Source organism: Peromyscus leucopus, chromosome 23 (genome assembly GCF_004664715.2).
Source record: "Peromyscus leucopus breed LL Stock chromosome 23, UCI_PerLeu_2.1, whole genome shotgun sequence".
In the NCBI taxonomy this organism is placed as follows: Eukaryota; Metazoa; Chordata; class Mammalia; order Rodentia; family Cricetidae; genus Peromyscus; species Peromyscus leucopus.
Window position 1 is genome coordinate 42,574,969 of NC_051082.1, and position 144,179 is coordinate 42,719,147.

General features: G+C 38.4%; 1 protein-coding gene and 2 long non-coding RNA genes across 6 annotated transcripts; all 3 read right to left on the minus strand.

Moving 5' to 3' along the window:
* Nucleotides 1-14,658: 14,658 nt before the first annotated feature.
* Nucleotides 14,659-67,239, minus strand: LOC114687273 (cytochrome P450 3A13-like). 4 transcript variants are annotated; one of them, XM_028861962.2, is made up of 13 exons: nt 67,081-67,237; nt 62,909-63,002; nt 52,832-52,884; nt 51,178-51,277; nt 43,576-43,689; nt 43,199-43,287; nt 42,437-42,585; nt 31,088-31,215; nt 29,749-29,815; nt 24,554-24,714; nt 22,293-22,519; nt 19,182-19,344; nt 14,659-15,237 (listed from the first exon to the last, which is right to left on the minus strand). In XM_028861962.2, exons 1-13 carry the CDS (start codon nt 67,149-67,151, stop codon nt 15,142-15,144), a joined length of 1,512 nt encoding a protein of 503 aa, XP_028717795.1. In that variant the 5' UTR covers nt 67,152-67,237; the 3' UTR covers nt 14,659-15,141. The 4 variants fall into 4 exon arrangements, with proteins under 4 accessions (XP_028717795.1, XP_037054364.1, XP_037054363.1 ...); XM_037198468.1 differs by lacking the exon at nt 19,182-19,344 and having other exon boundaries at nt 15,145-15,237; nt 67,081-67,238; XM_037198467.1 differs by lacking the exons at nt 14,659-15,237; nt 19,182-19,344 and adding an exon at nt 21,847-21,955 and having other exon boundaries at nt 67,081-67,239.
* A 41,447-nt stretch (nt 67,240-108,686) lies between these two features.
* Nucleotides 108,687-109,237, minus strand: LOC119086147. Its single transcript, XR_005089874.1, has 2 exons — nt 109,130-109,237; nt 108,687-108,816 (listed from the first exon to the last, which is right to left on the minus strand). It is a non-coding gene; the product is annotated as an uncharacterized LOC119086147 (long non-coding RNA).
* Nucleotides 109,238-120,890: 11,653 nt separating this feature from the next.
* On the minus strand, nt 120,891-124,024 carry LOC114687272. Its single transcript, XR_005089815.1, has 3 exons — nt 123,779-124,024; nt 122,612-122,664; nt 120,891-121,057 (listed from the first exon to the last, which is right to left on the minus strand). It is a non-coding gene; the product is annotated as an uncharacterized LOC114687272 (long non-coding RNA).
* Nucleotides 124,025-144,179: the final 20,155 nt, after the last annotated feature.

The following is a 144,179-nucleotide window of genomic DNA, read 5'->3' on the forward strand; positions in this document are numbered from 1 at the left end:
TAAAATAGGAATAAATCATGCATGAGAAGATTTACCTTTCTAAACCTCCCTTTTTTGGCTAAGAATCAGATCTGCATCCAAACAGCTGGATCCCAGATATTATCAGGAGATATCCAGGGTGCTATGGCAGAGTCTTCAACACAAATGCTAGCCACGTTTGGCCACTTAATGTGAATATCCCTGGTCTGTAAGAGAGTTTTAAGTGCTAATATCTGAGCTTCTTTTGCAGTAGCAGGAATGTTACCCATTGTTAGTCCAAAGGAGGGTAAAATTACACTATCCTGGGTGCTGTGGGATGGTCTGTATGTCAAATTGCTCTGATTGGTCAATAAATAAAACACTGATTGGCTAGTGGCTAGGCAGGAAGTATAGGCAGGACTAACAGAGAGGAGAAAATAAAGAACAGGAAGGCAGAAGGAGTCACTGCCAGCAGCCACCAGGACAAGCAGCATGTGAAGATGCCAGTAAGCCACAAGCCACGTGGCGAGGTATAGATTTATGGAAATGGATTAATTTAAGCTATAAGAACATTTAGCAAGAAACCTGCCACAGCCATACAGTTTGTAAGCAATATAAGTCTCTGTGTTTACTTGGTTGGGTCTGAGCGGCTGTGGGACTGGTGGGTGACAAAGATTTGTCCTGACTGTGGCCAAGGCAGGAAAACTCTAGCTACAGAGTCACCTTTCTCTGGGGCGTAGGGATCATGTCTTTGGCACCCTGTTCAAGGTGGCTGCAGCTCCCCACAGCTTGAGTCTTGGTCGTGACACCATTCAAATACTCAGACAGCTGCAGTGGCACCCAGTGGCTCTGAGTGGGTCATTGAGGTCCATCATAAGCACTGCCAGGAACAATGTAACACCAACATATCAGATCTGTCTTTGGTCTGTAAGGCTGTTAATGAATCAGGTCCTGAATTGCCATATTCTGAGCAAGTCCTACAGCAATGTACAATGCATTCAGAGACTTATTATGACTGATAATCATTTGATGAAGGCTATGTTGGAGCCTGTGGTCTTCCTTAATTGGCAAACTGCCTATGATGATCATGTTGAGGCTCAGGCTCATTTTAATATACAGTATAACATCACTGTTTCTCTTGAGATGCTCATGGGCTAAGAACCACATGTTAATCCTGTCACATAATCCCAAATTGATCAACACACCCATTTACTTGCCTCATGAGACACCATTGTGCTTGGTGGGTTGGAAAGATCCCATCACCCTTCAGTGCCAAACCCCTGCTCTCCTATCAACCTGAAGGCAAAGGTATGCTTAGATTTTTCCCCAGGATACCACCCTGCAGATATGAATACCCTCCAGAGATGTGTGTCCAGCAACAGACCAAGAGACTTTGGCCAAAGAAGAATCTTCAGAGGGGTAATGTATGATTTGCCCCACTACTATGGCATTAGTAAAAGTTATGTCATTATTGGCATGTGAACCTAGATATAAAGCATTTGCCTCACTGCCTACATGGTTGCTAATGTATCACCAGAAAGACTTCAATTGGCACAATAAATATGACTAGGGTCCCATCCATGTCATTTAGACTGAATTTTTTTTTACTAATCCTTTTCTTGTTCAAATATCTTCTGCAACAGGTTCAAGAACAGAAGGTGGCCACAAAGGTGACACTACAGATTTTATTGGCTCTCAGACTCCTAGCACAAAGTCCTACTAGAGAGATAATGCATGCATGGCTCACTGAGATACAGAAGGCTACTGCCTAAACCCCACCACCTGGATGACTATCCAGGATTGATGATCTTCAAGGGCTGGTAGTCAATGATGGGTGTGAGCTTATTTGGCAAGCCACTCAAAGGTCAGCACAGTCCATTATGCTGAACTCTCCTAAAGTGGGATAAATAAGGTAAGGGCAATGCACCCTAGCTCCCACTGAGCATGTCCTATAAAATAATAAATGGAGTGGATATGTGGTATGATTCATCCTAACAGGCTTAAGGGACAGTCTAAAGTTACAGCACAAACCAGTAAAAAAGATACTTTCTGAGAGCCAAACCTGGGTCTACTGAAGGGCCTTAGCAACAGCAGCTGAGACATGATCTGGAGTTGACCTGGGCCAATAAGAGGCAGCCAGGTCACTCCAACAGATGTATATTCATCAGACCTTCCCCCAGGGTGGGGTGGAGGGTATATAAGGCTTATCTCTCCCTAAATAAACTGAGCTTGTTGTTTTGACATTCTCCCAGAGTCCGTGTCATTGACTCTGTGCCTACTTGCCCCCTCCCCCAAAGGGAACAACAGCACAGGACCCTGCTGAACAAGTGGGTCAAAGACCTCAACATAGGACCAGTTACATTGAACCTGGTAAAAAATAGAGTGGAAAGCAGCCTTGAATGCATTGACACAGAGGACAATTTCCTAAAAAGCACATCGATAACACCAGTCCTAAGATCTACAATCAAAAATTTGGGCCTCATGAAACTGAAAAGATTCTTTAAGGCAAAGAACACAATAAAAAATACAAAACAACAAGCCGGGCGTTGGTGGCGCACGCCTTTAATCCCAGCACTCGGGAGGCAGAGGCAGGCGGATCTCTGTGAGTTCGAGGCCAGCCTGGGCTACCAAGTGAGCTCCAGGAGAGGCGCAAAGCTACACAGAGAAACCCTGTCTCGAAAAACAAAAAAAAAAAAAAAAAAAAAAAAAAAAAAAAAAAAAAAATACAAAACAACAGCCTACAGAATGAGAAAAGATTTTCACCAACTCCACATCAGCTAGAAGGATAATATCCAAAACATAAATAATTCAAGAAAGCAGACATCAACATATCAAATAATCCAATTAAAATTGGGGTACTGGTTGGGTAGTGGTGGCCCATGCCTTTAATCCTAGCACTTGGGAGGCAGAGGAAAGCAGATTTCTGTGAGTTGGAGGCCAACCTGGGCTACAGAGTGAGTTCCCAGAAAAGCACAACGCTACACAGAGAAACCCCGTCTCAAAAAAAAAAAGAAAAGAAAGAAAGAAAAGAAAAGGAAAACAAAACAAAACAAAAAATGAGATACTGATCTAAACAAAATTTTCAACAGAGAAATCTCAAATAGCCAGAAAACACTTAAAGAAATATTCAAAATCCTTAGCCCTCAGGGAAATGCAAATCAACATGACTCTGAGATTCTATCTTATACCTGTCAAAATGGCTGATACAAAGGCACAATTGAGAGCTTTCTCTAGGGATGACGTGTAACAAGGGAACACTCCTCCATTGCTGATGGGAGTGCAAACTTGTACAGCCACTTTGGAAATCAATATTGTGGTGTCTCAAGAAAATAGGAAACTGATATACTGCTATACCACTCTGGGAATATACTAAAGGATATGCCATCCTACCACATGGATACTTGCTCAACCATATTCATAGCAGTTTTATTAATAAGAGCCAGAAACTGGAACCCACCTAGATTTTACTCAACTGAAGAATGGATAAAGAAAATGTGATACATTTACACAAAGGAGTATCAATCAGCTGTTAAAAATGACATCATGAAATTTGTAGGCAAATGGATGGAACATCCTGAGTGAGGTAACTCAGACTCAGAAAGACAAACATTGTATGCTCTCACTTATACATGGATTTTATCTATATAGGATAACCATGTCACATCCACAGATGCAGAGAGCCTAAGTTACAAGCAGAGCTCAGAAGGATGCATGGATGTCTCCAGTAAGGGGATATAGAATAAATTTCATAGGTGGTCTGGGAGCTGGAAGGTTTGGGAACAGCAGGGGTCAGGTGGGGAAAGGGATGGAGTAGGTATGGTGATATTTTATTTGTGCTAAATTGTGATTTTATTTGTATGTTAATAAATAAAGTTGTCTGGGGGTCAGAGATAATAGTAAGACATAGCAGAACCAGGCGGTGGTGACACACACCTTTAATCTGATCACAAGGCAGGCAGAGTCTGTGTGTTCAAGGACATAGCCAGCTTGGAGACACATGTCTTTAATCTCAATAACAACAATAGAGACCTGGAGGTCTGTATAGACAGGCAGTGATGAGGAGGTCATGTGGTTGGGTTTACAACCAATGAGAAGGCAGAACAGAAAGTCAATAAAAAGACAGACACACAGGAAGTAGGTATCCTTCTCAGGGGAAGGATGGCAGCAGCAGCAGATGATAAGAAGTTGGTATTAGTCTCAGCTCTTAGCTACTGCTGTGACCTCTGGGGCTTTTAACTCTGTTTGACTCTGTGTTTCTTATTTAAGAAGACTGTTACATCTACATTTGGTGCCCAACGTAGCAAGAATTCATTAAAAACCACTTGACACAGCTCTGCAGCCCAGATCCCACCTCAGCCCAGCTTGGCCTAGGCCCTAGGCCTGACCAACTGTAGCTGTAAGCAGTTACCCACAGCTGGAGCTACTTGCAGCCAGATTGACAACTCAAGTGGCTCAGGTTAAAAACTAAAAAAGCTGGTGGCACAAACAACTCAGGCCTGCCAAAGCTCCTGGTCCAGCTACACTCAACTGTACTTGCAGCAGCTACATTCAACTGCAGCTAGAGCTGCTTGCAGCCAAAATGCTAACTCACGTGGTCGAAGTTTAAGGAAGCCAGAGCCCAGGCTCAACTCAGCTCAAGCAGGAGCTCGTGGCTGGATTTCAGCTTTTAGCCAAAACATGTGGCTACACCTTTTCCTTCCTTCCTTCCTTCCTTCCTTCCTTCCTTCCTTCCTTCCTCCCTCCCTCCCTCCCTCCCTCCCTCCCTCCCTCCCTCTCTTCCTCTCTCTTTCTCTCTCTCTTTCTTTCTTTCTTTCTTTCTTTCTTTCTTTCTTTCTTTCTTTCTTTCTTTCTTTCTTTCTTTCTCTTTGGATTCCCATCTCAGATGCTAGGTAGCTGTTTGGAAATTCGCTTGGATTTCTACTGTTCTACACAGACTTGGTAAGTCAATTAAGATATCAGATATTTAAAAGGGAAAAACTACTTAAAAGAGAAAATTTTTTCCACATTAAAAATGGGTATTATGGCCAGCCTGCTCCCGACTTCCCTTCTGGTCCAGAGGTGAGTACCCGGGTCCAACCCGGACCCCACCCCTGGGCACCAGCCACTACAGGAAGACCTGCCCAACTTGGCACCAGGTTCTGGCCATCGGGCAGCTCCCCTTCTAGCCCCACCGGGAGGGATCCCCTTTTCCAAGCCCCCCAGCAGCCCCTGCAATCTCCGTGCCCTGCCCCCACGCCCATCTGCCCAAGACCACAGCCACTTCCTGAGACTTAGAGACCGGCCCCCAGCTCCCAACCTGCCCCCGCCTTCCCTTCTGGACCAGAGGTGAGTACCCGGGTCCAACCCGGACCCCACCCCTGGGCACCAGCCACTCCAGGAAGACCTGCCCAACTTGGCACCAGGTTCTGGCTATCAGGCAGCTCCCCTTCTAGCCCCACCAGGAGGGATCCCCTTTTCCAAGCCCCCCGGCAGCCCCTGCAATCTCAGCACCCTGCCCCCACGCCCATCTGCCCGAGACCCCATCCACTTCCTGAGACTTAGAGACTGGCCCCCAGGTCCCATCCTGCCCCCGACTTCCCTTCTGGACCAGAGCTCCCAGCCTGTCCCCGACTGCCATTCTGGACCACAGCCTGCCCCCGACTTCCCTTCTGGACCAGAGAGTTGGACAAGAGAACTCCCTTTTGGACAAGAGAGAGAGTCTTCCTGAATCTGTCAGCTCTTTCTGAAACAAGTACACTGATAAGACCAAGAAGGAACCACAAGGAGATGGGCAGACGTCAAGGCAGAATTACATACAACAAAATGAAGAGCAATACAGCATCACCAGAACCTAGCCCGCCTCCAACATTTAGACCTGAACACCAAAAATTGGAAGAAGCAGAAGAAAGTAGCCTTATGAGTAACTTCATGAAGAAGATAGAGGCTTGTGTAGAGGAAAAGACAAGAAAATTGGAAGAACGCTTTAAACAACTAGAGGAAAGGGTAAACAAATTAGAAGAAAACAATAAAGCCCTCCAAGAAAACAATAAAGTCCTGGAAGAAAACAATAAAGTCCTGGAAGAAAACAATAAAGCACTGAAAGAAAATCATGAAAAAGCAACGAAACAAACAAAGGAAACAGTCCAAGAACTGAAAAGGGAAATTGAAAAAAATAAAGAAGACACAAACAGAGCGAATGGTGGAAATAGAAAACCTGAGTAAAAGATCAGGAACTTCGGATGCAAGTATAACCAACAGAATGCAAGAGATGGAAGAGAGGATTTCTGGCATTGAAGATACAGTAGAAGAAATAGTTTCATCAGTCGAAGGAAACACTAAAGCCAACAAAGTCATGAACCAAAATGTCCAAGAAATCTGGGACACCATAAAAAGACCAAACCTACGAATTATAGGGATAGAAGAAGGTGAAGAATACCAACTCAAGGGCACAGAAAATATATTCAACAAAATTATAGAAGAAAACTTTCCCAACTTAAAGAAGGAAATGCCTATGAAGATACAAGAAGCCTATAGAACACCAAACAGACTAGACCCCCCAAAAGGTCCCCTCAACACATAATTAAACAACTAAATGTACAGAATAAGGAAAGAATATTAAGAGCAGCCAAGGAAAAAGGCCAAGTGACCTATAAAGGTAAACCCATCAGAATAACACCCGATTTCTCAATGGAGACTTTGAAAGCCAGAAGGACCTGGACAGATGTAATGCAGACACTAAGAGACCATGGATGTCAGTCCAGACTAATATACCCAGCAAAACTTTCAATCATCATAGACGGAAGGAACAAGACATTCGAAGACAAAGCCAGATTTAAACAATACCTATCCACAAACCCAGCCCTACAGAAAGCACTAGAAGGAAAATTTCCAACCGAGGGAAGTCAGATACACACTCGAAAACACAGGCAGTAGATAAAGCGAAAACAGTAAACCCCAAAGAAGAGAAGTACACACACACTACCACCCAAAATAACAGGGATGAAGAATCACTGGTCATTAATATCCCTTAATATCAACGGACTTAATTCACCTATAAAAAGACATAGACTTACAGAATGGATACGAAAGCAGGACCCATCTTTCTGCTGCATACAAGAAACACATCTCAAATTCAAAGACAGACACTACCTAAGAATAAAAGGCTGGGAAAAGACTTTCCAATCAAATGGTCTTAAGAAACAAGCAGGGGTAGCCATCCTGATATCCAACAAAATAGACTTCAAACTAAAATCAATCAAAAGAGATAAAGAAGGACATTACATACTCATCAAAGGAAAGATCCACCAAGATGAAGTTTTAATTCTGAACATTTATGCCCCAAACACAAGGGCACCCACATATGTAAAAGAAACATTACTAAAGCTTAAACCACATATAAAACCCCACACATTAATAGTGGGAGATCTCAACACCCCACTTTCACCACTGGACAGATCTCCCAAATAGAAACTTAACAGAGAAATAAAGGACTTAACTGATGTCATGACCCAATTGGACCTAATAGATATCTACAGAACATTCCATCCTAACAAGAAAGAATATACATTCTTCTCAGCACCCCTTGAAACTTTCTCTAAAATCGACCACATACTTGGCCACAAAGCAAATCTCAACAGATACAAAACAATTAGAATAACCTCCTGTGTTCTATCAGACCACCATGGTTTAAAGTTAGATTTCAACAACAACAAAAACTACAGAAAACCTACAATCTCATGGAAACTGAATAATGCTGAACTGAATCAACAATGGGTTAAGGAAGAAATAAAGAAAGAAATTAAAGACTTCCTAGAGATCAATGAAAATGAAGACACCACATACCCAAACTTATGGGACACTATGAAAGCAGTGCTAAGAGGGAAATTCATAGCACTAAATGCCCACATAAAGAAGTTGGAGAAATCTCACACTAGTGACTTAACAGCACACCTGAAAGCTCTAGAACAAGAAGAAGCAAAGTCTCCCAGGAAGAATAGATGCCAGGAAATTATCAGAGTGAGAGGTGAAATTAATAAATTAGAAACTAAGAGAATAATACAAAAAATTAATGAAACAAAGAGTTGGTTCTTTGAGAAAATCTACAAGATAGATAACCCTTATCCAAACTAACCAAAAGACAGAGAGAGAGAATCCAAATCAACAAAATCAGAAATGAAAAGGGGGACATAACAACAGACATTGAGGAAATCCAGAGAATTATAAGGTCATATTTCGAAAACCTCTACTCCACAAAACTGGAAAACCTAAAAGAAATGGACATTTTTCTGGATAAGTACCACATACCTAAGTTAAATCAAGACCAGATAAACTATTTAAATAGTCCAATATCCCCTAAGGAAATAGAAACAGTCATTAAAAGTCTCCCAACCAAAAAAAGCCCAGGACCAGATGGTTTCAGTGCCGAATTCTACCAGATCTTCAAAGAAGAGTTAATTCCAATACTCTCTAAATTGTTCCACATAATAGAAACAGAAGGAACATTACCAAACTCCTTCTATGAGGCTACAATTACCCTGATCCCTAAACCAAACAAGGAAGTTCTAGCCAGAGCAATAAGACAACATAAGGAGATTAAGGGGATACAAATTGGAAAGGAAGAAGTCAAGCTTTCCCTATTTTCAGATGACATGATAGTATACTTGAGTGACCCCAAAGATTCCACCCAGGAATTGATAAAGCTTATAAACACCTTCAGCAACATAGCAGGATACAAGATCAACTCAAAAAAAAATCAGTAGCCCTCCTATATACAATGGACAAAGAAGCTGAGAAGACAATTATAGATATATCACCCTTTACAATAGCCAAAAATGACATAAAATACCTTGGGGTAACACGAACCAAGCAAGTGAAGGACCTATATGACAAGAACTTTAAGTCCCTGAAAAAAGAAATTGAAGAAGATGTCAGAAAATGGAAAGATCTCCCATGCTCATGGATAGGCAGGGTTAACATAGTAAAAATGGCAATCTTACCAAAAGCAATCTACAGATTCAATGCAATCCCCATCAAAATACCAACACAATTCTTCACAGACCTGGAAAGAATAATACTCAACTTCATATGGAAAAACAAAAAACCCAGGATAGCTAAAAGAAACCTGTACAATAAAACAACTTCTGGAGGCATCACAATCCCTGACTTCAAGCTCTACTATAGAGCTACAGTAATAAAAACAGCTTGGTATTGGCATAAAAACTGACATGTGGACCAATGGAATCGAATTGAAGACCCTGACACTAACCCACACACCTATGGACATATAATTTTTGACAAAGAAGCCAAAAGTGTACAATGGAAAAAAAAAGCATCTTCAACAAATGGTGCTGGCATAACTGGATATCAATGTGTAGAAGGCTGCAAATAGATCCATATCTGTCACCGTTCACAAAACTTAAGTCCAAGTGGATCAAAGACCTCAACATAAATCCAGCTACTCTGAACGTGCTAGAAGAGAAAGTAGGAAATAGTCTTGAACGCATTGGCATAGGAGATCACTTCCTAAATATAACACCAGTAGCGCAGACACTGAGACAAACAATCAATCAATGGGACCTCTTGAAACTGAGAAGCTTTTGTAGAGCAAAGGATACGGTCAACAAGGCAAAGTGACAGCCTACAGAATGGGAAAAGATCTTCACCAACCCCACATCTGACAGAGGACTGATGTCCAGAATATATAAGGAACTCAAGAAATTAGACATCAAAACAACCAACAGTCCAATTGAGAAATGGGCTTTAGAACTATACAGAGAATTCTCAACAGAGGAAACCCAAATGGCTGAAAGACATTTAAGGAATTGCTCAACATCCCTAATCATCAGGGAAATGCAAATCAAAACAACTCTGAGATACCACCTTACGCCTGTCAGAGTGGCTAAGATCAAAAACACTGAAGACACTTTATGCTGGAGAGGTTGTGGAACTAGGGGAACTCTCCTCCACTGCTGGTGGGAATGCAAGCTTGTACAACCACTTCGGAAATCAATATGGCGCTTTCTTAGAAAATTTGGAATCAATCTCCCCCAAGATCCAGCTATACCACTCCTGGGCATATACCCAAGAAATGCTCAATCATACCACAAGAGCACTTGCTCAGCTATGTTCATATCAGCATTGTTTGTAATAGCCAAAACCTGGAAACAACCTAGATGCCCTTCAACTTAAGAATGGATAAATAAATTGTGGCACATATACACAGTGGAATACTACTCAGCAGAGAAAAACAATGACATCATGAGGTTTGCAGGCAAATGGATGGATCTAGAAAAAATCATCCTGACTGAGGTGACCCAGACTCAGAAAGACAAATATGGTATGTACTCACTCATAGGAAGATGCTAGATGTGGAACAAGGATGATTGGACTGCTACTCACATCACCAGTGAGGCTACCTTGAAAACGAGACCCCCCAAAAAACACGGAGAAATGGATGAGATCTGCATCAACAGCCTGGTCATGAGTGGGAACAATGAAGGGCGACGGCCGAGGGAAAGAGAGTGGGAGATCCTAGCTGGATCAAGAAAAGAGAGGGAGAACAAGGAATAGGAGACCATGTTAAATGAAGACCACATGAGAAGGGGAGGAAGCAGAGAGCTAGGGAGGCCCCGGAGATCCACAAAGATACCCCCACAAAAGACTGCTGGCAATGGTCGAGAGACGGCAGGAACTGACCTACTCTGGTGATGGGATGGCCAGACACCCTGTTAGTTGTGCCATAAACCCCATCCAAGGAAGGTCTGAGGAATCTGGATGCAGACATCCACGGCTGGGCCCCTGGTGGAGCACTGGATTCTAATTAGTGAAAAAGAAGAGGGTTTATATGAGCGAGAATTGTTGAAGCCAAGGTTGGATAAAACACAGGGACAAATAACCAAATGAATGGAAGCACAGGATCTATGAACCAAAGGCTGAGGGGCCCCAACTGGATCAGGCCCCCTGAACGGGTGAGACAGTCATTTGGCTTGATCTGTTTGGGAGGCAGCTGTGTGTTGGTGCCGGGTCCTGGGCTCGTTGCATGAGTTGGCTGTTTGAATCCTGGGACCTATGCAGGGACGCTTGGCTCGGTCTGGAGGGGGGGACTGGGCCTGGCTGGACTGAGTCTACCAGGTCGATCCCGGTCCTTGTGGGAGACCTTGATCTGGAGGAGGTGGGAATGAGGGGTGGGGTGGGGGAAGGGGGAGGGGGCGAGTGTGGGAGAACAGGGGAATCTGTGGCTATTATGTTGGACTAAATGATGTTGTAAAATAAACTTACTAAAAAAATAATAATTATTAAATTTAAAAATTAAAAAAAAGAAAATATCAAAAAATTATTGAAAAACACAAAGCCCTATCCTCTTTCATCATTTTATATTTCAATATCTGTGCACTTCATCTTTTCAGAAGTAATTTTAGAAAGGAAATCCCATCAGTTCTCCTAATTTGACTTCTATAAATGAGACCATTCTTACTTATTTTACTCAGAAAAAAGCTATAGGGGTGCAAAGATATCTCAGTATATAAAGGAACCTGACACCCAGTCTGACCAGCTGAGTTTGACCTGTGTGACTCATGTGATGGCAGGAGAGAAATGGCTCATGAAAGTTGCTTTCTTACTTCTATGCCTATGCAGTGATATGAGATGGAGCCCACATAGGCATGTAAATAAAATTTTCACATATAATAAATGTTTAAAGAAAGAGATGAATTGTATATACCATAATAAACAAGAAAAAACCCAAGAATCACTGGAAATAAGAAATATTTTTCAAGTTCATGATGTTTTATGAACTTTGTCATCTTCAAGGAGCAGAAGACAGGAAAGGACCACTAGTTCAATCTATTAAATCGCCTCAGTTCACAAGATGTCATTTTTAGCCATAACCTAAATTAAGGTCTTCTTTGATGAGTGCATGGACATAATGAATTCACTATCCATGCAGTAAACAAATATCTATAATTTTTAGGCATTGGTTTCATGATGTATTGTGTATCAAATAAAGTTTGCCTGAGGATCAGAGGACAGAGCCAGCCACTAGATTAAACTTTGAGGTCAGGCTGTGGTGGCACAACCTTTAATCCTAGCACTTCAGAAACACAGATCCATCTGGATCATCTGGATCATGATGAGTTCAAGATCACACTAGATTACATGAGATTGACTCAGTCTAGTAGAGAAACAGAACCAGGCAGTGGTGGTACATACCTTTAATTCCAGCACTTGAGATCCCATGTTGCTACCAGGATTTGAGAAACACATAGGCCATTAATCCCAGCAGTAGGAAGGAAGTGAAATGGCTGGGTGGAGAAAGGCATATAATGTGTGAGAAGACATGAACTAGAGCCACTTTTCAACTGAGAACTTAGAGGTATTCAGTCTGAGGATTCATGGAGATAGGATCTAACCTGTCTTTGGACCAGAGGATTAAAAAGTGGTGAGAAGTTTCTATAGTGGCTTGTTCCTTTGTCTCTCTGATCTTTCAGCATTTACCTCAATATCTGGCTTCATGTTTGTATTATAAGACCATTTAGATTTAGGATTTTGCAACACATTGGTAAGTGCTATCTGTAGAGAAATATCAGTATGGTACCACCAAACCCAGGGATTTTCCTTGAGTTCTTATTAATTAAATTTATATAATTTCTTAATCATGAACACAGTGCTCTATTTTGATTAATCACAAGGCATATTCCCTGGCTGCTGGACCATGTCCAGCTGTCTGAATTAGGACTTCACTGTGCTTTTTACTATGATGCATTGGGGGGGGCAGAGTAGCAGGTTAAGTGTGCACAAGGCTATTCTAAAGGAAACCAGACCAGGCTCCCAAAGAGGTATTTTGAAGGAAAATGTCTGTAGAGGCAGCACAAACTCAGTGAAGGCAGAACTACAGAGATCTAGAGTTGCATGGTTTAATAATTTGAAGGAAAATGGTTCCCATAGGCTCAAATGTTCTAATATTTGTTCTACATTTGAACAAACACTTTAAGAAGGATTATGAGGTGCAGCTCGGTTGAAAGAGTTGTGTCAGTAGGTGTAGGCACTGATGTTTCACAGGTTTAATCATTCCCAGTGTCCTGTCTGTCTCCTGCTTATGGACCCAGATATGAGCTCTCTGGTGTTAGGTCTCCATGCTTTTGTTCACCACCACAGACTTTAACCTTTGGAAACTTTAAGCCCAATTAAATGCTTTCTTTTAGATATTTTCTTTGTCATGGGGTTTTGAATCAGCAATAAAAAAGCAACTAAGAAGGAATGTACTACCATGGAGTGGGTTATTGCTGTGACAGGCATGACATGTTGATTTTAGAGGAATGTGAAGGACTTTGGGGTTTTAAACTAGAAGATAGGTTGAACTCTATAACCAGGATTTAATGGCCTATCCTCATAGCAGCTAGAAAAACATTCCAGAGAGCCATATGGAGGTTGGAGGTCCAGCCACAAAGACATTTTTCTACCATTATGACACCAGCTCTCTGAAATCATAATTCTAATTTAATGTGCATTTTATAAATTTTCTTGAGCATTGTGTTTTGTGACAGCAGTAGGAAAGCAACTAATATGCATGGGCTTGATGCAAACTTCTTGTACTACCATGGATACAATGTACTTCTACACAGAAGATAAATGGAAATGTATGGCTATGAAAATTGTACCACTTAGATGTCATTATTGCTTTTTTATGTTGCTATAGTATACCCGAGACAAGATAACTCCTACAAACTAAATTATTTGTTTTTTCTCCTTTTCTTTCCTTCCTTCTTCCCATTTCTTTCCTTTTTTTCTTCTTTCCTTCTTTCCTTTCTTTCGTCTCAAACTCTTCCTTCTTTGCCAGGATGCTGACCCAGTCAAATGCAAACGAAGCACACTATGAACTCCTACTAGATGATGCCCCAGCTGCTGTCCCATCATATATATCCCCCTCACTATCTGGTAGGAAATTGAGGTGACTCTCAGAGGTTATTTCCACCATACTCTAGCAATTCTAGGGATTCTGTTTCCTTTGCTCCTGTAACCTGTTGGCCAATGGGCTATGAAAGAAAGGGAGACCCCACAGCTGGCACATACTGAACAGGAAATTCTGGAATGTATATAGTTCGTGAGTACACACCTGCCACAACTGGCAGAGGGTAGAGGCATCTTTACATATACATGTGAAAACATGCCCTACATTGAGGATCATGCTTCTTTCAGAAGCCAAAGTTTTCTAATAAATAACCCATTAACAGACATAGGATATCTACATTCAGATTGTTCATCAGAGTTTTCCTGAAGAACACCTAGTAATACAGGGTACTGTTATTGGTCTTGGTTACTGAGAAGAACACTAGGGTAAGATCCCATTTGAAAAGACAGTAAACACATTGGTTATAGGCCATCCCAAAATTGCACTGACCAGGAAATTTTCTCCTTGATGTCAATCTTCTATAGTACTGGAATGTGGTTGGAAGTATTCTTTAGGGGGAAAGAATTCAACAGTCTTTCTTACTCAGCAGTGAATCTCATGAACTTATAAAGTGACAATCATGGCAAGATCAAGGTTTATATATGAAATAGTGACATGAATATTATGAGGATAGCCAATCACTTTTTGCTTGGATTTAACTCCATTCCATGGGAAGAAATACACATTTAGTACTGTATCTCTTGCAAAGGATACATGGCTGTGGGACACAAGAATGAACACAACCCAAGAATGAATCTATTATTCTGATAAATGTCTTAATATCCAACTGCCTTTTAATTTGCATCTTTTATCAATAGATTAATGTAGCCCTCAGATCTAATCAAAGAAATTTCTCCGTGAAGTGGATAGTGGTTAACACAGAAACTTACAACCCATCAAAATGCAAAGAATAATTGTCAGTGGAATGATCAGCCACAAATGCCAAATTAAAGATTCAATAATGGAAACAATATTGACAAAATCAGTGAAAAATCTTTTATCAGCATTGAAATGAAACATACTGTTCTATCTCTGGAAATATGGACAAATTTTGATATTAGAAAACATAAAGATTGCTAATAATTTTATTCCATTCACAATAATTGAAAATTTATCAAGACAATAAAAAATCATTGAAGACTCTGACATGAAGTGTGATAGATTAAAGTCACATTCATTTAGGTTTTCTTCAGGAATAAATTAAAATCCAGGTATTTAGAATGCACTTTTTGAAGAACACATCAGAACTTGAGGTAAAATCAGTCTTCATTTATGGCCCCGTTTCTTGATATAATCTTCAGAACAATAGGATTTTCTGGAGTATGAATTATTTTATTACTTAATTTCAAGGGAACCTGAAATAGTTAAATAAATATACTGGTAAGTTAAATGAATCATCAATTTCACAGAAATCTGGTAGAACCTGAGGTATTATTTTCCCTATACTGTGTACCCTAGTAAACTTATCTGGGTTCAGAGAACAGAACAGCCACTAGATACAGAGGCTAGAAAATGGTGGCACTCACATCTTTAATCCTAGCCTTCTGGAGGCATGAATCTCTGTCAGTTCAAGGCCACACTGGAAATAGCCAGGCATGGTGACTCATGCCATTGATCACAAGAAATGTGCCTTTAATCCCAGAGAGTGATGGCAGAAAGCAAAAAGATATATAAGACATGAAGACCAGAAACTAGAAACATTTGGCTGGTTAAGCAGTCAGGCTTTTGAGAAGCAGTTCAGCTGAGATCCATTCTGAATGAGGACTCAGAGGCTTCCAGTCTGAGGAAATGGGATCAGCTGAGGAACTGGCAAGGTGAGGTAGATATGGCTTGTTCTGCTTCTCTGATCTTCCAGCGTTCGCCTCAATATCTGGCCTCAGGTTTGATTTAATTTAATTTAATGGCTTCTTCATGTGCTGTGGACATGCACATGGCTGCAACCCTAGCATTCCCAAGTAAGAGGGAGGAGAAACACAAGATTACGGCATGCTTAGCTACATAGCATGTTCTGTACCATCTTGAACAATATGGACTGCTTCCTGGAAAAAAATAAATTTATCTTTATGAGTTAATAAATGACTTTTAACACTATGGTGGTCTGAAAAAATGGCTCCCAAAGGGAGTGGCACTATGAGAAGTTGTGGCCTTGTTGGAGCAGGGGTGGTCTTATAGGAAGTGTGTCCTTAGGGAGTTAGGCCTTGTGGTATCGTATGCTCGCCCCATGCCCAGTGTCTCAGGCCAATTTCTTTTGACTCTGAATTAAGATAAAGAATTCCCCAGCACCATGTATGCCTGCAGGCCACTGTGCTCCCTGTCATGATGATAATGGACTAAACCTCTGAAAATGTAATATGTCACCTCAATAAAAATGTTTTCCTTTATAGGAGTTGCCGTGATTACAATGTCTTTACATAACAATAGAAACCCCAAATAAGACAAACATCAAATGTCTTGAGTTGCTTATATGGAATATGAAAACATGCTTCAATCAATCTATTCCTCCTTAACAGAATATATATAAATGTATTCTGTATAAGGCCTGAGATAAAATTGTGATGGTATGTCTTCCTTATCATTCTAAATTTTGACTGAAAAGCAGAAGTTTACACATTGTAAAGCACATTTGTGGACACATAACAATCACATCTTAAAAGGAAATAGAAGGTTAATTTTCACTTAGTAAAACTGGAAAAAATCCAAAAGTAGGTTTGGTACATGGTAATTACTATTGTCATACTATGACTTTGGAACAATGCATTTTCTTTCCAATTTGATACATGTGAGTTCATGATAGATGGAGGGATTTTAGGTACCACTATAGTATGCATTAATCCTCTGTATTTCTTCTGAAATTCCAAGATGGTGCTAAAAAGTGAATTTTCACTCATATTCAGTAACTTTCCTAAATTATATTGTTGTGAGTTTGTGGAACAGAGGGTCCTCCAACAGAGTAGTAATCTGATATCAGCAGAAGAATGTGCAAACAGGTTGTCTCATAGTAGAGAAAGGTCATCTTGCAGGTAGCTAGAGTTTGTCAAAAATTTCCAGATGCCTGAAGATTGCCTATTATCAAAACAAATTCACTGAAATGTATTCATGTACGGAGTAGGAAGACAGGTGGCCTAAATTCACCAAAGAGAAAATGACCTCAGTATATTCTTCTTCCATGATGAAAATGTACTGAGTCATATTTTATACAAAAGTCATCAAATGAAACTTGTTGGAAATTTCTTCATTTATGTTAATAACAACATATTCTTAAGTTCTTCAAAGCAGACCTTTCAAACATGCTTATAAATGTTACACCTTATATTAAAACTTTACACAGAAGAGGGCTGTGTATTTGTAAGATTAGACATGGTCATGGATTTCAAAGAAGCAGTATTTTCCAGAGAGAACATGGCAGATGCACATATAAACTTATGAAGATGTGATAGCATGCAAAAGTCATGTGACATGTGCAAACACAAGCCAAAACAGTATGCGTGTGTCAATAAGAACATCGTCCCTCAACCCCTTAGCCGAGGAGCTTGGATGCTTGAAAGCAATGGAAAGCAGTCTGTTTTCTTTATTAGGGCTGTGACCTCAATTAAATCAACCAGATTCCAGACCAGGTCCTTCACATAAGAGCAGTCATCTACACAAACTTGACTTGGCTGACTTAAAAATTAGAGAGAAAAATGGAAAGAGAACACATTGAGTGTGAGGTGAGGTGGGGATGGATGTGGGATAAATTGTGGTGATGATATGAATTAAACAAAATGTATTGTATGAATTCTCCAAGAATTAATAACACCGTTTAAAAGTACACGTAAAGAAATGGTTCTATTAAATAATTTTGTCGGATTTTATTATTTAGAATAGTTTAAAATGTTTAATGTTTTAATGAAGGATTTAATATACAAAGATCCTTCAAGGAACCTTTTTAATTTTGGGGAAGAAAAAATTTAGGGGATACTTTAATGAATAAGGAGAAAATAATAGTGGAAAGCATATGTGGTAGTTCACAGATTATGGGGGTTGGAGGGCAGCCTGAAGATGTCATCTAGAAAACAGGAGCAAATTTTACTGAGAAAATCTAGTGAAGGTTCTTGGTTTGGAGGGGACTTAATTGATAGGAACTTGAAGGATAAGGAATAAAAAAGGGAAGAAACAGATGGATTTATAAGAATCTAAGTGAATGCCTGCTAGTCTAGACCTGAGTTTCTAAAATGTGAGGACAAGTGGATAAAATGGCCAAAGGATTCCTTCATACCCATGAATAATGATTTAATGCAGCAATTATTGTCTGTGGCTAAAAATGGGAACCACTCTGGAATGTTTAAAGCCACTCCAGTGGGCGAAGAACTTTGGACATTCTGATATCACACAGGGAACATAAGGTGATAATTACACCTCTTGGAGACAAAACATGTATATATATAAAATAAATATAAAATAAAACACAATTTAAAAATATGTTCCATAATTGTAGGAGCCAGAAGGGTTGAGAACACCAGGAGAACATGGCCCACAGAGTCATCTAAAGCAGGACTCATGGGGGCACAGAGACTGAAACAACAATCATGGAGCCTACGTGGTTTTGTGTGAGGTCCGTTGCACACATGCTGTGTTTGTTTAGCTTGGGGGTTTGCAGAACTCCTAACAGTGGGAGTAGGGGTGTCTCTTACTCTTTTGCCTGCTTGTGGCCATTTCCTCCTTCTGGGTTGTCTTATCCTGTCTTGATATGCATGTTTATGCCTAGTCTAATTGCAACTTGTTATGCCATGTTTGGTTGATATTCCTGGTAGACCTGCTCTTTTCCTATGGGAAAGGGAAGAGCAGTGGATGTGGGAGACAGATGAGGCAGCAGGGGTGGGGGGGCAATGGGAAGATGGGAGGAAGCAGAGAGGAGGCTGTGGTCAGGATGTAATTTATGAGATAAGAATAAATAAAAGGAAAATAATATTTCCATGTATGGGATATACAAGTATGAAAATACTATAAAATGTCTATTATTTTATAAATGAATATATACTTGTAAAAAGAAAAAAGAATTAAATGATACTATATGTAATCATAAAAGAAATATCTACATCCTTAACATATATGCTTAGACACAGACTAACTGTTCCAGAACTCAAGGGCCCTAGGACTCAAGCATGGCTTTATATAGATCTTTTGACAGAGAAATAATTAATTAAAGATAAATCATTACATTCCATATATATTTCATATATATGTTATATATATACACAAATTTATGAAAATACCTATGAATATAAACCAAAAATGACAAAAAGAATATGTTCTGCCTCACCTCTGTTTCTTCACAAGGATACAGGGAAAAGTTCTGCAGGATTTTGACAATTGCAAGCTTCAGGTTAATGAGAGCAAACCTCATGCCAATGCACTGTCTAGGACCATATCCAAAAGGCAGGTATGTATAAGGATTGATTCTATCTTTATTCTCCTTGCTGAACCTGATGTCACAATTGAATAAGAACATAAATAATGAAACATGAAGTGCACAAGAGCCACATGTTTACAGTTTTCAACTACAGTCCTCAGCCAGAATCATACAGGGCACTTCAGTGGGTTCACTATTGCAATCAAGGTGAGTTAAATCATTAAGAGATTTGGAAGTGAAAGTTCTTTCTACAACTTTATGGTAAAGGAGCTCCCAAAGTTAATAAGATGTTGAGTGGTTAATGATCATTGAAACCAAATGTGTCTTCAAAGTTTAAAATATTAAGGATATCATGTGTTCCTAGTATGGACACAAAACAAGATAAAAGTGAAAGAGAAGAAAGGAATTGCTCTGACTCTTGAGTTGGGGGATTTGTTCATTGAGAAAGAAGGAGATTCATGTTACAGATGAATTGTTTCTATTCTATTCTCTCTTCACCACCCTCTCCTTCCTTCCTTTCTTTGTTTCAGTCTACTCACCCTAATCTATTTCCTCTTCTTCCTCCTCTTCCTCTCCAGCCTCCTTTCCCTCATTAATCCCTTTTCACAAAATCTTTGACTGTCTCTCCTCCTCCAAGAGTTATCAACTGAAGTGCTTTGCAAGAACACATGCTGCTTCTCTACTCTGTTTTCTCTGAGTTTTGTCTCCATTTCCTCTACTGGGAGAAAAACCTACTAAAAGTACAGTCCCATGTCCAATTAAAATTTGATTTCTTGCCGGGCGGTGGTGGCACATGCCTTTAATCCCAGCACTCGGGAGGCAGAGCCAGGCAGATCTCTGTGAGTTCGAGGCCAGCCTGGGCTACCAAGTGAGTCCCAGGAAAGGCGCAAAGCTACACAGAGAAACCCTGTCTCAAAAAATCAAAAAAAAATTTGATTTCTCACAAGATTATTTAAATAAAAATGGCGATTCTGGAAATATTCTAATAATATCTGTTCTCTGAGTTACTAAGTATCAAGGAATATTAAGAAATAATTTCCAAGCTATTTTATAGAACAGCATTGGAGTCCAGTGAGAGTTTTACTGATATGTGTGTGCAAGCTGAAGTTGGTAGACTTCTGTTGGGGAAAATTTCCACACACACACCCATATACACATAGATGAGAAACATTAGCATTCTTCTATAGACATCTTATATAATGCATTTGATTATAACCTCAGTATTTTTTAACTTTTGCATTCCTCCTTCCTGGTCTAGTTGCTGATGCCCAATGAGTCTATAGTATCTGACTGAAAGTTGTACCAACAATAACAATGAACAATGGATAATGTCTGCACTTGTAGCCACTGAACTAAAGGAGGTGGAAGTGGTGGCTATGTAGAGGGACATAGAAATCACCTAACCAGAAAACAGGAGTTAGGTGACTCCATTCTACTCCTCTAATAAGCACTATCCTTCTGCCAACACTAGAGACACATGGCTAAGAATACAAGGTTTTAGACATCATGAAAGTCATGTAGAGGCTACTATTTGTCTAAATTCTTGGGCTCCTAGTTCAAGTGCATCTGTCTTAAAATACCATTTTTACATGAGTAGCATGATATGGATTGGACATTATTTATAGGAATATATAAGCACACATTTGTATGTGAGCACCTAAATGACACCTAAACAACAATTTGTAAAAAAATGCCATGCACTTGAAGAAGCGTGAGGAGGGATCTATAGGAGAATTTTGAGGGAGAAAAGTGACTGAAGAAATGCTTATCCAAATAATAATCTTGAAACTTAAAAAAATAAAATAAAATATTTTCCTGCATTTTTATTAGTGGGGCAACAATGGAAGCATAGCAATTATTTCCATGCTGCATACAATTCCCACAGACTGCTTATCACTTTCCACTCACAGAATACCCTGGTTCAGATTCAAGAAGGATGAAAATATCAACTTTCTAATCAGACTTAACTTAGGAGAAGTCACCCACTGGATGAGTGTGACAGAGTTTCCTTCACAAAACAAACAGAAACAAGACGAAGAGGACTTGTATTAGCATTCATCCTAAGTGGCACAACTTGACCCACCATACACAAGCTTTCTGCACCTCTCCCTGCACCAATGCCTAATACATTGGTATCCTATAACTCAGAAATTTGAGGATGTGTCCAGAGATTTCTTGTGACAATAAGGACAGCATCAAAGAATTATAAACTTAAAAAATTAAGTAAGATAAATGATTTTCGAATCATGGTAATTGTACTTGCTCTCTTTTATACACCTCACACACACACACACACACACACATAAGCCTGTGTCATAAAATATCATTTATGAGCTACAGAAAGTAATCAGCAACTATAAGAACAGGAGGAAACTGATGTTTTTCTAATATCTGAAAACCTGCACATACTTCAAAGTATGTCCATTGATGTCATTATATTACTAGAACTTTTATTAAGGTTTTGTGGTAGTTTGAATGAAAAAGGCCCCATAGGCTCATAGGAACTGGTATTATTTGAAGTGTGGCCTTTTGTGGTAAGTTGTCACTAGTGGTGGGCTTCGAGGTCTCAGTAGCTCAAGCCAAGCCTGGTGGTACAATCTTCACTTACTTCTGCCTGCCGATCTGGGCGTAGAACTCTCAGCTACTTCTCCAGCCCCATGTCTGTCTGCTTGCTGCCATGATTCCTGCCATGATGATAATGGACCATAACTCTGACATGTAAGCCATCCCCAAATAAATTTTTCCTTTGTAAGAGTTGCCAGGGTCATAGTTTCTCTTCACAGCATTAAAAGCCCTAACTAAGACAGATTTAAGACTCTAAAACAATATTACAAAATTCAGAACTGTCATTATTTGATCAACTAAAATGTATGTAGTTTTTATAATAATTATCATTGTTTACTACTGATATTCTAAAGACAAATATACATGTCAGGTAATATAAATTCATATTTATGTGATTATATTAATAGACATCTTAAGATACTTATATAAGTCTGCTTCCCTTTATGGTTCTTGTACCTTTCAGGATGGAACTCCTCAGGATCTGGCCAGTATTTTGGATTTTGGTGAAGAACAAAGATAGGTATGACCACCACTGTCCCTTTGGGAATGAACACACCATTGATTTCAGCATCTTCCTTACTGATTCTGTTAATCCTGCCAATAACTGGATATAATCTCATAGTTTCATTCACCACCATGTCTAGATATTCCATCTCAACCAGAGCTTCATAAGTGGCAGGTACCTGGTAAGATTAAGAAAAAGATTCTGCTGATTTGAGATTCAAAACTAACTTTCATGTCAATCTATTCAGAACTATTAAGGTTTTAGGAACTCAACTTCAACCCAAGTTAATGATTGGATTTACCGTTGATAAGTCCCATTCACCACAGTCATGTGTATTGACATACTAAAGGTCCACTGAAAAGCATGGTGAATTGAATATGGAAGAACATTCACATAAGCTTACACTTAGGTCCCAAAGCTTCAGTTTTCCTTTGTACTGTTTTCCTTTTAAGTAGTAATGAATGGCATATCATGTCAATCTCATTCAACATAAATCAGCTGTTGAGGGTGTCAAAACTTAATATAGGGAGGCCACATGTCCAGACCGAGGAGATATAATGTGGTGAACATTAAATTCCTTTTTAAAATTCCATATCAATCCTTTCAGAGGACAACTCACAGTGTTTAAATCCTATGACTAAATTTAATATTACTATAGATGTTCAATTTGAAGATCAATGCTAAATTAAACAGGAATAGTATATGAAATTACAGTGACTAACTTCTGTAGGATCTTTTCCCTTTGACACTTATTATGGTAAAATAGTGTGAATATGGAGATGAATTGAGCAAAAATCCTTATGTTCTAGTGAGAGGTCCATTCAGCTCGATGCTCAGTTTCTGAAAGAAACATTCTTTTGTACCGCATATGCTGTTCAAATAAATCTTTAAATTTCAACATCACAGGCTAGAGTCACCTGAGAAAGAAGTCTAAATGGAAAGATTAGGGATTGCTACTAATTATATTGGTTTGTGCATATATCTGGGAGTATCCCTGACTATTCATTAATGTAGCAGGGTCCAGCCATTTGTAGATAGTACTATTTCCTGAGTGAATGACCTTGGGATGCATGAAAACATCTAGATAAGGATAGGTCAGTGAATGGGCCAGTTATCAGCCAGCATCCTCCATAGTCCCTGCTGTGCTTCTTTGGCTGTGAGTGTGTACCTTGGTCAAAAGCAGTGCTGTGTAGAGTTGCATGCAATCCTGCCTACAAGTTCCTGTCTTGAGTTCCTGCATTGACTTTCCTCAGTGATAAGACTGTTATGTGAACATGTACGCTGAAGTAAATTCTTTCCTCCCCATAGTTATTTTGGGTGATAGCATTTGTCACATTGACAGAATGAAACAGAAAGATAGAGTATGAGGACTGAAGATGCTTTGCTTGTATCTCATTGACAACCCAGCAAGTCCCAGATTTCAGGTATCTCACACCCCATTGTATCCAGTTTTGGGTGTAGATGAGAAGATAGCTTATATAATGTGTTGTCTCACATTGTGGGACACTGATATCACCATAATATACAAGTAAATATTTAAGTTAGAAGCTGCCATGATGTGATTTCTTTGAGTCTAATAATGTGATTAGAGAGAGCAGTAAAGAGAAGAACAGCTGAATCAGCCTGCCTAGCCAAAACCAGGTGATTCTCCATTGATAACAGTCATGCCAAAGCATTGCCAGTAATAATAATACAGCTATCAGGTCAATTGTTTAAATTCTAGGGGGAAGCCTCAGTGGTTAAGAACACTGTTTGCTCTTGCAGAGGACCCAAGGACAGTTCCCAGTACCGATATGGTGAGCACATTTCATGGAAGTCTAACTACAGGGAATCTGAGGCCCTCTTCTGGCTTCCTCATGTTTCAGATATGCACATGGCACACAGATATACATGCAGGCAAAAAAAACCATTTAAGTTTAAAGAAGACACTTGACTGACACTTGCTTATCCTTAAATATCTAAAGAGATTTTATGCATGTTTATGGACTGTGTCGTTGTAGTTAGAGAGAATGTTTATTACAGGGTTAGTACAGAATTGCTGAGGTTAGTTTTTCTCTACACATAATTTTTTCTTTGTTTTAGATTTGAATAAGTTATTGCTGAAAGAATCATTTCTTACTATATTTACTATAATCCTAAATGCAAGTGTGGAAGTAGTGTTTCTTGTTGAGGTTTGACATTTTTTCTATGGCTCTCAGCATCATCTACTCACCTTATTGGGCAGGACTGCATCAATCTCTTGCTGCAGTTTCTTCTGAACATTGGGGTGAATTGCCAGTAAATATGCAATAAAGGAAAGAGCAGTGCTTGTTGTCTCATAGCCAGCAAAGATAAATGTGATTGATTGGGCCAGGATCTCCAGATCAGAAAGAGCTGAAATGAGATATGACATTTTATGTTAATGATCAAAGCTGGTGCCTACACAGAGCCTTCACCTGCTTTGATCTACAATATTTGACACAGGAAGGTACACTGCACTTTATCTACAATGGTGTACTGCCTGCAAGATATGAAAGGGCAATGGTGGCACAATACGTGTGGGAGTAACCAACCAATAACTGATTTGACTTATGACCTACTCCATGAGATGGAACCAAGACTTGGCACTGCTTAGGTGACCTGGAACCTGAGACTAGATATCCCAGAGGCCAAAGGCAAAGCCAAATAATGCTTGTGTAAAAAGGTAGAGATAAAATGACTCCTAATGATATTCTGCTGTAATTATAGATGAGTGCCTTGCTCAGCTATCATCAGAGAAGCTTCCTCCAGGATCATATAAGAAAAAATATCCAGAACCACAATGATGTATTTAGCAGAGAGTGAGAGTCTTTGAAATATTCAGTCCTAAATGGGATTTCTCCAACAAATTCCTCTCCTCAGATCCCAGAGACACCCACAGAGGAGTCAGGAAGAAAGTAGTAGACAGTTGGGTTGAGAATACCAAAAATACCAAGAATGCAGGGCACTCCAAATCAACATGATGAAATGTCATATGAACTCACAGAGACTGAGAAAGCATGCATAAGGCCTGCACAGGTCTCTATAAGGTCCTCTGTGTATATATTGTGGCTCCCAGTTCAGTATTTTTATGGGATTTCTGAGTGTGCAAAAGAATGGGTCTCTGATTCTTGTATTTTCCCTGGACTCTTTTTCTTCTGTTAGTTTTTCTTCACCTAACATTGATATGTCAGTTTGTGTTTTATCATTTTAAATTTTATTTTGTCACATTAAAAAATGAATGATCCAATGAAAACCTGTCCAATGGGAAAAATGTTAATAATTATATCCTTTATTTGTGTTGGGAGATGGAAAATGAGTTTTTTCAAAGTGGAGTAGCACACAGAATATCAACCACTCCAGGACAGGCCTCATGTTCAAGCATGGTTTCCCATCATACTAATGAACTCCACAGTGTGTGTGTTTGTGTGTGTGTGTGTGTACTTTAATTTGGTTACGGTTTGGTGTTTGTTTGTGGTATTGCTTTGTTTTGTTTCCTTGATTGTGGGTAATTTTTCTGTAGTATTGGACTTTTGTTTACTTTTGAGAAAGAACTTAAAGTTCAGTGTGTGGTATTTTCAGAAGGCCTTTGGGCAAGGGGAAGAACGTGATCAAAATATATTTAAATGTAAAAATTTTTAATAATAGAAAATAACAAAAAATTGGACATTGACTTGAAATGTAGGATTAACGATGAAATTAATTAATTAAAATTTTCAAAACACATGTTGTAGTATGAATGTATGAAAAGAAGGATTACTCTGAAATACTAAACCCAGTCACCATGAGTAAAACAATGGAGAGGAAACATATCATAAACACTGTAATTTTTCTTTGTAGCTGTAAAGTTTCTCTAGTCCTGCCAGGCACCCACAGTCCTATGGCCCACTTATAAAATAATAACTCAGAAGCTTATATAAATTACAAACCATATGGCCATTAGCTTATTAGTGACTAGCTCTTACACTTAATTTAACCCATAATTCTTATTTATATTTAGCCACATGGCTTGGTACCTTTTCTCAGTTCTGACTTGTCATCTTGTTTCTTCTGTATCTGGTTGGTGACTCCTGACTCAGCCTTCTTCCCAGAATTCTCCTTGTCTGCTAATCCTGTCTATACTTCCAGGCTGACTACTGGCCACTCTGTGTCTTTTTTTTTTTTTTTTTTTTTTTTGGTTTTTCGAGACAGGATTTCTCTGTGTAGCTTTGCGCCTTTCCTGGAACTCACTTGGTAGCCCAGGCTGGCCTCGAACTCACAGAGATCCACCTGCCTCTGCCTCCCGAGTGCTGGGATTAAAGGCGTGCGCCACCACCACCCGGCCTGTGTCTTTTTTATCAACCAATCATAGCAGCACATATTCACAGCATACAGAATGACATTCCATAGTACTTCCCCTTTTCTGTCTACTCAAAAGGATGGTTTTAACTTTAACAAAGTAAAATTACATATAATAGAACAGTTATCAAGCAAGAATTACAGTTACAATATCTAGTCTATTCATATTTGGCAAAATTAAAGAAAATATTCTATCTATCCTATATTTGTGAGTCTAAAGTTTTATATCTAATTTATCTTTTATCATGACTAAGGAAAACTGTAATTATAACTATCTAGTCTTAAACTACATCAGAGACTTCAGAGGGACATAATATTATCTAAGTAAACAAGAAATGCAATTTTCAAAAATCTCAAATGACAGAGACAGCTGCCTGTCTGAACAGTCATCTAAAGTTCCTCTATGGAGTCTTTGAAGATTACCCTACCTAATTTAAATATATCTATTTATACCTAGAAAACTTAACTAACATGACTGTAAGTTTGACTATCATACAAGAGTAATTATTAATCTGTATTTCTTAATTATCTATTACAATTTAAATGAGTTACATAAACATAATACCTTAAACAAGAGTAGAAATATATATATATATATAAATATATATATATATTATTAACTTTAAACTTGCAATAAACTAAAATTTATAGTAATGTAAAACCTTTTTAAACAAGTTGTTGCTTTTTAAGAGTAGGTTTTATAATCTACTCTTTTATCCTATCACATCTATATTATCTCTTTTTTTCCTTTAGAAAGATATTGAATTTATAATCAACCCTTTTTAAATAAAAAAATTATAAACAATACTTTAGGAATTTGGGTGTAGCTTCTCATACTAGTTTCTGATGGTTGAGGGCAGTGACAATCTTATGGGGATCCTGAAAAAATTAAGAATTATGGACAAGTCCTGACTGGAGTAGTCTGTGAGGCTGCATTGTCTGAGCCAAATTGTCTTGAAGCTGATCTGGATGTTGGAACATCTGGAGACCTCTCAGAGGGTCTTCCTTAATCAAACCATATAAGCCCGTTTTTCATCTTCTGTAGAAACAAAAGCAGAACTTCCTTTCCAAAGCAATACATCCTTAGACATAAAATTTAAAGTCAAGATGTATTTAAAACATGCATATTGGTTTAATTTAGCAGCCTTTACAATCAAATGTCTCTCTGGAGTTAAAAATCTCAAAGACAATATAATCCAGACTCTGTGTGATTTCCATCTTTATGTGTCTTATTTTTGTATTACTTTTTTCTCTTTAAAGACTATATTTTTTAAAACTTTCTATTTTTTTTATATAACAGTCTATATTCCTTTTCCTCTCTGTTCCAAGACTATGTATTTTTTACACACATTGTAAACCATTTAGAGGTTTATTTAATCTAAATCTGCCTTATTGTGAATCTATTGCTTTACACTGCAGTGGCTAGTAATGAAGCAGAAGCCTTGACTGCTGACTTCACCCACATCAGCTTCCCAATATGATGGTGGTAATTCACTGCCAGCTCTGGGAGCCATGCTCTCTGCTGACTGTGGGAGACAGTGGGTCCGTGTCTCTATTCAGCAGTAGCATGTAGCCCAGAAACCTCTTTTTCTAATACTAGTAAAAGCTAAATCTACCATGCATTGAACTGCTCAGCTTGGAGACACCACTGTGTACTGCAGCTGGAACCCACCATACTGCAGGTCCAGCCCACATGCAGCTGCAAGCACACCACACTGTGGCTTGTAGCTTGCCTGGGACACAACTAGGAAGCTGTTTTTAGTTCCATTTTAGAACCTCTTATTAAGTTCTCTCAGGCTTTTTTTAAGTGGAAACACTTGCCACCATGTCTGAGCATACCATTTGTAGCTGAAAGATTTTCTTTGTACCCACCTGGCCTGTGTCAGGACAAATCTCTCTCACCTGCCAGATATGCAGCTACTTGGACCCAAATAAACACACACAGGCTAATATTATTTTAAAACTATGGCCATGGCAGGCTTCTTATTATCTAGTTTTTATATCTTACATTAACCCATTTCTATAAATCCATATTTTGCCATGTGCCTAGTGGCTTACAAGTAGCTTTACATCTTGCTTCTTCTGGCAGTGGCTAGCAGCCTCTCCTCCACTCTCTTTTCTTCTCTCTTATCTCTACAGTTAGAATTATTGGCCTAAACTTATTCTGACCAAACCTTTGGCCAAACAGCTTTATTTATCAACCAATCAGAGCAACACATATTCACAGCATACAGAATGACATTCCACAGCGTTTCTTCTTTAATGTACTATGTTATTGTGAAAGGAAAAATCAATTTCCAGTCCCTTAAGCTGGTGAACACATTTCCAATTATGAAGCACAGTAAAAGTTAGTATTTTGACACTGTACTTCATGATTGAATGCTCTGGCTACCCACATATCACTGAAGACTCTTGGAGTGAAAAATCAATGCTCATAACAGACCTTCAGATTTTTAACAGTTTAATCAAAATATAATTGTTTAATTTTCCTCTCTTTCTCCTTCCTCTTAAATTTTTAAGCTACATCTCCACTCACTCTCAAATTTAGGACCTCTTCTTTAACCAATTTATTACATACACAAATAAATAATCATAAATACAACCTGCTGAGTCTGCTCATTTTTCCAACTTATACTGGTTTCTGGGTTGGAATTTAGTATTGGATAAACAATTAGGCATTCATTCCTTGGGAAGACTAATAATCTCTCTTGGATGACCTGAACTACTTGGACCTCTTCATCTAAGGATGGATTTTCATGAGATTTTCCCCATCTGTGTTGGAATGTCAACTGTTGTTGGGCCAATTCAGGTCTTGGTTAGGCAGCCATGTTTATAATATTTCAGGGTTGTAGTTTCCCAGTCAAACAGGGAAGGTTACAATAACCTTGATATTTTCTGTATGAACATACTCCGTGAATTTAGAGAGTTCCTAGACTGCTTCATATAACATAGCCTGTCTGTGACTTTTTTGATTTAGCAGGAAGCTTTTTCTGCTGGAATGAACCTTTACATTTCAAGAACTAGCCCTGTACTCTGTGCAACCCCTTTAGACCCTAAATTATACTTAGTTACGTTTATAGGACTCCGTGTCTTTGGAATTCTGGGAGTTCATCATCAGCTGAAGAAAATCCACTCGGTGCTGAAAGGAGACAGAAATTTCAAAAGCAGAAAGTGAATTGGCATGCAAAAAAATAAGTATGAAACAAAGAAGTTAAACTTTCTTGGGCAGAAGAGGCTTATTTACGAATCCAGATAATGTTGCCTGAATCACTAATGACACAATACACTGACCCACAGATTTGGTGGGACAAAAATTTTACCATGAGCTCAGTGGTGATGGCACACACCTTTAATTCCAGCAGGTGGATCTTTGAGTTTTGAGTACAGCCTGATCTATAAAATGATTTCCAGGACAGCCAGAGCTAGTCAGAGAAACCCTGTCATGAAAAAATAGCTTTTAAAAAATAAGTCTATCATGATCTAGTATCATGATGCCATGTTCAGCACCATTTCCCATGACTTTCCCTCATTCTAAGTATCTGTAGTTGTTGACAACAGACTCCTGTCTGGATGGTTGGCAGTTACTTCTCCTTTCATAGGTGCTTGTTTATAAATAAGTCCTACACATCAATATCTCATTTCCTTGACATATAGTTAGCCAATATCTCATACACAGCACCTGCTGTTCTGGAAGGCATTGTTTGGTTTTATGTGATCGCCTCCTGTCTTAGTTAGGGTTGCCATTGCTGTGAGGAGATGCCATGACCATGACAACTCTTATAAAAGAAAACATTTAACTCTGGATGCTTGCTTACAGTTCAGAGACTTAGTTCATTATCATCATGGCAGGAAGCAAGGCAGCATACAGGCAGACTTAGTGTTAGAGAGATAGCTGAGAGTTCTTATACCTTGACAGGCACCTGGAAGTGAGTTGAGACACTGGGCATGGCTTGAGCATATATGAAACCTCAAAGCCTGCCTCCACAGTGACACACTTCCTCCAACAAGACCATACCTACTCCAACAAAGCCACAACTCTTAATAGTGACACTCCCTTAGGGAGCTATTTTCTGTCAAACAACCACAACTACAAATGCTCCAAACATCAGAATACTAGCAAATAAGCAGTGGCACCTCCTCAGACATGATGCTGACTCCCTGACAGTCTTCTGTCAGCATTTCTTCTGTCAGCATCCTTAAGCCTTAGCCCAGCATGTAAGCTGTATTAGGAAAAACTGGGTGGTATAAGTGACAATTTCAATGCTCAAAGAAATTGCTGAAGTCCTAGGCAGGATACAACTCAAATTGAAAAGGCCAAATTCATTAAATATCTTAATAGGGCTTTTAATAAGAAATGTTTATCTTTTGATATCATTGCTTTAAAATTACAATAAATTGTGTCATATTTTACCTCTTGGGTATCTTCAAGTCTATCTTTTTTGGTCTTTTCTATAAAATTCTTAAAAAATGATGTAGCATCACTTGGAAACACACAAATGTTTAGTTTGTCATATACCCTGGAAAGGAATGGAAAGAGTGCTGTAGAGAAACAAAAAAAAACCATGATGAAATTGCAAATTTAAGCTTTTCACAGTTATTTTATTCACCAGTAACAAACTTTAAATAATTTAAGTGAAATATTAAAAAACAACAGAATAACTGTGGTAGAAATTAGTATAATTATAAAATATAGTAAGTATATCTCACCTAAATTAACTGAATTTTAAATAGAAATGCACAGATGAGAATTCAGCTCCAGGAATATTCAGTGTGAAATTTTATGAAATATTTAACAGATAATTATTACCAGTTCTTCACAGGCATTTCTAACACTTACAAAACTAGGAGAATGTGGAGAATTGAATCTGAAAGCTTCTATTGCCCTGTTATTTAAAATCAGAATAAATTTTGCAATGAAATCCTATGTAGAAATGTGACTTAATGCCCGGGCTCAGTCTAGACCCCCTCCCTGGGCACCAGCCACTCGAGGGAAGACCTGCACAATTTGGCCCCAGGTTCTGGCCACCGGGCAGGTTCCCTTCTACTCCCACCCTTACTGGGAAGGCTCCCCTTCTTCAAGACCCCCAGTAGACCCTGCAATCTCCACACCCTGCCCCCACACCAATCATCGCCCGAGACCCCAGCCACTTCCTGAGACTTAGAGACCTGCCCCTAGCTCCCATCCTGCCCCGAACTTCACATCTGGACAAGAGCTGAATGCCTGGGCTCAGCCTAGATTCCATCCCTGGTCACCAGCCACTCTGAAGAAGACTTGCCCAACTTGGCCCCCCTGGGCAGGTTCCCTTCTAACCCTACCAGGAAGGCTCAGAAGACCCTGCAATCTCCACACTCTGCTCCCACGCCCATCATCTCCCAAGACCCCAGCCACTTCCTGAGACTTAGAGACCAGCCCCCAGTTCCCATCCTGCTCTGACTTCCCTTCTGGACAAGAGTGACCATCCTGCCCTGGACTTCCTGTTTGGACAAGAGCTCCCGTCCTGCCCTGGACTTCCCATCTGGACAAGAGAGAGTGACTTCCTGAATCTGTCAGCTCTGTCTGGACCAACTGCACTGATAAGATCAAGAATGAACCACAAGGAGATGGGCAGACATCAAGGCAAAAGTACATACAGCAAAATGAAGAGCAATACAACATCACCAGAACCTAGCCCTCCTCCAACATCTTGACTTGAACATCAAAAATTGGAAGAAGCAGAAGCAAACAGCTTTATGAATAACATCATGAAGAAGGTAGAGGCTTATATAGAGGAAAAGACAAACAAAAAATGCGAAGAACACTATAAAAAACTAGAAGAAAGGACAAATAAAGCAGAAGAAAACAATAAAGCCCTGGAAGAAAACAATAAATCCCTGAAAGAAAATCATGAAACAGATGAAGGAAACAGTCTAAGACCTGAAAAGGGAAATAGAAAAAATGAAGAAGAAACAAACAGAGGGAATGCTGGAAATAAAAAATCTGAGTAAATGATTGGGAACTTCAGATGCAAGTATAACCAACAGAATGCAAGAGATGGAAGAGGGGATCTCTAGTGTTGAAGATATGGTAGAAGAAATAGACTCATCAGTCAAAGAAAATACTAAAGCTAACAAAGTCATGACCCAAATGTCCAAGAAATTTGGGACACCATGAAAAGACCAAACCTACGAATTATAGGGATAGAAGAAGGAGAAGAATACCAACTCAAAGGCACAGAAAATACAATCAACAAGATCATAGAAGAAAACTTTCCCAACTTAAAGAAGGAAATGCCTATGAAGATACAAGAAGCCTATAGAATACCAAACAGACTAGACCCCAAAAAAGAGTCCCATCGGCACATAATAATTAAATAACTAAACGTACAGAATAAAGAAAGAATATTAAGAGCAGCTAAGGAAAAAGGCCAAGTGACTAATGAAGGCAAACCCATCAGAATAATACTTGATTTCCCAATGGAGACTTTGAAATACTGAAGTACCTGACAGATGTAATGCAGACACTAAGAGACCACAGATGCCAGCCTAGACTAATATAACCAGCAAAACTTACAATCATGATAGATGGATTAAACAGACATTCCAAGACAAGACCAGACTTAAAAAAATACTTATACATAAACCCAGCCCTACAGAAAGCATGAGAAGGAAAATTCCATCCTAAGGAAGTCAGATACACCCTCGAAAACACAGGCAATAGATAAAGCCACAGCAGTAAACCCCAAAGAAGAGAAGTACATACACACTACCACCACAAGAAAACAGGAATGAACAATCACTGGTAATTAATATCCCTTAATATCACCTATAAAAAACATAGGCTTACGGAATGGATATGAAAGCAGGACCCATCTTTCTGCTGCATACAAGAAACACATCTCAAATTCAAAGACAGACACTACCTAAGAATAAAAGGCTGGGAAAAGACTTTCCAATCAAATGGTCTTAAGAAACAAGCAGGGGTAGCCATCCTGATATCCAACAAAATAGACTTCAAAATAAAATCAATCAAAAGAGATCAAGAAGGGCATTACATCCTCATCACAGGAAAGATCCACCAAGATGAAGTTTCAATTCTGAACATTTATGCCCCAAACACAAGGGCACCCACATATGTAAAAGAAACATTACTAAAGCTTAAACCACATATAAAACCCCACACATTAATAGTGGGAGATCTCAACACCCCACTTTCACCACTGGACAGATTTCCCAAATTGAAACTTAACAGAGAAATAAAGGACTTAACTGATGTTATGACTCCAGTGGACTTAATCAATATCTACAGAACATTCCATCCTAACAAAAAAGAATATACCTTCTTCTCAGCACCCCATGGAAGCTTCTCTAAAATCAACTACATACTTGGCCACAAAGCAAATCTCAACACATACAAAACAATTGGAATAACCTCCTGGGTTCTATCAGACCACCATGGTTCAAAGTTAGATTTCAACAACAACAAAAACTACAGAAAACCTACAATCTCATGGAAACTGAATAATGCTCAACTGTATCACCAATGGGTTAAGGAAGAAATAAAGAAAGAAATTAAAGACTTCCTAGTGATCAATAAAAATGAAGACACCACATACCTAAACTTATGGGACACTATGAAAAAAGTGCTAAGAGGGAAATTCATAGCACTTAATGCCCACAAAAAGAAGTTGGAGAATTCTCACACTAGTGATTTAACAGCACACCTGAGAGCTCTAGAACAAGAAGAAGCAAAGTCTCCCAGGAAGAATAGATGCCAGGAAATTATCAAAGTGAGAGCTGAAATCAATAAAACAGAAACAAAAAGAACAATACAAAAAATTAATGAAACAAAGAGCTGGTTCTTTTAGAATATCAACAAGATAGACAAGCCGTTATCCAAACTAACCAAAAGGCAGAGAGAGAGAGCATCCAAATTAATAAAATCAGAAATGAAAAGGGGGACATAACAACAGACAGTGAGGAAATCCAGAGAATTATCAGGTCATACTTCAAAAACCTCTACTCCACAAAAATGGAAAATCTAAAAGTATTAGATAATTTTCTGGATAGGTACCACATACCTAAGTTAAATCAAGACCAGATAAACTATTTAAATAGTCCAATAACCCCTAAGTAAATAGAAACAGTCATTAAAAGTCTCCAAACCCAAAAAAGCCCAGGACACATGGTTTCAGTGCAGAATTCTAACAGATCCTCAAAGAAGAGTTAATACCAATACTCTCTAAATTGTTCCACACAATAGAAGCAGAAGGAACATTACCAAACCCCTTCTATGAGGCTACAATTACCCTGATTCCTAAACCAAACAAGGATACAACAAAGAAAGAGAACTACAGACCGATCTCCCTCATGAACATTGATGCAAAAATACTCAATAAAATTCTGCCAAAGACTCCAAGAACACATCAAAACAATTTTCACCATGATCAAGTAGGCTTCATCCCAGGGATGCAAGGGTGGTTCAAAATATGGAAGTCTGTCAATGTAATACACCATATAAACAAACTCAAAGAAAAAAACCACATGATCATGTCACTAGATGCAGAAAAGGCATTTGACAAAATCCAACATCCCTTCATGATAAAGGTCTTGGAGCGATCAGGAATACAGGGAACATACCTAAACATAATAAATGCAATTTATAGCAAGCCAACAGCCAACATCAAATTAAATGGAGAGGAACTCAAAGCAATTCAACTAAAATCAGGAATGAGGCAAGGATGTCCAAACTCCCCATACTTATTCAATATAGTACTTGAAGTTCTAGCCAGAGCAATAACACAACATAAGGAGATTAAGGGAATACAAATTAGAAAGGAAGAAGTCAAGCTTTCCCTATTTGCAGATGACATGATAGTATACTTGAGTGACCCCAAAGATTCAACCAGGGAAATGATACAGCTTATAAACACCTTCAGCAACATATCGGGATACAAGATTAACTAAAAAAAAAATCAGTAGCCCTCCTATATACAATTAACAAAGAAGCTGAGAAAGAATTGAGAGATACATCACCCTTTAAAATAGTCACAAATGACATAAAATACCATGGGGTAACACTAACCAAGCAAGTGAAGCACCTATATGACAAGACCTTTAAGTCCCTAAAAAAAGAAATTGAAGAAGATGTCAGAAAATGGAAAGATCCCCAATGCTCATGGATAGGCAGGAACAACATAGTAAAAATGGCAATTTTACCAAAAGCAATCTACAGATTCAATGCAATACCCATCAAAATACCAACACAATTCTTCACAGACCTGGAAAGAATAATCTCAACTTCATATGGAAAAACAAAAAACACAGGATAGCCAAAAGAATCCTGTACAATAAAACAACCTCTGGAGGCATCACGATTCCAAACTTCAAGCTCTACTATACAGCTATAGTCATAAAAGCAGCTTGGTACTGGCATAAAAACTGACATGTGGACCAATGGAATTGAATTGAAGACCCTGACATTAATCCACACACCTATGAACATATAATTTTTGACAAAGAAGCCAAAAGTGTACAATGGAAAAAAGAAAGCATCTTCAACAAATGGTGCTGGCATAACTGTATATCAATGTGTAGAAGGATGCAAATAGATCCATATCTACCACCATACACAAAACTTAAGTCCAAGTAGATCAAAGACCTCAACATAAATCCAGCTACTCTGAGCATGCTAGAAGAGAAAGTAGGAAGTAGTCTTGAGCACATTGCCATAGGAGATCACTTCCTAAATATAACACCAGTAGCTCAGACACTGAGAGAAACAATGAATCAATGGGTCCTCTTGGAACTGAGAAGCTTTTGTAGAGCTAAGGATAAGGTCAACAAGATAAAGTGACAGCCTACAGAATGGGAAAAGATCTTCACCAACCCCACATCTGACAGAGGACTGATATCCAGAATATATGAGGAACTCAAGAAATTAGAAATCAAATTGCCCAACAGTCCAATTAAGAAATGGACTATAGAACTAAAGAGAGAATTCTCAACAGAGGAAATTCAAATGGCTGAATGAAATTTAATGAATTGCTCAATAACCCTAATTATCAGGGAAATGCAAATCAAAACTACTCTGAGATTTCACCTTACACCTGTCAGAATGGCTAAGATCAAAAACACTGAAGACACCTTATGCTGGAGAGGATGTGGAACTAGGGGAAATCTTCTTCACTGCTGGTAGAACTGCAAGCTTGTACAACCACTTTGAAAATCAATATGGTGCTTTCTTAGAAAATTGGGAATCAATCTCCCCCAAGATCCAGCTATAGCACTCTTGGGCATATACCCAAGGAATGCTCAATCATACCACAAGGGCACTTGCTCAGCTATGTGCATATCAGCATTGTTTGTAGTAGCCAGAATTTGGAAACAACCTAGATGCCCTTCAACTGAAGAATGGATAAATAAAATGTGGTACATATACACAATGGAATACTACTCGGCAGAGAAAAACAAAGGCATCATGAGGTTTGCAGTCAAATGGATGGATCTAGAAAAAAATCATCCTGAGTGTGGTAACCCAGACTCCGAAAGACAAACATGGTATGTACTCACTCATAGGAGCATACTAGATGTGGAACAAGGATGACTAGACTGCTACTCACATCACCAGGGAGGCTACCTGGAAAACAGGACCCCAAGAAAGACACGGGGATCACCCAAAAACGGAGAAGTGGATGAGATCTACATGAACAGCCTGGACATGAGTGGGGGTAATGAATAGTGAGGGCCAAGGGAGAGATAGCTTGGGGGAGCAGGAGATCCCAGCTGGATGAAGAACAGAGAGGGAAAACAAGGAATAGGAGATCATGGTAAATGAAGACCACATGAGAATATGAAGAAATAAAGTGCTAGAGTGGCCCACAGAAATCCACAAAGATACCTCCACAATAGACTGCTGGCAATGGTCAAGAGACAGCCCGAACTGACCTACTCTGATGAAAGAATGGCCAAACACCTTAACTGTTGTGCTAGAAACCCCATTCAACGACTGAGGAAACTGGATGCAGAGATCCACGGCTAGGCCCCGGAAGACCACCAGGAGTCCAATTAGAGAGAAACAGGAGGGTTTATATTAGCGAGAATTGTTGAGACCAAGGTTGGATAAAGCACAGGGACAAATAGCCAAATGAATGGAAACACATTAACTATGAACCAATGACTGAGGGGCCCCCATCTGGATCAGGCCCTCTGAATAATTGAGACAGTTGATTGGCTTGATCTGTTTGGGAGGCATCCAGGCAGTGGGATTGGGTCCTGTGCTCATTGCATGAGTTGGCTGTTTGAAACCTGGGGCTTATGCAGGGATGCTTGGCTCAGCCTGGGTAGAGGGGACTGGATCTGCCTGGACTGAGTCTATGAGGTTGATCTCAATCCTAGGGGAGTCTTTGCCTTGGAGTAGATGGGAATGAGGGGTGGCCTTGGGGGGAAGGGAAGGGGGAGAACAAGGGAATCCATGGCTGATATGTAGAAGTAAATTATATTGTAAAATAAAATTTAAAAAAAAAGAAATGTGACTTAAAAATACCAAAGAGATTTTATCAGCAAAACTCTTACCAACTGAATGCAGAAACATGAAAGAAATTCTGTTATTTGCTACTCAATGAGGCATAACACAAAATAAATTCAAATCACACAAGCAATCAGAGATGGTGTGTTTTGAAAAAATTCAGGGATAATCACGATATCCTTTCCTATTTTTTTTCTTCAAAACAGGGTTTCTCTGTGTAGCTTTGTGCTTTTCCTGGAACTCACCTTGTAGACCAGGCTGACCTTGAACTCACAGAGATCTGCCTACCTCTGCCTCCCGAGTGCTGGTATTAAAAGCGTGTACCACCACCAATCAGCATCCTTTCCCAATTAATGTCTAATAAAATTGGGATCAGCAGTGATTTCCCTTAACTTTATGAGAACTGTCAATAGAACCTAAGAGTTAACATAGAAATTGAGGCAGTATATTTTTTCCATCGCTCTTGGAAAAAAGGCAATGATAATTTGCTCATGCTATCATTATTTCTGTGCAGTAACTAGAACAAAAATGCAGGTGCATTACATCTTTCATGTCACCGCATCAATACACAAAAATACATGATTATAATCATGTGGTCTGGTGGCTGAGTCAGAGAAACACAAATCTGAAAGGAGACTTGATTATTAGATAGAGTCTCTTTAAAAATTAAGAAAATTTGATGTGTTGGTGACTAAAGGTATAGGCTTATACATGCTAGCCAGTCACCATGCCATGAATCTCCATCTTTAGCTTCTGGACTTGAGGTAGAATCTTGACTGAATGCCATGTAGGGCAAGAATTGATATCTTCCAGCCTCTACTGCTCTACTGAAGGGATTTTAAATATTTCTCAACACTCTAGACAGTCATATTGCTTTACTTTAGTGTTCTTATATCTAATGCAACAAACAAGGCCAATGATTAGCAAGAAAACATTTTTTTTTACAAAATCATCAAAACATAAATAATCATGGTGAAATCACTGCACATTTGTCCATTTTCCCCTATCACAATCATGGGGGATGGTCCAGGAAGAAACTGATGGTGAAACTCAACATGAAGAATATTCTGGAGTAGGGCTTTTGGGGAGAACAGTACAGAAGGTCTCCCAGTAGTGAGATAACCCAATATTCTGGACATTGAGGTTTTAATTATCCTATAGCTCCACTCCATTGTCCTTTCCCTCTAAAGCTATTCCTTATTTATATAATACCCAAGGTCAGTGAAGGTAGGCAGCCCAGTTTCTCAATATTCAATCTTATGTCATTTCATATTTTTAGAAACCTTTTCATATATCTCTAATTCCATCTTGGTAACATAGACTTTCCTGGTTTAAAGGACATCTGCGGCTCAATTTCCTGACAGATGGGACTGTTTTACATATGACTGCACAATCTTACCTCTTTTTTTCCAGTTTATCTTTAACCCAAAATCCAAAATCTTCCTGCATCCCCTTTTTACTCCACCATGATGTTTTTTCTGCCCCTCTATGTCCTACTTTGCAACACTCTATTAATCTCTAGTCCAATCATGACTTATTTTCCCCCTTTATTCATACTTATACCTACAATAGCTAATGTGTCAGTATAGAGAGAATGGAGTCTGCCTTTTCTTCCTAAAATAGTTAGCCCTTAAAGAGTGACTAATGAACGTTTTGAAGTCAACTGCTATTCTTTTTCATAGAGGGTTTGCTGATTGTTGATAACTATTTTTGAAAACCTACCATAGAATCATGGGGAGTGGGGTGTGGTGGGGAAGAGCTCGGAGCCCTGAACATAAGCCTTACAGAAGAAAACATCACCTCAACCCTACTACAGCCCAGTCTTTCCTGAAAACTAAAAAATCTCTCTATATAGAAGGTGACCTGAATTAAAAAAAATAACAAAATGTAGCCATTGATGTAACCACAGATGGACATTTCTTAGTTGTAAGGCATAAGTAACATGAAAAACTACATCAACTTTCCTTCAATCACAGAGTAACCACAAATAAAAGGAATGTACAAAACACAGGATAAGAAATCAAAGTGACTATAAATTATGTTTAAAGAATTCAATAAACACATGCCTATCTCCTGAATTAATCCCAAGAAAACATGAAAAGCTGAAAGAAATATGAAAATTGAATCAGGATATTCAGATGAAATTTGATAAAGAGATAGATATACAACAGCAATGAATGTTTCATTAAGTGTGAGGAGCCTAGTCCCATCTTTTCCTGGGTACTATTGAGGAGAAAAGGATAAGAAATATTAGGTAGGAAGAGAGACCATGCTAATGAGAAGAAAAACAGAAACACAGAATAGTTTTGGGAGACCTGGATCAATACTCAATGACCTCTTCTATCTCTTCAAAAGGTCTCTTTAAAACAATGTCAACAAGCAGTGCAAAAGACCCCCCTCCTTTTTAGATCAAAGCATACCTCACAGTCAAGTGCAGACCCTTACAAACACACGGTAACATGCCTGTGGTTAAGCCATCACCTTATGCAGCCCTGTCTGGTAAAGCAAGCTCGGACCTCACTAGGAAACCTCTGTGGGCCTCCACAATTAAGTCAAATACAAATTTTGGTGGAAAGCATCAGAGATAGAGCGGATCATATAGAAGATAGAAGGTGAAGGTATGAAGACAAGACAGAGTATTAAGATCATTCAGTCATGATTAGTGATCTATTTCTTAAACAGTTGGATGGAACATGTAAGTTTTGGGGAGATAAGAAAAAGGTCTATGTTTTTTAGGATAGAACAATGATGAGAATTCTATGTCAAATGCATAGAAAATATTCTCAATAAAATCATAGGACAGAAGTTCCCAGACTTCTGTTGAAAGAAGGAAAAAAAATGTCCATCAAGATCCAAAATGGATAGAGTATAACACAGGTAAGAAGGCCAGAGAAGAAACTTCCCATTTCATATTATAGATATACAGTGAATATGCAGAATAAAGAAAGTGTACTGGAAAGTGTGAGAGGAAGGATGAAGTCACAAATGGAGACAGGACCATGAGCACATCTCCTGTATTTTCAATGGAAAAAATATCAGGATGTCTTGAAAAGTTGTAGTCCATGTTTAGAAAATAAGAGCTGCTGAACAATGTAAATGTGTATATGAAAAACACTATTTATTACAATCAAGACAGAAAAGCTGTCCCTGTTTATGTCATTCTAAAGAATTTCTCACAATGAAGTCTGCTTGCATTACATAATATAAAGATCAGTTTGTACTGAAGTAAAAAAAAATAAATAAAGCCAAGAGGCTAGATGAAGAAATGATGCTAACACCGCTGTTCAGAAAAGAGGGCCAACACAATGCCACGAAGTAGAAAATCAATAAAGTGTCAGGAATTCAAACATAACTTTCAATAAGAAGTCTGAATATTAACACTCTATATTCCTTTATAAATGGACACAGACTGAGGCTGAAGATAGTGATATATGCTTTAATCTCAGTACTCAAGAGTCAGATCCAGGCAGATCACTATGAGATTCAGACAAGTCTCGTATACATAACCAGTTCTAGTCCAGCTAGGAGTACATGGAGCCTGTCTTTTAATAAATAGATAAGCAAATAATCCACAATCATATTTGATAAACAATCATAATGCTTTACCCTGACCCAAGAAATGTACCCAACACCAAATATCAACATAGGAAAAATCATGCATCACTTTTCCAATATCACACTAAAGCTAGTCCCAAGGATGTAGAAGATCATTTTATATACATTAAAGGAACTATCCACTCACAAGACATTGCAAATCTAAATTTATTTGCATCAATATGTGCACTCAATTTCATAAAACAAATGCTAATAGATACAATGTTACAGAACAAATTCTGCAACATAATAGTGAGTGACATCTACACTGACTCTTAAAATAAATATACTACCCATAAGAAAATAGAGAAACTTTAAAAGTAGATAATAGTAATTTAACTTCAATTCAAGTTTCATTCTAGAGATGTTGAATAATTCAATATATGTAAATGTATAATTATAAATCATGGCATTAATGGCTTAAAGACAGAAATCACATAATCATCTCATGCCTATCAAAGAAGTACAAAAGTATGTGGCAATGATGGATTACAACATGTGAAATGAAAATTCAGATGGGGATAAAAGAAACGTCATACAGGAGTGAAAGCAAAATGACAGAGATAATAATTGTGTATGGATATGCTATGAGGGACCTCTTTATTTTGTATGGTATATAAAATAATTCTAAGATCTTAATGTATTTGAAAACAGACTATATACCTGAAGAAAAAGCCAATGGATTGAAAGAGTCAAATATATAAAGCTTTCTGGTGTTTTTCACAAAGGGATCCTGGGGGTTGTTGAGAGAATCCACTTTCACTCCAAATAAGGTACTAGTGGTCACATCCATACTGTAGGCCCCAAAGATGCTGAGTAGAGAAACAGGCAAGTTCATATGTTACTCATACAACCTCTGAGCTATGTGTCAACTTGTCTGCATTATCATCAATACAGCATGATTTTACTACTGTGGTGTCTTCAGAACTCAATATGATTTTACTACCCATACCATTTCCAAAACCTTCTCCCTCTTCAGTTGGATGAAAGAGAGGCAGAAAAATTTATTTCCTGTTGATATTTTTTAAACCCTCAGTAAATCCTGACCATTTAGACTGTTGAAAGTTACAGCTATAATACTCTAGGCAAACCAATGTCCTCTGATGTAGCACATATATCCTCTACCCACATTTCTTTATCCCCATGTCTTCAGATTTACTAAATTTTCCTTTCATTCTAAACTATATAACTAGTCTTCTAAAACATACAGGATGACAACAGGCAACCTAATTTTGTCTCGTGTACACAATGGAGAGACTCTCAAAAGGTATTGTGGCAACTGTTCCTTAATGTGTGGTTCACAGCAGGATAACTTCATGCCTCTCCCTTACTCTTAATCCAGAATAATTTTAGCTACCTGTCAGGCAGAGGGAAGTCTCCAAATGGGGCACAGTGTCCCCAGCGAATGCATGCACCACTACTCACTCTTTTGTTGTAACATTCTTGCCCTTCTCTACTTCCTGACTTATGTTTTTCACCAGCAAGTCTCCATATTCTTGGATGATGTGGAACATCTATGCACAAAACACAACACAGTCTAATGGTAAATGGCAATATCTGAGTCCCAAAATAACAAGTCTTTGAAGTTATAAAATGATCATCATATTTTTAAAAGTACTATATAAGATAAAATAACGACAAAACAAAACAAAGAACCAACACAGTAATGAAACAGAAAAACAAAAACCATTCTTAGCAATGTGATGCTCAAAGGAACTTCTCTTTAAACAGTATAATATTATTCTACCAGTCATCCGATAGAGTATACTACATTTATAATAAAAAGTCCTCCATTAACTTACCTCCTTCAGTTTTCCACTACTAAAGGTTGGTGTCAGCAATGATCTGATTCTTTTCCATTCTTCATTCTCAGATTGTGTTACACCTTTTTTCATTATTCCAGGTGGACCAAAAGGCTACCATACAAAGAAAATAGATTATTCCCTCTATTAGATTGGTTATCTTAACAGTTATAAAATCTGCATAAATAGAAAACATTTGTTAATAGCTACTAACCCTCTTCTAGGGGCAGGTTTTATGCTATCCTCTAACATTTCCTCAAACTAGGGCTGTAGCAATGGCTCAGTGGTTAATACCACTTGCAAAGGACTCTGGTTCAATTCTCAGTAGCTACATTAGGTGGATCACAAGTGCCAGTAACTCCAGTTCTGGGTGTCTGATGCCCTCTTCTTCTCTCTGTGAGTACCTTCACACATGCAGTACACATACATACATTCAGGCACACATATGTATTAAATAAAATATGTAAAATACCCCCCAAATTAAATAAGGATACATATAGCCACCTGTGTGGGATAAAGCTGTTATATTACATTCTTCATTTCGATATGATTTCTTCTATAGAAAAAAAACTGTCTTTCTATGTGAAGACACAGGTGGGAGAACAAAAGTATTCTCCAAGTCAGTACAGAAAATTTTGGTTACTTAGTTAGGTTTCTATTGATGTGATGAGGGCTATGAATAGAAGCAACTTGTCATGGAGATGGTTTAGTAATCTTACACCTCTCAGGCATCAGTCTGTCACTGAGAGTACTCAAGGCAGGAACTTAAGGCAGGAACCTGAAGGCAGGAACTGAAGCAGAAGCTTTGGAGGAATGCCACTTACTGACTTTCTCACCATGGTTTGCTCAGCCTGCTATCAAATACAACCCAGGACTAACAGCCCAGGGGTGGCACCAACTTCATTGAGTTGAACACAGTCACTAATGAAGAAAATGCCCCACAGCCTTTCTACAAGTAAGCAGATGGAGGTACTTCTCAACTGAGGTTTCTCTTCCTAACTATGTCTCGGTTTGCTTCAAGTAGCCAAAATACAATGAGAACCATAGGGTACATATAGGAGGGCTATATTGGCAACCTTTTCATTAGACCAGCTTTTAACTTACAAGTATCTTCAGGGTGAGCTAATTTGAAAAGAAGTGACATGACATAGTAACCATTAAATTATCACAAATACGAAGGACTAAGTATTATTAGTCTAAGCATTAATTGTATATAATGGAAATATTTCTCCTTGATTTTTTATACTGAAATATAAGCAAAAGAACACTATAATTCCCTTTTCCTGATAGAAAGTTTCTTCTGCCACATGCCCCTGTATTTGATTCTAACTTGAAATATTTCAATAGTTCCTAATGATATAAATACTTGTTAATAATGAGAGGGAAACTTCATACATGTGATAAAAACTACATCACACAAAACCTTCATCTAGCACCTCACTTTGTTAAGAAACATTGATTTTTCCCATTAACAATGATTTTACAAGACCAGTTCTCACCTCTTACTACATCCTACCCTGGTGTCTAGCTATTGAAATAAGAGAAAAAAAGATATACTCAGAGGCACACAGATTTCATGGAAGTGGAAATATTTCCATATTCAAGTTATGTTATTAACCATGTGGAACAAATAAAGATTATACAAAAAGAATTAAGGAAACTGAATGTGACAGAATACCTACAACCACTCACACTCAAGGCTCAGGGAACATTGTGGAAGACATGGTGAAAAGACAGCTAGAGCTAGAGGAGTGCCACAAAGGGCTGGACTCTGGGAGTGACATGGGTATGGCTCACATGGACTCACAGTTGCTGTGGTTATCCTCACTAGACCTCTAGAAGATCAATCCAATTTTAAAAATCCAGCACAGTCGAAAAGCAGCTCATGATGTCCCCATCCCTGTCTGTAGAGCTAATATTAGTTGCATGAGCATTTTTTCCATGTATACACAACTCTATTAAAGATGTGCAATGCCTACAGGGCCATGAAGAAAGCATCAGATTCAATGAGACTGGACTTACAGATGAGTTTCCGGCACTATGTGGCTACTAGATTTTGTACCCTGGTCTTCTGCAATAGCAGTCAGTTTTCTTAATGTCTGAGCCATCTCTCCCCATGCAGTGTTGTAAAACATACAAAAGCACGTCATAGGCCCTAGTACAGAAGGTGTTGTACTAACTGGAATGTGATGCTAATCTAATTGGCTTCTAGATTCTTAACGTTTATACTCTCAGATTGCTGCTTTCAATGTTTGTCTTGGAAGTTTCATTTTACCATGGGCAAAGATTTATACAGAAACTTATAACTAAACAAAGTAAAAAAAAAGTTGGCCTCAGAATGCTCACTCCTAAATGTGACAGCTAAATTACCCACTCCAAGGCTCAGGGGAGATTTAAAAAAAAGGGAGAGGAGCAGAAGAAACATAAAGTCTGGCCTGGATAAGAGGCTCACTAGTTAAGAACATATACTGCTCTTGACAGGGACCTGGGTTCAGTTTCCAGAATTCCTGTCAGTTGGGGCAATTGTCTGTGATTTCAGAACCAGGGAATCCAACACCTTCTTCAGGTCTTTATCGACTCTTTACTCATATACACAAACACATACACATTTTTAGTGAATATAAATAAAGTTTCTTAAACATTTTAGAATCTATAGGAAAGGTACAGTCATATAGAAAGTTCACTTCTGGGCATAAAAAGGTCAATGCACTCTTGAAATCCCAGAAATTGTGATTAATGGCCCAAGACCATTCACAGGATAAGACCCGTCAACATTCCACTATGAAGAAGGATAGGATTCATGAGGTTCTGTCTCTCCCTGAGGATTTATAGGTAGGTAGTGACAACCAGAGAAGGAAGAACCATTTACTTCAACAGTGTACAGATTAATAGGATGTCTATATTCCTGCAAATAACTCTCCAATATTTGGTCTCTTGTAATCAACACTTAATAAATTCACTGAGTCACCAAATTCATTTAAAGGCATTATAGTAGCAGAAAAATAATTTAGTAGAGTGAGAACAGTAAGAGTGGGAGAGAGACAAGATGAGGTAATAGGATATGAATATAAGCAATATATGTATGTGTGTGTGTGTGTGTGTGTTTGTGTGCATGTGTGTGCATGTATTATATGTCTTTCTGTTAGAATGGATTCTATATATTGCAATAATATAATAATAAAATGTATAATACATACATATATGAAATAATAGAGACATTAAAAAATAAGAATTACTGTCATTACTCATGTGCACATACCCATATACTGATGCAAGGCACACATATAATTTTTAAATTAGAAATAAAAGTTATAAAAATAAATTATTAAAATATTCAACACAGTGTTGTTGTATGCTTTAAACTCTGCACACAGGATAGAGGCATTTAGATATCTGTGAGGTGAACATCAGCCTGGATGGACTACATATCGAGTTCCAGCACTGGCAGAGATACTTTTGAGGCAGTGTTAGAAAGGAAATAAACATGCCCTTATTATAAAGGAGAGTAAGAATGACAGAAACATATATCAAATAAAATATATAATTCATAACAATAAATGCTTTATAATACAAACTCACAGCAAACATTATCCTCAACAGAGAAAATTTATATGTGAAAATTCTACCAGAAAACTTGCTGAAATGATGAACAATTTCAGTAAAGAGTCAAGATACAATTCAGCTTAAAAAAAATCAGTAGTTTTATGTATACTAGCAGGCTAAGAAGGAGATTGTTGACATGTTTCATTTTAAAATACCTTCAAAGTATATAATAGACCTTGCAATGATCCTAATCAAGGAGGATAAAGAACTCTACAGTGAAATCTTTAAATCACAGAAGAAAGAGACTGAGATAATACAAATGGAAAGACATCCTTTAATTCTAGACTGGTAGAACTGACATTGTGAAAATAATGATTTTACCAAATGCAATTTGTAGATTCAAGGCAACACCAAGAAAATCACCATGACATTCTTCGAAGAACTAGAAAAAAATTCCTAAAATCCATATGGAATCAGACAAGATTCTGGATAGCCACAGCAATTAATAATAAGAACAATGCAGAAATAATTATCATTCCAGATTTCAAAATACGTTCCTTAGCAGTTAATAAACATAGTATCCTACAGGTGCAAAAACATATATATATGAACACAAACATGAGTATACATGACTACAGTCACTTGATATTTGAAAAAATTCCAGATGGCTCAGAGGTTAAGAGCACTGACTGCTCTTCCAGAGGTCCTGAGTTCAATTCCCAGCAACCACATGGTGGCTCACAACCATCTGTAACGAGATCTGATGCCCTCTTCTGGCCTGAAGTCATACATGCTGTATACATAATAAATTAATAAATCTTTAAAAAAAATGCCAGGCGGTGGTGGCGACATGCCTTTAATCCCAGCACTCGGGAGGCAGAGCCAGGCAGATCTCTGTGAGTTCGAGGCCAACCTGGGCTACCAAGTGAGTTCCAGGAAAGGCACAAAGCTACACAAAGAAACCCTGTCTCAAAAAACCAAAAAAAAAAAAAAAAGGAAAAGAAAAGAAAAGAAAAAGATCCAAAAATACACACTGGAGAATAGACAGTAACTTCAACAAATGTGATGAGAAAACAGAATGTCCACATGTAGAAGAATGTGATAGATCCATATTGATCGTTGTACAGAAAACTAACTACAAATAGATCAAAGACATCAGTGTAAAATCTAAAATGCTAGCTTTTCCAGAAGAAAACTGAAGCAGTACCCTAAAGAATATGGGTGTAGGAAAGGATTTCATGAACAGGACTCCTTATGTCTGGAAATTAAGGTCAACAATTGACAAATAATGCCTCACAAAATTAAAAAGCTTTGTACAGCAGAGGAGGCAGTCAATTGAGTTGAAGGCAAACTCTATAAAGTGGGAATCTTTGCCACCAGTACATCTGATAATGGTTTCATAACAGAATCTATAAGGTACCCAAAACTAAGACTTAAGAAAACAAATGACTCAACTTAAAAATGAGATATGAGAGATGGACATAGTGTCTCACACCTTTAATATCAGTACTACAGAGGTAGAGGAAGGTGGATTTATGCAATATGAAGAACAGCCTGGTCAACATAATGAGTTCTAGGACAACCAGGGCTATGCAGAGAGACTGTATCTCAAGGAAGGTGGGTAATAAAGTTGAAAAAATTCTCAAAAGAAGAAATTTAAAGTATAAAATATGGACTGAATGCTTGTTACCCATGGAAATTAGGTAAATAAAAATTAGAACAACTTTGAGATTTCATATTACCAATCTCAGAATGGCTAAAATCAAGACAACCACAGCAAATGCTAGTGAGGATGTAGGAAAATAGAATCAAAATCTACTGTGTGATTGGAAACTGGTGCAAACTGAAAATCATTGTAATTAGTTCTTCAATAAACCAAACACACATCTAACATATAACCCATATTTACCACTTATTGGCAATTCTTCATAAAAGACAACATCCTACTCCACAGATGCTTATGCAGATATGTTCATTGATGCTCTGTTCACAATTACTAGGAAATAAAACAACCTAAATATCCTTCTATAAATAGATAGTAAATAGATAATGAAAATGCGGCATATTTATAGAATGGAATACCATTTAGCAGAAACTTAAATCAAACCAGGCAGTAATTGAGTGGAACTAGAAAATATTATATTGAGTGAGATAACCCAGACCCACCAAGACAAATACCCCATGTTATTTAATTCCTTTGGTTCCTAGCCTCAATCGTCATATGTGTGTACACAACAGAGAGTGATCACAGAAAGGAGAAAACTAAAATGGGGCTGTGACAAGGGGAACATCTAAGAGGAAAATAGCAGGACACAGGTAATAAGAAGGAGAAATGGGGAAAATGGGAGGGACTTTTAACTGGAGAAGGAAGAAGGAGGAAAATACAGAAGGAGAGGAAGAGGGAATGATGAATAACACTATGGATGGTTGAATGACACAGGGATTCAATATTTTATATTATCTAAAGGGAGCTTGGGTGGGAACAGGGGAGGGATGAGTAGGAGAAAACAAATGATATATATATATATATATTTGTATTTTAACTAAAAAGTTTTGAAAGGAAACACATGAACTATGAACCAAAGGCTGAGGGGTCCCCAGCTGGATCAGGCCCTCTGAATACGTGAGACAGTTGATTGACTTGATCAGTTTGGGAGGCAACTAGGCAGTGGGACCAAGTCCTGTGCTCATTGCATGAGTTGGCTGTTTGAAACCTGGAGCTTATGCAGGGACGCTTGGCTCAGTCTGGGAGGAAGGGACTGGACCTGCCTGGACTGAGTCTACCAGGTTGATTGCAGTCCTCAGGGGAGGATTTGCCCTGGAGGAGGTGGGAATGGGGGGTAGGCTGGGGGTAAGGGGAGGGTGTGGGATGGGGGAGAATAGGGGAACCTGTGGCTGATATGTAGAACTGAATGGTATTGTAAAATAAAATAAAATAAAATTAAATTAAATTAAAAAAGTTTTGAAAGTACCATTTTAAGCTGTTTACATAAGGAGGTATATAAATGTGGATAAATTATCTTAGCTCTGTCATCAGACCAAACTGAGTTTGAATGTAAGCACTCACACTTACTAATGAAGCTTAAACACACTAAAACATAAAATAAATAAGTAAACTGCCTAAGAAAAACTGAAGGAGAAATGAAAACACAAACTTTAACCTTTTTTATGATTACCAAGCTTCCTTAGGGACTATGGGGTGACATAAGTATAAGGAGACAGTAAACAAGCCTCTGCCCTGAGACAGAAGAGCTGCTAAAATGAACTAGTGACTTCTGCTTTTTGACTCTGCTTGCCAATCCTCTGCTGACCAAGGTCATCTGCTCTTCCCCCTTGAGAAGTGACCACCATGAATTCCCACTTAGACAGCATGTTTGTGCCTGTTCAACAATGGTTATGAAGCAATGAGGGAAGTTTTTGTTTATCTCTTCACTGACAATTTCTCCTACAGAAAGAGTGACACTCCCACATATTAACAATACAGCATGAAAATACATAGCATGCCATGTACATTGTTTCAAAATTTTGTGAATACATAAGAATTTCATAATAAAATGTTTGTCCATTTGTGGTGCTGGAGATTGAACTCTGGGTCAGGTTAATCTACCACTGAGCAACATCTCCAGCCTGTCATAACAATGTTTTTTTGTCTTTGTTTTAAAAGACAGGGTTCTTCCGTGTAGCACTGGCTGGACTGGAACTTGATTTATAGATCAAGGCGGTGTTCAAACTCAGAAAGTTCTGCCTGCCTGCTGTGATTAAAGGTGTGCAGCAACACAGCCTGGATGAGTTTTTTGGAAGATGCAGGTGTTCCTATGTCAGGAGTGGAACCTAGGCCTCCTGAGTGAAAAACAGGAATCCTAACAGCTAAACTATGTGAGATCATAAAAAAATTGTCAATGAATACTTACATATTCCTTCCTTCTCTTTTCATATTTATGCCTTATTGTTTCAATAATTATTGTTGAATACATGTATACATATTTATATACATACATATTCCTGTGTATAGCATGTTTGGTGTGTAGAATCTTCATGTTTTTAAAAAGGAATACTCACACGTCGATTTGTGAAGACAGAATAAAATGCTTTCACTAGCACATTCTTGATCATATCTGGTTCTGTGATAACCAGCACAGGGACCAGCCCATTATATAGCCTGTATTGGGAAAACAGAGATGATTACATTTTGATCCTGATGATACCTCTGGTTCTATAATACTTGTTTCTGTGAACTGAAACTTGGTCTTCTGTAAGAATAGCAAGTGCTTATTCACTGCTACTCTGTTGCCTCTAAAGGAAAATTATTAACAACTGATTAGCAGTAATGTTTCAAGGAACTTTTCTTTGGAGCCATTAGAAATGCAGCACAGCATGCCCATGGCCATGGGTCAATGGTCTTCACAGCTCAGCAGCCCTGTGATTAGTATTGTGGTTTCTGATGATGGATGAGAAGAGATGAAGCAGAAACTCTTCCCACTTTTTGTTGCACATAACATAGTGATGTCACTTCTTCCCAAGTCCTAGAAAAATCCCCAATTGCCTCAATCATCACAGAAAATAATTAATGAAACAAGCCGATAAGTCAACAACACAGTGTAACATAACCAACACATTATCTTCAAAGCTAGTAATATGTGTTGAAAGGAAATAACCATACACATTATTATTAATAGTCAATGCCTTACATAAAATATAACAAAAATTAAAAAAGTAAAAGAACATTCAAAAAAGTGTGGAATTACAGAACTCTAAAACCAGTAGTCAGGAGGCAGATATGGAAGACAGTGGCTTCTAGGCCAATGTGTACATCATAGCAACTTCCAGTCCAATGTATATATTGAGAACTGGTCTCAAAACATAAACCATGGGCAAGGCCCAGGATACCTCAAACCTATAGAAAGAAGTATAGGCAGGTAAGGATTACTGTGAATGAGAGAAATGGTCTTCCGGAGGGAAGATCATGCAAACTGGTCACCCGATTCCACATGATCAGCCCTGAAAACATACATACAAAAACTATGCAGACTAAATAGGTCATACTTATGACTACAAATGCACTTATATATACATTGAGTCGCATAACAACAATTGATGAAAACCAGAGGATATATATGAAGGAACAAAGGGAAAGGAGAAAGGATACAATTGTATTATAACCTCAACCAAAAAAATGAAGTAATAAAAATGAAAAAAAACCCATAATTTATACACATATTAAATTTAACAAAAAAATAAGTATAAATATGCCTATTTTCCCCTTAGGCTATCTTTGAAAAGTCCATATTTACTAGAAATATTTTTGATAAAATTATTTTTGTTTTTATCTAAGTGTAAATCAATATGGACAGGAGACACTCTCCTGAATTTATGAGCGCAAATTACATGTCTCTGAATTAATGGATATTTTACAAGTTTTAAAAGTCTCAAGGAAGTATAATAGAGGCAGGAACCCTTCTAAGACATTGGCTTAATGTAAGGCTAGGTATCTCTGGAACAACAAAGGATGCAGACAAATTATACCTGCAATGTCCTCATCTTAATTCAGACTTTGGGCAGCAACATACTTGTGGAATCCTTGGCAGGACAGGATTTCAGACTCTTTAAAACAGGCAAATGTGACCCAATTAACTCTGGACTGAAAAAGTTCTCCAATGCAGTTTGGTGTTACATCATAACATATCTACATATTGAACATTTGCCGAATACTAACCCCCACATATTTCCATACTTTTTATGGCATTCTATATCGTATTTCCACATGCCCTGGGAAAAGAAAAGAAAATGAAAAGTCATTATTTTTTCTACAATTATTGGCCACTAAACTGTAAACAAATGACTCAAATTCCAGCATATCAGGCTCATTATTTAATTTTTCTACCCAACAATTAATGGAAATCCTTCCATGTTCTCTGAGAAAAAAGAAAATACAGGGGACACTTTGACATGGGGAACTTAAAGATATTCATGATTTCTTTTCCAGATATTGTACATTCCAAAAACGTTCCTTCTCTAAAAAAGTAGCAACTGTCTTGTCTTTCTCTTTCGTAGTTCTCTGGTTTTCTTTTGACTCTGAAATCCTGAAACACTGTATTTTCCCATTCCTTGGGTGCTGAGGGCAACAAGAATTAGGGAGATTGCCATAAATGTGCAAAATCTATTTGCTTCTCACTGCTTACCACCCCTTTCCCTCACTTGATAACTTCTCCAGGATTCAGTATAGTCAGTAAATTGAAGACAACATTCATTTACATGTCATATTAGAGTTTATATAATTGCCTTTCATAATATTAAATGAAAAGTAGAAAGGAAGTAGATGAGAATGATTTTGCCTTCTAGTGTCCCTGTTCAATATGAGAAGATGAGAATATGGCGCCTCACATAAAGAAAACATAAAATTGAATGCTTAGTTTGAATTTTCCACCCTGAACTCTGGGGAGAAAAGTCCATGTAATCATTAAGCGGCAATTGTAATTTTGGGGGATAGAATTCTAAGTTAATCAGCCTGGACTCAAACTCTCTGTGTATCTAAGACTGATCTTAAAATTTTGATCCTCCTGATTGCAGGGATTACTGGTGTGTGCCCCCATGTCCAGTTTATATGGTGCTGGAATCAAGCCTAGGGCATTTTCCATTCTAAACAAGCATTCCATAGAAGGGAATTCCATTTCAGCCACTGTGAATGTCAATTATATGAAACTATGTCTCCAGACAGGTGACAGAGTCCAGTCTGTAGTGTTCTTTGCCTAGTGTTTAAAGCCAGACTGAACAAAATCATTTTCCAAGACCCTAAAGAAATTACAAAGGGAACATTACTTCTTTGTCCTTGTCCAGGAACTGAATTGGAAAAGTCTAGTCTAGGGCTGGAGCCAGTGCCTCAGAAGAGTGAAGGTTGTAGTTTTGTGGTGATTTGGCTTTTTCCTGGGCTGTGGTTCAATCCTGATGCATCTGTGACAGAGGTATAGTGTTTTCTTTTTGCCAGCATTTTATGGTTTAGCTGTGTGCTGACCATGGTCATTTCTCCTTTACAAATAGCATGTGAAAAGCTATGCTGCTTAATAAATTCAGATATAATTCTTCATATTATGCAAGATCTCCTGGTCACAGCAACAGTTCTTCCTTAGTCTCAAACATATCACCACCTTCCCCTTGGGCATCCTCATTTCTTCTGGTTCACATAATTTGGTACTCAATGCAGGGCTTAACATTACTAGAATCATCAAGAATGAGTGTTATTGTGCTAAATGTACAAAAAGTTTCAGATATGAGGACCTGTAAGAAAGAATGGAGGAATAGCTGAGAGTAAAACATGGGAGGAAAAGATTCTAAAGAACAACCTCTTTTCATTCATATGCTTTGTCTACTTATACTTGGACATGAATCACTATGGTACTTAGATAAAATTTTTATTTTCATTAAAAAAATATTCCCTTGGTTCCCTGAATAAGGTTGTGAAAATTTAAAGGTATGGGAACATGTCCCTGGAGTTTTCTCCAGTCCCACCCAGGCCTGCAGCCACTCAGACCCAAGTAAACATACAGAGATTTATAATACGTATAAAATGTATGACTGTGGTAGGCTTCTTGCCACCTATTTTTTATATCTTAAATTAACCCATTTTTATTAATCTATAAGTTTCCATGTGGCTTGTTGTAACTAGAGTTTTCCTGCCTTGCCCACAGTCAGGACAAATCTTTGACACTTGCCAGTCCCACAGCCGCTCAGACCCAACCAAGTAAACACAGAGACTTATATTGCTTACAAACTGTATGGCTGTGGCAGGCTTCTTGCTAACTGTTCTTATAGCCTAAATTAATCCATTTCCATAAATCTATACCTTGCCATGTGGCTTGTGGCTTACCAGTGTCTTCACATGCTGCTGGTCATGGCAGCGGCTGGCAGTGACCCCTCTGTCTTCCTGTTCTTTTTTTTCTACTCTCTGTTAGTCCTGCCTATACTTCCTGCCTAGACACTGGCCTATCAGTGTTTTATTTATTAACCAATCAGAGTAATTTGACATACAGATCATCCCACAGCAGCTTGTGGCTTACTTGTACTTTTACATGTTCTTTTACATCTTGTTTCCCCTGTGTCTGGTGACTCTTGACACAGCCTTCCTCTTCCCAAAATTCTCTTCTCTCTTTGTCCTATCTATACTTCCTGCCAAACTATTGTCCAATCAGCATTTTATTTATCAACCAATCAGAGCAACATATTCACAGCATACAGAATGATATTCACAGCAATTCCCCTTCTCTTTTTTCTTTTTTCCTAAAGGAAGGTTTTAACTTTAACATACTAAAATTACATATAACAAAACAATTATCAAGCAAGAATTACAGTTACAATATCTAGTCTATGTATAATATCTAGTCTATTTGTATTTGGCAAAATTAAAGAAGATATCCTATCTATCATATATTTGTGAGTATAAGGTTTTATATCTAACTTATCTTTTATCATAACTAAGGAAATTATAACTATCTAGTCTGCAACTACATCAAAGACCTCAGAAGGATATAATATTACCTAAGAAAATAAGAAGTGCATTGTAAGAAATTTCCAAAAATCTAGAATGACAGAGACAGCTGTCTGCCTGGACAGTCATCCAAAGGTCCCTCTGTAATGTTGAAGCATCCATCTTTAGCCCACAGGCCTAGAGTCTCTCAGTCATGTTTCTCTGTGTCCTTTAGAATGTCTGACAGTTTCCTCTGTGAAGCAGGAACCTGAAAGACCATTTTGTCTTGAAAAGTTCAGTCGTCACCTTCCTATGGGTCTTGTATGTCCAGTCAATACATTTTTCAAGCAGTCCAGGCAAGAACAGTTTCTTGCCCAAATGGCTATTTTTGCCAAGAAGAAGATAAACTCCATATAGATTATATTTGATGCCCATTCTCCTCTCTGGAGTAAATCAGTGCTGCCAGGAGTAGACATGTCTTACTGTCCAGAAACTAAATTTTTAAAACATAAATGCCATATTCTCTAGGTCTTTGAAGTGTTTGAAGATTATGTACCTAATTTAATTATATCTATGTATACCTAGAAATCTTAACAGGACTATAAGTATGACTATCATAGAAAAATAACTATTAATCTGTATTTTTAATTATCTATTATAATCTAAATGAGTTACATAAATATAATACCTCAAACAAGAATAGAAATATATACAGTATAACAAAATTAAGTATAAACTTGTATCAATAAACTAAAGTCCATAGCAATGTAAAACATTCCTAAAAAATTGTTGCTCTTTAAAAGTAAGTTCGTTAATCTAACCTTTCATCCTATCATATCTATACTATCTCCTTTTCTTCTTCAGAAAGAGATCACGATTATAATCAACCTGTTTTAAATAGAAATATTGTTTTTTCTCTGTCTCATACCAGAGGGCTCTTCTGATATGGGACAGAAGAATCTCTCCACCTTTTTTTAGCAATATGTTTGAGCTTAGAGAAGGAGTGAGCCAATTGCATCTCCAAAGCCAGCTTGGCATATTTGGGAAATTGGGTGTAGCTTCTCAGACTACTTCTTGCTGGAGGGGGGCACTGTATCTTATGGGAAAATAAAGAAAATTTTAGGATTATGGAGTAGTCCATGAGGGTATATTGTCTGAGCCAGTTGCCTTGAAACCATTCTGGATGTTGGATCATCTGGGCCACTGTGTCATCAGAGAACTTCAGGGGGTCTTGGCTGTTCAAACCTGATGTATCTTAATCTGGAACAAATCCATAGCTTCTTGCTTTCTGTAGAAACGAAAGCAGAGCCTCCCTTTCAAAGCAACATATCCTTACATCCAAATTTTGAAGTCAAGGTAACTTTAAAACATAGAGGTTTAACTGAGCAGCCTTTACAATCAAATGTCTTTTTGCAGTTAAAAATACCAGAGACAACACAATCCATATTCCCTGTGTGATATTCATCTTTATTTGGCTTGTTTTTATAATACTTTTACTTTTTCTAAAAGACTTTAGTTTTAAAAACGATCTATGTTTTAGCTGGGGGGTGGGGTGGCATATGCCTTTAATCCCAGCACTTGGGAGGCAGAGACAGGCAGATCTTGGTGAGTTCGAGGCCATCCTGCACTACAGAATGAGTTCCAGGAAAGGTGCAAAGATACATGGAGAATCCCTGTCTTGAAAAACCAAAAAAAAAAAAAAAAAAACAACTTTCTATTTTTTTATATAACTGCATGTATTACGTTTTTTCTCTCTTCCAAGCCTATGTACATTTTTACAGACATCATAAACCATTCCATCTGAATCTGTCTTATTGTGAACCACTTGCTTTAAAGTGCAGTATTACTAAGACTGGCATGGCAGCTGTGGCTGTTGGCTCCACCCACCTCAGCTTTCTAACATGGCAGTGGTATATTTACCACCAGCTCTTGGTCTGCAAAACCATGTGTACTATCAACTCTCAGAAGCAGTGGTTCTATGTTTGTATCAAAGCAGCGTGTAGCCCAGAAAACTTTTATTTTTTGTCTGTAATAGCAAAGGCTCAATCTACCATACAGTGTAAAAGGGGAAGTGCTGAAGATATTGCCCTATATGCTGTGAATGTGTTGCTCTGATTGGTTAATAAATAAAGTGCCAATTGCCCAGTATCAAGGCAGGAAGTATAGGTGGGACAAAGAGAGAGGAGAATTCAGGGAACAGGAAGGCTGACTCGGGAATGGCCAACCAGACACAGAGGAAGCATTATATAAAAGTACCTACCAGTAAGCCACAAGCCACATAGCAACTTATAGATTAATAGAAATGGAGTAATTTAAGATATAATAACTAGATAACAAGAAGCCTGCCATATCCATACAGTTTATTAGTAATATAAGTATCTGTTTGTTTACTTGGGTCTGAGCAGCTTCAAGCCTGAGCAAGACTGGAGAAAAAACCAGCTACAGAAACACGTATGTGGAAGTTTAAAGATGGAATATCACCAATGAGGGCCTCATAAGTTTCCTATTTTGGGTTTGTGCTGTCGGATTTTATACATGATTGTTTATAGTGAATATTTGAGTATGATTCATTTGTAATTCAGCACTCCTGTAGATCTAGCCAATATACTCAAATCTAACCGGGCGACATTAGATAAAAATAAGATGTCAAAAAATAGAGGTAAAGGGAGCTTAGGACCCAGAGGTTGCTTAATTTCTTGGATTACTTTCACTTTATGATACCTCAGAGGATAAGAAGGAAATTCTTTTTTTGTGCAGTTATAAAATCACCCGAATTGGCTCCTACTTGTTTAAGTGAGTCAAAAGCCCATCCTCCTCAGGATCTTCCTCATTTTGCTTTTAGCCTTTCTTTCTCTAATTTTTAGAAATTCATGAAGAAAGTTCAATTGAAGATGCTACTATATGGTATGGCTAGTAGCCTCAACTTGTGTCAACAATTTATTGCTCAAACTTTACTCCCAGTTAGAAAAAAAGTACTCTTCTCTCATGATTATTTATTACCTAGTTGACTTATAACATAGGTGATTTCAGCAACTATTGAAAATGTAATTGCTCATTTATTTATCACAGTCCAGCATCACTTACAACAGACTCAGCTGGAAATCTCAGAAAAATCACAGATTACAGGTCCCTTTTCTTATTTATATCATATTATAAAAGAACATACCACTTTCCCACAATGATCTGGATGTAACTGCTACCATTTATTGATTTTAAAAATATGCTAGGAGATACTATTTGGCTGAGACCTTCCCTGAAACATACTACAAATGATTTGACTCTCTATTTCTCCATATTAAGAGGAGATAATGACCCCTCTTCTAGAAAGCTTATTCGTGAGAGTCAAACACCTTACAATTAACACATCTAATCATCACTCATGCACAGTTGACCAGTATTGGCACAAATCTTCTTTTATCTCCTATACTGTTAGATACTCCTACATATCCCTCTGGAACACTCTTGCCACCGAGGGGACTTATACATTGAATTTTTCTGCCCACTGATGATGGCTGAATCTTGACTTCTTATTATAAAATTCTTGCTCAGATTATTCAGAAAATAGGTGTCCTCAAGCCCATCAATTTATTGCATGATAAATTGACAAGATAGTTCTCCCCTTCACAACATGATTCACTTTGTGCCTTCACTGACTCTTGAGAGGTAGCTCTATTTGACCTTATGGGACAGCTTTGTACTTCATATCCTGAAGATCCTTTAATTCAAATTTTCCAACACTACTCTCTAGTTATCCCAACACTTTGTATTATGTACACAATCCCAGAAATAGCTATGTGTTCCTTGGTGAGAGTCCATCTGGAATGCTCAATGTTATACTTCAAGAAGTAACTCCTCATACATTGAATGTTTCAACTATGTATTCCCAGAATGTAGATTTCTTTTGCATTGCCTCAACCTCTAAACACTTACTCTGACAGTTCATATGCCATATATGATTCTCAAATACTTCCTAGTGCTCTTTTTGAGTAGACTGAGGATGAAGAAAGGTTTCACTTTTTTCAGCTTGCCAAACAACTGTCAGAACCAGGAGGTTCCTTAATTTCTACAACACTTTCAATAACACTACAGTCTTCCTGGTCATTTGGAAAATGGGAATCAAGCTGTAGATCCAGATTTGCATTATTTTATTGAGATGATTGCTGAGACTGCTTGGTTTAAGGAAGCTATTGACTCATGCAATTCACCATCAGCACTGTGCTATGCCTCAGCCCCATTTACATTTATCTAGAGATCAAGTATGACAAATTGTAACCTTTCTGCTTGTGTAACCTGTCTGCCTTCTCCTTGTTATGATGTAAATCTCCAGTGCTTACTACCTTATGACATATGGATGTTACAGGCATTTCAATTTTTTGGCAGCCTCAAATACATTTATGTTAGTATGACATTTATTCTGGGTTCTTCCTCATGTATATCCTATTAACTGGAAAAGCTGGTAAGCATTGGATTACTCATTGCTGATAATCATTTTTTTATAGCTCACCCTTCCAAAGTGTTAAAAAAATTAATGCTCTAGCATACACTTCTGATGCCGTTAAGGAATTTTTTTTTTCTGAGACAGGGTATCTCTGGGTACTTTGCACCTTTCCTGGATCTCGCTCTGTAGATGAGGCTGTCCTCAAACTCACAAAGATCCACCTGGCTCTGCCTCCCAAGGTGTAAGCCACCACCGCTGGACTTTTTTAAGGAATTTTGTGCTACATTATGTATTATACATAAAACTGGCCTCTCTTGTATTCCTCAAAGATGAGAAATTGTAGATGGTTCTATTAAAGTTTTGGTTGAAAAAATAAAAAGTGGGAGTACATATACCCTCTTACTTCTACAAATCTTCTAAATTGTACTTTTTAAATTATTTTTTGAGAACAGAACAAAAAGGATTAACTGGAGCAGGGCATTTATGGGTAGACATGCTTAAGAAGGAGACCTTTTTACAAAGTTCCTGCTATATGCGAATGGTGTGATCCTGACCTTGTGTTCAGGTAGAGGAGAGGATGCTTGTATTTTCCCACTGGAAGCTGATAGATCATATTGGGTCCCACAGTACCTTATCCTGCATTCCCATGGTATGAAGACATCTGCTGTAGTACAGGGGACAGAAGGTAAGGATGCAGAGGATGATGACTTTGAAGGCAGCATGCAGTCCAGTTCACCCTTGCAGTCCACCTGTTATTACAGGGCCCACTCACAACTTGGGGACAGATTAAACATCTCACTGTAGAGTGAATATGAGTGGTCAAGGAGACATAGAAGCCTGTTATTCACATTCAATTTATTTTAGCAATTTGGGCATTACTCCCTGCCAAACATGTAGAAAGTGCAGAAGTCTTCTGGGCCTGTATGGCTTACACTCCCTTTGGCCCATCCAGTCACATGGGAAGACCTGCCTACTAGAGAATTTACTAATGGTGTGCTAGTTATTTTACAATCTGATGTTTCACCTGTGGTGCCTGGCACTACTCACTTTAACTATATTGTTATATAACAAATTATTCCTATTTGTTTGTTATTGATGGGACAGTATGACCATGTTCTTCTCATGTGAATGAGTGGCAAAGCCCATAGCCAAGGGTCCACGTGGGATCAAAAATCAAGCATCATCAAATTATTCCTCATTCTGATCGCCCATAAGTTACCCCATTGTTTGGACATTTCCAAGAATGCAGTGATTTTCCTGTGCCCTGATTCAGAATGGAATTCCAATTGAGTGGCTTGTTCCATGATTCTAAAGAAACTCTCGCCTCTGAATGGATGATCTGAGGAGCTGGTTGACTTGTCTTAGTGGTGCTCACCTGGTCTGGATGAAGATAACTTCCTAGAATCCTCTCATTGGCCACTGTTTATTTACACTATCTTCAGATGAACAAGACATTAGGCTGTGAACCACTGTCCTAGATAATGGGGTGACCTACGGAATTTTTAGAGAAAATGCATATCATTTTATATTTGACCTCACTGCTTGTCTTAACCCTCAATACATGTAACAGACTGAGAGTCCCTCTGTTAAAGAAAGGGTGATCACTTCAAAATTACATGTGTTACTTCCATCCTCACTAACTGTGTAGATGCCTTTGCTCATGGGAGCCTTCTTTTACTTTAACTGTCTTCCTTTGTTGTGGTTCGTAATGATGCTTTAAGTATGGTGACTTTGCACAATGCGTTCTTATTGAACTACATCAGGTTTGTGCTAAAAAAAAATCTCTAGATTTTATTTTAACTATTTTTGCAGTACTACAGTTCTCAAGTCAGAGGCTACTTCCACATTGGCCATCGCCCAACTAGTGTAACTGCCCATTTTGTTAATCAGATTCCTTATAATACTTCTGGAGCTTTGGTGAATAAACATAAAAATGAACACAACAACTAGAACCTAATTAAATGCTTTAAAAGTTTGGATATTGAGCCTAAGAGATATAGTACAAACAATGCAATGTTAATCACTTTTACAGTATCATGCTGGCTTTAGATACATCCATAATGTTCCTTTAAGTTATGATGAACATGAATGGAAATGGAAGAGAATTAAAAATATTTGCAGGGAATATGGCCACATTATAATGTTATTTTAGATTTCCTAACCATCAAGCAAATAGTTACTGACATGTGCCATGCTCATCATACATTCAATTCCCTTTGGAGCCAGCCAAAGATTTATTACACAAACTGCCAGATGTAATTTCCTTAACATTGGTAAACATTTGTTCACTATTATCCTCAGATTATTTAGTGTTGGTAATTTGTTTAATAACATTAGAAAGCATTTGCTTGTTTAAAGGTTATCTGGGGCTCCTACACATTTAAACACAAATAACACATCTGGCCATGAAAAGTAAAAAGTGAAGAGGAGGTACTCTTTGTTGAGGACTAATCCAAAGTTCTCTCAGACACCTTTGCCAAAGGTCAAAAGGCATGACATTTCTGTGGCATTCCAGGAACAGATTTGCAAAGCTCCTCTCTGGGTCTAGAGCCAGAGCCTCTAGGAAATTTTGGTTGCAGTTTCTGGCAATTCTACTCTTTTCCCTGGATTGTGGTAATCAGTTATGAGGCAGCAGTGTTTGAGGCATCCTGGATTCTCTTTGCCAAAATTTTCTGACTTAACTCTCAGCTCACCTTTGGACAATTCCCCCTGCAAATAGTATGTAAGAAGCTATGGTGATTAATAAACTTCCTTGGCATAAGTCATGCGATTATGAAAAGCCTTACAATTAGTCCCAATGTCCATTTGAATGGATGAACTGACATGGGGTTTAATGATATTTGTATAAGTAACACAGTTACAAGAAGCAAAGTAGGGAACCCAAAACCACTCACCCTCCTATAGTTAAGCATCGTCCCAACAAAAGGCAGAGGTTTGGGGCCAGGAATCCCTAGCTTCTTAAAAAATCCATGAGAAGAGGTTCCATACCTAAAACATGGAGGAGAAAATCAGCTCTTGAGTTTGTTAATCATACATATAAATATTCATATTCATACATATACATACATACATATATTCCCACATTATAGAAAACATACATATATACATATACATACTAACTTATGTATATTATTGATGCAATATTTTATATGAGTAGATACACACACATCTATCATCTATCTATCTATCTATCTATCTATCATCTATCTATCTATCATCTATATACTTGGATGCAAATATTGAGAATTACCAGAATTTATCCAGTGAGGGGAGAGGTGGGCAGAATATAACATAAAAATTCAGGGAAATAATCCCCTTCATATACCATCTTACTATAAACTTTTTGGTTATTACTTGATGGTCTCAGTCTCAGAGTTAATATGTAATAAAACTTAATAACATGAGGTTCAATGATGCTGAAGGACTCTCCAGACTTAGAAGTAAACACACATCATCAGTTTGAGTAACCTGCAGTTCACTGTAGTACATGAATCTGCCTCAACATTAATTAAGAAGTGAACAGTGAGGTTACTCAGAGTGGGAGGATAGTCCACCAGCAGAGCCCCCACGACAAGACTCTCTGACCTTTTATGTCCCTCAGACTGAAAACTGTGCAGAGCTTCCCAGTTGCAGTTTTTGGACTGGGGAGATGGCTCAGCAGGTAGCATTTTCTGCTCTTTCAGATTATTCAGGTTGGTTTCCTAACCCCCAAATGACAGCTAATAACAGTTTATAATTCCAGTACCTGAGAATCCAATGCCTTGTTTTTACTTACATGGGCATCAGGCATACATGTGATATGCATACATACATTCATGCAAAATATTCATAGGGGCAATATAAAAATTATATTTTTAGGATATAATTGGGGTTTTGATGCTGCAGTTGCCTTTGAGTCATTTATGCTCCTGCAAGTAACCTTTCAAACACATTCCTGTGGTAACTTCATAAACTCATGTCTCTCTGAGGTGGATTTTGGAGGAATGGCTACATTGATCTGTCAATTGTTCCCTACTGAGGTCAAAGGATATTTGTTCCCATCTTTCCCAGAAAACTCAAATAGCTCATTGTGTTATCCATGAACTCATGAGGCAATGAACTCCATAAAGCATCATTTCTCTGTCCTGTTTCTTCTTAGACCCTACACAGCACAAAGGCAGGTTTCTGTACTTAGATGATCAGCCACAGCTCTTCGTTTACTGTCAGTAACCCAACAATGTTGGTGACAATTCTCTCTTGTACAGGCAGGCATGAGTCTAAGTAATCATTATTATCTCAGGTGTAGTTTCTCTCATTGTGGGTTCAATATTCTGTACACCTTCCTATACAATGTGACAAACTAATGACAGAAAACAAAATAAGAGAAAGAGGGAACTGTAATCATTTTAAGCCTGCTCCAGATTGTCTCCCAGTGTTGGATATTTAACAGTAGTTGAAAACATTTGTCTGAAAAGCACAGTGAGTTAAATGCTTTAGGTTACATTAGAAATGTGTTTGGCCCAACTCGTGATCCTCCTGCCTCTGCCTCCTTCAGCAAATCCTACCGGCATGCGCCACCACCACCGGCAGTTACCAGTGGTCCAGGTAACTACCAGAACTCGGAAAAGTTGGTTGAACTTGGGATTGACTGGGAGGCCAAAGATTTAAAAAGCAGAAAATTCTCTCAAGACACAAGTTGTGTGATAATAGTGTGTTTTGTGTGTGTGAATGAGAATTTGTAAATGTTGAATTCTAGGCTTCGACAATCATTGTCAGTGCGGATTAAGCTGCAAGTATTTATGTTTTAAACTTAAATTATAAAGCTAGTTACGTCTTTCTAAAAACTAGTTTTAATGTTTATGAGCATATTTTACCTACATTACCTTTTCAGGATGTTGAGAAAGATGCATCACAATCACAGGCTGGAGGCTGGGAGCTAGATGGTTTTGAGGAAGAGGTCTTGGTGGACTCTTTCATAGAGCAAAGGGAAGCAATGCCTTCTGGGAAATGAGCTAAGTTTTAATCTAGTCTTTAAGATTAGAAGTCAAAAACAAAAATATTAAGGAAAGGAAAACCTAATTGATCTTTGAAGTATTGTTATGTGGAATTGAGTGGGACTTTTGAGGCCTTTCTTCCAGAAAACAAGGACTTGGTTGTCAGGCCTATATTAGGCCTAAACCTTGGTGCCATGTAGTTGTACTTAAATCATTTCAATGGAAAGTGTCTTAGTGATTGGAACTTCTAGTGCAGTTTGGAGTTCTTCCATTTGAAAAATGTGATATTTGCATGGGATTGTTTGAATCTTGTTTTCTAGTCCCTCCCCATCACCACCCTCATAGTCTGAAGGTAGATTTTTCTCTTGATAAAGGAACAAAAAAGGTGAACATCTTGTTTGTAAATAGGTATCTAGTAACTAGTGGTAAACTTGAAATGGTAGAATTCTTTAAAGCCTAATTCTAGGTAGCCTTAAGAAAATGTATCTTAATTATTTTTGAACCTGTATTCAACTTGTTTTTTTCAAATATCTTAAGTTATATTTTCTTTTTCAGAGCTGCTTCTTATTTGGGGCTACTTTTTTTTTAATTGAGGCATAATTCATAAAAGGTATATTGTTTTGATGAGACTTTTTACAACTGTGGCTGGATGTCTTTCTTTAGTCTTCCAAGAAGGGCCATTTTACTTTTTTAGAGTTACTTTTTAAAGTCATGAGGTCAACAACTTGGACTACTATGCATGTAAGTGCTAATGCAAATTAAAGCCCAAATTGACCTCCAGCAGCAGTTCATTCTATGTTGACAGTGAGAGAACACTTTGCCTGTTAGGATACTGTTACTAGTGGACTGAAATGCTGAAGAAACCCCTCCCCCTATTTTGTTTTTTGCAAAAATCAAGGTATATTCTAGGGTTTCCTGGTTGACCTCAACAGATAAACTGAGATGATAGTCTTAGTTCAGAAATGATCTGAATGTAGATTTACAGTCTACGTGTACAGCTGGCTAAGTGAGATCGCTTTCACAGTTCTGCATGTATCCCATTGGCTCCCCATTAGTCACTGAACTCTTAAAACTGGTATTGTAACATTATCACAATGTTTTGCGCCAATTTTATAAACTTTACAGTGCAATATGTGTTCCTTTTCTGAGGCAAACCAAAGGTATATTTCTCAAGGTTCTGGTGCTATCAGCAGCATTCATGGAGGATTTTTTATACATTTGTAATAGATAGAAATAAACCAGAAAAAAAGAAGAAAAAAAAGTGGTGGAGGAAAAAGTGACCACTGCAAGAATACTCAAAAGGGCTGAGAGTTGCAAATGCCAAGAATGGCTTTGCATAGTAAATGGAATAGAACAGCTCTGAACTAGAGCTTACTTTTCCTGGTTTGGTCTGACAGAATGATTGAATGCTTTTGTACAAAAATCAGAGCCTTAAAAACAAAGATTTGGTGAGATTGTAAAATGGTGTGCCACTTTGGCAAAACAGTTTGGTGGTTGGTCAAAATGCAAAACATTGTTACTCTGTTACTCAACAATTCTACCCTTAGGAATATATCCTCAAACTGCTGAAAATGTTCACCTATGAAACATGTACATGAAGGTTTACAGCAGTGTGTTGCTAATAGTAAAAATGTTAAAACAACTCAAATAGCTATCAAATACTGGAGAGAAATAAAATGTGGCTTATTCATACAATAGAATATTATTAAGACATAAAAATGAATGAGTAACTGACAGATTAAATGACTTTGGTGAACCTTCATAATTTCATTTGTAGATCTTTCCATTTCTAATTTATAAATACATTTGGGGTTATAAATTATAAATGTACTGCCTCCTGTCAACATTGTATACTTCTATTTGATTATTTCTGTGTCAAACATTATATGGAAATGTTTCCAAGTATTTTCTGTATTAACTGTGAATGAATAGAACAAAATAAAAAAAAAATAATAAAAAAAAGAAATGTGTTTGGCTATGGGTGTATGAATTTCCATTGCATTATCTCTTTTGGTTTTCTGACAGTGAAAAATGGCCCAAGAATCATCCTAACTCTAAGGCCACAAAGGAGAGGCAGTCAACCATTTACTCACAGGTAGAGGAGCATCAGGAAGGCAGCCAGAAGTGTCCATGCTTCCATGGAAAAGTTTGGAATCAGGTCCATTGCTCTTTTCCTTCAAGAAATCTCTCTCTGACTTTTCCCAGTAGGTGAGGACACGAGTTCACTGTTTATAGCTCAAGAGGGATCATGTGGACTTTGCATTACAGGTTACCCGTATTGCTGATGATTGCATATTTGCTAACCCTGGTGAGTTACTCAGTAACATTCAAACTCAAGGTTAGAAATTTGTATTACATATTAACTCTAGGAACAGGACCACCAAGTGTTAACCTAAAAGTTAAAAATAAAATGGCAAGTGGAGGGAATTAATGCTCTGAATTTTTATGTTATGTTCTGCCCGCCAGTTATCTCTCTGGATAATTTCTTGTAGTTGTCAATATTTGTTATATATATATATATATATATATATTATATATATATATATATATATATATATATATATCTCCTCATAATAGACACTAATCCTTGAGTGAGTATATATGTGAATATGTGGAGAATATTACTTTAAGGTGTGTTTCTTTTGTTTATGTTGCATTTTTTTAACTCTGTGAAGCTGTGATATTTGGACTGCCTAAAATACTTGATTGTCTAATAAAGAGCTAAACAGCCAATATCAAAGCAAGATAAAGGATAGTCAGGGCTGGCAGGCAGGAAGAATTAATAGAAGAAGAGAGGGAGAAGGAACAAGCCAGAGAAGGAGAAGGACTCCTGGGGCCAGCCACCAACATAAACAGAAAGTCACAGGGTAAGAGGAAGAGTTACAGAAGTAAGTGAATGTGGAAAAACCTAGAGGCAAAATATAGAGAGGATAATTAAAATTAAAGAAAGCTGGAAACAACTAGTTAAGCTAAGGCTGGATGTTTATAATTAATAATAAGCCTCTGTGTGTGATTTATTAGGGAGGTTGGTGGTAGGCCTCCCAAAAGACAATAACAAACAACAAATATATTTATATATGTATGTGCATAAGTGTCTTAGTTAAGGTTTCTATTGTTGTGCAGACACCAAGACCATAGTGACCACCTAAAAGTTTGTAATAAAATGGATAGATTCTTGCAGTTGTCAATAATTCCAAGAAAAAAATATATATAAATACACACACACACACACACACACACATATATATATACATATATATTTAAAAATTAGTATACATGGCTCAAAATTTAAATATTGGCATTACCTTGGAAGTTCAGTGTGGTTGCTCAGAGGGTGAGGATAGCCCACCAGCACAGCCCCCTGACAAGACTTTCTGACCTTTTCTGTCCATCAGACTGAAAATTGTGCATAGCTTCCCAGGTGTAGCTTTTGGGCTGGATAGATGGTTCAGCAGCTAACAGCATTTGCTGCTCTTGCAGAGGACCCAGGTTCTGTTCCCAGGTGAGAAATAATGGTTGACACTGTCTCTTGTGACCTACACTACAATCTTGATTGGAGAGCTCCCACAAGTGAGTTTTTTTTGGTTTGTTTGTTTGGTTGGTTGGTTTCAAGATCATTTTTCATATTTTATTTTTTATTTTTCTTTTATAATTTAATTTAATTTTACATATCAGCCATGGATTCCCTTGTTCTCCCCCCCTCCCACCCTTTACCTTTCCCCCATCCACCCCCCATTCCCATCTCCTCTATGGCAAAGACTCCCCTGAGGATTGAGTTCAACTTGGTAGATTCAGTCCAGGCAGGTCCAGTCCCCTCCTCCCAGGCTGAGCAAAGTGTCCCTACATAGGCCCCAGGTTCCAAACAGCCAGCAAATTCACTGAGGACAGGTCCCGTTCCCCCTGCCTGGATGCCTCCCAAACAGATCATAACTACTGACAATGAGGAAATCCAGAGAATCATCAGGTCATACTTCAAAAACCTCTACTCCACAGAACTGGAAAATCTAAAAGAAATGGATAATTTTATGGAGAAGTACCACGTACCTAAGTTAAATCAAAACCAGATAAACTATTTAAATAGTCCAATAACCCCTAAGGAAATATAATCAGTCATTAAAAGTCTCCCAAGCAAAAAAAAAAAAAAAAAAAAAAAAAAAAAAAAAAAAGCCCAGGACCAGATGGTTTCAGCATAGAATTCTACCAGATCTTCAAAGAAGAGTTAATACCAATACTCTTTAAATTTTTCTACACAATAGAAACAGAAGGAACATTACCAAACTCCTTCTATGAGGCTACAATTACCCTGATTCCTAAACCAAACAAGGATATAATAAAGAAAGAGAACTACAGACCGATCTCCCTCATGAACATTGATGCAAATATACTCAATAAAATACTGGCAAACAGAATCCAAGAACACATCAAAACAATTATCCACCATGATCAAGTAGGCTTCATCCCAGTGATGCTAGGGTGGTTCAACATATGGGAGTCCATCAATGTAATACACCATATAAACATACTCAAAGAAAAAAACCACATGATCATCTCACTAGATGCAGAAAAGGCATTTGACAAAATCAAACACCCCTTTATGACAAGTGAGTTTTTAAGAATCACACAAGACAGGTGGGTGAGATGACTCCATGGTTAAGAATTCTTTCTGCTCTTGCAGAGGACCCAGTTAGATTCCCAGCACCTACATGGTAGCTATGTTGGTTTGGGTAGGAATGATTCCCAAAGGGTCATATATTTGGATGTTTGGTCTTAGAGGGTGGTGCTTGTGGAGGGGCTGTCCACCACTCCCACATTTCCCCAGAGTGCTCTTGAGTAGGAGCAGCAGGAAATATTAGTTAGAAGAAATAGAGAGGGGAGATAAAGATAGAAATTACAGGATAGCCTTGAGAGGACCTGGAACCTATTCCAAAAGGCTCTGACTATCTATGTGCTAGGGTATATAAAGAAATGCCACAGGATGGAAAAAAGACCTCCCCCAGCACAGCCAAGTGCAGACCATCTCAGAAAACTGCACTCTGGCCCATGGTCCAATCATCCCCTCTATGCAGACTCTCTGGGTAAAGCCACTAGGAAACCTGAAAATGGGCCCCCACAGGTCCCCCTTTCTTAATGTATAAAAAACAACTCCTTATTAAGAGCTCATATTACTCTCCATAGCTGTCACACCTTCAAGTATAGGAGTAGAGTAAGACAAAGATATCTTTTTTGAAATGGTCTAAGGTGACTAAAGCAGTCTTAGCTGCATCCAGCCCTATCTAAACCAAAAAATTTAATGCAATTGCAAACCTAAAGACTCCCTTAGTTCCATAATTAACAATAACAGGTTAAATATTGCTATAAATAGTTACAATTCTCTTAATCCTACTACTGAACAGAACCATTTCTATTTCTTACTAACTCAAGAAATCTTCTGATGTATTCACATCAAACTTAAATATTTCCTTAACTTCACCAAACCAGGGTGTGTTTATATCAATAGGTTAACATAATATCATAACCATTACTATACACCATTATAATTCCTACACATGCACTCAACCTGAATTCACTCACAACTCTCCCTTTTCTTTATAATTTTTTACACAAAATCTTGAATGTAGTTAGAAAAAACCCAAATTTCATCATTTAAACAATTCCACTTGTAACACAAAACCAGTTCCATAAGTAATTCCAATTTTACATAAACAGTTACATAAAACAATTCATGTATCACCACAGTTAATAAATCATCTTGAGCCTAGTTAGAAAAAAAATAGATTTCTCCATTTAAACAGTTCCTAGTTCATCACCATAAGTAAATTCAAAATTGTCCTGTTGTAATGGAATCACTGTTGTTCATTTCATTTCTTAAATCCCAAAATTCAAATAATAAATTCTGGTACCAGCCTTCCAAATATGAAGAAATCCATAACCAAAATCTTTTTTGTAGTTTTATCTCATTTTTTTTTAAGTTCAACAAGTTCAAATAAATTCTGGTACTAGATTTTCACTTCCAAATATGAAGAAAAATTTTACAACCAAAAACTTTTTGCAGTTAACAATTTTAGTTCAAACAAGCGTCTCTGCAACTTCATTCTCAAGCCAGAGACATTTTTTAGTTACAGTAACATTTTAAACTGCAGCATTTCTGCTGCTGGCTCAGGTTATTCTCTGTGGTGTTGATTTTCCATGTGTTTCAGCTGCAGATGCCTGGCTGTGGTTGTTGTGCTGGTTCTTGCATCCACCATTCTTAGTTTCTTCGCAGCTTCTGGAGCTATTGAAACCACTCAGAGTGCCAGCTTGCAGCCTGCTAAGACACTACCCTCTGCGTCCCAGGTTTCTTCACCATACACATTAAGCATACATGCACAATCAACAATTACACGTTTTTTACAAACTGACATATAACATATTAACATACACTTATTTATAAGGAAACTCTATAGGAATACCTTAGTAAATATATTATTATATTCATTCTATAGGACTACCTTAGCAAACACTTCTTATTTAAACTTATATCATGGATATTTACTACATCTTTTTACTTACAAGTTTATTATAGGACTACCTTAGATTTTCTTAAGGAAATTCTATAGATGTATTACGCATCTAATTTAGTAAACACCTAAAGATTTCTTAACACCTAGAAGAGATTTAACACCTAGACAGAGAATAATATTCTACACTTTACTCTTAATTATCTTATCATTAGAACCATTTGAAAGACTCTTTAAACAAGACAGGAAGTATGCAAATCATTTCTAAAGTTCTGAGTTTTTAGTACAGTTCAGAGTTTATAGTCAGTTTTGATATCATTCTGAAAGTTCTTGAGATTTTGAAACAAGAGTCTGATTCTTTAATGCCTCTCTCTTATCTCTGGGATTTAGTGAATCCTGTTGCTATGCATTTCAGATCTTTTATAACAAATCTATCAAGAGCTATCTCAGTTTACAGCAACCCCCCAAAAATAATAAAAGAGAAGAAAAACCTTGTAATGAATATTCTGTTTCTGAATTGCTCAGCTGTTAACTCAATGGACAATTTCCCAACAGAAGATAATTGTCTAAGTTGGAGTGGTGTTGCAGACCTACAGCTTCCAGCAGCTTCCTCTGTGTGCCAAAACCATTGCTATAATTCATTACAAACTTCATTACAAACTCCTCAGCAGTCTGGAGGCCTCCGTATACTCTTAGTATCCCCATACTGCAAGATGGAACCTCAATATCAGCAAACCTGATTTAGCTGCCTATCACTCCAGTTCCTCTAGAGCAGTGTCCTTAGAGCTAACATTCAGAGCAATGTTCCACACTCATCACCAAACTCTGAGACAATTTACCCTCTTATTAATTAATTTTTAAAGCCAACAAATGCTGATGTTTCTGATAGATTTTTATTAGCCCAATATTTCTTAGCAAGATTATTTGTTCACCAAAACTGCTACTATTCAAAGGAGTCAAGAACATAGATGTTCTCCCAAGAAACATATCCTTCATTAGTTTCTCAACCGCTGACACTATTGTTAGCAGCTGGGATATGCTCTTACCATGATTTGCATAACTCAGACTGTTCTCACAAACATCAGTGCATTCACTAGGCAAACATTCTAATTTAGCGTTGTTTTCTTATAAGAAACTTTCAAATGAAGCACCTTTGTTTTGTAAGACAGCTAGCTTTTTGAAGTTTGATCCCCACCTATAAAGCAGTTATTTATTTTTGAATGTCTGTTTCCTTATCTTCCAATTAGAGTTGCAAAGAATCATTCATTACAAGCTGTTTGTTCAAGAGGCAAAGAACCTTCATATTTGCCCAAAAGTTTCTGCATATCTAAAACAACATTGAGTGTATAGACTTCTTTACTTTGCTTTCTTAAGAATTTTAAAGTGGCTTGATTGCTCTTATAAGTAGCTTCTTGTCATCCAACTACTCTAACAAATTACCTGCACAGCTATTAGGGAAAATAAGTTATTTTCTCAAAAGTGCCAAAAACAATGAAGCTCTGAGCTTCATATCCTTTCAATTTTTCATTGGACCTGACATTCAACAAACTCTTAGATGATTTTGCTCCTTCTTAATCTTTTAAAAGCTCTATTTTGTGTTTCCCAAGAGCATCGTTTCAAGCTGAAAAATGTTTTTCCTAGGCCATATCACCATCTTTAGTGGAAAAACTACCTTTCTCAGAATGCATTTCTCTTATATCAGCACACTGTTACAATCTTTTCCCAGAGTTCTTTTTGAGTCTGGGAGTCAACTTCTGGTTCCCTTGTACTGGCTTGCTTTCATATTGAAAAGTCAAGTTTCAACTTTCAGCATGGGAGATTTGAACCAAGCATTTTATGTTTTCAACACTGGGACATTGGGAGATTTCTGTTCTCCCTGAGCTGGCCTTAACAGGTATTTCACTTTCATCTTTATACTGAACCCAGATCAGAATCTCATGTGCCTCCTTAGCATGCGTTGAGGTGTGCACTCCTGATACCAAAATTTCCTCTAGGCATTGTGCATTTTTCTTAGTCAGTCAGTGAAAAACAAACACATTTAATATAAAGCTTTCCCCCAGCTCTTTCACAGAGACTCTCACTGATACTGTACTAGCAGCCCCTCCTGTCATGGACGGATCTCCCTTGGCTCATTGTATCTCTAAGCCTGCACTCTCCCAAGAATTACATCAGTGGACTCTGACCACTGCCTTTTACTAGCTTGAAGAGACAGAGCTTAGAAGAGAGATTTTTGGTAACTCAAGCCCTGCCTCCCTCATTGCAGAGAAGATTTTTTTTCTTTCTTGAAAGAATGACATAGGGCTGGAGAGATGGCTCAAAGGATAAGAGCACTGACTGTTCTTCCAGAGGTCCTGAGTTCAATTCCCAGTAACCACATGGTGGCTCACAACCATCTGTAATGAGATCTGGTGCCCTCTTCTGGCCCGAAGTCATACATGCTGTATACATAATAAACAAATAAATCTTTTAAAAAAAAGAATGACATAGAGAGGTCTGGTTGTTCTAAGAGGTTTGTTGTTTTCCCTTAGAGCGAGTCACAGGTGAAAGCCCTTACTAATATCTCCAGGTGATTCTTATTTTTGTCCTTTACAGAAAGAGAAACTCAGAGAGAAAGTTCTGAAAGGCCTTTTTAGAGAGCGATTAAGTTTTTTAGAGAGCTTTTAGTTTGAGAGAGAAAGATTAAGGCTTTTTAGAGAGATATTTTACCAAGTTTCTTTTTTATTCCAAGAGAGAAAGATCATCAATTTCATTTCCAAAACTTCCGAACTTTGGCTTATTACCCCCATATTTTTGCCTCAGGTAGAATCATTTTCTCCTGATGCTTGGGACCAAAAACTTCCAAAAAGATTTTTTTTCTACCTGATAAGCTCAAAGAAGAGTTTTTCTCTACCTGTAAAGCCCAAAGAAGATAGATTTTTTTTCCCAGTTTGTGTTCATAGCCCCCAAAGTTAGAAAATTAAAGACTTAGTTTTTCTGTCGAGTTGCCTAACTTAAGTAAATTTTTTGTGCACTACCTTACACTTCTAAGTTTTTCCTCCACTATACTGCTACATTCTACCTTCCTTATTTTTCACAGATACAAATTGAGAGAGAGAGATAGAAAAACAGAAATCCTGATAGAGGAGATTTTGCAGTGCAGTGTCAGACATCCTTCCAGTCCATTTTTTCCATTTCTCTTGAGGATAAAGCCCTCTTTTCTATTTAACTTTTTTCTTTCACTACAATGCTGGACAGACCCTTCAACTGATAGCTCCCACTCTTACTTTGGCCAAGCATTCTGCATATTATAAAAATATATTATTATTTTTTTCTCTTTGTCTTTGTCTCTGTTCATGGCACCATTCTGTGGAGGAGCTACCCACAACCCCCACATTGCCTCAGAGTGCTCTTGAGTAGGAGCAGCAGGAAATATTACTTAGAAGGATATGGGGGAGAGATAAAGATAAAAAATACAGGATAACCTTGAGAGGGACTGGAACCTATTCCAACAGGCACTGACTGTCTATGTGCTAGGGTATGTAAAGGAATGCCACAGGGTGGAGAAAAAGACCTCCCAACAGCACAGCCAAGTGCAGACCATCTCAGAAACCTGCACTCAGGCCCGTGGTCCAGTCATCCACTCTATGCAGGCCTGTTAGGTAAAGCCTCTAGGAAACCTGAAAATGGCCTCCCACATGTGCTACATTAGAGGGATTAGGAGGAGTGACCTTCTAGGAGTAGATGTGACATTGTTGGAGGAAGTTTGTTACTGAGGGTGGGCTTTGGGTTTCAAAAGCTCAGGCCAGGTCCATTGACTCTCTTCCTGATGCCTATAAAATAGGATGTAGAGCTCACAACTACCATGTCTGCTTGCATGCCTCCATGTTTCCCAGAACGATGATAATTGACTATATGACTCTGAAAAGGTAAACAATTCACAATGCAATGCTTTCCCTTGTAATTATTGCCTTGGTTATGATGTCTCTTCACAGCAACAGGACACTGAATAAGACAGTGGCTCACAACCACTTGTATAACACCAGGTGCAGTGGATATGGTATACTCTTCTGACCTCCTCATGCACCAAGCACACAAGTGGTGCACACACATGTAGGCAGAACACTCATACACATGAAATAAAAATAAATCTTGTTTAGAAAATAAAAATAAGGTTATATTTGTGAACATATTTCCTTTTTACCCTTTTGCAGTGTCTTTTTTTCCTTACCACAGTAATCAATAGACAATGCATTTTCTGCAGCTGAAGGAGTGAGTTATCTTCTAGTTTGTACTTTTGGAAAAGAATCATGTTCACATTTCTACTTTACCTCTTGTGAATTCATAGTCTGTAGTATATTGAACAACATGATCAGTGTTATCACTAAGTTCAGATATTACCAAAAACCGTTCAAGAAATTTTCCCATTTTTATCTACACACCTCCAATTGTTGCTGGACACTGGTTATAGTAGGAGAATGTCTTCATGATACAACATAGTCACTTCTTCATCTGCTTGCTTTCTTTCAACTTTCAATTTTTTTTTGTTCAGGTGGTGGTAGTGTTGATGATGATTTTGTTCTGCTTTTTGCTGTTATCAGGTGATAGAAAATTTCTAAGTTCATATTTTGTACATTAAAAAAGTTTCTCTTCCAGGACTCATTAAATAAAATACTTAGTTTTCCCTAAAAAGTGCCATAGACCATGCATGTATGCATTGATTCAATGCAAATGAAGTAGTGTCATCTGGGGTGTTCTGTGTAGTGTGCAGCTTGACTTGCAGATGTTGCTTGTCCAGGTTTTGCCTCAGGTGGGGTGAGAAACAAGCAGACATGTTCATGCAGTCTTGTTCTGAGAACATACCTAATGCACTTGAGGAATAATTTGATATATGAAAGAAAATTGAAAACTGGTAGCTGAGATATTGTCTGCCACCAAAGCAAAAATGAAAATCTTGGAAACAGTTTGCAAGAAAAGTATAATTGGTAGCTCAGGAAATCTTAATGCATGCCCATTTTGTTTTATTGACTTTAACTGCTTAATATGGGTTATATTAGTGTCTCTGGCATATAGAGGGAGACACTGAAGCTCAGGGATTAAAATCTGCTCCCCAATAGCCATAAATCATAGGAGATCATAACAGACTCTCATATGTAAAGGTAACATGAAAGCAGGTTGAGAATTTCTTTGGTACTCAAGTACATCAATATTCAACAGCTGTCTAAAGAAAACATAATAATAAGAAACATGCATGTACAAAATTATTCACACTTATTTGTTGAATTCTTGTTTCTCCCATGGCTTCAGTCTCAACAGTTTCCTGTAGAAAAATCTAGAATGTAGGACCTGTTGTGTGACACTGTTCTTGGAATGATGTGAACAAACATCTACTCCCTCCAGACAGTGAAACAATAACAGACCAAAGTAAGAATACCACAGATGTTCTACTTGATGAACCAATGAGATCTATTAGGGAAGAAATGACTCAAAGACAGGTACATTACCCCAAATCCACCTCAACATCTGTGGTGGCTCACAAAAACTGGAGACCTGGAGCAAACAGCACAGCTAGCAGGCAGCTTGACAGGTTGGAATGTCTATTCTAGGCAGCTCTTCTGGTCTGTGAGTGTCTCTCTGAGGTTCTTACTCCTTATATATGTTTGGGGAGGGAGGGTGAATAGTGAATTTGGTCAGTTTCAGGGACTTCTTGAAGACTTTGAGTTTCTTGCTTCCTGAGATTAGCAGCTTCTCTGCAGGAGAATGTTTTTGTCTCCTCTTAGGGTAGTGGTTCTCAACTTTCCTCATGTTCTGACCATCTAATACAGTTCCTCATGTTGTGGTAATTCCAAAACATAAAATTATTTTGTTGCTACTCCATAACTTTAATTTTTAATATAAACCATAATGTAAATATATGATAAGCAAGATATGTGTGGCTCCCATGTAAGAGTTGCTGAACTGTCAAAGAGATTGTGAACCACAAGTTGAGAAGCATAGTCTTAGACAATCATATGTTGTAAAACATTTAGTTACCTCATAACAATTATACCATTATTGAACCAGTAGGCACTTTGTGTGTGACAGGTAGAGACTGCAGCATTCAGGCTCCAACACGACATAAGATCACTGATGTCTCTTCTCCTGCAACAGCCTACAGTACTTTTGGGTAGTATGAAAGCTTGATGGTAGGTAGTAAGTTTCCTGAATACTCTGTGAAAATGGACTCATTTTTTTGCAGAGGAAATTTCAATAAAGTATAGCAGTTAGGCTTCACTGTGGTTCATTCTAATTTCTCGTATCTAGGTCTACAGTGAAAGAGAAATAAATGAAGCAGTGAGACACAGAGAAACATGCAGATGGGTAAAGAAGAAGCATGAGTGCATTTAAGGTTTCAAATGAAGTAGTTTCAAAAGTATCTGTAACTGTTGGAAGTGATGTATGAGTCCTGTTTGAAAGTAACATAGCTTCTTCCCCTGGACACTAGGGAAATGCCTTGAGGACAAGACCCAGAATCCACTCTGAGAATATTCAAACTCTAAAGATAGAGAGCCTGAACCTAAGCATCCTACAGGAACAGAATCCTAGAAAAGTCTTTCCACACATTTATCCATTGAGAAACCTAGAGTTCACTGCAGTTGTGGTCCATGGAGGCTAGAGAACAGCTCAAGCTGGAAGCAGAATGTGTCATTCCTTTTGATTCTGCTTTTGAAGGAATGAAAATAAAAGAATGAGAAAGCATGGAAACTTCACTGAGATTCCTGAATGCTGCTGGGGCCAAACAATGTGAAGAAAGGCTGGATTTCCTGAAAGGGAGCCAGTAGTGGACACTGTATGAAGCTATAAATTTGGAGACCCCAGAATTTTGGAGATGTCATGGCCATAGGACTTAAACTAAAAAAAGATGTAGGAATTGAGTCAAGAAGGAAGATGTACACACTGTAGATGACTGGTCTTGAGAGGAAGACCTTTCCAAGTTGTTTAGAGACCACAGGATTCCAACATAAGCCAGATGCTTGAAATGGAGTTGTAAGATGTCATGTTTATCCTGCATAATTTTGGTCAAGCTACAGTCTAAAACTTCCTTGCTGTAATGTAATTTATCTCTTTGGAACTAAACCAGTGACATTATATATTGGATCCACGTTATATTGTATTGTTTTATTTTTAAAATTCACAAGGATTCAGAGTCCAGAGATTGTTTTGAGTCACAGAAGAGACAATGGACTTTTGACATAATTGGGGCTAATATAGGGACTATGGCAACTATGGAGACTGTGGGGAACTGTGAGGACTGTGGAAGTAGTAACAAATGAATTCTGCATTTTGAAATAGTCACTGTCATGGAAAGAAACAGCTCTTACCTCAAAAGAATTAAAGACATGTTTTATTCTGGAACATATATGTGTTGACTATGGACTGCAAACATACTTTTAGACTCCTTCAGATATAATGTTCCTGTGTGGAAAGAGTTCTGTGGAATTTTTATGATGAAAGAACAAAGTAAGCCATGAATCAAGGCATTTAAAATTGCTTTTGTTACATCATAGAGGTGATTAAAGTAAGATGGGGAAATTCCCCATACAAGCCTCAGATGCTCTTATAACAGTCTTAACTTTCAGGTTTGTGTTGGTGGAAACTAAGTTAACAGATTTCAAAAGTGTTGTTATCTATTAGTTATTGTGACACAGAGACTGTCAAAATGGCAGTCCAGGGAGGTAAAACACCCCAAGACAGGGTAAATAGGCTCTGGACCCGCAACATTCCATCCTCTTCACCTTACAGCAGCTCAAACCAGTCCATCAGTCTCTGTAGACTTGGCTTTTTTCCAGGAGTTCTAATTCATATCCTGAACCTATGGGGCCTGGGGCAGAATATGGTAGTTTATATGTGAAATATCTCCAAAGAACTCAAATGATCTCATCCCACCTGGTGATGCTATGTATAGGGATGTGGTTTACCTCTTGCTGCACTTTGTGTCTGTCAATCTCCTGCCTGTAGATGCAATGTGGTCAGTCATCTTATGGCCTAGCTTCACTGCCTTCTCCATTGTAATGGACTCTGTCTTTTCTTAAACTGTTATACCAAAGAAATTGTTATATTCTTAAGTTGCTTCTTGTCAGCCATTTGGTCACAACAGTGAGGAAATTAACATAGGCTGTATGACTTCAATATTCAGAACACAAAGCACACTGTGAATGTATGAGACTTACGAATTCTTGACTGAGTTCAAATATGCACTGTTCTAAGTTATTCCACAGTATGCCTTGACCCGAGAGACTCCATTTTATAGATAGCTTTTCATTCTAGTTTGAGGGTAGAGAATGATTAGACTCAAAAGTGAAACTTCAGATAACAACCATCTGTTGAGTACCACCCATGTGGCACAGAATAATAAATGACTTATTCCTAGGATTAGAAAGGGTGTCACCTATAAACTTATCATGAGGAATTGAGACTACAGTGGTCCATGGGCATCTTGAAATCCAATCAGAGAAAACAATCCCAAGAACTTACGAGACATGCCAGACCAGGGAAAAGGTGTAACTCGTCACCTGAGCCTTGAAAGTGGTGGATGCCTATGACTGTGATAGCAATGACCCCATACTAGTCTATTAGGTAATACTTTGTGTGTGTGTCAAAGACCAACTGGCAGTAAAATCCCAAGGACTTCAGCTCTGTTCAATGTTCTGCTGTTGTTCAATTTACTCACATGCCATCTGTTTATTCTCTTGTTTGTCTATTTAGACCACAACTCTCATATTCCTAATCCAAACCAGATTTGATGGCATCTAGACTCAATTATGCAGTTTTGCTGTCAATCCTGACTCTCCCATGACTTCAAAAGCAGTCCCTTCCTTGATTCTAGTTCTGGGTTTATTATCTTTTCAGTACAGAATCTACACGCATCAACTTCAGACCACATCTGAAAGCCTTTGAACTCGATCATATCTACTTGTGTTCATTCTGTAAACTGAATTTAGCCATACACAGAGATACACAGATGTGTTGAATGATCTATGAATGAAGAGACTACTACATTTACCTTAGCCAGATTACCAAAATATGTGAAATAATCTAACAAACTCTTGCCATTGAAACCAATACAACTAGTGAATTTATTATTTCCATGAAAACTGGCCTTGTAGAAATACATAAATGTGCCCTCAGCTTCTGGCAGTGCATGCTTGCAGCATTCCTCTCCTTCTAAAGTTCCACATTCAACAGGAGAAAGAATAGGAAACTAAGAAGCACATGGTGGTTATTGAATTTCAAGCTTGGATAATTCCAACAAAGCAAAAGAATCTTCTGTTGCACATCTCAGCAGTGTTTTAGGTTACTTCCTCTTGTTTCTTCCTTTTAACACCACCCTCCTCAGTAGAATATCAATATAAAATACTCATTTGGAATGGAAGGATTGAAGAATGAGTTCTTATGCATGTCTGAGCCTGTTTTTTTGCCATCTGTCTGTAAGAAATATTGACCAGAACTGACTTAAGAAGGCCAAGGTTCACTTGACTCAATAAAAAGATCCCTTCAGGTTTTCCCTCACCTCCATGTATGTGCTCCTCTTGGAGGTTGTATCAAAATACCTCCCCTTTGCTATTATTCTGTCCTCCTTCTCTGCTTCACTTAGAGTGTCAAAGATCACCCAACTAAACCAGAAAACAAGAGTTCTTCAGGACATGACAGAACAAATCCTTGGAGAGTAATGGACTGAGGAAAAGGTGAATCCTACAGTCATTTATCAAGTGGTCCTGGAGAGAGAGAGAGAGAGAGAGAGAGAGAGAGAGAGAGAGAGAGAGAGAGAGAGAGAGAGAGAGAGACTGTGTGTGTATGTGTGTGTATGAGAGAGAGAAACAGAGAGACAGAGCGGGAGACAGATGAGAAAGAAAGACAAAGACAGACAAACAGAAAGACAGAGAAATAGAGAAAAAGAAACGGACACAGACACAGACAGAAAGATACAGAAAGAGACAGAGAGAAAACACCAGAAACAAAAGGTAAGGTAAGGTTTATTGTTCTGAGTATTTTGACACAATTACTGATGTAATTCAATCCAGAGTCTTACCAAATACATCTTCTTAAAAATAGCCGGGCGGTGGTGGCGCACGCCTTTAATCCCAGCACTCGGGAGGCAGAGCCAGGAGGATCTCTGTGAGTTCGAGGCCAGCCTGGGCTACCAAGTGAGCTCCAGGAAAGGCACAAAGCTACACAGAGAAACCCTGTCTCGAAAAAAAAAAAAAAAAAAAATTAAAAAAATAAGCTGTAGCCAGGTGGGATTGGCACACACCTTTAATCCCAGCACTTGGGAGGCAGAACCAGGCGGATCTCTGTGATTTCGAAGCCAGCCTGGTCTACAGAGTGAGATCCAGGACAGGCAACAAAACTACACAGAGAAACCCTGTCTCAAAAAAAAAACAAAAACAAAATAATAATAATAATAATAATAATAATCTTTCACAACTTTTGCTAAATGTTGGTATACTAAGTCTAAGAAAAATTAGTTCTCTGAACTAAAACTACAGCACTAAGTACAAGTATAGCTATCATTGAAGTTCCACACTCTAGTCTCATATATGATCTTCACCCACACAGGATGACTGAAGGAACAGTATTTCAGCCTGGATCTTCTGAATACAGTGTCTGCAACTTGGGCTGCTTCAAAGGAACAAATTGATAATTCCTAGAAATCTCATTGATGAGGGTGACAGTGATAAGAAGGGACATTCATTCTACTCTCCAGGCCCCAAATGATAAAATCTTCTGTCAATTTTGTAGCAAAGAACAGAATGTAAATTACTTCATGAATGCTCACTCACCCCTGCTTCCTAGAGTCTCTTTCCAGATCAAGCATCTACCAGCAAGTTTCTAGCATTTCACAGATCATCCTGAGTTATTTTTCCAACGCTTTAAAGAGTTCCTGATGAAAGCAGACTCTTTCCCACAGCAGCCATCAATTGCAAAGGCTCTGTAGGTAAAGATGGGACTGCATGTGCACTTTTCTCATCCATGCTGTGATGCTGGCATGCTTAATCTTACGCCACAGTCCCCAAGATTGCATGTGTGTAACTACACTATCATGTCTGGTTCTCTTCAGATGACTGCTCTCTCTGGCTCTACAGTACTTCTATGTCCTCTTCCTCAGTGATCTTTGAGCCTTAGGGGTTTGTGATAATATAAAAATGTCATGCCTGTATGGAATAAGGGTATATTAAACAACAACAACAAAACACATGAAATGAGGAGAGAAGAGTTATGGAGGGTAGAGTGGAAGAACTGGAGGTGAGGGAATGTGGTGGGGGTTTGATCAACACACTTTATATAGTATGTATGAACATTAAACAAAAAAGAAGAAATACAGGGGCTAGACAGATAGTCATTGGTTAAGAGAGTGTTCTGCTCTTGTAAACAGCAAAGTGTTTGGTTCCTAATATATACATTAGGTGGCTTATGAATACCTGTAACTCCAGTTTCAGGGAGATTCTTCAACTCTGGTTTCTGTGGACACCTGCATACATGTGCATGCATCTACACATGGACACACAAGCACAATTTTTAAAATAATAAAAACATCTTTTTATAAATTGAAAAGTTCAATAAAAGAGTTCCACACTTCACAACTGTGGGATAAGTAGTGCTGGTATTATTTTTTTACTTTTACTTTAAAGATGTGAAAACAGACACATTAGAAGAAGCTTTTGCAAATGATGAAGCCACAAAGCCAAGAAATGAGGAGAGTGCTTACAAATCTGAATTCTATCAGGAGAAAACTTGCATAATTTCAGGGGACAGAAGAGTAACTCTCTGAAGCGTCTGAGTTTTCCAGAACATGTTTACTTGCACTCTGCCCATGTACTCCTAAGGTCATTAAAAGTTATTACAAACAAATTGTGTTCACAGACCCAGCACTTTCACCACGTAGCCTTTACAAGAATTCAGATTAACTGGGCTCATGAACTCATGTAGGGACAGTATCACAAATACCTCTGATGTGTTGCAACACAGCCTTTTCATCACCAGAAAATTAAAAAAAAAAAAAAAACAAGATAAGAGGAGAAAAAAATATTATAAAAATATTTCCAAAAATTATCCATTTCCCAAAATGATATCCAATCAGAATGGATTAGATGGAATATTAAGACCTCAGATGAATGATTATATATATTGCCAACAAAATTAAAGACGAAAATAAACTCCTTGATAAATCACATTATCACACAAAGAAACAGTTAAATGAAAAAGGGAAAGTGAATTAAACAAACATGAAAGAGGAATTCAGTGAAGAGCATACTGAAATGCTTGAAGGGGACACATTAAGTATAATAAAGGGCTTTGTGAAAAGCCTTGCCAATAAAATATATCAGGGCCGACTTTGTGCTTGAACACAAGATGGCAAAATTAGAACATTCCAATAAGTAGAGAGCTGGACTGGGAACCAATCCAGGGCCCTCTGAAAAAGCATCAAATGCTCTTAACTTCTGAGCCATCCTTCCAGTGCTCCTCTCTCCCTTTATTTTGAGACAAATATCATTATATACCATTCACTTGCCTGGAACTCACTATGTGGATCAATCTGGCCTCATACTTACAGAGTTACCTTCTGCCTCCCAAGTGCTGGGATTAAAGGTATGCACTAACACTCTGGATAAGAGCAAAATTCTCAAGGAAAAATTTTAATCCAGAAAAGTTTGGGATTGTGCATTTCAACTTTTGAAAGACACTAGGATACTAGACTATCACACCAAACAAAGAATTTCTGTCAAAACAGAGAGAGGAAAGAAAGCATTCCATAAAAATATATTCATACTCACTAAGTTACAACTACATGAGATTCTGGAATGTACCCTTCACATTGAAGAGAAATGTAAACACATCCATTAGATCACAGGCAAGAATAAGCTACACATGAATGAAAATTAAGCAAGAGAGGAGTAGGAGAACACAAAACAAATTCCACAAAAGAAGGATACACCTTTTAACAATAACTGTTATTATTATTCCCAATTGCCCAATCTAGAACAGACCAGGGACTGCAAAGATGCCTCAGCGGTTAAGAGCACTGGCTCCTTTTCTAGAGTAGAACCCAGAGTCTACTCCCAGGATGCACATGGTAGCTCACAACTATCTGTAACTCCATTTCCAGGGGTTCCAATACTCTTCCTGTAGTACATGGGCAACAGAACTGCAAGTGGTATATAGATGTACATGCAGGTAAAACACATAAAATCAAAGCAAATCAAATGAACTATTAAGCACACATACTTGTAAAATGGATGAAAAGGCAGGAACAAGGCCAGGGAGATGGATCCATAAAGTACTTTTCAGGTGTTCAGATGTTGACAGCCCAGAATTTTGGGTGTGCTTGACAACCCATCAAAAATTCAACCACTTAGAAAGTGGAAACTGGGCATCTTCAGAGTAAATTAGCTAGTGAGATTTCACTGTACAAGTAAGCTCTCAGTTCAACTGATAGACTACCTCAATGGATGAAGTGAAGAATGATGCAAAGGAATTTCTGATGCCAACCTGGGCATCCAAATGCATGCCAACATATATGCACATGTACCTCTCCCCAAACACAACACAAACACATGTGAACAACAAACACACACACACTCACAAAACCACAACCCTTGCAAATAATGGGTATAGAAACAATCTCGCATCAAAGAAAAGGCTCTTGTCATAAAAGACAGGCGCTGCCTTAGAATGAAAGGACTGAAAAACATTTTTCCCTGAGGAGGTGGAGCTAAAAATAAGTGGGCATCATTGGTTCAATTCATAACAGTTTTGGACCTTGAGGAATGAAGACATGGCTTGGGGATATAAGTGAGCACTTGCTGTTTGCTTACAGGGGACCTGGGTTGAGTTTTTAGAACATTTGTGCTGATAAATCTTTAAAATGAATAACACATATATTCAGGGTTAAGAGTACTAGTGTCTCTTGTAGAGAAGCTTCCCACTTATGAAACTCATGGTTACTCTCTTTTTTTTTTTTTTTTTTGGTTTTTCGAGACAGGGTTTCTCTGTGTAGCTTTGCGCCTTTTCCTGGGACTCACTTGGTATCCCAGGCTGGCCAGAGATCCTCCTGGCTCTGCCTCCCGAGTGCTGGGATTAAAGGCGTGCGCTGCCACCACCGCCCGGCAGGTTACTCTTGTTTTAACAGGAGAAGCATGTGAGAAAGCAGCCTGAGTTAATGCCACCTAAATGCATCTCATCTCTCCCCATACCATGGTCTAAGAGCATCTAACAAAGGCAAAAAATTGGCACAATTGGGCAACTGTTAGCTGCCTTTTCCAAGACTACATCCACCTATCAGTCCACTTGATTCTTCAGCTTTTGCAATGGATGTCCTTTTTGTAAATTGTTTCCTTAAACATCATGTTTATCTTTTTGAAAGCATGTCTGAAGGTTTAGAGTAGTGGTTCTCAACCTTCCTAATACTGCAACGCTTTAATACAGTTCCTCATGTTTTGGTGACCCTCAACAATATAATTGTTTCATTGTTTCTTTGTAACTGATATCTGATACATAACTGATATCTGATATTCGGAATGTCTAATATGTGAACCCTGTTGGCTAGGACTCACAGGTTAAGAACTGCTGGTTTAGATGGACACATCGTAAATACTTTTAGATTTGAGTTGAGTCCAAATCACCAAAGCAGATAACAAAATATTTAGGTTTCTCTGCAGAAACTTTTTGATTTCAAACTTAGTTAAATGGAGATAGACCATTTAGTAATAGCCCAAGAAAAAAATATAAAGATAATAATTTCCATTGAGTCTGAACTAGAGAAGTTTCTTGATTTAAGAACTTTAATTCAAAATCAAAATCATATATATTTAAGATCTGGATTAAAAATCAGCAAACAAACAAACAGGAGGAAGGCTGATGGGATGGCTCAGCAGATGAAGGCACTTGCTGCCAAGTCTGACAACCTGAGTTTGATCCTGGGATCTACATGGTGGTGTTGTTCCCAGAGTCTGGAACACTAAAGACCAACAAGCAACCAGATCCAATACAAAAGCAAAGAATCTTTTATTGCAAGTTAATTCAGTCTTCTCCTTCCAACTTTCACAGCAATGGAGCAGGGGAAACCCCAAGTAGCAATGGGGCAGGGTATTTATAGGGAGTAAAGCAAGGGGGCTTGGGGGGTCTATGGGCCAAATAGAAACAAACTCAGGATTGGTGTACCTCCCAGCCAGACTTGCTGTCATTGGCTTAATTGGTCAGTTGCAGCTGCAGGAAAAAAAAAAAAACTCTTACAGTGGTTGCTGTGCTTACCACATTTTATCTTTATCATGAGGCTGCTAGTTGTAATTTTTAATTAGTTTCTTTTACCATCTGGGGACATCTGGTGGGGTTTCTTTAGTAACTAGAACTAGGACCAAGGTCTGTGGCTCAATGGCACATCTTGCTGAGTCAGGGGCCTAAATCTTGCTGGTTCTTCTCTGAAGTCTGTCATGGCTGCAGCATTTTGCCAACCCCTCTCTGACCTTTTCCAATAAGTCTTTATCACCCAAAATGGCCAATGTAGAAACAACATTCTTCTCCAAGAGCTTCACATAATCCATCTTGCTGTAAGAATATGAGGTCCAACCGACATTTGTTTTGTAACACCATTTCAGCAATGGAAAACAGCAAGGCTTGTAGGTGGGCAATAAAATTTTTAAGCATTCCTATGTCTATATTGATGGCAGCTCATAGGTCATTGTAATATTTCTCTTGTACCATTAAAGATGATATCCCAGAACCTGCAGTTGCCAGTCCAAGACTTAAGAGGACACCTAACATGAAGGCTGTCATGGGCTGTCATTTTAATCAAGCCTGGTTCCCCTCTAGCCTTTGGTATATGTCTTTTTCTTGATGATAGATTGTTTTGGAACCAAACATATCAATATACAAAAGTCTTTGGTCTGACTCAATAACTGCCCATGGACAGCATGTCCTCTGGGAGAAGGAGGTATCTGTGGGAAGCATCTGAATTGACTAATTATATAGTGGATAGTTAGAGGCAGCCACGGTTCCTAGGCAGAGTCCCATTCCCACAACAGACTGTGGAGTGAGCCTGCCCTCTCCTTTCTGTTGTCAACAGCACTGAGAAGGTCGGACAGATTCAGCATCATTTCTCATGGCAGCTATTGCCTCATAGTAGGGGGTCTTAGTGTCAGGGCATAGCCAACAGGAATGGGTGATGTTTGGTTTAGAAGCATTTAGGACTTGGTAGGGGCCTCTGGCAGTTTTAAGAGAGAGTCTGGCTCTGGTAAGGTCTGAGCAGACAGCATAGTGGGGTAGTGAGGTGCCCTGAGGGGTGTAATAATCTGATAGGGGAGCTGGGATGGCATGGGACCAGTCAGTGTGTTCTCTCTAGGACAGGGGCCAGTTCAGGTGGGGCCAGCACTCAGTTGGGCCCTATCTTTTGGGGATTCCTCCCTCCTGGGGTGGGGTAGGGATTAAGACTATCAACCAAAGAGTGACTACAGCACCTGTCTGCATCATACACAAACTCACATAGTCTAATGCCCCATATTTTACAGATATCCCAATCTTTTGCTTTTTACCTTGTTTTCTGAAGGTTATTTTTACATCCATTTCCCTAGGTAATCCTCCTATTCTAATCTACTCTCTGTTTCTCTATAACAATGTTTTATTTCCCCTTCCTTGGGAGATCCTTTCTTCCATCCTGCTCTCTTAGTAGGTACCTATCCTCTGAGGCTATTCAGATTACAGCACTCATTTCAAAGACAACAGCTGACATCCTCCATATAAGACAGAAATATTTGTCTTTTGTGGTCTGTGTTTCTTCACTCGGGGGTGATGTCATCTTTAACCATCACTTAAATTAAGGTCTTCTTTGATGAGTACATAGAAATAATGAATCCACTATCCATACAGTAAACAAATATCCATAATTTTCAGGCCTTGGTGTAGTGATATATTGTACATCAAATAAAGTTTGCCTGAGGCTCAGAGGACAGAGCCAGCCACTGGATTAAACATTGAGACCAGGCAGTGGTGACACACACCATTAATCCTAGCACTCTGGAGGCAGAGCTCCTCCTAGATCACTGAGATCACACTGGACTACATGAGATTGATTTAGTCTAGGAAAGAAACAGAGCCAGGCCATGGTGGCACACACCTTTAATCCAAATACTTGAGAGTCACTGGCCTTTAATTCCAGCACTTGTGATCTCATTTTGGGCAAAGAATTGCCCTTGCCTCAATTGCTGACAACACGATTGCTGTCCTTCTGGACAAGTGGGACACAAGGAAAAGTGACTTCTGAACTCTGCCAAGACAGGGTAAGATGGTCTTTCAGAATTCCTGTTTTTGAAAATGGTCTGTCAGATACTCTAGGCCTGTAGCCAATTTAAATGCACTAACAATGCTGAGAAACTTTAGGTGACTGTCCAGGCTGCCAGCTGTCTCTGTCTACTCTTGCAAGATTCCTGTAAGTTGCTAGCATCCATTTTCCATTTCTCAGGTACCATTATATTCCTTCTCAGGTCTTTGATGGGATTGAAGACTAACGGTTATAGTTATAACTTAGTATATATATAATATCTTAGATAGAACATATTAAGTATTAGATTCAGGTTCTTTAGGATAGAACACCTTTTCGAATGATCTTTGTAACATGCCATTTACCTATGCTATAGACTTCTCTGGATTTTAGTATGTTTTTCTTGCTTGGTATTGTTTGCATTGGTTGTAGTTCCATCTTATCTAGGTCATTATCCCTCATTACTCCTGGACAACATTTGATAACTATTCCTTTGTATATAGTCTTGTATTAGGTTAGAACCTTCTTATTTAGACAAAAGGGGAGATGTAGTGGGTAGCCATTTCAGCTTTGAACTGGAAGTTCCAACCCCCACTGAGGCTTTGGTAACTGTCACACCTACATGGCGGGGCAAAGGGAGGACCCTGAAGACCCGGGACCAGGATGCGATGGCTCTCTTGGTTCCTGGACACTGGACACTGGAGGTAGACTGAACAGAGTTCTCCAGAGAACACCACTGGACTGTGCTACACCTTTCCCAGAGCCTGTTACCTACCCCTTCACTTTTAAGTTACCCCACAAAATAAACCTCCCATTTTAACTACGTGGAGTGGCCTTAATAATTCCACCAATATGGGGTTTTGAATCAGTAATAAAAAGGTAACTAAGAAGGATGGTGGGCGATTGTGACAGGCCTGTCCATGTTGATTTTAGAGGAGTGTGAATGACTTTGGGGTTTTAAACTAGAAGATAGGTTGAATGCTGTAACCAGAATTTAATGGCCTGTCCTCATAGCAGCTCTCATTTCAGAGAGCCATATGGAGGTTGGAGGCTCAACCACAATGATATTTTTCTATCATTATTTTGCTAGCTCTCTGAAATCATAATTCCAGTTAAACATGTATTTTATAAATTGTCTTGAGCATTGTGTTTTGTGACAGCAGTAGGAAAGCACCTAATACACATGGGCTGGGTGCAACATTCTTGTTCTACCATGGAAACAAAGTATTTCTGCACAAGAAGGTAAATGGAAATATATGGCTTTGAAAATTGTACCACTAAGATGTCATTATTGCTTTCTTTGTTTAATGTTGTTATAGTATATCTAAGACAGGATAACTCCTACAAATTAAATTATTTGTTTCTTGTCCTTCTTTCCTTTCTTCCTTCCATTTGCCTCTCCTTCTTTCCTTCTTCCTCTCTTCTTCTTTGCTTTCTTTCTCCTCTTCCTCTTCCTTCTTAGCCAGGGAGCTGCCACAGTCAAATGCAAACAAATCATACTATGAGCACCTACTACGTGATGTCCCAGCTGGTGTTCCTATTCTATATAGTACTGTTCATTCTCTGGGACATGATTTAGCTGTCTCAATGAAGCTGACTCTGAAAGGTTCTTTCCATCATAGTCTAGCTATACAAGCCTTGCTCACCGCTTCTGCTCCCTTTGTGCCCATAGCCTGACAGCCAATGGACTATGAGAAAAAGGGAGGCCCCACAGCTGGCACATCTGAACATGGAATTCTGGAATGCATAGAGTTTGTGAGTACACCCCTTCCACCACCTGCAGAGGTTAGCTGTGTCTTGCCTGACTATCCTCTCTTTGTTTTACTTTCGGTTTGTACCTCTGAAGGGATTGGATACAGTTTGTGCACAACTAAAGATCCTTGCTGAGATGTCCCTCAATGGACAAAGCAAGGGAGAGATGATAGAGCAGAAAAGGAGGAGCTGAACAGAAGATTCTTGCTGAGATGTCCCTCAGTGGATAGAGCAAGGAGCTGAAAAAGTAACACTGTTCTCTGGAGGAGATTGCTACATTTCTACAGGGTTTTCCCCTTTTGTGGAGTGAAGCAAAAGAAGCAACATCTTAGGCCAGAGAAGCAGAGCTCTGCTAGGAAGCCCCCTTAAGTGGCAACTCAGCAAAGCCCAGCTGTAGAGGCTCTCCAGGAGAGGAGCAGGATTGCTATATCCTGTGGGGAGACCATCCCCCATCACACCAGGTGTAGCCTGAGTTTCCTGAACAGTCAGGATACCCTTCCCTGTTGAAGCAGTTCTAGGCATGACTCTCCCCAGTAGTCAGAAAAACTTCCCTTCCAAGGTGTCTGGGATACATAGCCCTCTAGGATTGTGCTGTTTTATTGCAGCTCAAGCCATTAGAGCTGTGGTAAACAGCTCCAGGTGTCTGGGCCACCTCCAGGGTAGAGCTGTTCTGAGCAGCTTGAAGTATCCAGGATACCTCACCCTCCAGGGCCGAAAGTCTTGCAGCTCCAGCCATCTGAGCTGTCCTAAGCAGCTCAAGATGTTTCCTGACTCCCCAAGTAGTTTGGATACATTTCCTCAGAGTTGCAAAACTCACATTTTTGGTTCCAAAATTGCAGCAAATTTACTTAAAATATTGATGGTGTTACAAATGTGCATCAGTCCTATTGTATCTGGAAGACACTTTCCTAAGAATTGTCCATTATTTGTTGCTCTTACAGTCTTTCTGCCTCCTCTTCTATGTAGATTCCTGATCCTTGAGAGTGGGCTATAAGGAGACATACCACTTAGAACTGAATGTTTCAAAATCTATCACACCCTGCCTATTGTTCAGTTGAGGAGCTCTGTTTTATTTTCCATTTACTGCATCAACATGCCTCCCTGATAAGAGTTAAGTGTTCTCATCAGGGCTTCACACTGATCTATGGGTGTAACAATATGCCATTAGAAGCTGTGGTAACTTGAAAAGTAGTTAGCCTCCATTAGCTCATAGGGAATGACACCATTGGTAGGTATGGCTTTGTTGGAGTAGGTTCGGTATGGCCTTGTTGGATGTTGTGTGTCACTGTGGAGGTAGGCTTTGAGGTCTCATACATGCTCAAGAAATATCTAGTATTTCAGTTCACTTCCAATTTCCTGTGCAAGAGGAAGAACTCTCTGTTACCTCTCTAGCACCATGTCTTCCTGCATGCCACAGTGTTGCATTATGATGATAATGGACCAAATCTTTGAAAATGTAAGCCACCCCAATTAAATGTTTTTCCTTCATAACAGTTGCCATGATCCTTATCACTCTCTCTGTGACTCTGAAAACTTCAAGCCTTGAATTGTTTTGCCAAAAAATTACTGTTTGGGTATATATACTGGTTCTGTGAGAGCATTGGAGAGAATTGATTGATAAGAACAAAGATGAGGACAGAGATGGAAAGAACTAATAGAATGATGAGAGAACAGAAGAAGGGTCTGAGAATAGGAGAGACTGAGCATTGATGAAATTGAGGTGTTGAAATCTCCCACTACTAGTGTGTGGGTTTTGATGTGTAATTTAAGTTTTAGTAATGTTTGTTTTACAAATTTGGGTGCCCTGGTATCTGGGACATAAATGTTCAGAATTGAGTCTTCATCTTGTTGGATTTTCCCTGTGATAAATACGTAATGTCCTTTTCAATCTCTTTAAATTGATTTTAGTTTAAAGTCTATTTGTTAGATATTAGGATAGCTACACCAGCTTTCTTCTCAAGTCCATTTGATTGGGAAATCTTTTCTGAGCCTTTTACTCTGAGGTAGTGTCTATCTTTGAAGTTCTGGTATGTTTCTTGAATGCAAAAGAAGGATGGATCCTTTTTTTCATATCCATTCTGTTAATCTGTGTCTTTTTATAGGTAAATTGGGACCATTAGTATTAATGGATATTAATGACAAGTGATTATAAATTCCTGTTACTTTTTGGTGGTAGTGGTGTATGTTTACCTTCTTTAGTATTTGTTGCTGTGGGATTATCTATTACCTGTTTTTACATGGGTGCATCTAGCTTCTTTAGTTGTATTTTTTCCTTCTAGTGCTTCCTATAGGGCTGGATTTGTGGACAGGTATCGTTTAAATCTGGTTTTATCATGGAAAACTTTGTTTACTCCAGCTATTGAGAGTTTTGCTGGGTATAATAGTCTGTGTTGTCATCCATGGCCTCTTATTGTCTCCATATCTGTGTAGTTCTTTCTGGCTTTCAGAGTATCTATTGAGAAGTCAAGTGTTTTTCTGATGGGTCTGCCTTTATATGTTACTTGGCCTTTTTCCTTTGCACCTCTTAATATATGTCTTTATCCTGTACATTTAGTGGTTTGGTTATTTTATGGCAAGGGGATTTTTGTATTTGGTGTTCTGTAACCTTCTTTTATCTTCATAGGCATGCCATTCTTTAAGTTTGGAAAGTTTTCTTCTATGATTTTGGTGAATATATTTTCTGTGTCTTTGAGTTGGCATTCTTATCCTGCTTCTATCACTGTTATATTTGGTTCGGTCTTTTCATGGTATCCCAAATTTCCTGGAAGTTTTGTGTTACTACTTTGTTGGCTTTAATATTTACTTTGACTCCTGAATCTATTTCCTCTATTGTATCTTCAACACCAGAGATTTCCTACTCTATCTCTTGCATTCTGTTGGCTATACTTGCATCTGTAGTTCCTGTTCATTTATTCATATTTTCCACTTCCAGCATTCCCTCAGTTTGTATCTTCTTTATTGCCTCTGTTTTGGTTTTCAAGTATTAAATGTTTTCCTTAACCTGTTTGATTGCCTCTTCTTGATTTCCTTAGCTTTATTTAAATGATTAATTGATTTCTTCCAATTTTGTTTGTCTTTTCCTAAATTTCTTTTAGATAATTTTTCATTTTCTCCTTAAAACCTCTATCTTCTTCTTAAAGTCATTTTTAAAGTTGATTTTTTCTCCTTCTTCTGCACTGGAATGTTCAGGTCTTGCTGATGCAGATCCCCTAGGTTCTGATGGTGCCACATTGGTATTTATGTAGTTAACTGTACTTTTTGCACAGGTGTCTACCTATATCTTCCCCACTCAGTGCAAGTGGTGTGTGTGTGTGTCTGAGGGAACCATTCTTGTTCCAATGGGAGCTCATGGTCTAATTTGGGTTCTTGGTCCAATCATTGCTGATGGACTCAGTGTCTCAAAGAGCAGATCTTAGTCCAATTGATGTTGGTGGGCTGTCTCAGAGAGCAGCTATTTCCAATTGGTGCAGGCAGACTTAATGGCCTCTTTGTCTCTGGTGCCTCAGAAGATGGTTGGTTTGGTGCAGGGGTGGGGGAAGAGGCAGCTGCCCAGTCCCTGGGGCTCCAATAGCTGGATGGAAAGGCACAAAATGTGCCCCCATGCCTAGGGGCTAGATACCTGGTCTGCCCATTCTGGACATGGGGCCTTACCTGTTCCCAATTGGTGCAGGTTGGGCTTATGGCCCTAGTGGTCACTGGTGCGGCAGGGGATGAGTTGGGTGAGAGAAGAATATATTGCCTCATCTTTGAGGCTGCATTGTTTGGGGGTTGGTGGGAGAGGCTCTGAATGTGCCCCTGGGTCCTAGGGGTTAGAGAACTGAGGTCAAATTTTTGACTCAATTATATTACTTTAGGTAGGCTGTCTGAATATTGATGCTATATTAAACACAAATAGTATATAAAATTGACAATGAATAACAAATAGAAACTAATTGCTTTAAAACTCAAGATGGTGACATAAGGTATTAATAGATACTACCTGAGAAAATACTTTCCATTCTAGTTATAGATCCACCCAGGTCCATGCTTGAGTGGCAAGAGTCTTCCTGTTGTTGCTTCAGATGCTGTCATCCTTAGTTTTATCTATTTTATACAGCCTAGGGTCATCTGACAAGGAGATATCAACTGAAGCATTAGGGATTACTAGTTCAGATTGGTTTGTGAATGGCACATTTGGGAATGGCTCTTCTAGGTTGTTATTTGATTAGCAGGGTCCAGCCCACAGTAAGCAGATCTCTTTCCTGGGCATGTTATCTCTAAACTGCATGAGACAAACTTTGTATCACTGGTCAGTGAGTGATCCATTTAGCAACCAGCACCTTCATTGGTCCCTATAGTGCTTTTCGATTATTAGTCAGGGACTTGGTCAGAAGCAGTACTGTGCGGCAAGCAGTCCTGCCTACAAGTTCCTTTCTTGAAGTCCTACTTTGACTTTCCTCAGTGATAGTCTGCCATCAGAGAATGTAAGATGAAGTGAATCTGTTACTCCCAATAGTTGTTTTTAATAATGATATTTGTCACAGTAACAGAATGAAACAAGAACAGGGGCAATAGTATGAGGTCTGAGAATGCATTGTGTGTACCTCACTAACAACACAAACATGACAGTCACATAGTCCCAGTACCTCAAACCCCATAGACTCTAGTATTATTTACATATGTGAAGGAAGCTTATTTAATATACGGTTGTGACTTCATGGGCATCATAGAGACCACAATGTAGACTTGAACAGTTTAGGTTAGAAGCTTCATTGAATTGCCTTCTTTAGAGAGAAGAATTATGGGGATAATAGCTGAATCAGCCTCTCCAGGCAAGACAATGCAAGGCTCTATTGACAGCAGTCATGTCCAATAATTTCCAAGAATAATGATACAGTTCTCAGGTCACTTGTTTGAGGATTTAGGGTATCCTTTGTGGTTAAGAGCATGGTATGCTCTTGCAGATGACATAGGTCCCTTCCCAGTACCCACATGCTAAGCACATTTTTTGAATTCTGGTTTCAGGGAATCTGAGGCTCTCTTTTGGGTTCCTCATGTTGCAGATATGCACATTATAAACAGATATACATGTAGGCAAACAACCATTTAAGCTTAAAGAAGACACTTGACTGACATTTGCTTATCCTTATTAATCTACAGAGATTTTATACATGTTTTGTATATGCCATTGTAGTTAAATATAGTGGATATTACATGGTCAGTACAGAATTACAGAGATTAGCTTTTCTCTAAACATATTTTTCCTTCCTTATATTTTCAGTGACTATTTCTGAAAGAATCAATTATTAATGTATTTACTATAATTCTTAATGCAACCATGAAAATAGTGTTTTTTGATGAGGATTGATGTTTTCTGAGTGTCTCCAGGCAACATTCACTCAACTTATTAGGCAGGGATGCAACAGTCTCATCCTTGAGTTTCTTCTGAATGTTGGGGGTGAATAGCCAGTAAATACATCATAAAGGACAGAGCTTGTTGTATCATAGCTAGCAAAGATAAATGTAACTGTTTGGGCCATGATCTCCAGATCAGGAAGAGCTAAAATGAAGCAGTTTATGTCAATGATCAAGGCTGGTGCCTACATAAAGCTTTCAGCTACTATGTTCTACCATTTTGGTACAGGAAGGCATGATGTCTTTTATCTATGGTGTACTTCCTGAACAATATGCTAGGACAATGGTGGCACAATATGTGTGGGAGTAACCAAAAAATAACTGATTTGACTAAGACCTACTCCATGAGATGGAACCAAGACTTGGCACTGCTTAGGTAACCTAGAACCAGAGACTAGATATCCCAGGGATGAAGGGCAAAACTAAATAATACTGGTTTAGAAAAAGAAAAAGAAATATAGAGATAAAATGACTCTTAATGTTATTCTACTATACTTGTAGATAGGTGCCTTGCTCAGCTGTCATCAGATGAGTTTCCTTCTGTAGTAGATAGGAACAAATATAGAAAACCACAATCAGATATTATTCAGAGAATGAGAGCCTTTGGAACACTTAACCCTAAATCATTGTTTCCCCTCAATTCCCCTTCTCCAAGTTCAGGGAATGCCATGAAAGAGGAGTCAGTGAGACTGTCACAATCAGACTGGATAAGAATACCAAGAATAACAAGAGTACCAAGCCCTCCAACTCAAATAATCAAAGATTTTATGAACTCAGTGAGATTGAGGTAGCATGCATAGGGCTTTCACAGGTCTACAGTAGGTTCTCTGTCTATGTATTATGGCTCCCAGTTTAGTGTTTTTATGGAATTCCTGAGTGTGCAAATGAGTGGGTCTTTGATTCTTGTATCTTCCTTTGTATTCTTTTCCTTCTGTTAGTCTTCTCCAACATTGATATGTAAGTTTTTGTTTTATCTTATTATATGTTCTTACATTAAAAAAATTAATGTAACTGCTTCCTGAGTCAGAGCCTGCCAGCACTCAGTTGGACTAAGAGGTGAGTTTCTATCCTCATACCTGAACACCCCATCCTTAGTCTTTGGGCCCAGAAGCATAATCCTGTACCCTACATGCATTGCAGTCCCAGTTTCAGGCCAGTGGGCATGCAGAACTCCTGCAGACTGGTCATTCTGCCACCATCCCCATTACATCAGACAATGTAACCCACAAGTCCCACCCCTCCCAACCCACCCATGGCCAAGATTGCAGCTACTTCCTGAGACAGAGCCCAGGAGTGCCAATTGGACTCAGAGCTGCTCCCTGAGACAAAGAATCCATCACCACCGATTAGACCAATATCTCCCACTGGACCAAGAGTATTGACCAGACCAAAGGAGGCTCCCTCAGACACAGACACCACTTGCAACAAGTGATGAAAGAAATGGGTAAATGCCAGTGCAAAAATACAGTCAACAACATAAAAGCCAATATGGCTCCATCAGAACCTACATCAGCAAGAACTGAACATCACAACAGAGAAGAAACAGAAGAAATCAACCTTAAAAATGACCTTAAGAAGATGAGAGAAATCCTTAAAAGCAAATGAAAATAATGGCCCCAGGTTCTGGACATCGGGTAGGAACCCCTGACCCCCACTGGGAAGGTTCCCCTTTTCCACGACCCCAGGCATACCCTGCAATCTACATGCCCTGCCCCCACACACATCTGCCCAAGACCCCGGCCACTTCCTGAGACTTAGAGACCAGCCCCCTGCTCCCATCCTTCCCAGAGCTCCTATCTGGACCAGAGGTGAGTGCCTGTGGTCATACTCAGGGAGGCCTGTCCCTAGGTCCCATCCCTGGGCACCAGCCATTCCAGGAATACCTGCCCAACTTGTCCTCAGGTTCTGGCCATTGGGCAACAACCCCTTTCAAGGGTTCCCTTTCTCCAAGACATCCCTTTCCCCCAGGCAGACTCTGCTATCTTCATGCCCTGACCTTACAGCCTCTGGAAACCCAGCCACTGCCTGACACTCAGAGAACAGCTTCCATCTGGACCAAAAAGAGGTTTCCTGAATCTGTCACCTCCATCTGAACCAAGAGCACTGATAAGACCAAGAACAAACCCACTAGGAGATGGGCAGACATCAAGGCAGAAGTACATACAGCAAAATAAAGAGCAATACAACATCGCCAGAACCTAGACCTTGTCCAACAGCTAGACTTGAACATCACAAAATGGAAGAAGCAGAAGAAAGCAACCTTACGAATAACATCATGAAGATGCTAGAGGCTTAAAAAAAATGAAATCAAAAATGAAATGGAGGAGCAGAAAAACAAAAAATGGGAAGAACACTATGAAAAACTAGAGAAAAGGAAAAATAAAGCAGAAGGAAACATTAAATCCCTGAAAGAAAATCATGAAAAAGCAATGAAACAGATGAGGAAAACAGTCCAAGACCTGAAAAGGAAAATAGAAAAAATTAAGAAGACACAAACAGAGGTAATGCCAGAAATAGAAAATCTGAATAAACAAGAACTTCAGATGCAAGAATAACCAACAGAATGCAAGAGGTGGAAGAGAGGATTTCTGGCATTGAAGATATTATTGAGAAAATAGAATCATAAGTCAAAGAAAACACTAAAGTCAAGAAAGACATGACCCAAAATGTCCAAGAAATTTGGGACACCATGAAAAGACCAAACCTACGAATAAAAGGGATAGAGGAATGAGAAGACTACCAACTCAAAGGTACAGAAAATATATTCAACAAGATCATAGAAGAAAACATTCTCAACTTAAAGAAGGAAATGCCCATGAATATATAAGAAGCCAATAGAACACCAAACAGACTAGACCCCCAAAAAAGTCCCCTCAACACATAATAATTAAACAACTAAACATACAGAATAAAGAAAGAATATTATGAGCAGCAAAGGAAAAAGGCCAAGTGACTTATAAAGGCAAGCCCATCAGAATAGCACCCGATTTCTCAGTGGAGACTTGAAAGCCAGAATGACAGTGGACAGATGTAATGGAGACACTAAGAAACCATGGATGCCAGCCTAGACTAATATACGCAGCAAAACTTTCAATCATGATAGACAGAGTAAACAAGTCATTCCATGACAAAGCCAGATTTAAACAATACTTATCCACAAACCCAAGCCTACAGAAAGCATTAGAAGGAAAATTCCAACATAAGGAAGTCAGATATACCCCCGAAAACACAAGCAATAGATAAAGCCACAGCAGTAAACCCCAAAGAAGAGAAATACACACACACTATGACCAAAAAATAACAGGAAGGAACAATCACTGGTCATTAATATCCCTTAATATCAATGGAGTTAATTCACCTATAAAAAGACACAGGCTAACTGAATGGATACAAAAGCAGGACCCAACTTTCTGTTGCATACAAGAAACACACCTCAAATTCAAAGATAGACACTACCTAAGAATAAAAGGCTGGGGAAAGACTTTCCAATCAAATGATCTTAAGAAGCCAGCAGGTGTAGCCATCCTAATGTGCAGCAAAATAGACTCCAAAATAAAATCAATCAAAAGAGATCCAGAGGAGCATTACATACTCATCACAGGAAAGATCCACCAAGATGAAGTTTCTATTCTGAACATTTATACCCCAAACACAAGGGCACCCACATATGTAAAAGAAACATTACTAAAGCTTAAATCACATATAAAACCCACACATTAATAGTGGGAGACTTCAACGCCCCACTTTCACCACTGGACAGACCTCCCAAATCAAAACTTAACAGAGAAATAAATGACATAACTGATGTCATGACTCAAATGGACTTAAATGATATCTACATAACATTCCATCCTAACAGAAAAGAATATACCTTCTTCTAAGCACCCCATGGAACCTTCTCTAAAATTGACAACATACTTGACCACAAAGCAAATCTCAACAGATACAAAACAATTAGAATAATCTCCTGCATTGTATCAGACCACAATGGTTTAAAGTTAGATTTTAACAACAACAAAAACTACAGAAAACCTATAATCTCATGGACACTGAATAATGCCCAATTGAATCACCAACAGGATTAGGAAGAAATAAAGAAAGAAACTAAAGACTTCCTAGAGAACAACGAAAATGAAGACACCACATACTCAAACTTATGGGACACTATGAAAGCAGTGCTAAGAGGGAAATTCATATCACTAAATGCCCACATAAAGAAGTTGGAGAAATCCCACACTAGTGACTTAACAGCACACCTGAAAGCTCTAGAGCAAGAAGAAACAAAGTCTCTCAAGAAGAACAGACACCAGGAAATTATCAAATTGAGAGCTGAAATCAATAAAATAGAATCAAAGAGAACAATACAAAAAATTAATGAAACAAAGAGTTGGTTCTTTGAAAAAAATCAATAAGATAGACAAGCTCTTATTCAAACTAACCAAAACACACACACACACACACACACACACACACACACACACACACACAGAGAGAGAGAGAGAGAGAGAGAGAGAGAATCCAAATTAATAAAATCAGAATTGAAAAGGGTGACATAACAACAGACATTGAGGAAATCCAGAGAATCATCAGGTCATACTTCAAAAACCTCTGCTCCACAAAACTGGAAAATATAAAAGAAATGGATAATATCCAGTGGTATGTGGGTGTAACATACCAATCTCCCCACACTTATTCAATATATTACTTGAAGTTCTAGCCAGAGCAATAAGACAAAATAAGGAGATCAAGGTGACAAATTGAAAACAAAGAAGTCAAGCTTTCTGTATTTGCAGATGACATGAGAGTATACATAAGTGACCCCAAAAATTTGACCAAGGGACTCTTATAGCTGATAAACAGCTTCCCTAATATTGCAGGATACAAGATTAACTCAAAAAAATCAGTATCCCTCCTATATACAAATGACAAACGAGCTGAGAAGGAATCAGAGATACATCACCCTTTACAATAGCCACAAATGATATAAAATACCTTGGACTAACACTAACCAAGCAAGTGAAGGACCTATATGACAAGAAATTTAAGTCCCTGAAAAAATAAATTGAAGAAGATGTCAGAAAACAGAAAGATCTCCCATGCTCATGGATAGGCAGGATTAACATAGTATAAATGGCAATCTTACCAAAATCGATCTACAGATTCAATGCAATCCCCATCAAAATACCAACACAATTCTTCACAGACCTGGAAAGAACAATACTTAACTTTATATTGAAAACAAAAAACAAAAACAGGATGGCCAAAAGAATCCTGTACAATAAAACAACCTCTGGAGGCATCACCATCCCTGACCTCAAGGTCTACTATAGAGCTACAGTAATAAAAACAGCTTGGTACTGGCATAAAATCCGACACGTGGACCAATGGAATCAAATTGAAGACCCTGACATTAATCCACACACCTGTGAACATGTGAATTTTGACAAAGAAGCTTAAAACTGTACCATGGAAGAAAGAAAGCATCTTCAACAAATGGTGCTGGCATGACTGGATGTCAATGTGTAGAAGGCTGCAAATAGATCCATACCTGTCACCGTGCACAAAACTTAAGTCCAAGTGGATCAAAGGCCTCAACCTAAATCCAGTTACTCAAAACCTGATAGAAGAGAAAGTACAAAGTAGCCTTGAACACATTGACATAGGAGACCACTTCCTAAATATAACACCAGTAGCACAGACACTGAGAGAAACAGTCAATCTTTGGGACCTCTTGAAACTGACATGTTTTGTAGCACGAAGGACATGGTCAACAAGACAAAGTGACAGCCTACTGAATGGGAAAAGATCTTCACCAATCCCACATCTGACAGAGGCCTGATGTCCAGAATATATAAAGAACTCAAGAAATTAGAGCTCATAATGCCCAACAGTCTAATTAAGAGTGGGCTATAGAAGTAAACAGAGAATTCTCTATAGAAGAAGGTCAAATGACTGAAAGACATTTAAGGAATTGTTCAACATCTCTCATCATCAGGGAAATGCAAATCAAAACAACTCTGAGGTACCACATTACACCTGACAGAATGGCTAAGATCAAAAACACTGAAGACAGCTTATGTTGGAGAGGATATGGAGCAAGGAGAACACTCCTACATTGTTGATGGGAATGCAATCTTGTACAAACACTGTGGAAATCAGTATGGTGGTTTCTCAGAAAATTGGGAAATCAGTTTCTCTCAAGACCTAGCTATACCATTCTTGGGCATATACCTAAGGAATGCTCAATCACACCACAAGGACACATGCTCATCTATGTTTATAACAGCATTAATTTTCATAGCCAGAACCGGGAAACAACCTAGATGCCCTTCTACTGAAGGATGGATAAATAAATTGTGGCACATATACACAATGGAATACTGCTCAGCAGAGAAAAACAATGACATCATGGGGTTTGCAAGGCATATGGATGGATCTAGAAAAAATCATCCTGAGTGAGGTAACCCAGACTCAGAAAGACAAATATAGTGTGTACTCACTCATAGAAGGATACTAAATGTGGAACAAGGATGACTGGACTGTTACTCACATCACCAGTGAGGCTACCTAGAAAACAGGACCCCAAGAAAGACATGAGGATTGCCCAATAATGGAGAAATGGCTGAGATCTACATGAACAACCTGGACATGAATGGGAGCAATGAAGGGTGAGGGTCGAGGGAAAGAGAGCGGGAGATCACAGCTGGATCAAGAACACAGAGAGAGAACAAGGAATAGGAGACCATGGTAAATGAAGACCACATGAGAAAAGGAAGAAACAAAGTGCTAACGAGGCCCACAGAAATCCACAAATATACCCCCACAAAAGACTGCTGGCAATGGCCGAGAGACAGCCGGGACTGACCTACTCTGGTGATGGAATGGCTGAACACCCTAATAATTGTGCCAGAAACCCCATCCAAGGACTGAGGAATCTGGATGCAGACATCCACAGCTAGGCCCTGGGTGGAGCGCCGGGAGTCTAATTAGCAGAAAACGAGGAGGGTTTATATGATCGAGAATTGTTGAAACCAAGGTTGGATAAAGCACAGGGACAAATAACCAAATGAATGGAAACACATGAACTATGAACCAAAGGCTGAGGGGCCCCAACTGGATCAGGCCCTCTGAATAGGTGAGACCCTGATTGGCTTGATCTGTTTGGGAGGCATCTAGGCAGTGGTTCCAGTTCCTGGGCTCATTGCATGAGTTAGCTGTTTGAAACCTCAGATTTAAGCAGGGAAGCTTGGCTCAATCTGGGAGGAGGGGACTTGCTGTGGACATAACTCTATATAAATAAAACACTGATGGCCAGTGACCAGACTGGAAGTATAAGTGGGACAAGGAGAGAGGAGAATTGGGGAAACAGGAAGAAGGGGGGAGAGACACTGCACCACTGCCAATATAAGCAGCATTTACAGACCGCCAGTAAGGTGGGAATGGGAGATGTGCTGGGGGTAAGGGGAGGCACACAAGAAGGGGGAGAACAAGGGAATCTGTGGCTGTTATATAGTACTGAATGGTATTGTAAAATAAAATAAAAAATAATTAAGTAAAAAAAAAGTTGGAAGAAATCAATAAATCACTTAAATTTAAAAAAAACATGAAAAAGTAATTAAAGAAGTGAAGGAAACAGTTCAAAACCTGAAAACTGAAATAGAAACAATGAAGACAACACAAACCAGAGGGATGCTAGAAATAGAAAATCTGAGTAAACAAATAGGAACTACAGATACAAGCATAACCAACAGAATACAAGTGATGGAAGACAGAATCTCTTTCGTATAGCATACAATAGAGGAAATAGTTTCCTCAGTCAAAGAAAACATCATAGCAAAACAAGTAATAACACAAAAATTCCAGGAAATGGGGGACATAATGCAAAGGCCAAAGCTAAGTATAATAGGGATAAAAGAAGGAGAAGAATACCAACTCAAAGGCACATAAAATATACTCAACAAAATCACAGAAGAAAGCTTTCCCAACTAAAAGAAGGAAATAACTATGAAGATACAAAAAGCTTATAGAACACCAAATAGACTAGACTCTCAAAAAACTCCCCTTGTCACATAATAATTAAACCACTGAACATACAGAATAAAGAAAGAATATTAAGAGCAGCAAAAGAAAAAGGCCAAGTGACTTATAAAGGCAGACCCATCAGAATAACACCCGACTTCTCAACGCAGATTCTGAAAGCCAAATGGTCCTGGATAGACATAATGCAGACACTAAGAGACCACAGATGGAAGCCTAGACTAGTATACCCAGCAAAACTTTCAATCACTATAGACGGAGTGAACAAGTTGTTCCAAGATGAAACCAGATTTAAACAATATCTATCCAGAAATCCAGGCATACAGAAAGCACTAGAAGAAAAACTCCAAACTAAGGAAGTCACATACACCTACGAAAACACAGGCAGTAGATAACTCCATAGAAGTATATCACAAGAAGGGAAATACCACAGACACACTACAACCAAAAGATATCAGGAATTAACAATATCTGGTCATTAATATTTCTTAATATCAATAGACTCAATTCCCCTATAAAAAGATACAGGCTAATAGAATGAATACAAAATCAGGATCCATCCTTCTGCTGCATATAAGAAGCACACTTCAAATAAAAAGACAGACATTACCTCAGAGTAAAAGGCTGGGAAAAGACATTTCAATCAAATGGACTTACGGAGATAGCTGGTGTGCCTATTCTATATATCCAACAAAATAGACTGTGATGGCTGGATGTCAACATGTAGAAGATTGCACACAGACCCATATCTATCATCCTGCACAAAACTCAACTCCACGTGGATCAAAGACCTCAATATAAAACCAGTTACTCTGATCCTGATAGAAGAGAAAGTAGGAAGTAGTCTTGAATGCATCGGCATAGGAACTACTTCCTAAATATAGCACCGATAGCACAGACACTGAGAACAATAATTAATAAATGGGAACTCTTTAAACTGAGAAGCTTCTGTAAGGCAAAAGACACAGTAAATAGGGCAAAATGACAGCTTACAAAATGAGAAAGACCTTCACCAACCCCATACCTGACAGAAGGCTGATTTCTAAAATATATAAATAAATCAAGAATCTAGACATCAAAATACTGAACAATCCAATTGAGAAATGGGCTACAAGTCTAAACAGAGAATTCACAACAGAAGAATTTCAAATGGTTGAAAGAAATTTAAGGAATTGCTCAACATCCTTAGTCATCAGAGAAATACAAATCAAAATGACTCTGAGATACCATCTTACACCTGTCATAATGGCTAAGATCAAAAACGCTAAAGACAGCTTGTCTTGGAGAGGATGTAAAGCAAGAAGAACACTCCTCCAATGTTGGTAGGAGTGCACATTTTTACAGCCACTTTGGAAATCAGTATGGTGGTTTCTCAGAAAACTGGGAATCATTCTTCCTCAGGACTCAACTATACCACTTTTGGGCATATACCCAAGGAATTCTCATACCACAAGGACAAATCCTCAACTATATTCATAGTATCATTATTTATAATGTTTCCAGAACCTGGAAACAACCTAGATGCCCCTCAAACAAAGATTGAATAAAGAAAATGTTGCACATATACACAGTGGGGATACTACTTAGCAGTGAAAAATAATGACAACATGAAATTTGCAGGCAAATGAGCAGAACTAGAAAATATCATGCTGAGTGAAGTAACTCAGACTCAGAAGGACAAACATGGTATATACTCACTCATAAGTGGATACTAGAAGTAAAGCAAAGGATAACCACACTACAACCTAGAGCTCTAGAGAAGCTAACTAACAAGAAAGACACATAGAGAAACAAATGGATTGCCCTTGGAAGGGGAAATAGATGAGATCTTCATGAGTAAACTGGGGATGAGGAGTGGGCAGTGGAGGCTAGGGGATGGGGGAGGAGAACATATGGTAATACGATGATCAGGCTAGAACAGAGATGGAGTGGGAGAGTAATGAAAGAGATACAATGATAGAGGGAGACATCAAGGGTATAGACAGAAACTGGGTGCTAGGGGAGTTCCCAGGAATCCCCAAGGATGACCCCAGCTTAGTCTACTAGCAATAGTGGTGAGGGTGCCTGAACTGGCTTACCTCATTAATCAGATTGGTGAATATGCTGTCATCATAGAGCCTTTCTCCAGTAACTAATGAAAGCAGAGGTAAACATTCACTGCCAAATACCAGGTTGAGATCCAGGAGTCCAGTCAAAGAGAGAGAAAAAGGATTCTATGAACAAGGGGCATCAGGATCATGATTGGGAAACCTACAGAGACAACCAAAGCACACTAGTGGGAACTTGTGAAATTTAAATCAACAGCTGTGCAACCTGCATGGGACTGGAGTAGGCCATCTGCATAGCAAGTCAGTTGTATATGATATGCTTAAGGGGCCCCCTGTCAGTAGGATCAGAATCCATCCCTGGTTCATGAGCAGGCCTTTTGGAGCCCACTTCTATGATGGGACACCTTGCACAGCCTTAAGGAAAAAAAGGAGCTTGGACCTGCCTCCATTAAATAAATGTACCTCCCTATGCGAGGCCTTATTTTTTTATAGGAGAGAATGGGGGTATGTTGGGATGAGGAGGCTTGGAAGGGTAGGAGGAGGGGAGAGTGGGATTCTTGGTATGTAAAATGAACAAGAAATTTATCTTAAAATATAAAATAACTAGCTAGCAATTAGCCTGAGGCATAGACAAAACAACCAAACTGTTTGTAACTAATATTAAGCCTCTGAGTGCTTATTTTATAAAAACAGTTGCTGCCCAGTCAGGACCATGTGGTACTTAGAAGCTTCAGTCTACAATTGGTGCCCAACATGGGGCAAGAATTTCCACATAAAACCTGAAAGCTTAAAAAAAAAAAAAACTTTCTAAAATGGAGCCAAGAACAGCTTCCTAGTTCATATCTCATTACTGGCCTTGATACCAAGAGGCTTCTCCCAGCTGCTACCTGCTACTTAATACGGCTTCCCAGAATTGAGGAGGTAAGCATGATTGGTTAGTATCTGTGCCATGTCAAAAAGTAGAAAATCAATACCATGTCAGAAATCCATGGGTGACTTTCAATAAGAAGTATGAATATTAAAAGTCTCTAATCCTTTAAGGACACAGACTAAAGCCAAAGATAGTGATACATCCTTTAATCTCAGCACTCAAAAGCCAGAGGCAGGCAGATCACTGTGTGATTCAGACAAGCCTCATCTACATAGCCAGTTCTAGACAAACAAGGAATACATAGAACCTGTTTTTTAATAAATGAATAAGTAAATAATACAGAGAATAGCAGATTTAATTATCAACCATAATGCTTTTTCCTGACTGAAGAAATGTTACCAATTACCCAATATCAACACAGGAAACAAGTGTGCATCATTATTCCAATGTCAAATGAAAGCTAGTCACAAAGATGTAGAAGATTACTTTATACATTTTAAAGGAACTATATATCCATAAGACACTGCAACTCTAAATGTATATGCATCAATATGTGGAATAAATTTCATAAAATGCTAGTAGATATAACATCACAGAATAAATTCTTCAATATATTAGTGAGTGACTTCTATACCCACTCTTAAAATATATTATCCATAATAAAATAAACAGAAAAACATTGGAAATAGATGACATTAATTTAACCTTGATTCAAGTTTTATTCAAGAGTTATTTCACATATATATTTTATTCAATACATGTAAATGTATAAATATAAATCATGACATTAACAGCTCAAAGACAAAAATTACATAGTCATTTCATACCTATCAAAAAATACAAAGTATGTGGCAATGATGGATAACAACATGTGATATGAAAATTCAAAGGGGGGTTTGTGGATTTAGTGCAAGGCCCTGGGTTTGATCCCCAGCTCCAGAAAAGAAAAAGAAAATTCAAAGGGTGATAAAATAATCAGATCATAGAGGAGTGAAAATTGTCATAGAGGAGATAATAATTGTCTCTGGATATGCTATGAGGAACCTCTTTACTTTGTATGCTAATTAAAATAAGTTTAAGATCTTAATATAGTTGAAAATAGACTATATACCTACAGAGAAAGCTAATGGAATGAAAAAGTCAAATATAAAAACCTTTCTGGTGTTTTTCACAAAGGGATCCTGGGGATTGTTGAGGGAATCCACCTTCACTCCAAATAAGGTACCAATGGTCACATCCTTATTGTACGTCCCAAAGATGCTGAGTAGAGAAGAAGACGAGTTAATGTGTTACTCACACAACCTCTGAGCTATGTGACCATTGGTTTGCAGTATAATCAACACAGCCTGAGTTTATTACTGTGGTGTCTTCAAAACTCAACATGATATTACTACCCACACAATTTCCAGAACCTTCTATCTCTTCAGTTGGATGAAAGATGTAGAAGAAACTTGTTTCTTGTTGATTTTTCTATGAAACTCAATAAAACCTGAAGATTTAGATTCTTAAAAGTTACAGCTAACATACACTTTTCAAACCAATGACCTCTTGTGTAGCAGAAATATCTTCTTCACACATTTCTTAATCCCCACATCTGCAGCTTTCCTAAATTTTCTTCTTTCATTCTAAACTATATAATTTGTCTTTTCAAACATACAAGACGACAACAGCTAACCTAATTTTGCCTCAGGTGCACAAGGAAGAGACTCTCACAAGTATTCTTGGAAGCTGTTCTTTACTGAGTGGTTCACAGCAGGGTAGCATCATGCCTCCCCCTTACTCTTGATCTGGAAAAATTTTAGCTACTTCTCAGGTAGAGGGAGGTCTCCAGATGGGGCACAGAGCCCCCCAGCAAATGCATGCATCATTACTCACTCTTTCATGGTGACACGCTTGCCCTTCTCTACTCCCCGGCACATGTTTTTCACCAGTGCGTCTCCATATTCTTGGATGATGGGGAACATCTAAGCACAAAACACAACACAGTTTCCTGGTAAATGGCAATATCTGAGTTCCCAAATAACAAACTTTTGTAATTATAAAAAGATCATAATATTTTTAAAAGGACTACATATGACAAAAGAACAACAACAAAACAAAAAACCAACGGAACAACAAAATAAAACAAAAAACAAGCACAACAATGAAAGACAACAAAGACCATTCTTAGCAACGTCATAATCAAAGGCATATCTCTTTAAAGAGTATGATATTATTTCTACCAATACTCTGATAAAATCTACTCTATTTACAATAAATAGCTCTTCATTAATTTACCTCCTTCAGGTTTCCAATGCTAAATTTTGGTGTAAGCAATGTTCAGATTCTTTTCCATTCTTCATTTTGAGATCTTGGTATACCTTTTTTCATAAATCCAGGTGGACCAAAAATCTACAATACCAAGAAAATAGATTTTTTCCCCTGAATTGGATTGGTTATCTTAACAGTCACAAAACTTCCATACAATAGACAACATTCTTTAACAGTTACTAGCCCTCTTCTAGGTAGCAGTTTTCAAGCTAATCTCTCAACAACATTTCCTCAAACTAGGGCTGAAGCAATGGCTCAGTGGTCAATACTACTTGCTCCTCTTGCAGAGGACTCTGGTTCAATTCTCAGCAACTACATTAGGTGGTTCTCAACTGCCAAGAACTACAATTCTGAGTATCTGATGCCCTCTTCTGTTCTCTGTACACATACATACATTTTATACACGTGATAAAAAAAAAACTACATAAAATGCTTCAAAGTTAAAATACAGATACATAGACTACATGTTTGGGATTAACTTTTATATTACAATCTTCATTTCAATATGATTTCCTCTGTAGAAAAAAATGTCTTTTTTATATGACAAGACAGGTAGAAGACTAAAAGTATTTGCTGTGGGATGTTCTGTATGCCAAATGTGTTGCTCTGGTTGGCTAATAAATAAAACACTGATTGGCTAGTAGCCAGGCAGGAATTATAGGCTGGACTAACAGAGAGGAGAACTGAGAGAACAGGAAGGCAGAGAGAGAGACACTGCCAGCCACTGCCATGACAAGGAGGATTTAAGGTACCGGTAAGCCATGAGCCAAGTGGCAAAGTATAGATTAATAGAAATAGGTTATTTTAAGATATAAGAACAGGTAACAAGAAACCGGAGCCATTAGACCAAACAGTTTAAATGATATACGAGTCTGTGTGTTTATTTTATAAGTGGGCTGTCGGACTGCCAGGGCTTGGCAGGACAAGGAGAGAAAAAACTCTAGCTGCAAGTATTCTCCATGTCGATATGGAAAAATTTGGTAAAAAAGCAACTCTTGATGAAGAGGGTGTAGGAATCTTACAACTCTCAGGCCATAGTCTGTCACTGAGAGAAGTCAAGGCAGGAACTCAGTGCAAGAATCTGAAGGCAGGAACTGAAGCAGAAGCTTTGGAGGAATGCCACTTACTGGTTACTCACCATGGTTTGCTCAGCCTGTTTCAAATACAACCCAGAACTACCTGCCCAGGGGTGGCACCAACTACAGTGAGTTGAGCACAGTCACTAATGAAGAAAGTGCCCCACAGTCTTTCTACAAGGAAGCTGATGGAGGCATTTCTCAACTGAGGTTTCTCTTCCTAACTATGTCTAGGTTTGTTTCATGTTGCCAAAATGCAACCAGAACAATAGAGTACCTATACGAGGTCTATATTGGCAAAATTTCCTTAGACCAGTTTTTCACTTACAAGTATATTCAGCTTGAGCTATTTTGAAGAGAAGTGACATGAAACAGTAATTATTAAATTATCACAAATACTAAAGAAATAGGTATTATTAGCTGAAGCATAGATTGAATATAATGTAAATATCTACCTTTGATTGTTTATCCTGAAATATAAGCAAAGGAGCACTATAATTCTCTTTTCCCCTTGGAAAGTTTCTTCCACCATATGCTTCTGTATTTGACTCTAACTTGGAATATTTCAATAGTTCTTGATGATATAAATACATGTCAGTAGTGAGAGGGAAACTTCATACATATGATAAAAACTACATCAAACAAAACCTTCATCCAGCACCTCCCTTTGTAGGGAAACACTGATTTTTCCATTAAGAAATGATTTTAAAAGACCAGTTCTCACGTTTTACTACATCCTAACATGGTGTCTAGCTATTGCAATGAGAGGCAAAAGATAAAATAAAAGGCACACAGATTTCACTGGAAGTGGAAATATTTCCATGTAGTTATGTTATTAACTACATGGAACAAATAAAGATTATACACAAAAAATATGAAAATTTAAAGTGACAGAACCCCTATAGCCACTCACACCTAAGGCTCAAGGAACATAGTAGAAAACATGTTGAAAAAACTGCTAGAGCCAGAGGAGTGCCATGAAGGGCTAGACTCTAGGCGTGACATGGGTATTACTCACAAGGACTCACAGTTGCTATGGTTATCCCCAGTAGACCTCTAAAAGATCATTCCAATTTTTGAAATTCAGCACAGATAGGAAAGAGGGTCGTGATGACACCATCTGCATCTGTGGTACTAATAATAGTTGCAAGAGCATTATTCCATGTATATCTGTACCACATCTGTATTAAAGATGTGCAGTGTCTGAAGAGTCCAGAAAAGGCCATCAGACAATTTACTCATATTCACGAACACATACACATATTTAAATAAATATAAAGTTTCTTATACACTTAAGAACAACAGGAAGAGTAGAGACATATAGAAAGTTCACTTCTGGCCATGAAAAAGTCATTGCAATCCCAGAACTGTGATTATTGACCAAAGACCATTCACAGGATAACACCCATCAACATTTCACCATGAAGAAGGGAAAGGTTCATGAGGTTCTGTCAGTCCCTCAGGATTTATAGATAGGTAGTGGCAACCAGAGAAGAGAGAACCTTTTACTTTATCAGTGTAGAGAGTGATAGGGTGTCTATGTTCCTGCAAATAACTCTCCAATGTATGTTCTCTTGTAATCAACACTTAACAGATTCTCTGAGTCACTCAATTTTTTAAATACATTACAGTAAAAGAAAAAAATAATTTAGAAGAGGAAGAGGAATAGTAAGAATGGGAAAGAGACAAGATTAGGTAATAGGAGGTGAATATAAGCAACGTGTCTGTGTGTGTGTGTGTGTGTGTGTGTGTGTGTGTGTGTTGTATATCCATTTGTTATCATGTATTTATTGCAATAATATAATAAAATTGATAATACACACATATATGAAATAATGGCCCAGACTTCCCTTCTGGACCAGAGGTGAGTATGCGGCTCCAACCCGGACCCCATCCCTGGGCACCAGCCACTCCGGGAAGACCTGCCCAAATTGGCCACAGGCTCTAGCCGCTGGGCGCGTCCCCTTCTAGCCCCACCGGGAGGGATCCCCTTCTCCAAGCCCATGGCAGCCCCTGCAATCTCCGTGCCCTGATCCCACGCCCATCTGCCCGAGACCCCAACCACTTCCTGAGACTTAGAGACCGGCCCCCAGCTCCCATCCTGCCCCCAACTTCCCTTCTGGACCAGAGGTGAGTATCCGGCTCCAACCCGGACCCCATCATCCCTGGGCACCAGCCACTCCGGGAAATCCTGCCCAACTTGGCCACAGGCTCTGGCCACTGGGCAGGTCCCCTTCTAGCCCCACCGGGAGGGATCTCCTTTTCCAAGCCCCATGGCAGCCCCTGCAATCTCCGCGCCCTGCCCCCACGCCCATCTGCCCGAGACCCCAGCCACTTCCTGAGACTTAGAGACTGGCCCCCAGCTCCCAGCCTGCCCCCAACTTCCTTGTGGACCAGAGAGAGTTGGACAAGAGAACTCCCTTTTGGACAAGAGAGAGAGACTTCCTGAATCTGTCAGTGCTTTCTGAAACAAGTACACTGATAAGACCAAGAAGGAACCACGAGGAGATGGGCAGACGTCAAGGCATAAGTACATACAACAAAATGAAGAGCAATACAGTATCACCAGAACCTAGCCCCCCTCCAACATCTAGACCTGAACACCAAAAACTGAAAGAAGCAGAAGAAATTAGCCTTATGAGTAACTTCATGAAGAAGGTAGAGGCTTGTGTAGAGGAAAAGACAAGAAAATTGGAAGAACGCTGTAAACAACTAGAGGAAAGGGCAAACAAATTAGAAGAAAACAATAAAGCCCTCCAAGAAAACAATAAAGCATTCCAAGAAAACAATAAAGTCCTGTAAAAAAACAATAAAGCACTGAAAGAAAATCATGAAAAAATAATGAAACAAACAAAGGAAACAGTCCAAGAACTGAAAAGGGAAATTGAAAAAATAAAGAAGACACAAACAGAGGGAATGCTGGAAATAGAAAACCTGAGTAAAAGATCGGGAACTTCAGATGCAAGTATAACCAACAGAATGCAAGAGATGGAAGAGAGAATTTCTGGCATTGAAGACACAGTAGAAGAAATAGTTTCATCAGTCGAAGGAAACACTAAAGCCAACAAAGTCATGAACCAAAATGTCCAAGAAATTTGGGACACCATGAAAAGACCAAACCTACGAATTATAGGGATAGAGGAAGGTGAAGAATACCAACTCAAAGGCACAGAAAATATATTCAACAAAATTATAGAAGAAAACTTTCCCAACTTAAAGAAGGAAATGCCTATGAAGATACAAGAAGCCTATAGAACACCAAACAGACTAGACCCCCCAAAAAAGTCCCCTCGACACATAATAATTAAACAACTAAATGTACAGAATAAAGAAAGAATATTAAGAGCAGCCAAGGAAAAAGGCCAAGTGACCTATAAAGGTAAACCCATCAGAATAACACCTGACTTCTCAATGGAGACTTTGAAAGCCAGAAGGAACTGGACAGATGTAATGCAGACACTAAGAGACCATGGATGTCAGCCCAGACTAATATACTCAGTAAAACTTTCAATCACCATAGACGGAAGGAACAAGACATTCAAAGACAAAGCCAGATTTAAACAATACCTATCCACAAACCCAGCCCTACAGAAAGCACTAGAAGGAAAATTCCAACCGAGGGAAGTTAGATACACACTTGAAAACACAGGCAATAGATAAAGCCACAACAGTAAACCCCAAAGAAGAGAAGTACACACACACTACCACCAAAAATAACAGGGATGAACAATCACTGGTCATTAATATCCCTTAATATCAATGGACATAATTCACCTATAAAAAGACATAGACTTACAGAATGGATACGAAAGCAGGACCCATCTTTCTGCTGCATACAAGAAACACATCTCAAATTCAAAGACAGATACTACCTAAGAATAAAAGGCTGGGAAAAGACTTTTCAATCAAATGGTCTTAAGAAACAAGCAGGGTAGCCATCCTGATATCCAACAAAATAGACTTCAAACTAAAATCAATCAAAAGAGATCAAGAAGGACATTACATACTCATCACAGGGAAGATCTACCAAGATGAAGTTTCAATTCTGAACATTTATGCCACAAACACAAGGGCACCCACATATGTAAAAGAAACATTACTAAAGCTTAAACCACATATAAAACCCCACACATTAATAGTGGGAGATCTCAACACCCCACTTTCACCACTGGACAGATCTCCCAAATCGAAACTTAACAGAAAAATAAAGGGCTTAACTGATGTCATGACCCAATTGGACCTAATAGATATCTACAGAACATTCCATCCTAACAAGAAAGAATGTACCTTCTTCTCAGCACCCCATGGAACTTTCTCTAAAATCGACCACATACTTGGCCAAAAAGCAAATCTCAACAGATACAAAACAATCAGAATAACCTCCTGTGTTCTATCAGACCACCATGGTTTAAAGCTAGATTTCAACAACAACAAAAACTACAGAAAACCTACAATCTCATGGAAACTGAATAATGCTCAACTGAATCACCAATGGCTTAAGGAAGAAATAAAGAAAGAAATTAAAGACTTCCTAGAGATCAATGAAAATGAAGACACCACATACCCAAACTTATGGGACACTATGAAAGCAGTGTTAAGAGGGAAATTCATAGCACTAAATACCCACATAAAGAAGTTGGAGAAATCCCACACTAGTGAATTAACAACACATCTGAAAGCTCTAGAACAAGAAGAAGCAAATTCTCCCAGGAAGAATAGATGCCAGGAAATTATCAAAGTGAGAGGTGAAATTAATAAATTAGAAACTAAGAGAATAATACAAAAAATTAATGAAACAAAGAGTGGTTCTTTGAGAAAATCGACAAGATAGACAAGCCCTTATCCAAACTAACCAAAAGACAGAGAGAGAGAATCCAAATCAACAAAATCAGAAATGAAAAGGGGGACATAACAACAGACATTGAGGAAATCCAGAGAATTATAAGGTCATATTTCAAAAACCTCTACTCCACAAAACTGGAAAACCTAAAAGAAATGGACATTTTTCTGGATAGATACCACATACCTAAGTTAAATCAAGACCAGATAAACTATTTAAATAGTCCAATAACCCCTCAGGAAATAGAAACAGTCTTAGAAAATTGGGAATCAATCTCCCCCAATATCCAGCTATACCACTCCTGGGCATATACCCAAGAAATGCTCAATCATACCACAAGAGCACTTGCTCAGCTATGTTCATATCAGCATTGTTTGTAATAGCCAAAACCTGGAAACAACCTAGATGCCCTTCAACTGAAGAATGGATAAATAAATTGTGGCACATATACACAATGGAATACTACTCAGCAGAGAAAAAAAATGACATCATACAGTTTGCAGGCAAATGGATGGATCTAGAAAAAATCATCCTGAGTGAGGTAACCCAGACTCAGAAAGACAAATATGGTATGTACTCACTCATAGGAAAATACTAGATGTGGAACAAGGATGACTGGACTGCTACTCACATCACCAGTGAGGCTACCTGGAAAACGGGACCCCAAAAAAGACACAGAGAAATGGATGAGATCTACATGAACAGCCTGGTCATGAGTGGGAACAATGAAGGACGATGGTCGAGGGAAAGAGAGTGGGAGATCCTAGCTGGATCAAGAAAAGAGAGAGAGAACAAGGAATAGGAGACCATGGTAAATGAAGACCACATGAGAAGGTGAGAAGGGGAGGAAGCAGAGAGCTAGGGAGGCCCACGGAGATCCACAAAGATACCCCCGCAAAAGACTGCTGGCAATGGTCGCGAGATGGCAGGAACTGACCTACTCTGGTGATGGGATGGCCAGACACCCTGATAGTTGTGCCATAAACCCCATCCAAGGACTGAGGAATCTGAATGCAGACATCCACGGCTGGGCCCCTGGTGGAGTACTGGGAGTCTAATTAGTGAGAAAGAAGAGGGTTTATATGAGCGAGAATTGTTGAAGCCAAGGTTGGATAAAGCACCGGGACAAATAACCAAATGAATGGAAGCACAGGATCTATGAACCAAAGGCTGAGGGGCCCCCAACTGGATAAGGCCCCCTGAATGCGTGAGACAGTCATTTGGCTTGATCTGTTTGGGAGGCAGCTGTGCCTTCGTGCCGGGTCCTGGGCTCGTTGCATGAGTTGGCTGTTTGAATCCTGGGACTTATGCAGGGACACTTGGCTCGGTCTGGGAGGGGGAGAATGGACCTGCCTGGACTGAGTCTACCAGGTCGATCCCGGTCCTCGGGGAGACCTTGATCTGGAGGAGGTGGGAAAGGGGGTGTGCTGGGGGGAGGGGGCGGCGAGAGGGGGAGAACAGGGGAATCTGTGGCTATTATGTTGAACTGAATGGTGTTGTAAAATAATAATGAAAAAAAAGGAATTGAAAAAAAAAGAAATAATGAAGACATAAAAATAATTATTACTATCATTACTCATGTGCACATATCCACATACTGATGCACATGCATACACCTAATTTTAAAATTAAAAATAATTATTATTAAATAAACAAACAAACAAATAAACAAATTATTAAAATATTCAGCACATTGGTGCTGTGTGTTTAAGCTCAGCACACAGGATGGAGAGGCAGGTAGATATCTGGAAGGTCAACATCAGCCTGGACTGCATATTGAGTTCCAATATTGGCAGAGGAGATATTTTGAGACAATGTTTGAAAACAAATCAATATGCCTTCATTATACAAGATCTAGAGAGAGTAGAAATGAAAGAAACATACATAAAATAAAATATATAATAAACATCAAAATAATGAATGCTCTATATTACAAACCCACAGCCAGCATTATCCTCAATGGAGAAAAACCCAAGCAATACCATTAAATTAAATTAAAGTCAAGAGTGATACAGCACTTTCTACTCTCCCCACTCTTTTTCAATAAAATCCTCAAAGTGCTAGCTAGAGCAAAACAGCAAGAGAAGAAAATTATACAAAAACAAAATTATTCTTATTTGCAGAATATATATACACACATATTTATACATATATAAATATACATCCTGTAACACGAATCTTAAAAGGTCTTATTAATGAAAATAAACCTAAAGCAAGATATTGGGGTGTTTGCTGGAAGATCATAGGAGCAGAACAAACTACAGCTTTCTCACCTCGCCAGTTCCTCAGCTGATCCTGTTTCCTCAGACTGGAAGCTTCTGAGTCCTCATCCAATTGGATCTCAGCTGAACTGCTGCTCTAAATCCTAAATGCTTAACCAGCCTAGTTCCTGGTTTTCATGCCTTATATACCTTTCTTCTTCTGGCCATCACTTCCTGGGATTAAAGGTGTGAGTCACCATGCCTGGCTGTTTCCAGTGTGGCTTTGAACTCACAGAGATCTGGATGGATCTCTGCTTCCCAAGTGATAGAATTAAATGTGTGAGTGCCACCATTTTCTGGCCTCAATGTTTGCCTAGTGGCTGTTCTGTTCTCAGACTCCAGATAAATAAAAAAAAACAATTATTAGAGTGCATGATATATGGGGAACACAATATCACCACAACATCCACTAGGAAACATGTTGAAATGATGAACAATTTCAATAAAGAGGCAGGATACAATGTTAACTTACAAAAGTCAGTAGCCTTTATGTATACCAGCAGGTTGAGAAGGAGATTATGGACACATTTCCACTTACAATACCTACAGAGAGTATAATAGACCTTGCAATGAACATATTCAAGGAGGGTAAAGAATTCTACAGTGAAAGCTTTAAATCTCAGAAGCAAGAGATTGAGATACTACAAGTCAGAAAGATATCTTTTGATTCTGGACTAGTAGAACTGACATTATGAAAACAATGATTCTACTAAAAGCTATAGATTCAAGGCAACACCAAGAAAATCATAACAACATTCTTCACAGAACTAGAAAAAATTCCTAAAATATATATGGAATCAGAAAAGATTCTGGATAGCCACAGCAATTGTTAATAATAAGAACAATGCTGAAATGATTATCATTCCAGATTTCAAAATACGTTCTATGGCAGTATTAATAAACATAATGTGTTTCTGGTGCATTGGAAGAAAACAAAAGACTCAAACATTAGTACCCATGTCTTTAGCCACCTGATATTTGACAAAGATTCCAAAAATATACACTGGAGAATAGACACCATCTTCAAAAAATTTGCTGTGAAAACAGGAAGTCCACATGTAGAAGAACGAAATAGATCCATATCAATCATCTTACAGAAAACTAACTACAAATAGATCAATGGTGTCAGTGAAAAGTCAGGATGACTAGATTTCCAGAAGAAAATTGAAGCAGAACCCTAAAGAATATAGGTGTAAGAAAGGATTTCATGAGCAGCACTCCATTTGTCTGGAAATTAAGGTCAACAATTGACAAATATTGCCTCACAAAATTAAAAAGCTTTGTGCAGTAGAGGAGACAATCGAGTGAAGGCAAACTCTACAAAGTAAGAATCTTTGCCAGCTACACATCTGATAATGGTTTAATATCAGAATCTATAAGATACCCAAAATCAAAGACTTAAGAAAACAAATGACTCAATTTAAAAATGAGATATGAGAGTGTCTCACATCTTTAATACCAGTACTACAGAGGTAAAGGAAGATGGATCTATGTGATTTGAAGAACAGCATGGAGTACATAGTGAGTTCTATGACAACCCGGGCTATGCATTGAGACGGTATATCAAGGAAGGTGGATAATGGACTTGAAAAAAAATTCTCAAAAGAAGAAATAAAAAAGTCTTAAAAAATCTACTGATTGTTCATTACCCATAGATATTAGGTAAATAAAAATTAAAACAACTTTGAGATTTCATATTAACAATCTCAGAATGGCTAAAATCAAGACAGCCAACAACAACAAATGCTAGTGAGGACGTAGGAAAATGGAATCATAATCTACTGTGTGATTGCAAAATGGTGCAATCTGAAAATCATTGTTCTCCATTAAACTAAAAATAAATCTACCATATAACCCAGCTTTACAACTTCTTGGCAATTCTTCAAAAAAGACAACATCCTCCTCCACAGATGTTTGCACAGATGTTCATTGATGCTCTGTTCACAATTACTAGGAAATGAAAACATCCTAAATATCCTTCAACTAATAAATAGTGAATAGATAATGAAAATGGAATAACATATAGATGTAAATAATATTGACACAATGCAGGTAAATGAGTGGAACTAGAAAATATTTTGAGTAAGATAACCCAGACCCACAAAGACAAATACCCAATGTTATTTCATACCTTTGGATTCTATCCCTCAATTTCCAGATGTGTGTATACAACAGAGTGATCACAGAAAGGAAGAAACTAAAATGAGAATATGGCAAGGGGGACCCCTAAGAGGGAAATAGGAGGACACAGGTAATATGAAGGATAAATGGGGAAAACTGGAGGGATTTTACTGGAGAATGGAGAAGGAGGAAAATAGAGGAGAGTGAGAGAGAGTGACGAATAACACTATGGATGGTTGAATGACACAGGGATTCAGTATTTTATATTATCTAAAGAGATTTGGGGTGGGAACATGGGAGGCATAAGCAGGATTAAACAAATAAAATATTCGTATTTTAACTAAAAAAATTAAAAGTACCATTGAAAGCTGTTTATACAAGGAGGTATATAAATGTGGATAAATTATCTTAGCTCTGTCATCAGACCAAACTGAGTTTGAATGCAAGCACTGACACTTACTAATAAAGCTTAAACACATTTCCAAATAAAATAAATAAACTGCCCAGGAAAAACTTAAGGGGAAAGGAAAACACCAACTTGAATCTTATTTATGATTACCAAGCTTCCTTGGGGACTATGGGGTGACAAGATTATAAGGAGACAGTAATAACCTGTCTCTGCTCTGAGACAGCAGAGCTGCTAAAATGAACTCCTGACTTCTGATTTGTGACCCTGCTTCTCCATTTCCTGATGATGAGGGTCACATCTGCTCTTCCCCCTTGAGAAGTGACCCCATGAATACCTACCTTAGACAGCAATGTGGGACCTATTAAACAACGGGTGTGAACCAATGAAAGAAGTTTTTGTTTATCTCTGAGTGCTGAAAATTTCTCCGTGGGAAAGGTTGATATCCCCACCTTAACAAAACAGCATGAAGACACATAGCATGCCTTGTACATTGTTGACAAATTACAGTGAATCCATAAGAATTTTATATAAAAAATGTTTGTTCATTTTGTTGTGCTAGAGATTTAAATCTGGGTCAGGTTAAGCTACGACTAAGCAGCATCCTCAGCCTCTCATAATAATGTCTTTTGTTGTTGCTTTTACTTCTCAGGACAGGCTTCCTTTGTGTAGCCCTGGCTGTCCTGGAACTTGATTTGTAGACCAGGCTCAGCTCACATTCACAGATACTGCCTCCTGAATTCTAGGATTAAAGATGTACTGAAACATAGCCCAGCTAATTTTTTTGAAAGAGTGGAACCTAGGCCCCTTGAGCAAAATCCAGGAATCCTAATTGCTAGACTATGTGGGATCATAAAAAATTTAAATGAATATTCATATTTTGACTTTTTATTTTTGAGATTATAATGTAGTAGCAACATGTCTCCCTTCCAAACACTTCCATATACCCTTTCCTTCTCTTTTTTATATTCATGTCTGGTTGTTTTAATAATTGTTACTGAATACATGTATGCATATTTACATACATAAATATGCCTATATTACTTGTTTGGTGTGTACATTCCTCACATTTTTAAGAAAAGAATACCTACATGTCTATTTGTGAAGACAGAATAAAATTCTTTCACTAGCACACTCTTGATTATATCTGGATCTGTGATAACCAGCACAGGGAACAGTCCATTATATAGCCTGCATTGAAAAAAAAAGATAATTACATTTTGATTCTGCTTTTACCTCTGGTTCTATAATACATGCTTCTGTGAACTGAAATTTGGTCTTCTCTAAAAATAGCAAGTGATTATTTACGACTGCTCTACTGTCCTTAAGAGCAAATTATTAACAATTCACAATCAATAATGTTTCTAAAAATTTAATTGGGGGCCATTAGAAATGCAGCACAACATTCCCATGGCCTTAGGTCACATGGTTACAGGAGCTCAACAGACCCTTGTGATTAGTACCGTGGTTTCTGATGATGGATGAGAAGAGATGAAGAGGCAGAACCTCTTCCTACTTGCTTGTGGCACATAGCAGAGTAATGTCACTTCTTGCTAGGCTCGAGACAAATCCCCAGTTACCTCAATTATCACAGAAAATAATTAATTGAACAAGTCTAGAAGTCAACAGCATGGTGTAACATATCAAACAACTTTTCATCAAAGTGAGTGGTATGTGTTGAGAGAAAATAACCATACACATTCTTATTAAATAGTCAATGACTTGTATAAAATGCAACAAAAATTGAAAAATAAAAGAAAATTCAACAAAGTATGAAAGTGCAGAACTAAAACCAGTAGTCAGGGGGCAGATACAGAAGACAGTGACCTCTAGTCCAATATGGATTCATAGCATCTTCCAGACCAATGTTGGATATAGTGAGACCTGGTCTCAAAAATTATACATGGAGGAAGGCCTGGTATGCCTCAAACCCACAGAAAGAAGTACAGGTAGGTAAGGATTACTGAGAATGAGAGAAATGGTCTTCCCCAGGTAAGAGCACACAAACTGGTTGCCCAATTCCACATAGTCAGCTCTGAAAGCATACGTACAAGTAACACTATACAGACTGAATAGGTTATAGTTATGAACATAAATGCACTTACATATACATATATTCATGTAACAACAGTTAATGAAAACAAGAGGATGTATATGTAGGAGGAAAGGGAAAGGAGAAAAGATGTAATTATAACCTCAAACAAAAAATGAAGTAATAAAAATAAGAAAATATACTTTATTGACACATTAAATTAAACAAAAATAATAACTGCCAATATGCCTATTTTCCCTTTAATCTATCTTTAAAAAGTCCATATTTACTGGGAATATTTTTATAAAATTACTTTTGCTTTTATCTAAGTGTAAATCAGTATGGGTAGGAGACATTCTCCTGAATTTATGAGAAAATACTACATGCATCTGAAGTAATGCATTTCTTATAACTTTTAAAAGTCTCAAGGAAGAGTAAATAGTGGCAGGAACCCTTCTATGACACAGGGTAAATGTAAGGCTAGGTGTCTCTGGAACATCAAAGGATGCAGACAAATCATTATCTGTAATGCCCTCATCTTAATTCAGACTGTAGGCAACAACATATTTATGGAACCCTTGGCAGGACAGACTTTAAGACACTTTAAAACAGTCAAATGTGTCCCTATAAACTCTGGACTGACAAAGTTCTCCCATGCAGTTTGGTGTCATATTGTAGCAAATGTCCATATTGGACATTTGCAGAATACTCACCCCCACATATCCCCATACTTTCTTTGGCATTCTATATCATATTTCAATGTGCCCTGAGAAAAGAAAAAAAATGGAAAGTCATTATTTATCTACATTTATTGGCCACTAAATGGAAAATGAAGTCTTTGGTGCTCCAGAAGCCTACATACCAGCGTATTAGCCTCATGTTCTAGTGTGCTAACAGCCAGGGTTCTCACCTGACCTGACACAAACCTGAAGTCATACCTGACTTGCCACAAATGTGAGGTTACAAACACATGTTAATAAAACCCAAGGTAAGCTCGCAATGATCTCAGTGAGACAAAAACAGTTCTGCAAACTGAAAGCCTTACAACTAATCCCAATGTCCTTTTGAATGGATGAACTGACATGGTGTTTAATGATATTTGTGTAAGTGACACAGTCACAAGAAGTAAAGTAGAGAACCCAACAGCACTCACCCTCCTATAGTTAAGCATTTTCCCCCCAAAAAGGCAGAGGATTCTGGCCAGGAATCCCTAGCTTCTTTAAAAGTCCATGAGAAGAGGTCCCATACCTATAACATGGAGGATACATTGATCTGTCAATTATGCTCTACTGAGGTCAGGATATTTCCTCCCATCTTTCCCAGAAAACTCAATGTGTTATCCAAATGAACTCATGAGGCAATGAACTACATAAAACATCATTTCTCTGCCCTGTTTCTTCCTAGACCCTAGATGGCACAGGGCATTTTTTTGCACTTAGATGATCAGACACAGGCTCTTAGTTTACTGTCAGTAACCCAACAATCTCTGTGACAATACTCTGGACAGACAGGCCTGAGTCTAAATAATCATTATTATCTCAGGTGTAGTTTCCATCATTGTGGGTTCAATATTCTGCACACCTTCCTATCCCAATGTGACAAACTAATGACAGAAAACAAACAAGAGAAACAGTAGACTGTAATCATTTTAAACCTGCTCTGGATTATCTCACAATGTTGGAATTCTAACATTACTTGAAAACATTTGGCTGAAAAACACAGTGAATTAAATGATTTATGTTACAGCAGAAATGTGTTCAGCTGTGGAAGTATGAATTTCCATTGGATTATATCTTTTGGTTTTCTGACAGGAAAAAATGGGCCTGAGAATCATTCCAACTCTAAGGCCACAAAAAAGAGGCTTTCAACCAATTACTTACAGGTAGAGGAGCACCAGGATGGTTGCCAGCAGTGCCCATGCTTCTGTGGAAATGTTTGGAATCAGGTTCATTGCTCTTTTCCTTCAGGATATCTGTTTCTGACTTTTCCTAGTTGGTGAGGCCATGCGTTCTCCTTCTGAGTCCAGGAGTGAATCCCTGAAGACAATCTGCAGTATTTGTGTTCTAGGAAAGGGGGTAGAGCAATCACTAGTGCCAGTAGAAAGACCAACTGGGGATCTTCCATGAGTATGAAGAATATGAGTGACATCTTCAGTTGACAGTTGATAATAGTTCATGTTAACCTACATTTTTACTTCTTTCGATTTTTTTTCTAGGAAATTAATGAACAACTAAACCAATGGTCTTGGTAAGACCAGAGGTCATAGATGTTTGTCAGAAATGAAATAGAGTGATTGACATTAAATTTTGTTTAATGTTTACATGGCTGTTTGTATTGCAAAACACATTAAATATTTGCAAACAAGCTCCATTTATAAATATAACACAAGCACATTTGTCTCTGTGGAACCCTGTCTATGCCCTAGAAGATGAATGATTGCATTTAATAACAACATTGACAAAAAATAAGTAAGTCACATTACTTTCAGATAAACTGAAGTTTCCCATGTATTTTCTTTATTGTAATACTTGCAGCATTCATGGTTTCTGTATATATTTCTGTAAATGTAACCAACCATCTTATTAAATAAGAAACACAGAACCAATGCAAAGAAGAAAGCCAAGAGATCAGAGCTAAGAGCCTTACTGCCTGCTGCAGCTAGCCTCTTAAGCCAAGAGACCTCTCCGAAAGGGACCTACTTCCTGTGTGTTTGTCTTTATATAGTCTTTCTGTTCTGCCTTCTCATTGGTTGTAAACCCAAACACATGACTGCCTCATCACTGCCCATATGTACAGCCCTCCAGGTCTTCTATGGTATTGAGATTAAAGGCATGTGGCTCCAATGCTGCCTATATCCTTGACCACACAGAGATCTACCTAGCTCTTCTACCAAGTGCTGGGATTAAAGGCATGTGCCACCAACCCCCAGCTCTGCTATGGCTTGCTTTTAGCTCTGACCCCCAAACAACTTTATTTATTAACATACAAATAAAATCACATTTCAGTACAAATAAAATACCACCATATATTTCCCTTATACTTTGTTGTTATTAATGGACGTTGCTCACTATTATTTTTGTACTCCAAGTGTCAATGAAGTGTGTTAAATATACACCCATAGGTACCAGAGTGTCTTAGTGTTACAAGCCCAAGCTTGAATTCTCTTCTTCCCCTGTGCCTTCCTTCTTTCTGTGGTATGTGGTGGTATGTTGGTCATCTGTACCTGTGAATCTGTGTGTACCTACAGCTTGTGTATGTGTCCATATCAAAGGAATTAGCTCTCTATTTATTGGACTCAAAGTAAGCATGACATTGACATGGATGGGGGATTCTTTTTAACAGAGTTTTATGGAGGGGAGGAAATAATATACTGACTCCAACAAAAACTGAAACACTCAGAATACCAAAAATGTCCTGCATGCATACACTGCCAAGTTATATCTTTATGTTATTTGCAACATTAATGGTAGATATTTATTTATAGAGTTGCTTCCAATGTGTGGGCTGCTTTCAGCAGATGATTACAACAACAACACCAACAACACACACACACACACACACACACACACACACATGCACGCACGCACGCACACACGTGCATTACAGAGTCAGGGACATGGAAGGATATATAATTTAAGATTAAAATTGTGCATTAGCTTAGGTTGTAAAAGTTCATTACATGGGAAATCAAAGGTAAGAGAAGTTAGTTGTGACATTGTAGTCTTAAAGGCAGGTTAAACAAATAGGGTGAATATATTGTAGGGTGTCAGCATAAATCTCAAGGTATACTATTAACTTAGTTATCATGTTCAGAAAAAAAATTAAATATCCCTGAAAGTAAGAGACAATAAAACTGTAAAGTACATAACATTGTGTCAATATATAGACCATATAAAATTAGACATCCCGTTGTTGGTTGAGTTGAGTTGAGGAGACTGTTTAGTTCACAAAGGACATTGTAATGGTCCACTATATTTTATGCTGTATGTGGAAGACTTAACATATGGGTTCACTGACCCTGTATGCACACTCACACAATACCTTGCCATAGAAATATGATGTGACACATATCACTCTCTAGTGGTTGACACTGTCCCTTGTGACCTGAACAACAAACTTGATAGGAGAGCTCCTACAAGTAAGTTTTTAAGAATCACACAGGACAGGTTGGAGAGATGACTCCACAGTTAAGAAGTCTTGGTGCTCTTGCAGAGGACCCAGTTAGGTTCCCAGCACCTACATGGTGGCTATGGTGGTTTGAGTAGGAATGGTCCCCAAAGGGTCATATATTTGGATGTTTGGTCATTATTGCGTGGTGCTACTTGAGAGGTATTAGGAGGTGTGAACTTCTTGGAGTAGATGTGACCTTTGGAGGAATTTTGTCAGTGAGGATGGGCTTTGGGGTTTCAAAAGCCCAAGCCAGGCCCAGTGACTCTCTCTTCCTGATGCCTATAAAATGGGATGTAGAGCTCTTAGCTACCATGTCTGCTTGCATGCCTCCATGTTTCCCAGCACAACAATAATTGACTAAACCTCTGAAACTGTAAACAATTCCCAATTAAACTATTTCCTTTGTAGGTATTGCCTTGGTCATGGTATCTATTCACAGAAATTTGGTAGTGAATAAGATGGTGGCTCACAACCATCTGTAACACCAGGTGCAGTGGATCTGACATCCTCTTCTGACCTCCACATTCACTAATCACATAAGTGGTACACACCCCTACACATAGACAAAATACTCTTACACTTAAAATAAAAGTAAATCTTGTTTAGAAAATAAAAAGAAGGTTATATCTGTGAACATATTTTCTTTGTTACCCTTTTGTAGTGTCTTTCTTTCCTTTCCACAGTAATCCATATACTATGTATTTTCTGCTGCTGAAGTGGTGAAACATCTTCTAGTTTGGACTGTTGGAAAAGAACCACATACACACTCCTACTTTACCTCCAGGGAATCCATAGCCTGTGAGATATTGAGAAACAGACCAGTATTATCTCTAATTCCAGAGATTAAAAAAAAAAAACCACTCATCAAATCTTCCCACGATTGTTTGGCTCAATCTGTTTGGGGGGCACCCAGGCAGGGGGATCAGGATCCATCCTTGGTGCATGGGCAGGCTTTTGGGAGCTTGGTGACTGTAGTATGATGCCTTGTGCAGCCTTGGTGCAGTGGGGAGGGACTTGCACCTGCCTAGGCTCAGTGTGCCAGACTCTGCTGACTCCCCATGGAAGACTTTGATTTGGGGGATGTGGGGGTGTGGGGTAGCTTGTTATGGAGGGCAGGAGGGTGGGAGGATGGAGAAGGGTAGATCTGTGGGTTGCTGTGGGATGTTCTGTATGTCCTGTGGGAGCCCATTCTCGGGTTTCTCGTAGCTTTGCCCAGCAGGTCCGCATAGAAGATGATTAGGACCACAAGCTTGAGTGCAGGTGTCTGAGATGGTCTGCACTTGGCTGTGCTGTGGGATGGTCTGTATGTCAAGTTGCTCTGATTGGTCAATAAATAAAACACTGATTGGCCTGTGGCTAGGCAGGAAGTATAGGCAGGACTAACAGAGAGGAGAAATAAAAGAACAGGAAGGCAGAAGGGATCACTGCCAGCCCCAGCCAGGACAAGCAGCATGAAAAGATGCCAGTAAGCCACGAGCTACATGGCAGGGTATAGATTTGTGGAAATGGATTAATTTAAGCTATAAGAACAGTTGGCAGGAAGCCTGCCATGGCCATACAGTTTGTAAAGCAATATAAGTCTCTGTGTTTACTTGGTTGGTTTTGAGCCGCTGTGGGACTGGCGGGTGACAAAGGTTTGTCCTGACCGTGCGCAAGGCAGGAAAACTCTAACTACAGTGGGTGGTATGTAGAGTGAGTAGAAAATGTCTTAATAAATAAAAATGAAAAGAAAAAAAATCTTCCCATTTTTTACCTACACACCTCTCTTGCAGGACACTGGTTAGAGGAGGAGGATGTCTTCATGATACAACATAGTCACTTCATCTGCTTGCTTGCTTTTGTCTTTCAATTTTTGTTGTTGTTGTTATGGTGGTGATGATGGTTTTATTCTGCTTTTTGCTGTTATCAGGTGATGTAAAATTTCCAGCTTCATATTTGGTATATTAAAATATTTTTGTCCATAATTTATTAAATGAATCTCATAGTTTTCCATAAAAAGTGCCATAGGCCATGCATCTAAGCATTGATTCAATGCAAATGAAGTAGTGTCATCTGGGGTGTCCTGTGTAGTGTGTAGGTTGACTTGCAAATGTTCCTTGTCCAGGTTTTGCCTCAGATGGGGTGAGAAACAAGCAGACATGTTCATGCAGTCTTGTTCTGAGTACATACCTAATGCACTTGAGGAATAATCAGAAATATGAAAGAAAACTGAAAACTGGTGGCTGCGAACTTGTCTACCACCAAATAACAAGTGAAAATCTTTGAAACAGTCTGCAAGAAGAACAGGATTGCTAGCTCAGGAAATCTAATGCATGCCTGTTTTTTTTTTATTGACTTTAACTGTTTAGTATGGTTATATGACTATCTCTGTCAAATAGAGGAAGAAACTGAAGCTCAGTGCTTGAAATGTGCTCCCCAATATCCATAGATCATAGGAGAACATAATAGACTCTCACATATAAAGATAACAAGAAAGCAGATTGAAATCTCTTTGGTACCCAAGTACATCAATATTCAATATCTGTCATTCTAAGTAAAGTATCATAATAAGAAACATGCAGATACAAGACTTCAAACTCTTATTTGTTGAATTCTTTTATCTCCCATGGCTTCAACCTCAACAATTTTCTATAGATAATCTAGAATGTGTGACACTATTCTTGGGATGATGTAAACAAATGTCTAACGCACTCCATACAGCAGAGCAATGACAAACCAAATTAAGAATGTCACAGAAATTCTAATTGATGAACCAATAAGTTGTACTGTGGAAGAAAAGACGCAAAGACAGATACATTACCCAAAGCCCACCTCAGCATCTGTGGTGGCTCACAAAAACTGGAAACCTGGAGTGCAGAGCACAGATACTAGGCAGTTTGACAGGTTGGAGTGTCTATTCTAGGCAGCTGTTCTGGTCTTTGAGTGTCTCTCTGAAGTTCTTACTGCTTATATATGCTTGGAGAGGGAGGCAGATAGTGAACTTTGTCAGTTTCAGGGACTTCTTGAAGACTTTGAGTTGTTTGTTTCCTGAAATTAGCAGCTTCCCTGCAGAATGTAATGCTTTTACCTCCTCTTAGAGTAGTGGTTCTCAACCCTCTTAATGAGGTGATCCTTTGATACAGTTCCTCATGTTGTGGTGAACCCCAACCATAAAATTATTTTTTTTCCTACTTCACAACTGTAATTTTGGTACTCTTGTCAATCATAATGTAAATATATGATAAGAAAGATATCTGATGTGTGGCTCCCATGTAAAGCTTGCTAAACCATCAAAGAGGTTGTGACTCACAGGTTGAGAACCACTGTCTTTTACCTTATAACTGTCACACCATTATTGTACCAGTAGGCACTTTTTGTCTGACAGGTTGGGATTGCAGCATGCAGGCTCCAACACTGCATAAGATCACTGCTGTCTCTTCTCCTGAAACAGCCTACAGCACCTCTGTTCAATATGAAAGATAAAGGGTCGGTAGGAAGTTTCCTGACTTTTCTATAGAAATTGACTCATTTTTTTTTTTTTTGCAGAGAAAACTTCAATAGAGTATAGCAGTCAGCCTTCAATGTAGCTCATTCTAATTTTTCTTATCCAGGTCTACAGTGTAAGAGAAATAAAGGAAGCAGTGATGTGGTGATATATTGTGTAAACTAATAAAATTTGCCTGAAGATCAGAGAACAAGAAATGACATGAATTCATGAAAAAGCTACTTACTTGTGGCATTGCAGTCCCCTGCACATGTCTGAGATGCACATAGCCAGAGTCCCCAGCCCTCCTGAGCTAGATTCCCTACCTTGATTGTTAAAGTTCAGTTGCAGGGTCTCTGCAGCAAACTCCACAGTCCCAGGGTCCAAACATGCCAGAATTAGCTGCTTTCACACATTCCCCTCTACAAAAAGCTGGTTCTCCAGTTTCTTCCCTTTGGCTTTCTCTGGGACCCATCCATAGGCTGCTGCCACACTGTCAATTGAATCATCATTGTCAGAAATTTTGGTGAGTCAATTTAGATTTCTTTTTTTTTTTCCATCACAGGCAATTTATTTTGTTCTATTCATTCACAGTTAATACAGAAAATACTTGGAAACATTTCCATATAATGTTTGACACAGAAATCATCAAATAGAAGTATACAATGTTGACAGGAGGCAGTACATTTATAATTTATAACCCCAAATGTATTTATAAATTAGAAATGGAAAGATCTACAAATGAAATTATGAAGGTTCACCAAAGTCATTTAATCTGTCAGTTTCTCATTCATTTTTATGTCTTAATAATATTCTATTGTATGAATAAGCCACATTTTATTTCTCTCCAGTATTTGATAGCTATTTGAGTTGTTTTAACTTTTTTACTATTAGCAACACACTGCTGTAAACCTTCATGTACTTGTTTCATAGGTGCACATTTTCAGTAGTTTGAGGATATATTCCTAAGGGTAGAATTGTTGAGTAACAGAGTAACAATGTTTTGCATTTTGACCAACCACCAAACTGTTTTGCCAAAGTGGCACACCATTTTACAATCTCACCAAATCTTTGTTTTTAAGGCTCTGATTTTTGTACAAAAGCATTCAATCATTCTGTCAGACCAAACCAGGAAAAGTAAGCTCTAGTTCAGAGCTGTTCTATTCCATTTACTATGCAAAGCCATTCTTGGTGTTTGCAACTCTCAGCCCTTTTGAGTATTCTTTCAGTGTTCACCTTTTCCTCCACCACTTTTTTTTCTTCTTTTTTTCTGGTTTATTTCTATCTATTACAAATGTATAAAAAATCCTCCATCAACGCTGCTGATAGCACCAGAACCTTGAGAAATATACCTTTGGTTTGCCTCAGAAAAGGAACACATATTGTACTGTAAAGTTTATAAAATTGGCGCAAAACATTGTGATAATGTTACAATACCAGTTTTAAGAGTTCAGTGACTAATGGGGAGCCGATGGGATACATGCAGAACTGTGAAAGCGATCTCACTTAGCCAGCTGTACACGTAGACTGTAAATCTACATTCAGGTCATTTCTGAACTAAGACTATCATCTCAGTTTATCTGTTGAGGTCAACCAGGAAACCCTAGAATATACCTTGATTTTTGCAAAAAAACAAAATGAAGGGAGGGATTCCTTCAGCATTTCAGTCCACGAGTAACAGTATCCTAACAGGCAAAGTGTTCTCTCACTGTCAACATAGAATGAACTGGTGCTGGAGGTCAACTTGGGCTTTAATTTGCATTAACACTTACATGCATAGTAGTCCAAGTTGTTGACCTCATGACTTTAAAAAGTAACTCTAAAAAAGTAAAATGGCCCTTCTTGGAAGACTAAAGAAAGACATCCAGCCACAGTTGTAAAAAGTCTCATCAAAACAATATACCCTTTTATGAATTATGCCTCAATTAAAAAAAAAAGTAGCCCCAAATAAGAAGAAGCTCTGAAAAAGAAAATATAACTTAAGATATTTGAAAAAACAAGGTGAATACAGGTTCAAAAGTAATTAAGATACATTTTCTTGAGGCTACCTAGAATTAGGCTTTAAAGAATTCTACCATTTCAAGTTTACCACTAGTTACTAGATACCTATTTACAAACAAGATGTTCACCTTTTTTGTTCCTTTATCAAGAGAAAAATCTACCTTCAGACTATGAGGGTGGTGATGGGGAGGGACTAGAAAACAAGATTCAAACAATCCCATGCAAATATCACATTTTTCAAATGGAAGAACTCCAAACTGCACTAGAAGTTCCAATCACTAAGACACTTTCCATTGAAAAGATTTACGTACAACTACATGGCACCAAGGTTTAGGCCTAATATAGGCCTGACAACCAAGTCCTTGTTTTCTGGAAGAAAGGCCTCAAAAGTCCCACTCAATTCCACATAACAATACTTCAAAGATCAATTAGGTTTTCCTTTCCTTAATATTTTTGTTTTTGACTTCTAATCTTAAAGACTAGATTAAAACTTAGCTCATTTCCCAGAAGGCATTGCTTCCCTTTGCTCTATGAAAGAGTCCACCAAGACCTCTTCCTCAAAACCATCTAGCCCCCAGCCTCCAGCCTGTGCTTGTGATGCGTCTTTCTCAACATCCTGAAAAGGTAATGTAGGTAAAATATGCTCATAAACATTAAAACTAGTTGTTAGAAAGACGTAACTAGCTTTATAATTTAAGTTTTAAAGCATAAATACTTGCAGCTTAATCTGCACTGACAATGATTGTCGAAGCCTAGAATTCAACATTTACAAATTCTCATTCACAAACACAAAACACACTATTATCACACAACTTGTGTCTTGAGAGAATCTTCTACTTTTTAAATCTTTGGCCTCCCAGTCAATCCCAAGTTCAACCAACTTTTCCGAGTTCTGGCAGTTACCTGGACCACTGAGGCATTGCCACAAGACTTCTTCTCTTTTGAAACATCCTTTTTCTCTAGATATAAGGTAGCTACACCAGCTTGTTTCTTCTGTGGTGTATGTTGGTGTGGGATTATCTATTGCTTGATTTTTCATGGATGTGTTTAGCTTCTTTGGGTTGAATTTTCCCTTCTAGTGCTTTCTGTAGGGCTGGGTTTGTAGACAGGTATTGATTAAATCTGGTTTTATCCTGGAATATTTTGTTTACTCCGCCTATGGTGATTAAGAGTTTTGCTGGGTATAATAGTCTGGGTTGGCATCCGTGGTCTCTTAGTGTCTGCATGAGATTTGTCCATGATCTTCTAGCTTTCATAGTCTCTATTGAGTAGTCTGGTGTTATTCTGATGGGTTTACCTTTATATGTTACTTGGTCTTTTTCCTTTGCGGCTCTTAATATTTTTTTTTTGTTCTGTGTGTTTAGTGTTTTGATTATTATGTGGCGAGGGGACTTTTTTTTTGGATCCAGCCTATTCGGTGTTCTGTATGCTACTTGTATCTTCATATGTATTTCTTTCTTTAGGTTAGGAAAGTTTTCTTCTATGATTTTGTTGAATATATTTTCTGTGCCTTTGAGTTGGTATTCTTCTCCTTCTTCTATCCCTATTATTCTTAGGTTTGGTCTTTTCATGGTGTCCCAAATTTCCTGGATGTTTTGTGTTACGACTTTTTTGTCTTTAGTGTTTTCTTTGACTGACGAATCTATTTTCTCTATCGTGTCTTCAGTGTCAGAGATTCTCTGTTCCATCTCTTGCAATCGGTTGGTTATGCTTGTTTCTGTAGTTCCTGTTCGTTTTGTCAGGATTTCTATTTCCAGCATTCCCTCAGCATGTGTTTTCTTTATTGTCTCAAATTCATTTTTCAGATCTTGGAATGTTTCTTTCATCTGTTTAATTGCTTTTTCTTGGCTTGATTTGATTTCTTCCCATTTTTTGTTTGTTTTTTCTTCCATTTCTTTAAGGGAGTTTTTTATTTCCTCTTTAATGGAGTTTTTCATTTCCTCTTTAAGGAAGTTTTTATTTCCTCTTTAAGAGAGATTTTCATTTCCTCTTTAAGGAAAGTTTTTGTTTCCTCTTTAAGGGAGTTTTTCATTTCCTCTTTAAGGAAAGTTTTTATTTCCTCATTGAGGGAATGTTTTATTTCTTCTTTAAGAGCCTCTATCATCTTCTTAAAGTCATTTTTAGGGTTGATCTCTTCTGTTTCTTCTGTCATGGTATGTTTAGGTCTTGCAGGTGTAGAATCACTAGGTTCTGATGTTGCCATATAGGTCTTTATGTTGTTGCCTGTATTTTTGATCTGGCGTCTACTCATCTCTTCCTCTGTGCGGTGCAGGTGGTGTCTGTGTCTGAGAGTGCCTCTCTTGTTCTAATTTTTAGTCTTGGTTTAGTAGGGGTTCTTGGCTAAATTGGTGCTATTGGGCTGTTTCTTCAGGGACAGCTGATCTCAGTCGGTAAAGTATATACTTATGATTCTGGTGATCTGGTTTGGTGACTGGGTAGCGCCTTCTTCTGTGTTCCCAGGTCACGTTTTGTTCATTTGTCAACTCCTCAGCTGATCTTATTTATTCAGACTTCAAACTGTATGCATCTGAATCCTCTCCCAGATGGGTTTCAGCTGAGCAGGGTAGTCTCACCAACACCTCCAAGTTGTTGGGTTTCACAGGATCAGCAGTTGGGCCCTGGGTTGTCCCCAGACGGAGTGTCCAGACTAGCCCTGGTTTCGACCCATGGAGATAGCCTCTTCCCCAGGTGTTGGGGCTAGGGGCGTCCCCGTTCCAAGCTGTGTCTGCCCCTCTCCGTCCCCGGGCCTGTCCACCCCTGTGGCCGCCGCCACAGGCCCACCTGCGTCCACTTGTCTCCGCCGCTGGGCCTGTATGTCCTTGTCAGTTGCTGCTGGGTCTGTCTGCCTCTGCGGGAAGCCAACGGGCCTGTATGTCTCTGCCAGCTGCCACCGCGGGCCTACCTACCTCTGCTTGTCACTGCTGCTGGGCCCATCCACCTCTGCGAACTGCCACCGGGCCTGTATGTCTCTGCCGGTTGCTGCTGGGCCTGTATGTCCCTGTCGGCCGCTGCCACCGGGCCCTTCCACCTCCACGAGTTGCCTACCTGTGTCCGCCTGTCTGCGTCGCGTGGCCTGTCTACTTCTGTGGGCCGCCGCCGGGCCTGAATGTCTCTGTCGGTCGCCGCCGCCGGTCCACCTCTGTCTGCTTATCTTCGCCGCAGGGCCTGTCCACCTCTGTGGGCTGCCGCTGGGCCTGAATGTCCCTGTTGGCCACTGCCGCCGGACCCGTCTACCTCTGCGGGCTGCTGCCACAGGCCTACCTGCGTCTGCTTGTCTCCGCCATCTTCCAAAATTATGGGACACTATGAAAGCAGTGCTAAGAGGAAAATTCATAGTACTAAATCCAATTTAGATTTCTTAAAGGGAATAATTAATTAAAAGAAAGTTTTTCTCACATCAAAAAGTTGGCAACATTTTTACAATGGAGGAAGTTTTTTCTCTGATAATATGATTGACATTGTGAAAATGGAACAATTAAATGAGAGAATAATTAATGTTGATGAGATTTATGTTGATGAGATTTATGTAATGTCAATTATAAACATTATTTTTGATCATTAAAATTATTGGGTAATATTAGTGCCAAGATAAAAGTTTTAGAAAATCCTGTTAAAACATATCATAGAAATATTCAAACCCAGACAGAGGAATTTAAAGGAGAACCAATCTCAGCATTGCCTTATCAGGTTACAGAACAACAGCCTAAGGCTTTCAAATAGTCAACTTTAATCTATCCAGTAACCTTATAGGAACTACCCAGTGACAGATATTCTCAAGGCTATGTAATAGCTGACTGGACTCCTGTGAAAATGTTAGATTTGAGGAGATTCAAAGAAGCAATAGTCTCAAATGGCATCCACCCGTCTTTCCTGAAGCAGATGTTAAACTTGTGGTCAACTTGTAATAGAATTATTCCTCAACATTGGAGAGATATGGTTACAGCTGTCTTAGAGAGTGGTCCCCAATTACAATGGAGGACCTGGTGATAAGATGAGTCTAAGACCATTGAAGAAAGAAGTAGAGATAGAGAGGCATGGAAATTTCATAATATCAACTTCTTGGAGAAGGTGATTTTGATGATATAGAAGCACAATATTTATTTATTTATTTATTTATTTATTTATTTATTTATTTATTTATTTTGGTTTTTTCGAGACAGGGTTTCTCTGTGTAGCTTTGCGCCTTTCCTGGAGCTCACTTGGTAGCCCAGGCTGGCCTCGAACTCACAGAGATCCGCCTGCCTCTGCCTCCCAAGTGCTGGGATTAAAGGCGTGTGCCACCATGCCCAGCTCAGCACAATATTTATATGAGGACTACACCCTAACTTTATGCTACATGACAGCCTTGAATGCTTGGGACAGAACTGAAAAAGTAGGAGAGGAAATTGAGTCATTTACAGGGTTATACAGGGTCCAAAAGAAACTTTCACTAATTTCTTACAAAGACTGACTTCAGCAGTAAATAGAATGATAGCAAATTCAGAAGCTAGACAGATAACAATTGAATTTCCGGCTTTTGAAAATGCTAATGCACAATGCAAATGGGTAATTAGGCTGTTAAAGGCAAAATCAGCACCTTTGGAGAAATGGATCAGAGATACAATAAGTATTGAATCTCATGGCCATGATGATTCTTGGATAGCAGAGCTTATTTCCAGAGGTTTAAACAAAAATAGTAATGTCCAAAGCTTCAATTGTAGCAAATAAGGTCCCCTAAAAAGGAGCTGTACACAGGGTGATCCTACAAACAATGGTTTTTCAGGGAACCATGGCAACAGAATGCCACTCCCTTCTGAATTATACAGAAGGTGTGGTGAAGGCAAACATTGGACTAATGGAAGTAGATCAACAAGGGACAAAGGCAATCCTCTGCCTTTGCTGTCGAGAAATTCCCTGAGGGGCCTATCAAGGGTCCCCATGTCAAGTTCAGTTCAGTACTCCCCTGTCACTATGGAAGAAACTCCTTCCCAGAGCAATTAAAGAACCTAATGCCTATTGTACAAAACCATACTGCTCTGGATGATAGAACAGTTTTAGAAAATAAAACAAAACTTTAAGGAGAAATTATGAATCAAAACTGATAAAGATTAGAAAAGGGAAACTAGCCAAAGTTAGAATAGTGTAAGTTTTTTGTTTTTGTCTTTCAGGAAAATGAAGGCACCCAGGTAAGGAATTTGAAGAACATTGGGCAAATGAGACATCTGAAGAAAAAGGACAAATCATCCAAAAATGTTCCAGGAGAAAGATTTTCTGCAGTAAACCATACTAAGCTTAATAGCAACCTTTGAAGTCTTTGAAAAGATGATGCAACCCCACAAACCATGATTTCACAAGGACAATGCCAATGCCACTAATAGCCTGCCAGTGCTGATAAGACTAAAAGGACCAAGAGCTGATATTAGACCAAGAGTGTCATTGGACCAAGAGGGGCCTCCTCAGATACAGACACCATTTGGACAGAGTGGAAGAAGAAATGTGTAGATGCCAGTGAAAAAATAGAGTCAATAACATAAAGACTGTTATGGCACCACCAGAAATGAGTGGTTTTACATCAGCAAGACCCAAACATGCCAATGTAGAAGCAGAAGTAACCAACCATAAAAATGATTTTAGAAAGATGATAGAGGCCTTCAAAGTGAAAATGAAAAATTCCCTTAAAGAAATAGAAAAAAAAAACAAACAAAAAATGAAAGAAATCATAGATGGAATAAACAAAATATTCCAAGGTAAAACCAGTTTTAAAAAATACCTATCCACAAATCCAGCCCTTTAATATCAATGAACTCAATTCACCTATAAAAAGACTCAAGCTAACTAAATGGATACAAAACCAGAATCCATCCTTCTGCTGCATAGCCATGGGCACATAGTCAGGCCTATATAGAATCAGTGGATATTAAACAACAACAAGACACATGAAATGAGTAGGGAAAAGTTATGGAGAGTATAGTAGAACTGGAGGTGAGGGAATGGGGTGGGGATTTGTTCAAAAACTTTATATAGTTTTTGTTGAAAGGTATATAATTCTTTTGTGAATTTTGTTTGGTGTTTTCCTACTCCTCTCTTGCTTAACTTTTATTCATGTGTAGTTTATTCTTGCCTGTGACCTAATGGATGTGTTTACATTTCTCTTCAATGTGAAGGGTACCTTCCAGAATCTTATGTAATTGTAGCTTAGTTGGTATGAATTCATTTTTATCAAATGTTTTCTTTTCTTTTTCTATTATGACAGAAGAATCTCAAATGGCCAAAAGTCATTTAAGGAATTGTTCAATATCCTGAGTCATCAAGGAAATGCAAATCAAAACAACATTGAGATACCATCTTATGTCTGTCTGAATGGCTACAACCAAAAACACTGATAACTGCTTTTGTTGGAGAGGATGTGGAGCAAGGGGAACACTCCTCTACTGTGGGTGGGAATGCAAACTTGTACAGCCACTAGAGAAGTCAGTATTGTGGTTTCTCAGGAAATTGGGAGTCAATATACCTTATCACCTAGCAATACAACTCCTAGGCATATACCCAAGGAGTGTTCAATCATATTACAAGGACACATGCTCAAATATGTTCATAGCAGCATTGATCATAACAGCCAGAACCTGGACACCACCTAGATGCTCCTCAAAAAAAGAATGGATAAAGAAAATATGGTCAATATACACAATGGAATAATACTCAAGAGGAAAAATAAACAATGACAAAATGAGATTTGCAGGCAAATGGATGGCACTAGAAAATAACTTCCTGAGTGAGGTAACCCAGACTCAGAAGGACAAACATGGTATGTGCACAATCATAAGTAGATAATAGATGAAAGGCAAAAGATAACCAGACTATAAACCACAGCTCCAGAGAGGTTAGCTAACAAGGAGAATCCCAAAACTGATAAAAGGACCTCCCTTGGAGGGGAAAATGGATGAGCTCTCCATGAGTAGCCTGGAAGTGAGGAGTGGCAATTGAGGGTAGGGGATGAGGGATGAGAACATAAGGGAATGGGATGGTCAAGCTGAAATAGGGATGGAGTGGGAGAGTAATGAAAAAGATACCATGCTAGAGGGAGATTTCATTGGGATAGGAAGAAACCCGGGTGCTAGGGAAGTTCCTAGGAGTCCACAAAAATGACTCCACCTTAGACAATTAGCAGTAATGGAGAGGGTGCCTGAACTGGTGCACCCTGGTATTCAGATTAGTGGATACCCTACCTGTCATCATAGAGCTTTCACCCAATAACTGATGGAAGTAAACCCAGAGATCCACAGCCAAGTACCAGGCTGAGATCCAGGAGTTCAGTTGAAGAGAGAGAAGAGGGATTCTATGAGCAATGGGCATCAAGATCATGATGGAGAAACATACAGAGACAACCAAACCAAACTAGTGGGAACTCTTCAACTCTAGACCAATAGCTCTGGAGCCTCCATGGGACTGGACCAGGCCCCCTGCATAGGCAAGACTGTTATGTAGCTTAATCTGCTTAAGGAGCACCCTGGCAGTTGGATCAGGATCCATCCTTAGGGCATGAGCAGGCTTTTTGAAGCCCATTGCCTATGGTGGGACACATTACACAACCTTAGAGCAGGAGGACAGGCTTGTACCTACCTCATCTGAGTGTATCAGGCTCTGCTGACTCCCCACTGGAGACCTTACCATGGAGGAGGTGGGAATGAGAGGTGAGATGGAGGGAAGACTGGGGAGTGGAAGGAGGGAGGGGATGGTATCTACAGTTTGTATATAAAATTAATAGGAAATTTCTTAATAATAAAAACAGAAAAATGGGACTGCATGAGCACTTTTCTCATCCGTGTTGTCATGTTGGCATGCTTGATCTTTTGTCACAGTCCCCAAGGGTTCATGTGAGTAATTGCAGTATCATGTCTGTTTCTCTGCAGATGACTGCTCTCTCTGGCTCTACAATCTTTCTATCTCCCTTCCATGATGATCTTTGAGCCATAGGGGCTTGTGGCAATATAATAATGTAGAGTCCTATAGTACTACCCATGCTCTAATACATGGTCTCATACCCATGGTCACAGAGCCAGGCCTATATGGAATCAGTGGATATTAAACAACATCATCAACAACAACCACAAAACACATGAAATGAGGAGGGAAGAGTTGTGGAGGGTATAGTAGAAGAACTGGGGGTGAGGGAATGGGGTGGGGGTTTGATCAGAAAACTTTATATAGTATGTATGAACATTAAACAAAAAAGAAGAAAGTAGAGGGGTTAGATGGATAGTCATTGGTTAAGAGAGTGTTCTGCACTTCTAAAGGGCCCACCATTTCTGTCTAGTTGCCTAACTTAACTTAAGTAAATTTCTGTACACTACCTTATACTTCTAACTTTTTGTGGCAGTATATTGCTACATTCTACCTTCCTTATTTTTCATAGATACAAACTGAGAGAGAGATAGAGAGAGAGACAGAGAGAGAGAGAGAGACAGAGAGAGACAGAGATAGAAAAACAGAAATCTTGATAGAGGAGATTTTGCAGTGCAGCATCATCCTTCCAGTCTATTTTTTCCTTTTCTCTTGAGGATAAAGCCCTCTTTTCTATTTAACTTTTTTCTTTTACTACAACACTGGAGATTATGATCCTTTCAGAAGCCAAAGGTGTCTAATAAAAATCATATTATGAGCTATAGGATATCTACCCTCAAGTTGTTTTTCAGAGGTGTCTCAAAAAGCCAAGGCAATACAGAATAGTGCCATTGCTCTTTGGTTGCTCATCAGAACATGGGCGTATGATTCTTTTGCTGAAGACATTTAAATGTATCGGTCACAGGCCAAGTCAACATGTTATTGACCAGGAACCTTTCTCAATGATGTCAAGGTTTTATATTACTGCAAGGTGCTATATAGGATTATTTAGGGCAAATATCATCAACTGTCTTGCCCAGCTGTGAATTCTGAGAATTATTGTAATGAACAAAATGGCAAGTTATGAGTGCACAAATGGAATATTTGGCTGATTATGTGGGCAGCCTAAAACTTTTTACTTGGATTTAAGTCCATTCCATGTGAGGAAACAAATGCATGGTACTATATCTCTGAACAGGAACCCAAGGTAGGGAACTCACGGGCCCAGGAGAGAACCTACTACTATTATTCTGATAAATTGTCTTAATATTAAACTATTATCTAAGTTTGGATCTTTTATCTATATATTAATGCAACACTCTGACCTCATCAAAAAAATTTCTATGTGAAATAGACAGTGGTTAGCACAGAAACTCACAACTGGTCAAACAGCAATGTATAAGTTAAGAGTCAAATTAGTGCTCAGTCATTAATGAAAAATTAAAGGCTTGTATAGTCATATATTGTATAGTATAGTAAATAAAATTTACAATATTAATGATAAAATTATCAGTATTGAAATAAAACATATACATACTTTGATTCAAAACAACATATGAATTGTTAAATAAATGTTTTCCTTCCACACAAAACATTTGAGTCTTTATCAAGACAAAGAATGGTAATTGAAGGTTCTGAATATTCAATTGAGGAACACTGTAGAATAAATTGATAGTCATCTAGGTTTTATTCAGAAGTAAGTTAAAATCCCATGTGTCTAGAATTCATTCTTTGAAGAACCTCTCAAGACTTGAGATAAAATCATCCTTCACATATGATCTCATTTCCTGATACAACCTTCAGGACAGCAGGTTTTTCTGGAGAAAGAATAGTTTCCTACCTAATATCAAGGAAACCTGTCAACAGTTGAATAATACATTGGTAAGTTAAATGGATCATCAAATTTCACAGAAGGATGGTAGACCCAATATATTAAGAACAATTGTGGCTGCTTCCTGTGTTTTCACATGGCTGTGACTCTAGCATTCAGCACTCAGAAGTAAGAGGGATGAAGAATACAGTGTTAAGGCTTGTTGAACTACACAGTGTGTCCTGTATCATCCTGAACAACATGAACAGCTTCCTAGAAATAAATAAATAAACCATTATAAGGGAATAAATATGATTTTAACACCATACATCTTGACTAGCTTATATGGAATAAGAAAACTTGCTTCAATCCATTTATACTTCAACCAATGTATTGAGCTCCTTTTCTGTAAAAGGCCTGAGAGAGAACTGAGATAGTATGTGTTCCTAATTAATCTATAATTTAAATATAAAGTAAAAGTATCAGCTTTGTTAAGCACAGTTGTGGACAGGGCAAACACATTTTAAAATGTGATATAAAGTTAATTTTCATTTAGTAAAACTGGAACACAACCATGAGTAGATTTTATACATGGTAAACAAAATTATTAGCTTCAGACATCTAAACAATGTATTTACATTCCAATCTGAAACATGGTGGTTCATGATGGAGAGAGGACCTGGGGAAGTATTAAGGTAGTTGTCCCCTATATGACTTCTGAACTTTCAAGGTAATGCCAATATTTAAATTTTGAGTCATGTATACTAATTTTTAACCATATATATATATATATATATATATATGTGTGTGTGTGTGTGTGTGTGTGTGTGTGTTATTCTTGGAATTATTTTACTTGTATATATATATGTATAATTGTATATATATTCTTGGAATTATTGACAACTACAAGAATCTATTTTATTATAAACTTTTAGGTGGTCACTATGGTCTTGTGTCTCTGCACAACAATAGAAACCTTAACTAAGACTCTCATGCACATATATATTTAAATATATTTGTTGTTTGTTATTGTCTTTTGGGAGGCCTACCATCAACCTCCCTAATAAATCACACACAGAGGCTTATTATTAATTATAAACATCCAACCTTAGCTTGGCTAGTTGCTTCCAGCTTTCCTTAACTTTAAATTATCCCCTATATCTTTTGCTTGTGAGCTCTTTCCCATTCACTTACTTCTGTAACTCTTATTCTTACACTGTGGCTTTCTGCTTATGTGCGCGGCTGGCCCCAGGAGTCCTTATCCTTCTCTGTCGTGTCCCTTCTCCCTCTCTCCTTCTATTAATTCTTTCTGCCTGCCAGCCCTGACTATCCTTTATCTTGCCTTGATATTGGCTGTTCAGCTCTTTATTAGACAATCAGGTGTTTTAGGCAGTTGAAGTATCACAACTTCACAGAGTTAAACAAATGCAACATAAACAAAAAAAACACACCTTAAAATAATATTCTCCACATATTCACATATATACTCACTCAAGGGGTTCATGTATATTATGAGGATATAAATACATACACACATATATACATATACATACATACACACATTATATATATATATATATATATATTGCATATACATTCTTGGATACAAATATTGATAACTACAAGAAATTATCCAGAGAGATAACTGGTGGGCAGAACATAACATAACAATTCAGAGCATTAATTCCCTCCACTTGCCATTTTATTTTAAACTTTAAGGTTAACACTTGATGGTCCTATTCCAAGAGTTAATATGTAATACAACTTTCTAACCTTGAGTCTGAATGTTACAGAGTAACTCACCAGGGTTAGCAAATAAGCAATCATCAGCAATGTGGGTAACCTGTAATGCAAAGTCCACATGATGCCTCTTGAGCTATAAACAGTGAACATTGAAGTTGCTCAGAGTGGGGTGATAGCCTAGTAGCACAGGCCCCTGACAAGACTTTCTGACCTTTTCTGTCCATCAGACTGAAAATTGTACACAGCATCCCAGATGCAGCTTTTGGGCTGGATAGATGGTTCAGCAGCTAATAGCATTTGCTGCTATTGCAGAAAACCCAGGTTCTGTTCTCAGGCATGAAATAACTGCTCACAATGGTGTACAATTACAGTCCCTGGGAATCCAATGACTATTCTTAACTTAGATCCGCATTAGTCATGCATGGGATACACATGCATACATGCATACCAGACATTCATATGTACAAAATGAAAAATAAATATATTTTAAAGATACAGCTGTTGTGAGTCATCATTTATTTAGGTGTGTGTTTATAATGCTACAACTGCCTTTGAACCATTCATGCTCCTGCAAGGAATATTTTAAACAAATTCCTGTAATATCCTCATAAACTCATGTCTCTCCATGGTAGACTTTGGAGCAATGGCTACCATGATCTGTCAATTGTTTCCTATTGAGGTCAAAGCATATTTGCTCCAATCTTTCCCAGAAAACTCAAATTGCAACATGTGTTACCCAAATGGTCACCATGGTCTTGGTGTCTCTTCATGGAAATTGAAACCTTAACTAAGATACAGATGCACACACACACACACACACACACACACACACACACACACACACATTCACCTATATACTCACTCAAGTATTCATGTATACTATAAGTCAATAAATATATGTGTATATACATTCTTGGGTACAAATATTGACAGCTACAAGAATTTATCAAGTTAGGTAACTGGTAAGCAGAATACAATATAAAATTCAGAGCATTATTCCCTCCATCTACCATATTATTATAAACCTTTTGTTTAACACCTGATGGTGCCAATCCTAGGGTTAATATGTAATAAAACTCTCTAACTTTGAGTTTGAATGTTACTAAGGAGCTCACCAGAGTTAACAAATAAGCAAACATCATCAATGTGGGTAACCTGTTATGCAAGATCCACATGATCCCTCTTGTTGTGAAGAGGTGGAGTGACATTTCTCAGAGGAGGAGGATAGTCCACC

Coding starts and splice junctions, on each gene's coding strand:
- LOC114687273 (XM_028861962.2), bottom strand. CDS start 67,151: ATGGACCTGATTCCAAACTTTTCCATGGAAGCATGGACACTTCTGGCT. Junction 63,003..67,080: donor TTCCTGATGCTCCTCTACCT/GTGAGTAAATGG, acceptor TCCATGTTTTAG/GTATGGAACCTCTTCTCATG. Junction 52,885..62,908: donor CGATGCTTAACTATAGGAGG/GTGAGTGGTTTT, acceptor TTCTTTTCCCAG/GGCATGTGGAAATACGATAT.